Below are 144,179 nucleotides of genomic sequence, written 5' to 3'. Positions count from 1 at the left end.
TATTTGGATTTCTGCCAATCATAGGGACAAATGCAGTTTCAGTGACATATATGGACATGTAGCCTCTCCCAAGTTAAAACAAAAAATATGAGCAAATTTGATGATATATGAGTGATAAAACAGAGAATTAATATGTTCCTTCCTTGTTATCACTGGGAAATTGATTACAGGGCCTCCCATGGACAACCAAATCCTCAAATGCTCAAGTCCCTTATACCAAAAGGTATTGTATTTGCCTATAATCTGCATGCGTGTTCCCACATACTTTAAATCATATCTGATTGGTTATAATGACTAATTCTATTTAAATTCTATGTAAATAGTTGTTTTGCTGTATGGCTTGTGGAATGACAAAAAAGAAAAAAAAATATGTGCATGTTCTGCATGGACACACTTTTTTTTCACAGGTTTTTCTTCACCCTGGTTGGTTGGATTTATAGATGCAGAAACTTGAGATACTGAGGGCCAACTATAGCTGGGAAGCTCTGCCTACTTGAATATGCTCTTTCAATATCAGTTTTTGTCTCCATCCCTACCTCTTAAGAAGTTCCCATTTATTTCAGTTGCTATTCTGGACTTTATTTTTAACTTGTCATAATTTTCAACATGTACCTATGTCTGTTTGCACAATCTTTCTTTACAAATATATGAATAACTAATTGATAAAACAAAGGTTATTTGAAAAGGGAAATATATTCCTATTAAGTGAATGCCAGTTCTGCATCAGGTGTTCCGTATGGATTACGTATACAGTATCTTATCTAATAGTTACATCAACGTTGTGAAGCTGGTAATATTGTCAGCAGGTGAAGAACATGCTCAGAGAGGGCAATCATGTGCTCAAGGTCGCACAGTTGCTAAGAATCACAATGAGTAATCGATATTTGGTCTCGCTCAGTAAATCTGTGAGTTTTATCTGCTAAACAAGGCTGCCTCTGAGTCATTCAAGCTGTCTATTAAACATCAATAAACTGACTACTGACTTTTTGTTCAAGGACATACTGTAGTCTGTCAAAACATGCCAAACCATTCTATCAGTGCAATAAAAATGAAGTTTACATAGGTTATAGGCAAATTAACAATCGAGTAAAGTTTTTTTTTTTAAATATGTATACATTGTCCAAATGCAACGGGTGTGTATACATAGAGCAAAAACTATGGGAAAATGACAGAGATGCTTTTTGTGGTCTGTCAGTTGGATCTATGCATATGATTTCTCACCCATGCGCCTCTGCATCATTAGTAAATGTTGGTGATTATGTCAAGTGTAATCCTTTACCAGAGAGATTACTTAGCTGATGTGTTAATTTTGCTTGCACATGTTTATTTTTGATGTTAGACAGACTTTTTCAGTAAGTGTTATCTAAGTCTGAACCTTTAAACCAGCAGTCTCCTGGATTCTTTTGTAAAGGAAAAATTAGTAAATATTTTAGGGCTTATCAAATTTACTGTTTTATTGCAAAAACACTCATTGGCAATGCATAAGTGCACAGGTATATTTGCATTCTGATAAAACTCTATTTACTAAACCAGGGTGATCTGGATTTGGACAAAGGGCCAAGGTTGGCCAAATTTTGCTTTCTACCACAAGCTAATGGTGTGTGTATTCATACATGACACATATGCGTGCTCATGTGCCATTATTTTGTAATGCAAGTGAACCATTATTAAGATGCCTTTTAAATAGTTATTATAATCTGAATTTTATGTGAAATTGCTGATAACCTGCAGTTGAAGATTATTTAATTCTTCTGTAATGTTAGCACTATTCTTCTGAATAAACTACCTGATAATTAAGATGAAATTTGGTTGAATTGTATTTGAGAAAGAGATTGTAGGCAATAGATTACAGTTCTCTTCAGTTTTAATTGAAAACCAAGTTAAATTAGCTCTGCAATGGCATGGTTCTATAAAGGAGTTCATTATAAGCATTTGTAAAAGTCATGCATAGTCTAAGGGCACTTTTCTACTATTGCTATAATTAAGAGCATGTCCACATTTCCAAGGGTTATTTTAAGACTTTTCTTCTTAGTCTTATATAATCTTTTCATATTGAAACCTAATAAACAAAAATGACCTCTATTGTGAGGATTAGAGAAAGACTTTGGGAATACAAATTGCGGCCAATTGGGGAGTTGAACCAGTAGATGGAAGACCTCTCTCTCTCTCTCTCTCTCTCTCTCTGCCTCTCCTTCTCTCTGTGTAACTCTTTCAAATAAATAAATAAATCTTTAAAAAAGATTTTAGTTATTTATTTAAGAGGTAGAGTTACAGACAAAGAGAGGGAGAGACAAAGAGAAAGGTCTTCCTTGCAATGGTTTACTGAGCTGAGCTTATCAAAAGCCAGGAGCCAGGAGCTTCTTCCAGGTCTCCCACAGCGGAGCAGGGCCCCGAGCACTTGGGCCATCTTCTACTGCTTTTTTGGGCCGTAGTAGAGAGCTGGATTAGATGAGAAGAAGCCAGGTTACGAACTGGCACCCATATGGGATGCAGGGAGAGGCTTAGCCAACTACGCCACAGCTCTGGCCCCCAAAACACACTTTTAACATAAATTTAGCTTAACATGCCAACTCAAAATATTTGAATAAAGCTCAACTTCCATATCACGATGATCAAGGCCCTTACACTCTAACCCCAGCCTATTTTTTTTTTGCTACTCTTTGCCTGTATCTTTTACCCCAGTCAAATATTCATAGAATTTGTTTCTTTTTTCCTGAAAATGCCCTGTATGGGCTGGCTTCATAAGCAACATTTTAAAATAAATAGATGAAGTTAGTTTTAAAACTCAGTGGAACCATTTATTTTAGTTCTATAGTCAGATGTCAATCACATAATATATTAGAAGTGTAGTCTAACCCGATCTTTGGTTGTTTCCAGGACATCAAAAATGTGGAATTGTTCAGCTACTTCTTATGTAGTTCCTTTATTACTTGTACTCTATACAATATTTTCTACTTTGTGATATTTTACCAATTCTGTCATCTTGATTTGTAAATTACTTTCAGACTTCAAGGATTTATTTGTGAAAACACAGAGGATTATGAATTGTGGGACCCTTGAATGGAAGCTTGTGAGAGTGCGGATGCATAATTGAATCAAGAATGAGCATAATCCCTTGTGTACAGCCTGTCTGGCTTCTTCCTCTCTTTTGTTCTCCCCTCCCCATTCAAATGATGGGCACTTGTTCTCATGAACATTAAGAAATAAATATGACAATACATTTGAAAAGAGCATCTTAACCTAAGAATGTCCATACACCTTCACCGCAAAACCCCCAAATTTTCTCTGCCTCAACTTCTGGCTACAATATGGTTATGAAGGGAGGAAAATTCCAATGTGGGTCTAGGAAGAGCCAGAAGTGTTTTGCAGAAGAATATCTACTGGGAGGAGAAAGTAGATTATAGGTAATGAGAATCATAAAAAGCATGATGATGATTATGATGACGATGATGAATGTTTCTGACCATTTACCAGTTGTCAGGCACAAGATTCAGTGCTCTCTTCAAATTATGTCAATGAATGATCATGAAAGTGGTAGGTACTATTGGTTCATGGCACTTCACAGATAGGGACTCTGAGGCTCATATACTCATTGGGGTCTTACTCTGCTGTAGTCATTATTCTAAGATATTTTTATCTACTATGAAATTCAATCTTCATAACTAATCTGTGAGGTATAGGCTATTATTATTTTCACCTTACAGATAAGAAAACTATGGAAATACAAGCCCATTGGTTTTTGAGTTTGTACTTTCAATGCCTGTGTTAATGAGCAGCTTATCTTCACTTTGCGTTCTCTTTAATTGGAATCCTTTTAGTTTTCCTTCTTTTTTTTTTATTTTTGGCACTGTTGCTAAGCACCATTTGGTTGTCTTGCAATGTCCAGATGCATGAAATATGCCTCTTGGCCCTGGGGACACTTTCTTTTTCGTGCCACATTCGCCATGCCCTATGACAACCTAGTAGGACCGGAATCTGGATGAGCAATCCAGAGCAAGGAGCTCTGGAAAGATGACCTATGCCAAATCAGTTACAAGTCTTTCAGGAGAGGGTTCTTGCCGTCTCGGAATTTGCTTGTCCAAGCTGCTCTCTCTATCATCATGGTAAAATCCAGAAAGGGGACTACAAAATGGCTTGACTGTATTTTCCTGTTTAGGGTGAAACTTGTATTTTATATCATTTATCTTGGACATATTTGTCTTAGTCATGTGAGCCTCCCAACATGTACCTGGTTCTGTGCATCTGTTCAATGTTAAAATAGGAATAAAATAATCTTTCCTAAACAAAAAAGAATCAGAGAAAATCTGAGTGAATTTCTGTTTTTAATAAAGATTGGGGAATCTGATCCAGAATGAAACCAATTAGTGTATGTGTCTTCAGATATTAAGAAGCTGATTTCTCAGGCAAAGTTGCTATCAGACGACGTAGTTGGGGACTTTTTCATCAGTTTCATTTTGACAGACCATCTGTTGGCTGTCAGCTTTGGATTTTTGCCTTCAGTAAGTACTGACATTTTATAAGGAATGCACTATTTTTACTTTAATTATTATATGAATGACATTGAACATTTGAATGGGAAGTTTCTTGTTATCATACCTAAGGTTCAAAGTTTCCTGATTATGAAGTCAGAGAATATAGTAAATAAAACATAGAGTATATGAAGTACATTATTTTCTTTATGTGTATTTTATTATTTCAAAACAATGATTGAATTTTCATCTGTCTCCCCCAAAAAAGTATTCTGGTTTTCAACAAACATAGGATTAATTTGTGATTTTAGCCAGCACAAATGGTATTTGGGTTATAATGCTAAAAAGCTAAATGATTCATACTTGAAAAATTTGGGGGTCCAGCAATGTGGCCCAGAGGGTTAATGCCCTGGCCTGAAGTACCGGCATCCCATATGGGCGCTGGTTTGAGACCCGGCTGCTCCACTTCCAGTCCAGCTCTCTGCTATGGCCTGCGACAGCAGTAGAAGATGGCCCAAGTTGTTGGGCCCCTGCACCTGAATGGGAGACCCGGAAGAAGCTCCTGGCTCCTGGCTTCAGATCAGCGCAGCTCCGGCCATTGCGGCCAATTGGGGAGTAAACCAGCGGATGGAAGACCTCTCTCTCTCTCTCTCTCTCTCTCTGCATAATTCTGACTTGCAAATAAATAAATAAATCTTTTTTTTTTAAAGAAAACTTTGGGACCTCATTTTTAAAGTGTTCTTTTTTTAGTTTTTAAATGATTTATTTTAATGATGAGGAAGTTAATTCTTATACAATGGTTTTCCTCTGAGACATTTATTTTTAAATATTTATTCATTTTTATGTATTTGAAAGGCAGAGTGATGGAAAAAAAAAAGAGAGAGTGAGAGAATCTTCCATATGCTGGTTCACTTCCCAACACTCCAATGTCTGCAAAAGCTGGGGCTGGGCCAAAGCAAAGCCAGGACGTAGGAACTACATCCAGGTCTCCTATGTGGATGGCAGAAGTCCAAGTACTTGAGCTATTATCTACTGCCTCCAAGCCACCTTAGCAGGAAGCTGGATCATGAGTAGAGGTGGAGACAAGATTAGAATCCAGGCACTGCAATATGGGATGTGAACAATCCAAACAGCAGCTTAACCCTTGTTAAAACAAAGTCTGCCTCTGGAACATCTTCAAAATTATGCTAATCCCAAACTGTTTCTATGTAAACACAGAGCATATAGTAGAAGAAACAGTAATGGCTTTTTTTGGTGAATGTCATGGTCCAAAAAGGCTCTCTTTTGTACTTCAAGCATAATATATCTGCTAGGTTTCTTGATTGCAACCAGACAAAGCTGACTCTTACCAAGTGAAAATAAGAATCATTATAAAGATATCAGGGGTTCAAAATTAAAAAGAAAGGTATTAGAAAAACCAAATTCAGAAATGAGAGACAGAAAAGTTTTAATGGAAGAGCCAAAAAGCAGAAAGCACAGCTACTGTCTTCTCTCACTACTACATGAGAATCTCCCACCCTTGTTCTCTATTTCTACTACCAAGAAAAAACCATGACATTCACCACTGAAAATTGTGAATGAACTTTTATCTTTGTGTCACTTATTCAATATTCAAAATCTTAGATGGAAGTATTCTACAGGCCTTTCCCTACTGCATACCCAAAGGTGCTGACAGAGAATACATAGAACACTGCTTCACTTTGGCTCCCAAATTAGGATGCAGAGTAAGCACAGCACCACACAAAAGGGTTAACACCCTGGCCTGGAACGCCGGCATCCCATATGAGCACTGGTTCCAGTCCCGGCTGCTCCTCTTCCGAACCAGCTCTCTATTATGGCCTAGGAAAGCATTAGAAGATGGCCCAAGTCTTGGACCCCTGCACCTGAATGGGAGACCCGGAAGAAGCTCCTGGCTCCTGGCTTCGGATCAGCGCAGCTCCGGCCATTGCGGCCAATTGGGGAGTAAACCAGCGGATGGAAGACCTCTCTCTCTCTCTCTCTCTCTCTCTCTCTCTCTCTCCCCGGCTCTCCTCCTCTCTCTGTGTAACTCTGACTTTAAAATAAATAAATAAATCTTTAAAAAATAATTTGTGATTTAGTTATGTTTGTATTAATGTTATAATGAATAATAGTATATATTATTAGAAATGGTTCAGTACTTTGCAAAATTCAAAGAGATTAACATAAACAGTCAGATAAATCAAAGCACATTTACCTTTGCCAATTTCATGAACTTGAATAAGTTCCTTAACCTCTTAGGCTTCAATTTTCCTCTTTTTACAATAAGAATAATGGATTCTAGGCTATATTTACCATGAAAGTTACATAATATAATGAAATTGTGCTAAGTACACAACATATATCCCAATAAATGGTATTACTAGTCTACATAGAATATGCAAGTCACTAGATTTGGATATACAAATTCACAAATTAATTTGACATCATTTTTATAACTCTATTAAAATGTATTTAACTTAACCTTGCCATATAACTGATTGAGTACTTCCATTTGTCTGTGTATAGAACGTTTATTGTGTTAACAGAATTTTATACGTCTTAAGTGAATTTAAAGAATATCATCATCATTTTCAATTACTGCTGCTAGAACTCCTGAGCAGTCTATCTTTAAAAATTCCCCAAATACAAAGGAAAGCAGTGTTGGTTTCTAATCTGGTTTTGTAAGAACAAATTACTTCAGATACAGTTCTTAGCATTCATGGGAATTAAGAAATCTTATACCCTGTGCAGATTTTCTTTATTGTTATTTTCATTCCTGAGTTTTTAATCTTCAAATTTGTTTAACATTTTAATTTTTACTCTGTTGAAAATCACTTCATGGTGCTTAATTATCTATGCCACCGTACAATTGACTAGGAATTTTGGAAATTATTCCAAACTGAAAACATTTAAATCTTCACTGTCTTCCTTGATTGGTAAATTGCTTTAATATTTCAATGACTCAACATTGAACAGTTCAGATTTTTCTAAAGACAAAAATATTCTTATTTGATATTATTCCATCCATCTCCTACATGACCTCCTACCTTACACTCAATCTCAGACAACTAATTAGCAGATTAGAAAATACTGGCTTGTGTCAATCATTTTGATCTCTTCTCTATGTACTGTTCTCAGAGACTACTATTCTCCCTTAATTTCTCTCTGAATTGTTACTGATGTTAAAAAAATTATGTTTGCTTCAGCTTTCTAATAGTTAGTCCTGCAACTTGAACACGAATAATGTAGTAACATACATGTTACTTATTACTGTGCAGGTCATGCTCTATTCTCAGTAATACCAAATAAAGAATATTGCCACTCAGATAACATTTATCACCCAAATATTTCCACAGTACTGAAATCAAGATGTATCCTGTTTAAGGCCAAAATTGCACTTTGACTTTCTTTCTATATACAGCCACCCATCTATTGAATTTTAGAGATCACTAAGGGATGTGTTGCAAAGTTAAATCTATGTTGTTAAATATCCAGTGTCTAATGAATTTCAATATGCCATTTTATTAGAAATTTATAAATTTAACAATGGGTGATGTGTTGGTAAATATTTAACATCTAGCTGAGGTTTTGGATGGGGAAGTCTGAGCCACAGCATTTGCTGCTTTTCCTGGTATAAATATTCTCAACAAGGGAAATTTTAAGTTATCAATATGACATTGAATGTAAAGTTGAGAAAAAAATACAATCTTGTCTCATGCCAGAGTAAGAGCCATCTCCTACACACCACAGAATATATATTTAAACTATTTCATTTTTTCATTAAAAAATGAAACAGGAGGCTAGCAAATATATCTTCTATAGTCAGTTTAAAATATTCAATTTAACTCTAACATTTTAATAACGCTCTAACATTTTAATACAAATGCAATCTATTATATTAACCAATTCACAGTTCAAAAATGCTTCAAAGGAATCAAACAAAAAGGAATACTACTATTTAAAGTATAATATATGGAAAAGACACTCCACAGGTTAATTAGAACGTTGTTATTGTGGTCACAACCCAGATGCTGTTATTTTGCTTGTTCATTTGTTTTGTTTAATGAGACAAGGTAAGTGGGGAAACGAAACCACTTTGAGTGGATCCTTTGTCACTTGAGACAACACAAAACTAAGGTACTAAGGGAGAGTTTTATAATGAGTACTACTCACATCACATAAATGTGAAACACTTTGGATTTTCAATGCATTCAACATATTTTGTTAAGTGAAGGAAGAATACAAACAAGCCCTTTTCATACTGAGTGTATTGAAAATCCCTAGGTCATGGAGAGGAAATGGAGCATAAAACAACAGTTTAAGTTAATAGGAGACAAGTATGTCCCTGATCTATATGTTTTACACTCACATAAAGTGCTAACTATTTGCTTTGAGACAACAAACCAGCTTTTGCATGAGAAATCTCTTTCAGCTCAGTCTCATTGATTTTTTTTTTAAACCTTTGCTGTCAAACACTCAAAAAGCAGCAGCAGGCATAGGGTTGAAGATGATCATGAGAAATCTAATTGGAGGCATGAAAACAGAAGGTCACACATTGAGTAAAATGGTTGAACATCACAAAAAGTTTCCCCTAAAATCGAGTACTCCTTTTGTCACATTCACTGTTCCCTTTCTCCCATAATTGCCACCAGAGTGTGATCATCCACACTGTTGCATACATCATTCTCTAGTCTACAACTGTGAATTTTCCCAGACTTTTAATTGCTCAAGTTGTGGCTGACTTCCCCCAGTATGTTGGTTCTGAGAAGTTTAGAGGCACTATAATGCAATACCATAAATACAGCCTGACTTCACTTTCTGAAATATACTTAAAAGTATATTGCTCATCTGCTTCAGATCCATTTGATCCACATAATAATAGCAATAATAATAATAGTAGTAATAAAACTTTCATTTTGAGTGCTTTCTAGTTTTCTTTCTTTTATTAATGTCTTCCAGTGTTATATTTCCTTTAATCTTCACCATAGCACTGCAAATAGGTATTATTATCTCAGTTATACAAATGGAAAATTGACACTTAGTGAGCTTCACCTGGTAAGTAGAGGAGCTAAACTTAAATTCAGTTTTATCTGGCTCCAAAGCATACCGTTTAAATTTCTTAAGCCACTTAAAACCTTAACTATACTACACAACATGCAGCAATGAAATACCTTCCAAAAGGAAAAATGATTGTAGGATGCAATGTGTTCCCTACAATTCTGTTGGCCACTGCTTGATTCTGAAAAAATGTAAGTAATATCGACATTTTGAGGGCAAACGACAATTAATAAGGTAACTCCAAATTAATTTATAGAGAGAAAAACAAACTCTCTTCAAACTAATGAACACATGAACACACAAGAACGAGCAGTCAAGGTAAATGTCTTTGTGAGAATATCTGTTTTCTGGGGGCATATTTGCTACTGTGACTTGTTTATTTTGGACTGTCATATAACACAGCCACAAAGTTCATTTTAATTTCTTGAGACTGCTCACTGGGGAAATATTTGATGTACTTGAGGGCTGTAGCACTAAAAGGATTCAAAGTTGATTTCATCACTTAATAGAAATATAATCATGGTAAATATATTGATGCAATAGCATCCACCATCTTCCTGGCCCCTTCACCTTGGGCAAGACGTGCAAGTCATTCTGGCTGTTCACTGCATACTTATTTTTGGAAATAATAAAGAGGAGAGAGAAATGGTAGGAATCAAGATCGACTTTTTAAAGTTCTCTGGAAGGGTACCCTGAAAAAGGTAGTATTTTTCGTCTGGGGGCAGTGGTATTGGAGGGAGAGTTTTCACAGTATAACTTTTTGAACTTTTAAATTTGTAACTGTTTAATGAGTGTCCTATTCACATTGCCATCTAATAACATATAATTGGGATCGGCACTGTGGTGCAGCAGGTCAAAGCCCCGCACTGCAGCCCCGACCTGCAGCACCAACATCGGTTGGACTTCCGCTGCTCCACTTCCTATCTAGCTCTCTGCTAATGTGCTTGGAAAAGCAGCGGAGGATGGTCCAAGTCCTTGGGCCTCTGAACCCACATGGAAGACCTAGAAGAAGCTCCTGAATCCTGGTTTTGGCTCTGCTAAGCTCCAGCCATTGCAGCCATTTTGGGAGTGAACCAGCAGATGGAAGACCTCTCTATCTCTCTGTCTCTACCATTCTCTGTAAATCTGTCTTTCAATTAAATAAAATAAATCTTAATAAACCACATATAATTTATATATATATATATATATATATATATATATATGTTTACATATGTCTTCCTGGTTGCAAAATAGGATTATTTCAATTAGAAATTTTAAACTCATGCTGGCTTGTCTTGTCTTCTGTTTTGTGATCAAATAATTTTGTTTATGAAGCAAAGAGTTACCAATGATTGGAGATATGAAAGTAGAAAAGTGATCTGCTCAATTTTAAAGGTTTACTTATTTATTTGAAAGACAGAGTTACAGAGAGAGAGGGAGAGACAAACAGAGAACTAGAGATCATCCATCCACTGGTTCACTCCCATATGGCCACAACAGCCAGGGCTGGCCCAGGATGAAGCCAGGAACCAGTAGCTTTCTCTGGTTCTCCCACATGGGTGGCAGGGCCCAAACACTTGGGTCATTTTCCACTGCTTTTCTCAGGTCATTAGCAGGGAGCTGGATTAGAAATGGAGCAGCCTAGATGTATACTAGTTCCCTTATTGGGTGGTTATGTTGCAGAGGGTGGGTTTACCGGCTATACCACAAAGCCAGCCCTATTTGCTCTTTTTTAAAAAATACATCATAGTATGAATAAAATGTTTGAATTAAACACTGGCGGCTTGAAAACAAACATGCAAAATAATTTGTACAATACCCTGAAAGTGACAGATGTCACTAAATGCTTCTGAATGTAGAAGTAAATTTAAAAAAAAAAAACTTTTAAGTATGACTCTCAATGATATTGTTCCATCTGAATCTCATGCTTCAATACATTGTAAATTTCCTAGTAAGGTAAAAAAAGAAGAGCCTCCTTCATCTGATCTTCAAAGATCTTCTATTTCAGAGTTGAACCAGACTCAGGCACCATAATGAGCACTATATAAACTTTTGCTATCTTTTTCCCCCATACAAACCTTTTGGTTAAGGTATACAAACTTCTTGCATTTCATAAATACATCTTTAGGAACATAGTGCTTCTTCCCACAGTACCTTCCCTCCAACCCACTAGCCAATGCTTTTCCCTCCTCCCTCTCCTATTACCATTCTTATTTTTTTACAAAGATCTATTTCCAATTAACTTTATACAGATAAGATTAACTCTATGCTAAGTAATGAGTTCAACAAATAGTATGAAAAAAAAAAACTATTTCTCAACAGTGACACAAGGGCTTTTCAAAGACATCATATCTCGAAGTGTCAATTTCACTTCTATAGATGACATTTTTGGTGCTCTATTAGTTACCGCAGATCAGGGAGAACATGGTATTTGACCTTTTGAAACTGGCTTATTTCATTAAGTATAATATGCTCTAGTTGTACCCATTTTGTTGCAAACAACAGGATTTCATTTTTTACCTCTGTGTAGATTTCCATGGCATACATACTGTATAATTTCCTTGTCTACTCTTCAGTTGATGGATATTTGGGTAGATTCCATATCTTAGCTATTGTGAATTGAGCTTCAATAAACACAGGGGTACAGATAACACTTTCATATGCTGATTTTATTTCCCTTGGGTAAATTCCCAGGAGTGGGATGGTTGGGTCATATGGTAGGTATATATTCAGCTTTCTGAGGTATCTTCATACTGTCTTCCACAGTGGCTTTACCAGTTTACATTCCCACCAACACTGGATTAGGCTACCTTTTTCCCTACACCCAGGCCTGCATTTGTCGTTTGTTGATTTCTGTATGAAAGCCATTCTAACAGGGGTGATGTGAAAACCTCACTGTGGTTTTGATTTGCATTTCCCTGACAGCTAGTGATCCTGACCATTTTTCCATCTGTCTGTTGGTCATTTGGATTTCCTCTTGAAAAATGTCATTTAAGTACTTGGCCCATCTCTTAACTGGGTCATTTGTTGTATTGTTGTTGAGTTTCTTGATCTCTTTGTAGATGCTGTTATTAATCCTTTATCAGTTGCATAATTTTCAAATAATTTCTCCCATTCTGTTGGTTGCCTCTTCACTTTGCTGAGTGTTTTCTTTGTAGCACAAAAGCTTCTCAATTTGATGTTATCCCATTTGTCAATATTGGCTTTGATTGCCTGTGCCTCTGGGGTCTCTTCCAAGAACTCTGCCTATGCCAATGTCTTGCAGTGTCTCCTCAATGTTTTCTAATAATTTGATGGTAATGGGTGTTAAATTTATGTCTTTGATCCACTTTGCGTGAGTTTTTGTGTTTTTGGATTTGACTGGTTAGTATTTTGTTGAGGACTTTTGGGTCTATATTTATCAAGGAAGTCTGTCTGTGGTTCTGTTTCTCTGTTGTATCTTTTTCAGGTTTAGGAATTAAGGTGATGCTGGTCTCCTAGAAAGAACTTTGGAGGATTCCCTCACTTTCACTTGTTTTGAATAGCTTGAAAATATTGAAGTTAATTCTTTATATGTCTGGTAGTATTCAGCAGTAAAGTCACCTGGTCCTAGGTTTTCCTTTGCTGGGAGGGTCTTTATTACTGATTCAATTTCTGTCTTGGTTAATGCTATGTTTAGGTTTTTATGTCTTCGTGGCTCAATTTATGTGAGTTGTATGTGTCCGGGAATCTATCCATTACTTCTATGGTTTCATTTGCTGCTGTTTTTCTAGGTCCTTGAGAACCATTGATAGCTCATTATTTAGTGCCTTTCCAATTTCTTGATGTAGGCACCAATTGCTATAAACTTTCCTCTTCATACTGCTTTTTCTATAAGTTATTATGAAGAATACCATAACAATGACTGCATATTAACTGCCTTCTGTGTGCCATATCATTTCTAAACTTCCATACAGTCCTTCAAAGTCTAAATTATTATTCTTGCTTCCCAGATAACCCAAAGCGAGGCTGAGGGAAATCATATCACTTGCAAAAGGTGACACGGCTAATATACAGGACTTTGGCTATATGACCCCAGATTTGTCAATCTCTAATATCTGAAACTCTTTGCACCATAACACCCTGTCTCCAAGTAAAGCTCTACAGTGTACTTTTTACAGAAACTAACTTCACACACCCAATACACACACACATGCACACACATAAAGGGAAGCATAATGACCATTATGAAGAAAGGGAAGTTTATCATCTGATATGGAATGAAGTGAATTTTCCATCATTCAAGCTGAATAAATTAAATACAGAAAAAATCAGTTACCTCTCCACAGTAATAAGTTTCTTCATTTATGAGTCCTTTATCTCCCTAAGAAAGAAAAACATATATATTAAGGTTAACTATTTTAGGCATAATTCAGGTACTCAGTCTCATCTGAGAAAAATCAAATGAAATATTTCCATAACAATGTATTAAATATTTTTTAAAGATTTGTTCATTTATTTGAAAGGCAGAGCTACAGAGAGGCAGAGGCAGAGGCAGAGAGAGGTCTTCCATCCACTGGTTCACTCCCCAGAAGGCCACAAGGGCTGGAGCTGAGTCAATCTGAAGGCAAGAGCCAGGCGCTTCTTCTGAGTCTCCCACATGGATGCAGGGGCCCAAGCAGTTGGGCCATTTTTACTGCTCTCCCAGGCTATTGCAGAGAGCTGGATCGGAAGTGAAGTAGCCGTGACTGGAACCACCACCCATATGGGATGCTGGCACTGCAGGCAGTGGCTTTACCTGCTATGCCACAACTCTGACCCCATATTTATTATTTATTTGAAAGGCAGAGTTACAGAGAGGCGGGGGGGGGGGGGGTCTTCCTTCCGCTGGTCCACTTCCCAAATGGCCGGGGCTGAGCCCTTCCAAAGTCAGGAGCCAGGAACTTCTTCCGGATCTCCCGTGTGGGTGCAAAGGCCCAGGGACTTGGGCCATCCTCCTCCATTTTTCCAAGCACATTAGCAGGGAGCTGGATTGGAAGTGGGGCAGTTGGGACTTGAACCAGGGTCCATATGGGATGTCAGCAGTGCAGGCGGTAGCTTTACCTGCTACGCCACAGAGCCAGCCCCCAGTTAAAATAGTTTTAAGATGATACTCGTGGGGCTGGCATTGTGACATAGCAGGTAAAGCTACCAGCTGCAATGCTGGCATCCAATATGGGCACTTTTTTGGTGTTCTGGCTGCTCTTTTTCTGATCTACTCCCTGATAACGTCCTGGGAAATCAGCAGAAGATGGCCCAAAATGTTTGGGCCCCTCAATTCCACGTGGGAGATCTGGAAAAAGCTCCTGAATCCTGGCTTCTGCCTGTTCCAGTCCTGGCCATTGTGGCCATTTGGAGAGTGAACCAGTGCATGGAAGATCTCTCTCCCACTCTGTCTCCTCTCTCTGTGTAACTATGACTTTCAAATAAATAAATAACCTTTTAAAAAACGATACAAAAGATAAAAAATACGAGGGAATTTTAAAAACTACTAGATTTATTCAATATTTTCCAGTGAGGTTTAAGTGACTAAAGCAGAAAGCAAAAACAAAAACAAAAACAAAACAAACAAAAAACCCTTCCAAAATAGCAAAAGAGTTTGCCAGTAAAATGCCTTTCTTGAGATCAATTGCTCTTGATTAGATAAAATGTAATGTATGGAAAAATGCCAGTGACTAAATCATGCCCTAAACATTACTATCCTATAAGAATTATTGATCTTGTTTTCAAATATAAAAGTTTATACCAGTGTAGATAAATTATCTTTATTTATTTATTTATTTATTTATTATTTACTGGATCATAGGAATTACATGGAATGACAAAACCAAGAACAACATAACATAAATCCCAATTTCTGAAATTAAATGAATAGATATACAATGATATGCCATCAAATTGCTTCTCTCACTAATGTGGAACACAGTCAGGGGCTCATAATACAGGACAATGTCTTAGTAGCGGCTTAACACAAAGTTGTGATGTCCAATAAGGTTGATGGATTTCATTCTCTTGTCCTTCTTCGTTAATCTCATTTTAACTACAATGCTAATAAATGTGAGTTATTGTGCTTCAAAACCCAAAATACATAAGTAGCAAATTAGAAGTGAGAGAAGTTTCTAAAGATTGCAATGCTTGCTGAAGTGGTAACATTACTACAGAATGGAATGTAAGAAAACAATAAAAAAAAAAACCTAAAATCTGTCTAGGGCAAATAATCTTACTGCTGTATGAATAGCTTCCAGGATGCCAAATTATATTGCAACAACTAGTATCCACAGTTAATACCTTAGCAATGGGGAATGTTTAATTACTATTTTTATTTCTCATTTAATGAAGGTATCTATTACAGAGATATTTACATCATCATTCTAACTGAATAAATTAAAATTTAAAAACTAAATTAAAATTAAAACACAGTATGTTTAAATTGGTAAAATATAAGCTATACAGAAACCACAGATTCAGAGAAACTGGGTCTGTAAACTGTGAAATACAGATATTCAAAATATTTATTAGGCTCATATTAGGCTCACATCTTCTAACATTAGAAGAGTGTGTTTCTCATCATTAAAAAAGCAATAAACTACAAAGAAGTTGCATTAGGTGGTTTGTGTGAAATTGTAGTTATTTAGCAAAAGATACTTTACAATAGTCATTACACAATTATGTCATTGCCTTGTATTCAAAGAAAGCTTTGGCAGATACTGGTAAAAATTTGGAAAAACAAGTGGGAGACAACTGAAGCACGCTGTCATTTAGGTCCTCCAAATTATGACTGGTTGTTGTGCACTTATTAGAAGGTATTTAGATCATCCTGTCTTTGCAATTTCTGACGAGGCAGCAGCTCTTCACCCAGATGCTCTTGAATTCATTCTTCGGCTCTGGGGCCGTATTCACCGAGGGACTGCTATCCTCTGGGATTCACTGGCTGGCTTTGGACTCACTGGCAACCTTGATGCTTTCCTACGCAAATAGCATAACTCCATTAGTTGCCCTCCACTAATTTGGGATTTGCTCTGCTTTATAAACTTGAAGAGCTGCTGTTCTTTTCATCTGCTTCAAAGGGGGAAAAGGGCAAAGTCTCTGCAAGAAGCAATATGACTCTGACTGTGAGTCAGGTTATAAATTGCTAATAGTCTTAACAGAAGCAGACAGGTTGGTTTCAATAAGAACAATAATAAAAATGCACATGTTGCTGTGAGGCGTTATGTGCAGCCATGAATCAAAATTGTGTTTTCTGAGAGTAGAATATCAGGAGATTGAAGGGCTGGGAGTGGCATAGTGAGGAACCAAAAAGGGAAGGAAATTATGGCAACAGCTTGTACTTAAGCCATGGGGAGTAGAATACAGAGGTGACCTTTTCCCATTTTCAAATCAAAGAATGAATACCAACATATTGCGTTGTTCTGACAGTCCCCTGGGGATCAGGAATAGTTACTGCATTTTATTCACCAAGTAATTCTGGTTAGCCATGCAATTGCTATTTCTGCGCTAAAATGGCCAATCTCTAAGGAAGTTTCTGCCACCTTTAAGCCTGAAGGAGAACCAACAAATTCCTGCAGGTGCCTTTAACCAGACAACTATTTAGTAAAACTAGAAGCAAGCCTGTTTTTGTTTTTGTTGTTTTTACTGATTGAAATATCAGCAAGCCCTAAATAGAGCCTAATTATTAGACTATGATACAAACCTTAGAGTTATCTAAATATTAATTGATAACCCCTGAAATAGAGGCAATTTAAATTGAATTAAGTACAGTTAATAAGGCAGCTGAGTTCCAAACCCAAGTTCTGCAATAAAAACAAGAGGGCAAAACTGTCTCTTTGGGTTATAAAAACACAGAAATCATTTTAGAAAATGTTTTGGGTTAAGTTTATTTAACTAAGAAAAAGTTAGCTGAGAAATTGTGCAGGAGGGGATGTATTTATACTGTCTAAGAGACCAGATTGCTTCTAGTATCTTTGGCCACTGTCAAAGTAGCTCTTTGCATAAAGCCATCCACCTAAAGAATTATATAAAACTTATATATTCACTAAGAGAACTATATAAGGCAATACTTTGTTTTTCTAATTTGAGTTATGCATGAATCTGAAAATAACTTTCTCCTGTTTTTTTTTTTTTTTTTAAAGCATAGTTTAGACTACTAGTTTTAAAGATCTGTTCTACTTAGCCCCAGGTGCTCTACTGAGCCCCATTAAGGCAATGGACAGGGAAGGTGACTTATGGAACTGCTAACTACAAGGAATATAATGTAATCATTTGCATCTGACCCAGGAATATGTTAACTATCATTTAAATATAATGTATACTGCAGAGCAATTTGTTAGTAATGAATCATGCTCTGGCAAGAAATATAATAATGCATGCAATGGACATTACTGAAAATGCAAAAAAAATCTAGGAATAAAGAATTTGAGGACCACAAGCATATTATCCTTTCAAAGACTAAGCTTTTATTACTCAAGCAAATTCAGAAAACGAGTTTTAAAAAACTTGAGTTAGCAATTCTGTGGTTGACTCAAACTATTCTGCAGTTAATTTCTTGGTTTTGTTAATTGATTTTTATTTTGTAATCACTAACCTGTCACACCATTTACAGAAGATTAAGTCATTAATTCCACTTAAAAACACATGTAAAATACGGTGATTGGCTTTTTTCCATCTATTATTTTAAGTTTACAAGCTACAAACAAAACACTTATTTAAAGTCATTTGTAATGTGCACCATCAGAGAAGACTGAGAGCTCTTGGGCCACTTGCTTTGTGCTGGTTTATATGTGTGTGTGTGTGTGCGCATGTGTGTGTGTGTTTGAAAGGCAGAGTTAGAGAAACAGAAGAAGAGACTCAGAAAGAGAGAGATCTTCCATCTGCTGGTTTACTCCCCAAATGGCTGCAGCAGTAAGGGCTGTGCTAAGCCAAAGCCAGGATCTAGGAGCTTCTTCCAGGTCTCTCTCATGGGTGCAGGGGTATATGGTATATATTGCTTCAGTCTTCATTTTGTAAATGAGGAAATTGAGGCTAAGAGGTTAAGGGATTTCTTGAAATTCACATAGCTAATTTTAATGGGCAATAAAGCCTGAATCCAATGTATATTTCAAACTTTCCAAATCTTCTGACTTCCTTCCTTCTTTTCTTTCTCTTTGCTTCTTTCCTTCTTCATCCCTTTCTTCCTGTATTCTTGCCATTGTTTTCTTCCTTTTTCCTAGACATTGTTTGTAGGTTGCCATCATTCTAAAAATGTGCTACCTTTCTGAGCTTTTCCTTTGTTTTCCATTTTTCTTAAAGCTTTAGTCTAACTGCTCTCATTTCTATCTCTTATCCTCTGCAGTTGGAAGTCAACCCTCATAAATCTCTAACACTGTTCCCTTCAAGGTCATGAAAATCTTCTTAAATATATATCTAACAAAGGTTTCTTAGTTCTCATCAGCCTGGACTTCTTTGCTCAGGGTAATCAACAAAGACAACTGAGCAAAGAATAGGCTACTAACTTGGTTGTTTAAATGCATTACTAACATGCTTTTATTCCTTTTCTTCTTCTTTTTTTTTTTTTCTTTGTCTTTTCGGGTTTTTGTTTTGTTTTGTTTTCACCCAGAAGCCAAGACTTTGCAGTAAGTGAGCAATGTTGCTTAACCAAGGGTTCACATAAGCGGCAGCCTCAAGGATTTTTGATTCAGGAGTTCTGGAGTGGAACGAGGCATATACATTTTCAACTTGTTTTCCACATAATTCTGCCTTGTACCAAATATTGGGATTAGCTGCTGGAGAATTAGCAGCTGTTTGCCTTTCTTACTGAAATGTGCTCCACAAAATAATTATTTGGCTTCTGTGTTTCATTTGAAGAAGATGCTTTCTTGCCTTCATGTTTTCATATTTGCAGTTGTTTTTCTTGTAGAGTCTAGTGATATATTTTAACCTTCCCCCTATGCCTTTAAATCTGCAGAAATTATGGCCCTGAAAAAGACAACTAAAGAATTATAGATATTAACCTCATGAAGTTTGAAGTTTAAAGTAGTAAATAGGGAGATTGTAAATATAATTATCTTTAGAAGTTTATTAGATCATATTATCATTGGTTTTTCAATGACAATTGAAGATTTTTAAGAATTACTATGTAAACTGCAGTGTATTAAAATTTATCCTTGATGGCTTAATTGTTGGGTAAAAATGAGATCTTTTATGTCTCTTCACTTTATAAATGTCCCTCTTGCTTTTATGCACGTTAATTTTTTATAAGTGAATTCTACTGAATCACTTTGCTGCTACTTTAACTAGTGTAACTAATTTTTTAACCCAAGCCAAAAATGTCTATTGAAACATATATACCATGCACCAGAGAAAATAAAAAATTCATACAAACTGGCCTAAGTAATAATTTTCCTAGTAAAATAAAGATGTTTTAAATGAATTAATATGGGTCAGTCTAATTTCTACCAAATTCCAGAAAATATACCTCAGGGTAATTATTGTCATCCTTGAGCATTTGTAAAGTTAGAAAAGATCCTTGAAGTCTAGATACCATTTATTCATTTCAGCCTAATTTTTGCTTTGTTTCCTCTCAATAAATGGTTTTAGAAAATAATTTTGTATATTGATACATACAACTTATTTTTTCTAGGATCAAAAGGTTATTATATTTTTACCTGTGTGATTATTTTTATAATTTTCAATATCTTAGGAAATAGGTCAGTTTGGAGACACAAAAGAAGTGGTCTCAATTCCAATTTCCATAGAATCAAAACATGGGAAAGAAACTACTATGAAACAGATAATCACAAATGTTTATCTTAATTCTTTTGTGATTATGAACAAACAGTTGCTTGATTTGTAATTATTTGGCAAATTCATGCTTCAAAATATCTGCTATTTCAGAAAATAATTATTATTGTCTTGGTTAGTTTAGTTTTATGTGGGTACATAATGAAGAACATATATGAGAAATGTGACTACAAAATTTGAGTGACTATTCAACATTTCTACGCTCAGAAAGCTAAGGTCATTTCCAGGGTGACCAACTAATGCTAGATGGCATTAAGAATGTCTCAATTTTATAGCTTGAAGATCCACATTTTGAGATCCCTCTGTCTTTAAATAAACCAGATGGCTTAATGTATTCTCAAAATAATGCAAAACTCAATTCCACTAATTTATTTCTTCATGGATTCATTCATTTATGCATTATTTCAATAGTTTTTTAATCAATTGTGAAAATTGTGACTACTACATCATTTCTGCCCTAAAGGAAGTTAAAATATAGTGGATGAGGGCCGGCGCCATGGCTTACTAAGCTAATCCTCCACCTGTGGCTCCAGCACCCAGGGTTCTAGTCCCAACTGGGGAGCTGGTTCTGTCCTGGTTGCTTCTCTTCCAGTCCAGCTCTCAGCTGTGGCCCGGGAAGGCAGTGGAGGATGGCCCGAGTGCTTGGGCCCTGCACCCACATGGGAGACCAGGAGGAGGTGCCTGGCTCCTGGCTTCGGATCTGCGCAGCTCACCGACCGCAGCGGCCTTGTGGGGGGTGAACCAACGGAGGTATGACCTTTCTCTCTGTCTCTCTCTCTCACTGTCTGAACTCTGCCTGTCAAAAAAATATATAGTGGATGAGATGGATAGTAAACAAATGTGGTATTGTTACCAGAAGGGAGAAGTTCAAAGTCATATAGGGAAATTTAAACAGTAAGAGACTAGGTTCTGGGAATCTAAGTGCTTCTCTCTGAGTGTTGATGGAAGGAATACAGAAAATTAGTATTGAGAGATGAGTAGAGACCTGTAAATCATGCAAAAGACTTTGGATTTTATTACAAGAGAAATGAGAAGTCAGATGTTTCCTTTCTGATAATGTTTTGACACAAAAATATCTGTTATTTATTATTATACCATTAAGAAGAAACCCACTTGAACAGTAAAAGAAAACAATGCTTGATGCCTGGCTATATCTGACTTAATAGAATCCAGCTTTTTTTTTTTTTTTTTTTTTTTTTTCAGACCAAGTCAGCAATAATTTGCCAAGATCCATTCAGAATCAGTGAACTTATCCCCAGATAACTTACAAAAATACAGTCACCCAAAGGAAAAGTCTGCTTTGCTGCCTTCTATTTTTGAAGTATCTTCAAACACTGTTGTAATTGTCAATTTATTTAAACTGGCATGTGAGAATGGAATCATTGTCATAAAGGCATGGAGTACACAACTACAGCTGCTGGCTAAAATAATCTTATCTAAGTAGTTTTTTCATCTGGGAGAAACACAGCCCATACTGCACATGCTCACATAGTGTGTCCTGTGTAGAGATAAACAGTTATCTGCCTTTCCTTATTGAATGCTGTCTAATGGTAAAGCCTCCTAAAGAAAGCTTGTGTGTGTAAACAATAGGGTATTATATACAGTTACATGGTTCTGGGTAATCCAGCCGAGACTCTGCCTTTTCTTCTGTATTGTATAGATCATGAAACTAAGTTGGCTGGTACTATAACTATGCAAAGTTTTCTGAGGGGCAGACATTTTACACAGTGGTTAAGTTGATGCATGAGACACTTACAATTGATATTGGAGTGACAGGGTTCGCATCCCAGTACCACATATGATCCAGCTCCCTAGCAGAAAGCAGATGATGGTTCAAGTTCTTGGGTACCTGCCACACATGTGAAAGACCTGGATGGAGTTCTAGCCTCCTGGCTTTGGCCTGACCCAGCCCAGGGTGTTGTGGGCATTTGCTGAGTGAATCATCAGGTTCTCTCTGGATATCCCCCCCCCCAACACACACACACAAAAGTACATAAAAATTTTAAAACACAAAAATATTTTCTGTATTTTCAAATGCTGACGCTGCATAGATATAGAATCTGAATATTTTTCACAGTTTTCACCTTTAAAGCAGATTTTGGTATCACAGACATAGCTTACCTTCAAGTAGCAAGATAGATCAATCAGGCCTTTGCAGCTATTCTCAAATCAGTGTCACTGTGTATAGTCAGATTAATCTAGGAGTGAGGCCTACTAATCTACCAAATGGGAGAAGTCTTTTATTTGGGATCGTCATATTCTATATACTTTGGATACATAGCCTGAGAAACAATCATTAGTATGAATGACATGCATATTGAATCATCAGTCCAGCTCTTAGTGAAATATGATAACTGAACAAAATAAACTGATTTTAGGAAAGCTTTAAGAAACCCATAAATACTATTGCATTTTTGGAGAATATGTTTAAAATTTTAGCCATAAAGCCTAGTAATTTTTCATAATCCTCAGATACAATTTTCTTTTTGTTTGTTTTGTTCTTATGTATTTTTGAGACAGAGAGAGTAAGAGAGAGAGAGAAAGAGAATGCTCCCATATACAGATTCACGCCCCCAAATGCCTGCAACAGCTAGTACTATAGCTTGGCTAAAGTCAGAATTCACTCCATGTCTCTCACACAGGTGGCAGTGACCCAATTACTTCAGCTACCACCTGTTGTCTCTCAGGATCTGCATTGACAAGAAAACAGAATCAGGAGCAGTAGCCTCTATTAAACCACACTACTCCAATGTGGTATGTGGATGTCCTAAGCAATAGGCTGAATGCTGTACCCTCAGAATTTTTTAAAGAAAAAAAAATTATAAATTTCCAGAAAAATATGTTCTGCAAGCAGCTATCAAAGTTCATAGAACATTTTTCTTTGCTTCGGTGAATTTCTAATGGTGTTAATATGTTATATTGGAAAAATATTCATTTTAAATTTAGAAATAGTTATGTAATAGAGGTGAAAGATTTCCTGAATCATTTGTATAACATATATTGTTGCCTTAGATCTATTTGTTTTCTAGCTGGAAAATTATTAGTTTCTACATACACTTATTTTAATTAGGAACCCCTCTCCCATAAAATAGCAGTCAAGTGGCAAAAAAGACTGCGAGAGATCAATCTGGCTATATTCTGGATTCCATAAATTTGTCTATAATTAAAGGACACTTCATACTTAGAACCATGGTGTATTCATCTATAACACGACACACAAAGTTTCCATTAAATTGAATGTATGAAAAATGCTTTGTACGATATTTGGTACAAAATAGGTACTAAATGGGCCAGCACCGTGGCTCGCTTGGTTAATCCTCTGCCTGAGGCGCTGGCATCCCATATAGGCGCCGGGTTCTAGTCCCGGTTGCTCCTCTTCCAGTCCAGCTCTCTGCTGTGGCCCGAAAAGGCAGTGGAGGGTGGCCCAAGTGCTTGGGCCCCTGCACCCGCATGGGAGACCAGGAAGAGGCATCTGGTTCTTGGCTTCGGATTGGCGTAGCTCTGGCCATAGCAGTCATTTGGAGGGTGAACTAACAGAAGGAAGACCTTTCTCTCTGTCTCTCTCTCTCACTGTCTAACTCTATCTGTCAAATAAATTTTTAAAAAGGTACTTAAATATTACTTTACTCAGAAATTAATTTTAATATCACTCAGGTTGAGTGTAGACATCTCTACTTTTTAAAGATTTTATTGATTTATCTGAGAGGTAGAGTTACAGACAGAGAGAAGGAGAGACACAGAGAGAGGTCTTCCATCCATTGATTCACTCCCCAAATGGCTGCAATGGGAGGAGCTGCACCGATTCGAAGCCAAGAGACAGGTGCTTCTTCTGCATCTTCCACACAGGTGCAGGGGCCCAAGGATATGGGCCATTCTATACTGCTATCCCAGGCCATAGTAGAGAACTGGATCAGAAGTGGATCAGCTGGGACTAGAATTGGCACCCATCTAGGATGCTAGTGCTGCAGACAGAGGATTAACCTACGGTGCCACAGCTGGGGCCTCTAGACAGCTCTATTTAATGATTCCAGTCATCTTTATCTAACTTATTAAAACTGTCTTCTGAGAATATTTTCTATTCAGTATTTAAAATTTCATGGTGCGTGGGAAGCCATATAGAAATGTATTGGACAGAGCATATCATTTAGCCATGAATACAATAAAGAAGTACTGGTGTAGTTCATGTTCCTTAGCTGTCCAGTTGACATGCTTTGGTGTTATCAATAGTAGCATTATCTAATATCACTAATTCAAGTCATATTACATATTACTGCTGAATTATTTCTCTGTTAATGTTTTTGAATGGATGATTAAGTAATTATAAGCAAAATGACTCTAAGTAGCTTCTTCAATGTCAGTTTATTGCACTAATGGGGTATTAATTCCTTCACAGCTTTGAGTAGAGGCACAATCTATTGAATGTGTATAAACAAGCATTGACTTTGAACCATGTATTTTTGAGTGAGAATATCACTGAAAATTTCTTGTTTATGGGAAAGAAACTACACTGGTAATTTTCAAAGAAAGGCTTGACTAATGGAGGTTACTATCTTAGAGATGAAAAAAGTAATAATTAGAGATTAAAATTGTAGTTCATATAATTTCCCCCTTCAGAAATAAGGTTGCCAAGTTCTGAAACTCTGAAATTTTCTTGGCAGCACAATTTAACATAATTCTAAACATTTTTGTAAATTATGTACCTCTAGGAATAAAAAGCAAAAGTAGACTCATCTATTTTTTAATTTATACTCTACAGAGAGAAAGTGAATATTTTATTTTTTAAGGAATTGCTGTTGGAAAGCTCCATGGAGACATATGTTTGACTTGGTTATAGAGTTAGTTTTCAATTATTCATTTTGTTAAAAAGTTCCATATGATCATTCATACCACTGAGTAGAGTTGTTCTTATATCCACTTACTCTTAGAATTAGAAAAAGAATGCAAAAAATTAGAAGTACTAGTCCCTAAATGACACTTTCAACTAGCATATTTTATTTGATCTTCAGTGTTGTATAAGCATTTATATTTTATATCAAAATAGTCAACAAAATATGCAACTGGGAAATACTCTGATATTCATGAGCTCTAGCTGAAATATAGATTTCAGGTTTAAATTTGTATGTCACAACACAGAATATGTTCTCAGCTCAAACTATTTTCATGCATACCTTAGATTATCCCCACATCAAAGGGCACAAGAGACTGATCCCAATTTCTTGTGCTTAATAATCAATAATGGAGGTATGACTGTCAGTTTATGTGAATGAACCAGACAAAAATTCCAGGGCTTAAGACAACAAAAACTTAATTAGCGTAACATTCTATGGATAGACATTTCAGTATGGGCTCAACTCAATGGTTCTATTCTTAGCTGAGATCCATCACAATCTGTGTTCATCTGTAGGCTAGGAGGCTGATCACAGGAAGCTGGTCTGCTATTAGCTGCTTAATGGGAGTCATTGGGTCAGATATCTTTACTTCTTTATGAGATTTTCCTGGGATTATTCATATGGCAGCTTGACTGTGTTCCAAAGCAGTGAATATAGGCAATACCTCTTAAGGCTTAGATTCAGAATGGAATACTATCATTTTTATCCAGTTCTATTTGCAGTGGAATACTGGAGCCATTTGGCACCACATCATGAGAGCTGAAAATACACATTTCTTCCCAACTTTGCATCTACTTGTAATTGGCCATGGGGGAATATTTACATTTTGGAAGTCAGCAAATGCTATAAATAACAATGTTTGAGGAGAGTGGGTTATTTACCATTTGCCAGTACACTGATGTCTATTAGAAAACAAGTTACAAGACCATTCCAGGTTGAAAGAGAAACTGACTCCATCATTTGATTATAGGACCTAGAAAGTCACATTGCAAGAATCTGGATTATAGGGAAGTTAGTAATAGTGACTTTTTGTCCCCAAATAATCTATCATGTATGGTATCTGAGATCCATCATTTGGCTGTTAAATTCCACAAATTACTCCTCCCAACAAAGAAAATACACCACAAGCAAATATCATAACTTATAATCATGATGCTTTACATTTGAACAGAATTTATTTATCACAGTGTTTTTATCTTCATTATTTTATAAGTAAAACATAAAGGCAACTATTTTTCCAATTTTACCTATGATAAAATTGATAAACAGATTTTACATGACTTTCCCAAGTTAAGCAAATCATGTAAGAATACATTCAGAATCTGAATTTAACTCTTCTAAATTGTTATTTTTATGTCTCTATGCTGTCCACCCAGATTAAATCAAATGCAGAAGACTATAGAAGTACTGGCTAAGAAGTGTTAGTGACAAATGACTACTATGTATTCATGCTATTGTGTTAATGGGGTTGTCCTACTATCTGAATATAGATGCCATAATATCAAATAATAGCTCCTCCAAAGCAGATTTTAAAATCTAACAACACCTTAATGAAGGCACAGCTCAGGAAATTAGTTAATCCGTATATATTGAATTCCAAATATATAACTTACCGGAATGTAAATTATTAGAGGTAAAGCGTTTGCTTTTATTTAGCAATTTCTGTAAGATAAAATAGTTTATGAGGCATCAAGTCTTCAGATGTATGTTGCCTCTGGTTACCTGTTAATTTATTAATTCTCCCTACCTTGGCTGCTTTGTAGAGCCTGAGACTAGAATATAAAACTACCTATGGGGCTAAATTCTTCTCACAACTACAAACAAGTAATGATCCAGTAAATGATCAGTGTGAAATTTCCCGGCCTTCACAAGAACTGAATTTTAATATTTTGAGAATTTAAGCATCTTTTCCTCATCATGTTAGGATATTTAAAATATAGAATCTTCTATTTCAGGCTTGTTGTGTGTGTGTGTGTGTGTATGTGTGCCATTCACTACATGTCATTAGAAATGGAAGATGCGCAGGTAAGCTCCTATAAACATTTCGAACAATTCAGAAAAATCTATAAAAGTGAGCATTATCTTTTTTGTAAATAGAATTGTTTAACAGTGTTCTTTATAACAGTGATTCCATATGTTTTTCTTCAGACTTTCTAATTATACCACTACTAAATTGTAATTGATTCAGCACAATTCAGTAATTCATCAAATTTTAAAAATGTCTAGATTACATATATAGCTTATATAGTTTAGATGGCATCAGTATATTTAACACAATTTACTTTCATGGGGTTTGCTACTTACCTTCTTAGAGATTCCGGATGGAGAATTTGCATGAATTTCTCTTCTGAATTTTTATACTCCCTTTCAGTAAGTTTGGTAAATGGGTATTAGTAGAGATTTAAATATAGATGAAGAAGGTAAAGAATTATCTCTTCACAATTTTTCTCTGGAAGGCAATGTGATTTAATGGAGAAAGCACTCTACAAAAAGTTTGAATACTTACTTCTATATCCACCTCCCTATTTTACAAATATATGGCATTGCAAAAGCCAGCTCGGCTCAATTTCCTTGAAATAAAGCATGAAAAATTTGTCTCATAGATATAGAAGAATCAAATAACACAATGTGTGGAAAAGAAGTTAAAATGATTTTTATGATACACTTCTTGATAGTATAAGATATTGATTATATATAAAAATGATATTGCATAATCATGACACCATAATGCAATATTATAACTACCTACATGTTCCTTTCATATCCAATTTCACTGAATCCTTCTATTAAGATCTTCTCCTTGCCCCCCCCCCCTTTTTTTTTTTTTTACAGGCAGAGTGGACAGTGAGAGAGAGACAGACAGAGAGAAAGGTCTTCCTTTTGCCCTTGGTTCACCCTCCAATGGCCGCCACAGCCGGCGCATCGCGCTGATCCGAAGCCAGGAGCCAGGTGCTTTTCCCGGTCTCCCATGCGGGTGCAGGGCCCAAGCACTTGGGCCATCCTCCACTGCACTCCCTGGCCACAGCAGAGAGCTGGCCTGGAAGAGGGGCAACCGGGACAGAATCCGGCCCAACTAGAACCCCGTGTGCCGGCGCTGCAAGGCGGAGGATTAGCCTATTGAGCCACGGCACCGACCCTCCTAGCTTTTGAAGTTTTGAATTTTCACTACAATGTTTTAATGTGTATAGTGGTCTAATATATATAGATGGTCTCTGACTTAACAATGGTTTCACTTACAACATTTCAACTTTATAATGGATTCAGTAGAAACCAAAATTCAAATTTTGAATGTACTTAAAGATTATTTATTTATTTGAAAGGCAGAGTTACACAGAAGCAGAGAAAGAATGAGAGAGAGAGAGAGAGAGAGAGAGAGAGAGAGAGTCTTCCATCCACTGGTTCACTCCCCAAATGGCCGTAATGGTTAGAGCTGGACCAATCCAAAGCTAGGAGCCAGGAACTTCTTCTGGGTCTCCTACATGGGTGCAGGATATACTGCTTTCCCAGGCCATCAGCAGGGAGCTGGCTCAGAAGTGGAACAGCTGGGACTTTACCTGGCATCTACATGGGATGCCCGTACTGCAGGTGGCAGCTTGACCAACTTTGCCACAGCCCGGCCCCCAAATTTTGAATTTTTCCAGACTAGCAATAGTCTATCTTTCAGTGTTGAGCAATGTCAGCAAACACAGCACCCAGTGAGTCCTGTGATCATGAGGGAAATTTGTCAATATTCTACATTATACTGTACTGTCATCATTTTATACACATTGAATTTTCTATTTTTTACATTTTGTCATGTCTACAAATTGCTCATATGTACTCATACATTCAATATTCAAAGCTTATATAATTAAATATAAATTATAAATATATATAATTAAAATAAATAAAAATAATTAAAATAATTTCTGTTATATGATTTTGCAAAACTATAGGCTAGTGTAACTGATCTGAGCATGCTGAAGGTAGGTAACACTAACTATGATATTCAGTGGATTAGATTAAGTGAATTCAACATATTTTGATTAGCAATTTATATAACTTATGATGACTTTTTTAGGATGGACCCTCATCATAAGTCAAAGAGAAGCCATCTTGCTATGCAGCCACTGTTTTTCCAGTAAGTGTATATAGGCATGTTAGTCCTTCATTATCCTAGACAATTTAGCATTACTTTATTTTTATGTACTTCCAAGTATATGCTTAATTCCCCCAAATTTCTTCAGGTTCATTTTGAAGTCAGCAATTCAGACATTTGCTGTGTTCATCTCCTGTGTAAACAATTTAATTTTTTATTTCAACAAACTTGCATATTTCAATTAAACTTCTTGAATTGGTTTGGTTTTCTTATTTTTCTGTTTTAAAGGTGTTTTGAAAATTTTGATACAAGTCGTTTATTAGGTGTTTTGCAAGTATTTTCTACTAGTCAGGGATTGCATTTTCCTTAACAGCATCTTTTGTAGAGCAGAAGTTATTATTTTTAGTAAAGTCTAGCTTATTAATTTTTTATTTCCTGCAAAATGCCTTTCGTTGTTGTATTAAAAAGTTATCACCAAACCCATGTTCATCTAAACATTTTTATGTTATTTTTAGGCATTGTATATTTATGTGATTTCATATTTATTTCTGTGTTCCATCCTGAATTATTTTTGGTTAAAGATGAGAAATGTTTCTAGATTTGGTTTTATTTACTTAATTATATGTGGATATCAACATTGTGTTATCACCATTTGTTGAAAAGATTATTCTACATTGGATTGTTTTTTGTTATTTTTCAAAGATCAATATACCATATTTATTTGGGTATATTTGGAGCTCTACTTTCATCCTATTGATTTTAGCAATATCACATTATCTTGATTACTATATATTCATAGTAAGATTTTGAAGTTGAGTAGGTCAGTTCTTGGACTCTTTTGATAACGATTTAGTTAGCTATATCTAGGTCTTTTGCCTTTTAGTATAAACTTTAAATTCAGTTTTTAATATTGGCAAAATAACTTGCAGTGACTTTGAATGGTATTGCACTGACTCTACAAATCAAGTTGGAAAAGGCTGACACTTTAAGAACATTTAGTCATCCAGTCCATAAGATGGATGGTCTCTCCATTTACTTAGACCTTTAACTTTTTTGTAATAAAATTTTGTAGATTTCCATATATATAGTATAAATTTTGTTAGACTTATACATGTTGTTTCATATGAGGTACGCTAACATAAATGGTGTTGGCATTTGCAATTTCAAACTATAAATTTTTATTTATAGTGTATAAGAAAGCAATCGTTGGTTATCTATTAACTTTGTATACTATATCCTTGGGATAATAGCTTATTAGTTACAGAATTCTTTTTAATTTTCTGATTATTCAAGATTTTTATAGAGGCAATCTTATCATCTATGAGCAAAGTTTTAATTATTTTTAACAACTCTATATATGCTTCATTCGCTTTTCTTGCCTTATTACTTCAGTTACGATTTGCAACACAGTGTTAAATAGGCATCATGAGAGGACATAATTATCTTGTTAGTAATCTTAGAGGGAAACTGCATAGTTTCTCATTGAAATAAGTTAGCTATAGGTTTTTGCAGATATTCTTTTTCTCAGGTTAAAGTTCCCTTCATTCCTGGCTTGCTGAGATTTCTTGTTTGACAAATATGGGATTGGATTTTATTAATAGTGCTTTTGTACAGCTATATATATATATATATATAAAATTCTATGAATTATCTTCATTAGTCTGTTAATGTGATAGACTACATTAAATGATTTTTGAATGTTAAGATAGCCTTGAACACCTGGTAAACAACTCACTTGGTCATGTTATATGCTTACTTTCATTTTTTTTCCACTGATGGATTTTATCTTTGAACTGTGCATCTGTGGATTAGTGGAGGCTCTGCTCCTTCAGTGAAAACTCAGAAGCATGTGCTGGGTGAGACCAAGGAGCTCTGTTTGGTGTTCCAATGTGGGCCAAAAATCCAGGGTGACACCCAATTTGGGCATCATAGATCTCTTTTGTCAGCAGAGTAGAGGGTATGATCATACCTCTTGGCATAATCACATCATTTCCTGTTTTCCAAGGTGATAATTTCCCCAGATTATCCCACAGCATATATAACCCTCACCCACACTGTGCAGGAACCACACAAAGGGATCTGTGCAGTCCTCCTTGTAAGCACAGAACCCTATGCAATGAACCACCACAGACAGTCAGAGAGATCAGAGCCTCTGACGCCAGACACAGTGATTGCCCAGAGACCCAGCTATACGTCATGCCCTATCACGTAGTGTCAGAATCCTCAGTCACTGCGTACAGTGCTTCCTCAGCCACAGGGTGCAGAGGATCCCCTCTCCATACCATGAGCCTGCCCTACCCACAGAGAAAGCAGAGGCATTCCCAGATCCAGTTGCCTGTGGGTGCTCTGCCTTGGCAGTTTGATTCCCAGACCCTGTAATACATTGAAAGCTTGGGGATACCTCTCAATCCTAAGTGGGTGAGCAGTTTCCTGACAACCCTCCCTGCCAGACTCAAATCAGTATTTTTCCCTCTTGTAAAATCCCCTGGTTGTGTGCGTGAGAGCCACTGCAGCCTCCACTGGTGTCTAGATGCTGCTTCTCACCATCAGTGTCCAGCACCCAGAGGGGGATGGGGAGAAAGCAATATGCTCTTCCTTCACTGGATTAGGTGGGTAACCTGTCTCCCTCCATGGCTTCAGGTAGGACTCAAAGTCAGTATGGTCCACAACGTCCTCCCTCGTGCAGTATCACCAGTGGCATGGGCTGCCACAATGTGCCCTCACCTCTCTCTCAGAAACTGGCATCTCCTCCAGCCCCTGGCTGGGGAGTCATGTGTGGTGTCCCCCCTCTCAGCTGTGTGCTCTTTCCACACTGCTCCACAGAGGCCTCTTCTTCCACAGAATTTCCTCTGCAAATTTCTCTCGGACTCTCCCTTGGGAATACATGCCCTCTGCTGTTCTTCTGCAATCTTCCCCTGGTTAAAATCAGCATGTCTTTTCCCTCTCCAGCCATCTTGGAATCCCAATCTTACTAATCGTTTTTTTTTTTCCTATGTCTCTTCATTGTTCAGTAGTATGATGGGGTGGTGGAATATTGCTTTTTGTGACTTTTGTTAATATTAAAGCAAAATATTCAAGTAGTCTGAAACATCTAAAAAGATTTAGTATGTCCTTGATATTTATTTCTGATGTCACATCTCATTCAGAGATGATTTCCAATCACCAATTTTCTAACAATCTTGGATTTCTATAATTACATGCAAGCACTATATCAATAATACCAAATAAATGCATTAAAAGAAAAACAGAAAAATTACCTGTTAGGCATTTCCTATGTCACACTACCAGTTACATCCTTATTTTAGAATTTACTATTTTAAATTACATTGACTAAATGTTCTGATTACCAAAAAATTACTTTTTATTAAGAAGTAACCAACATCGTTAAAGTTTTCTTCCACGAAAAAATTGGTATTATTATGGACACATTCACACTTTGAATAGGTAAAGTAAAATTATATAGCTTCTCAGAAAGAAATTTCATGCCCTCTGGGTCTGTCTATGTGATTTCAATAATTAAAAAATCTTTCAAAGAAAGGCCTTCAGTTGCTTCAAATATTATGTATATGACTGATGAGAAACTGTTTTTTTTTTTCTATCAAAGAAATCAGGACTCTTTTGGTGGCTGCTTTAGGTTCTAAGTAACAAAATAACCAAGGTTCAATGAACAAAGCGGTAGGAGAGTGAGACTGACCAAGAACATGGATTTTCTATCATGCCTTTATCAAACTATCTAGCCATATCATGGCTTTGCTAATTTGTGAGTGTTGGCTTTATTTACTCAGGATGCTTATCAATTTATGGTATAGATCTTGTCAAATGTTAGCTTCTGGTTTTGGACCATTTTATACTGTGCAAGAGGAGAAAATGGGCTGCTTTCTGCAATTAGTAATTTGAAAATTCTTATTATACTGGTAAGACACATATCTACCAACAGGACTAGTCACTAGGTTTCATTTGTGGTGAAGTGCCCATTCACTAGTTCAATCATTGGGATTATGGCTACAGAATCAATGTACTCCCACTCGGGCTACTTGTAAGATTGGACAAGGGAACAAAAATTGTTCCTCCAAAATAAGCATGAGTGCAGCAAAGGCATAGCCCCTGGGGGAATTGCTTTGACTTGGGCAGCCATCCAAATTTGTGTCTGGTACAGGCCTATGATTCATAGAGTAAAAATATCCATGAATACTCTGATACCAAAAAAGGAGCTTAGATTATTTATTTTCTCCTTAAAATATACACAAGGGCACTTCAAATAGTTCATAAAATGGCATTAAAAGATAAGTTTGTTTTTATACAAAAACTTTTGAAACCTATGCATAGTTTTTTTAATAGTATACATTTCCACAAACTTTTTAAAGAAGGCTGATATAGTGCATTTCTCAATTCCTAGCTGCTCCCTGAGGAGTTAAAAGGTTTGAATCACACCTATGGATTTCAAATCACCTGGATATGCAGGTGGAGAGAAATCAGCATTTGTGACTTTCCCTGACCACGCAGAATCAAGAGTTGATTTTGTACAGACTTGTGAACACTTCCAGCAGCTGTTGCCCCTGGAATCATTATACAGAGCATGGGTTAAAGCATCCCACTGCCCGTTCCTTTATGGAAAGGGTTTGCATGCTTTCTCAGCAGCCTTCTGAAAGGCAATCTGCTGGATAACCAATGGCACAGATAAACAAAAAACTTCCACACGCAAAAGGGAGGGTGGATACTTCTTGTGCTTTCTTTTTCTTCTCATAAATGGGCACTCTTCCTTTAGTTATTCCCTGGGCTCAAGTGTGTAATGTGAAGGACAGATCGGGCATTTTTCATAGATCCTCTCTCTGACTTAGTGCAGAGATAATGGGAGATAAACTTTAAACATTTACAGAATTTTTCACTCGACAGTAGCAGAATACATACTCTTCTAAAGTACACATAGGATGCTTTCCAGTATAGATCACATGTTAGGGAAAAAGAAAAGTCTTAGCAAATAATAGAAGATTAGAATTATACCAATACCTTTTCTGGCCAAAGCGGTATAAAACTATAAAGAAATAACAGTAAGAAATTGGAGAACAGTCACAAATGTGTGAAAACTAAATAACACACTTAAAACATATTTATGGGAGCTGGCGTTGTGGCACGGTAGGTCAAAGACCAGGCCTGAAGAGCTGGCATCCCATATGAGCACTGGTTTGAGTCCCTGCTGCTCCACCTCTGATTCAGTTCCCTGATAATGTGCCTGGGAAAGCAGCCAAGGATGGCCCAAGTGTTTGGGCCACTGCATCTATGTGGAAGACCTGAGAAAGAAGCTCCTGGCTCCTGGCTTCAGATAGGTTCAGCTCTGGTTGTTGCAACTATTTGGAGAGTGAACAGAGGATAGAAAATTCTCTCTCTCTCTCTCTCTCTCTCTGTAACTCTTTCAAATAAATAAATTAAATTAAATAAATCTTATATATATATATGTATTTATTTATTTTTAAATCAGAATTACACAGAGAGAGGGGGAGAAAGACAAAGAGATCTTCCATCTTCTGGTTCACTTCCGAATGGCTATAATGGCCAGTTCTGGCCCAGGCTGAAGTCAGGAATCTGGAGCCAGAAGCTTCATCCAGATCTCTCACTTGGGTAGCAGGGGCCCAAGTACTTGGGTCACCTTCCACTGTTTTTCCCAGGCTATTAGCAGGGAGCTGGGTGAGAAGTGGAGAACCACAAGCACAAACCAGTACCTTCATGGAAGTCTGGCATGGCAGAGGGTGGCTTAACCCGCTACACCACAATGCTGGCCCCTTAAATAACACACGTTGGAACAATCACTGGTCACAGAGAACATCAAAAGGAATGGTTAAAAGATATCTGAGATGAATTAAAGTAAAAGCAGCAGCCCAAAACTTCAGGGATATAACAAAAGTAGTTGATAACAGGGAAAATAATAGCAATAAATTCTTATACAAGCACCTGAAATAAGAGGAGGAGATGTACAATTTCGGACATGCTCAATCGGACTTGCCCCAAATGGTGGAGTTAGAAATGTGTCAGGGGATTCCAATACAATCCCATCAAGACTGCATGTACCAATGCCATCTCACTAGTCCAAGTGATCAATTTCAATTCACAATTGATCACACTGATAGGTCTAAGAGTCAAAGGGATCACACAAACAAGACTAGTGTCTGTGAATACTAACTGATGGAATAAAAAAGGGAGAGAACGATTCAACATGGGAAGCGAGATACACAGCAGACTCATAGAATGGCAGATGTCCTAAATAGCACTCTGGCCTCAGAATCAGCCCTTAAGGCACTCAGATCTGGCTGAAGAACCCATGAGAGTATTTCAGGCATGGAAAGCCAAGACACTTTGGGGAAAAAAAAATTACCTAAATGAAAGATCTCCGCGAGTGAGATCCCAGTAGAAAGAACAGGGCCATCAAAGAAGGAGGTACCTTTCTCTGAAGGGAGGAGAGAAATTCCACTTTGACTATGACCTTGTCTAAAGAAGATCGAAGTCAGCAAACTCAAAAGGCTTCCATAGCCTTGGAAACTCATTACTAGAGCCTAGGGAGATTTCTGACGCCATAAACAAGAGTGTCAAATTGTTAAGTCAACACCAGGAGTCACTTTGTACTTAATCCTTATGTGGGATCTCTGTCCTTAATGTGTTGTCCAATGTGAAGCAATGCTATAACTAGTACTGAAACAGTATTTTACACTTTGTGTTTCTGTGTGGGTGCAAACTGATGAAATCTTTACTTAATATATACTGAATTGATCTTCTGTATATAAAGATAATTGAAAATGAATCTTGATGTGAATGGAATGGGAGAGGGAGCGGGAGATGGGAGGGATGCGGGTGGGAGGGAAGTTATGGGGGGGGAAGCCATTGTAATCCATAAACTTTAGTTTGGAAAATTATATTTACTAAATAAAAGTTTAAAAAAGGAAATATTAAAAACACACCCCTATCTCAATAGATGCAGTAAAAATATTTGACAAAGTTTGACATCTTTTCAGGTTAAAAACTCTCAACAAGATAGCTATAGGAGATATAGGTATAGGATATATAGATATATAAACATAGGCATAGGTATAGGAGACAGTTTTCTCAAATAATAAAGTATGTTTATCAGTCATGCAGGTAATATCATAATCAATATGAAAAAACTGACAGCATTTCCTTTAAAATTGGTACAAAGCAATGATGTCCCATTCTAACCACTTATAATTAATAGAATATTGTATATACTTTTATAAAGAGATTTCTTTATATTTACTAAATAAAAAAATTTTTAAAAAATCACAAGGGGACTTTTCACAAAAATTGAAAAAAAATTCTAAAATTTATATGACACCAAAACACCACACATAAGAGAAACAATCTGGAGAAAGAAAAAGAGAGTTGCAGGCATCACATTTTTCTGATTTTAAATTATATACAAAGCTATCAAAGTCCATTCAATATGGCCGTAGCATTAAAACAGATATATAGAAAAGAACAAAATTGACTGCATAGAAATAAACCCAAGCATATACAAATAATTTTTGAAAAAGCCACTAAGAAGATACAATGGAGAAAGAATAGTCTCTTGAATAAATGGTGTTGGGAAAACTGGGTATTAATTTTCACAAGAATGCAACTGGAGTCTTATCTTACCACATGCACAAAAATGATCTTAAAGTGGATTAAAGATCTAAATGTAAGATACAAAAGCACAAAACCTCTGGAATAAAGCACATGGGAAATACTCGCAATTCCATGATAGTACATGCTATGTGCTCTTTCCCCAAGAAAAGTGATGCATGGGCTAATTTTCTTACCTGTAATAATCATTTCACGATTGTGTATATCAAAACATCCTGTTGTATATCTTAAGTGCATCTGATAAACTTAAAATATATATTTGTGTATACATACATATACATTTGACTTACTCGCTATTAGAACTTCACATGTACAATCTTAAAACCAAATGAAGACAATAACCTTTATATTCTGTTTAATTTTTGAGGGTGACACAAGAGGATACATATGAAGAGTCTATACAAATTATACATCACGGTATATATTATCATGATCACTCTTTATATTGGAGGCAGAAAATTATGATAGGGGTCTCTATGTTCTTTATTAGCATTCTTGCTTTCTCTTACCCTACTTCCTAGGGGGATTATAATACAAATGAAGATTCTGATAGACGACATTTCCACAATTTAACAGTTTGGTAGGCTAGCACTGTTACACAGTGAGTTAAGACACCGCTTGTGTTGCTAGCATCTCATATCAGAGTGCTGATTCAAGGACCAGTTACCATGCTTCTAATCCAGATTCCTACTAATGCACCTGGAAAGTCGCTCACAACAAAGGTTTCAACTCTTCAAACTGACAGTTGCTACTCAAAATGCTCATGCATAGAGAAACACTGCCATAAAGCCAAAAATTCTTATAGGGAAGTAATGTCAAGAAGCTAGGCAAGATGTACAAGAAGCAGATCTTAAAGCACATTGACTGGTGAATGTGGAATCCAACATACAGAACTTAAAAGAAACTTAAAAGACAGGAGGTGATGTATACCAAATGCGGTTTGTTGAGTACAGATCCTTATAACTAAGGGAGTTAAAGGTAGTTATTTTGTCATAGTCTAGGCAGGGGTTTACTAGGGCCTAAGACAAAAAGACACAGGCTGCAGTAAAATAAAGTCTTATATTAGTTGAAATGATTAAAGTTTAAAATCACCCGTTCAGCTAAAAACTTTTAACATACTTCTCAGTATTATTAACTAAGTCCATCTAAAACTTGCTGTCAAGGCTGAAATCCTTTGGCCAGATTGCATGATTAAATTTTAAAATTATTAAGAGGTTACCAGGCTTTAGATTCACAATGTGCATTGGCTTTTGGTATTTCAAATGCAAATTTCATTTGGGAAAATATATACATATATTTCAATATGTAAACAAATTTCATGTATTTCATATATACATATTTATGAGTATAGTGATACTTCCTATCCTACCTCCCCTCCTCATTCTTCCATGCCCATGCTTCCACCCTCCCTCCTCTTTCCATTCTTGTTCTTTTAATTTTTTTAAGATTTATTTTGTCTATTAATCCAGCAAAATCAAAATTTTATTTAATTTTTATTGCTAAATAAAATTTTTGTTGGAAATTTGGTCATACAATACTAAATACCTTTTAATGCATAAGAAAGTCACAAAAACAGATACTAATGCAAACATAATTTCTTGGGTGAGAATATAACCTAAATTGGTTCATACAAAGCTTGTTTACATTATAGATGATATTAGACTATTCCCAATTTTTCTCAGCTGTTTAAGCTTTTATTTATTTTATTTTTTACATTATCACTCTAATTACATTTTTCTTTTTTTAACTTTTATTTAATGAATATAAATTTCCAAAGTACGACTTATGTAATCCATAAGATTTATTTTATTTATTTGAAAGACAGAGTTACAAAGAGAGGTAGAGACAGAGAGAGAGGTCTTCCATCTGCTGGTTCACTCCCCAATTGGCCACAACGGCAGAAGTTGTGCCGATCCAAAGCTGTGAGCCAGGAGCTTCTTCCGGGTCTCCCATATGCATGCAGAAGCCCAAGGACTAGGGCTATCTTCTACAGTTATCCCAGGATATATCTGAGTGTTAGACTAGAACCGGCGCCCATATGGGATGTCAGTGATTCAGGCCAGGGCTTTAACCCACTGTGCCACAGCACTGACCTCTGTTCTTTTAATTTTCATAATGACATATTTACAATTTATTTTCTAATCACAAGGTTACTCCTCCATTAGGTAAATAATTCAACAGATGGTAAAAATAAAAAAGCAGTGTTATTCAATAGACAAGGGCTGTAAACAATAACAAAATCTCAAATGTCAATTTGGCTCATATACATTACATTTTTTATACTCAATTGGCAATCACAGATCGGGGAAAACATGACATCTGTCTCTTGGGGACTGTCATTTCACTAAATGTAAGGTTTCTAGTTGCATCCATTTTGTTTTAAGGGACAGGATTTCATTCTTTACAGGTCAGTAGTATTCTATAGTGTAAATATACTGCATTTTCTTTTTCTAGTCATCAGTTTATGGACATCTGGGTTGATTCCATATCTTAGTTTTGTAAACTGAGCTGAAATAAATATGGGGCTACAAGATAACTCTTTAATTTACTGATTTCATTTCCCTTCAATAAATTTCCAGGAGAGAGATGGTTGGGTCATAAGGCTGATCTATTTACAGATTTCTGGGGAATCGCCATACTGCCTTCCACAATGACTGTACCAGTTTACATTCTCACCAATAGTGGATTACGGTAACTTTTTCCAAACATACTCACCACCATTTATTGTTTTTAGATTTTTGTATGAGACTCAATCTTAATGGGGTAAGGTAAAACCTCATTATGGTTTTGATTTGCATTTTCCTAATGGCTAATGATCCTGAGCATTGTTCCATGTGTCTAGCCATGTGTATGATGTCTGTTCAAGTCCTTTGTCCATTTCTTAACTGAATTGTTTTGTTTTTGTTGAGCTTCTTTTTTTTTTTTTAACTTTTATTTAATGAATATAAATTTCCAAAGTACAGCTTATGGATTACAATGGCTTCCCCCCATAACTTCCTTCCCACCCACAACCCTCCCCTTTCCCGCTCCCTCTCTCCTTCCATTCACATCAAGATTCATTTTCAATTCTCTTTATATACAGAAGATCAGTTTAACATACATTGAGTAAAGATTTCAACAGTTTGCACCCACATAGAAACACAAAGTAAAAAATACTGTTTGAGTACTAGTATAGCATTAAATCACAATGTACAACACATTAAGGACAGAGATCCTACATGAGGAGTAAGTGCACAGTGGCTCCTGTTGTTGACTTAACAGATTGACACTCTTGTTTATGGCATCAGTAATCACCCTAGGCTCTTGTCATGAGTTGACAAGGCTATGGAAGCCTTTTGAGTTCACTGACTCTGATCATATTTAGGCAAGGTCGTAGTCAGAGTGGAAGTTCTCTCCTCCCTTCAGAGAAAGGTACCTCCTTCTTTGATGACCCGTTCTTTCCACTGGGATCTCACTCGCGGAGATCTTTCATTTAGGTCATTTTTTTTTTCCCCAAAGTGTCTTGGCTTTCCATGCCTGAAATACTCTCATGGGCTTTTCAGCCAGATCCACATGCCTTAAGGGCTGATTCTGAGGCCAGAGTGCTGTTTAGGACATCTGCCATTCTGAGTCGCCTGTGTATCTTGCTTCCCATTTTGGAGTGTTCTCTCCCTTTTTTATTCCATCAGCTAGTATTTGCAGACACTAGTCTTGTTTATGCGATCCCTTTGGTTCTTAGTCCTATCATTATGATCAATTGTGAACAGAAATTGATCACTGGGACTAGTGAGATGGCATTGGTACATGCAACCTTTATGGGATTGAATTGGATTCCCCTGGTATGTTTCTAATTCTACTGTTTGGGGTAAGTCAGCTTGAGCATGTCCCAAATTGCACATCTCTTCCCTCTCTTATTCCCATTCTTATATTTAACAGCAATCACTTTTCAGTTAAGTTTCAGCACTTAAGAATAACTGTGTATTGATTACAGTATTCAATCAAAAGTATTAAGTAGAACAAACAAAAAAAATACTAAGAGGGATAACATATTAAGTTGTTTATCTTCAGTCAGGGCAAGGGCTAATCAAGTCACCATTTTTCATAGTGTTCATTTCACTTTAACAGGTTTCCTTTTTGGTGCTCGGTTAGTTGTCACCTATCAGGGAGAACAAGTAGTATTTGTCCCTTTGGGATTGGCTTATTTCACTCAGCATAATGTTTTCCAAATTCCTAACAGGGATCACTTTTCATTTAAAATTTAAACACCTAAGAATAATTGTGTGTTAATCACAGAGTTCAACCAATAGTACTAGAACAAAAAAAATACTAAAATGGATAAAGTATTACATTGTACATCAACCGTCAGGACAAGAGCTGATCAAGTCACTGTTTCTCATAGTGTCCATTTCACTTCAACAAGTTTCCCCTTTGGTGCTCAGTTAGTTGTCGCCGATCAGGGAGAACATATGATATTTGTCCCTTTGGACTGGCTTAATTCACTCAGCATGATGTTTTCCAAATTCCTCCATCTTGTTGCAAATGACCGGGTTTTGTTGTTTTTGACTGCTGTATAGTATTCTATAGAGTACATGTCCCATAATTTCTTTATCCAGTCTACTGTTGATGGGCATTTGTGTTGGTTCCAGATCTTAGCTATTGTGAATTGAGCTGCAATAAACATTAATTGTTAATGAATTAATTGTTAATGAATTGTTTGTTTTGTTGTTGTTGAGCTTCTTGAGCTCTTTAAAATTCCATATATTAATCCTTTATCAGTTGCATAGTTTGAAATATATTCTCCCATTCTGTCAGTTGCCTGTTCACTTTGTTGAATGTTTCTTTTGCAGTGGAGAAGCATCTTAGTTTGATGTAATCTCAACTGTCTATTTTGGCTTTGATTGCCTATGCTTCTGGGGTTTTTTCCTAGAAGTCTTTGCCCATGCCAATATCTTGTATTTCCCTCAGTGTTCTCCTCTAGTAATTTGATTGTATCAGGTTATAGATTTAGAGCTTTGAACCATTTTGAGTTGATTTTTATACAAGGTGTAAGATAGAGGTCTTGTTTCACACTTCAGCATGCAGAGAGAAAATATCACAGCACCATTTGTTGAAGAGACACCTTACTCCAAGTATTGATTCTAGCTCCTTTGTCAAAGTTTAGTTGGTAGGTAGTAGATGTGTGATATGATTTCTGAGGTTTCTATTTTGTTCTAATTTGCTACAAGTTTATTTTTGCAGCAGTACCAGGCTGTACTGATTATGACTGCTTTGCAGTATGTCTTGAAATCTGGTATTATGATCCCTCCAGATTTGTTTTTTTTTTTAACATTACTTTAGCTATTCAGGGGTCTCTTGTGTTTCCAGATGAATTTTACCATCATTTTTTTCTAGATGTGAGAAGAATGTCATTGGAATTTATATTAGAATTACATTGAATCTGGCCGGCGCCGCGGCTCACTAGGCTAATCCTCCGCCTAGCAGTGCCGGCACACCGGGTTCTAGTCCCGGTTGGGGCACCGGATTCTGTCCCGGTTGCCCCTCTTCCAGGCCAGCTCTCTGCTGTGGCCAGGGAGTGCAGTGGAGGATGGCCCAGGTGCTTGGGTCCTGCACCCCATGGGAGACCAGGGAAAGCACCTTGCTCCTGGCTCCTGCCATCGGATCAGCGCGGTGCGCCGGCCGCAGCGCGCCAGCCGTGGCAGCCATTGGAGGGTGAACCAACGGCAAAAGGAAGACCTTTCTCTCTGTCTCTCTCTCTCACTGTCCACTCTGCCTGTCAAAAAAAAAAAAAAAAAGAATTACATTGAATCTGTAAATTGCTTTAGGCAGTGTGGGCATTTTGATGACATTAATTTTTCCTAATCATTCACATAGAAGATTTTTCCATTGATTGTGTCATATATTTATTTTTCACTGTAATCTTTCAGTGTAACCTTCATCTTAGAGATCGTTCAACTCATGATTAAATTTATTCCAAGGTTTTTAGGTTTTTTTGTAGTTATTGTGAATGGGATAGATCTTACAAGGTCTGTTTATACACAGGTACTGATTTTTGTGTGTTGACTTTTTATCTTGCCATGTTGCCAAACTTTCTTGTGAGTTCCAGTTGTTTCTTATTGAGTCTTTTGGTTCCCCTACATATGGAATCATGTCATCTGCTAACAGGGATAATCTGACTTCCTCATTTTTAATTTGTATCCTGCTGATTTCTTTTCTTGCTTACTGGCTCTGGTTAAAACTTCCAGGACTTTATTAAATAGCAATGGTGAAAGTTGGCATATTTGTCTGGTCTCATATCTTAGTGAAAATGCTTGCAACTTTCCTCATTGGAAAATTCTGAGCCGCCCTTCCTTTTTGTAAGGGCTTATAAATATATAAGAGTTTTGATATTCATGTATTAATGTAACTTTTTTCTTTGTGATTCAAGAATACTTTCAGATTTTGTTAAAAGGGTCACTAACTTATTATGTACAGACACAGAATAAATACACGAGAATTTCTTAATGATTGTATCAAAATATTGCTTCTGTTAGGCCACTCTCCATTTCACCCTTGCCTTTCACCACTCTACACAAAAGTAAACACTAACCTTTTTATTTGGATAGGTTTGCAACCTTGGTATCACAGACCTTGCAACATGATAGATGAGCCCAAGAAGCAAAATTGCTCCAAGAAATCTAATTGAGAAGAAAACCGGATGTTGGCACCTCAGCGATGATAAATGAATATAAAATGTTGTTACCCATTACCAAGTCATAATTCATAACCTGACATTCCACCTTCTCTCCATCTACAGCTTTAGATAAATATTTGCAGGTTTTTTTTTTCTCATTCCAGAGTTTGATCTAAGTGGTAAGTAGTCTATGAGATGATAGACTATTTCCCAATCACTACAGTAATTAACAAAAAAGGAGGTATAACAAAATAAATGAAAAAGCCTTCTCCAATTATTACTAAACAGTGAGATGAAATGTGTAATAAATACCTATGTCAAAGAAATATGCTCTAAAATATATTTATTTTGCCTGGTTTGTGAGAATAATATCCCTCTCTGTAAGGCATTAAGAGTAATTTATAATTCTATAAGACTAGAACAAAATTATTTGACTAGGGTCCTTTTTATATGACTAACAAAATCATTTCCACTGTATGAAATGGATCTCTACCTCCATCTTCCTCAAATTCAATTAAAAAAGGTTTAAACATAGATCCATGTCAAGTTATGTTTTGCTTTGTTTGGTGGTTTTATAAGCTTAAGCCAGCAACTGTGCATGTTTCTTCAATTCTAAAGTCAGGATTTATATATGTACTTTTTCAACAGAGAGAAAAAAAGTTAAAAAATAACTGAAGAATCACATAGAAAGCCACTGGAAGAAATATAACACCAAAGAAGATGATCTATTTCTTTTTTTCCTTTGTCAGCCTACATATTTATACAATTTATAATGGAACTGATAGAGTCCTCTCACAGAATAAGGCTTATCTTCCTATAAACTGAGTGAGTTAATATTTCATGGAGTAATTCAGAAGAACAAGCAGGATATTGATCTTTTGTATGGTTCCAAGCAGCAGATTTGAATGATGCTCTTCATGAAAAAAGCTTCAACATTACTAATAATCAGGAAAATGCTAATCAAAGACACAATAATGAAGCAGGCATTTGGTGTAGCTATTGGGAAGCTGCTTAGGATTCCAATATCCCATTTTGAAGCGCCTGGCTTCAAGTTGCAGTTCCGTTTTCAATTCTAACTTCCTGCTAGTGAACACTCTTGAAGGCATATGTTATGGCCCAAGTACTTAGGTTTCTGACACCTGCAATGGGAGACATAAATTGAGTTCCAGGCTCCTTGCTTCACTTTGGCCCAGCCCCAGCTATTGCAGGAAATTTGAAAGTAAACTAGTGGATGTAAGTTTCCTCTCTTTACCTCTCCCTCCCTATCTCTCTCTCATTGTCTCCTCCACTTTCAAATAAAATGCAAATAAATAAATAAATCTTTAAAAAACATAGTAAGACATCACTCTGGATAGAATAGCTATTATAAAAAAAGACAAATGATAGGAAATGTTGATAAGTATATGGAGAAAAGTAAATCCTTACACATTCTTAGTGGGAATGTAAACTAGAAAGGCTATTGCTGAAAATGATACGTGGCTTATTCAAAATATTAAAAATAAACCACCATATGATTCAACAATCCCTCTACTGGGGATATATGCAAGGCTTATATGCAAGTTGGATTCTCAAAGAAGCATCTGCTCTCCCATTTTTATTGCAGCAGTATTTTCAATAGCCACAAAATGGAAACAACATAACTGTCTATAAACTGATAAATATATAAAGAAAATATGAGATAGACCCATGTAAATACACACACACACACACACACACACATACACTGACATCCTTTTCTGTCTCCAAAAAGGACACCCTACAATTTGTAAGAACATGGCTGAATCAGGAAGAAATTACGCTAAATGAATAAGCAGGCATATAAAGACATTTTGACTTGATCAGCCCTCACCCTGACTGTTGATGAGTAACTTAATATGTTATCCCTCTTAGTATTTTTTTTGTTTGTTCTACTTAATACTTTTGATTGAATACTGTAATCAATACACAGTTATTCTTAGGTGTCGAAACTTAACTGAAAAGTGATCGCTGTTAAATATAAGAGTAGGAAAAAGAGACTGAAGAGATGTGCAATTTGGGACATGCTCAAGCTGACTTACCTCAAAGGGTAGAGTTAGAAACATACCAGGGGACTCCAATTCAATCCCATAAAGGTGGCATGTACCAATACCATCTCACTAGTCCCAGTGATCAATTTCTGTTCACAATTGATCATAATGATAGGACTAAGAACCAAAGGGATCACATAAACAAGAATAGTGTCTGCAAATACTAGCTGATAGAATAAAAAAGGGAGAGAGCACTCCAACATGGGAAGTGAGATACACAGCAGACCCATAGAATGGCAGATGTCCTAAACAGCACTCTGGCCTCAGAATCAGCCCTTAAGGCATGCAGATCCGGCTGAAAAGCCCATGAGAGTATTTCAGGCATGGAAAGCCAAGACACTCTGCCAAAAAAAAGAAAAAAAAAAAAACACCTAAATGAAAGATCTCCGCGAGTGAGATCCCAGTGGAAAGAATGGGTCATCAAAGAAGGAGGTACCTTTCTCTGAAGGGAGGAGAGAACTTCCACTCTGACGACGACCTTGCCTAAATATGATCAGAGTTGGTGAACTCAGGGGGCTTCCATAGCCTTGGCAGCTCATGACAAGAGCCTAGGGTGATTACTGATGCCATAAACAAGAGTGCCAGTTTGTTATGTCAACAACAGGAGTCACTGTGCACTTACTCCTCATGTAGGATCTTTGTCCTCAGTGTGCTGTACATTGAGATTTAATGCTATACTAGTACTCAAACAGTATTTTTCACTTTATGTTTCTGTGTGGGAGCAAACTGTTGAAATCTTTACTCAATGTATGCTAAACTGATCTTCTGTATATAAAGAGAATTGAAAATGAATCTTGATGTGAATGGAAGGGGAGAGGGAGTGGGAAAGGGGAGGGTTGCGGGTGGGAGGGACGTTATGGGAAGGGAAGCCATTGTAATCCATAAGCTGTACTTTGGAAATTTGTATTCATTAAATAAAAGTTAAAAAAAAGACATGTATCACATTATCTCACTCAATATGTCAGATCAAAAAAAAAAGTCTTACAGAAGAGGTAAGGATGATGTTGATCACCAGAGTTGGGGAAAATGGAAGGAAGAAGACTGACCAAGGAGTACTGTTATAGTCAGACAGGAGGAGCAAGTTCTGGTCCTCTGTTGCACTGTAGGGTGACTAGAGATAAAATTAATGTACTGTATACTTGGTTAAAAGGAAGTATTTTGAATGCTTTCTCCAAAAAGAAATAAATGTTTGAAGAGATAGCCCTGCTTACCCTGATTTGAATATTTCGCAAGGTATGCATATATCAAAAACTCACATAGTACCCCCACAGAGATGTACAATTTGTGTGTGTCAGTTTAAAATAAACAAGTACGTAAATATTTCTCAACAACCTTCCTCCTGGGACACATACACCCTATCTTACTCAAAAAACTCTAAATTCAGAGTTCAGATCGCAACTGACCTTTTCTAGGATAAAGAATATTATAAAACCAGAATTGCTGGTACAGCAGAACCCCTTCAGAAGCACCAATGTTTTGCAAAATCAGCATAAATATATTTTTTAAAACCTGTCTCTTATTGGAGAGGGTAAGCAAATTGATTTGATAAAACACTACTGTATCTTTGTAGGAAGTGCTATTAAGTCACATTTCCCCCAACATTTTTCTTTGCTGAGATGGCAAAACAAAAAGAAAGAAAGAAAAAAGACGAACTCCCTTAAGCCTGAAATCTACTTTCTTTCTGGGTCTTTACATCCTTCTCCTTTGTCAGCCTTTAACTCATACCCTGGCTGTCCGACAGCTACCTGCCTTGCTGACACAGTTTACAAGTCAAATTCCTCTCCCTACTGTCACAGTTTTCACTCAAGTGTGAAGCATTATCACACCAATTTTGCACACACCTAATCTGTTATTACTTGAATGAAGACATAGGGAAAGTTTGACTTAGTCCTATGTATATATTCAACTCAATAAGATATGCACAATAATACTGCTCATATCCTGATCTTACTGCATTAATTGAAGGCACTCAGCACCCAAACGTTGAGACACAGCAGTACCTTTGAGGCTTTCTCACAGAAGGAAGGTGTTTTTCTACTCATTTTATATCCACCCTGGAAATCTGGCAGAGGGCCATAGCTTGTGCTCTCTAAACACTAGCTTTGCCCAGGTATTAGACTCACAACATAATTTTAGCGTCACCCTTCCAGCTGAAAGATGGAGTGAAAATGAATAGAAGCCAATGTCCTTCTTTAACATTAACTTTTTAATGAATTGAGAGTTCTTTTGATTTATTATGAAGAGAAGCAAGCGAAGCTTTCCCTTCCATCTGTTTTGATCAAAATACAATTTTCCTCTGCCTTCTGCATAATACCATCAATGACCAGAGTAGAAGGAAACTTTCTCTGCCTTCTATTCTGCACCCAATACACAGAACAGTGCTCAGCCTATGCAGCAAAGAGGTGCCCAGTGACTAAACATTCTGGCAATGATCCAGTACTACTCCTAATAGCAGTAGTAACAGATCATATTACCCGGATACTTTCTGCATGATGGACATTGTACTTACTACTTATGCACATCAGCTTATCAAATCTTTATTATTGCCATATTGAATGCCAGTGATGTTACCAAATCATTTTTATTTCAGCTAAAAAATCCTGACACCTAGGAGCTGGTGTTGTGTTGTCAAGGGTGAATCCACTGCCAGTGATGCCTGCAACTCATATGGGCTCCAGTTAGGCTTCCAGTTGCTCCATTTCTGATCTTCTGATCCACCTCCCTGATAATCCACCTGGGACAGCAGCAGAAGATGGCCCAAGTGCTTGTGAACCTGCACCCACGTGGCAGACCTGGAGGAGGCTCTTGGCTCCTGGCTTTGGCCAGGCCCAACCCTAGCCATTGCAGCTATCTAGAGAGTGAACCAGTAGACAGAAGCTTATTTTCTCTCTCTCTCTCTCTCTCTCTCTCTCTCTCTCTCTCTCCCTCACTTTTGCTCTCTTTCTCCCCTCTGATTTTCAAATAAATAAATCTTTAAAAAAATCCTGACATCTAACAATAGGAGGTCTACCAGAATTTTCCATTAAAAAGATCAAATATAATAGGATCAAAGAATATTGAAATATATAAGAAGCAAAATAATGGCATATTTCTTCTTGAATTGGTAAGATCCACTGTTTTAGTGTAATTTTTAAAAGATTTATGTATTTATTTGAAAGAGAGAGCTACAGAGAGAAGGAGAGAGAGACAGAAAGACAGAGTGATCTTCCATTTGTTGATTCACTCCTCAAATGGTCGCAATGACAGGGGCTGGGCTAGGCTGAAGCTAGGAGCTTCTTCTGGGTCTGCCATGTGGGTACAGGGGCCCAAGTACTTGGACCATCTTTCACTACTTTCCCAGGCACATTAGCAGGGAGCTGGATCAGAAGCAGAGCAGCCATACTTGAACTGGTGCCTATATGGGGTGCCGACTCTGCAGATGGAGGCTTAAACTTCTCACCACAAGGCCGGCCATTTAACGTAATTTTTGTATATTTTTTTTTTTTTTTTTTTGGTTTTAATTATAACCATTCTTAAAGAGAAAGGAGATCAAACCCATATGTGCACTAGAACCGAAAGCTGGCGCTGGACTAAAACATATGAAATCAATTTACATAGATACGTAGAAGCATCTCTCCACTAAAAGATTGACTCAGAAGTTAACAGGATATCACATTTCTCTGCTTTTCAACCCTCAGTGCTAATTTGACCTTTAAGTATGGAGTCACTGACAGAGCCAGAAAGAAGGCACACTTTTTTTCTTCTTTTAAAACTCAAGTCTCCCTTTCTGTACAATTCATTTATTGATTTGATGTAAACATTCTAATACAAAGCTAATGTTACATTTCATTCACAGAAGATTTACATTTGTTATCACCAAATCCCTATCCATAGAAAAGAACTGAGAAGTTAAAATTCATTTACTCTTGAAACTTTAACTGCTGCCCATATTTCATACAACCAAGCAAATCCTTACCTTTCATTCAGTGCAAAATTATGATACTGTAAGTCTATATATGCAGAAGGATAACTTTTACAGAAGAACTGTTCAGTCATCAAATAGACAAATTATGTTTCCAGTTCAGCAATGATTTCAAAATATACTCGTTAGGATAAATTTGTCTCCTTGGTAATGACTTATAGTAAGCATTTGTTCATGGATTAAGGGAGAATTTCTTACCCTGTATTCATGTTCAGGAGAATTGAAGTCTAATTCCAGCTGTGTTATTTTGGTCAAGACATTTTCTTCTGTAGTACTTTATGCTCTCACTCTTGAAAAATGAGGGAATAGTAGTGGATGATATTAATTATTCAATCCAGATCTAAGATCCTAGGATCTTTTTTTTTTTCTTTTTTTTCTTTTTCTTTTTTTTTTTTTTTTTTTTTTTTGACAGGCAGAGTGGACAGTGAGAGAGAGAGACAGAGAGAAAGGTCTTCCTTTGCCGTTGGTTCGCCCTCCAATGGCCGCTGCGGCCGGCGCACTGCGGCCGGCGCACCGCGCTGATCCAATGGCAGGAGCCAGGTGCTTCTCCTGGTCTCCCATGGGGTGCAGGGCCCAAGCACTTGGGCCGTCCTCCACTGCACTCCCTGGCCACAGCAGAGAGCTGGCCTGGAAGGGGGGCAACTGGGACAGAATCCAGCGCCCCGACCAGGACTAGAACCCAGTGTGCCGGCGCTGCAAGGCGGAGGATTAGCCTAGTGAGCCGCGGCGCCGGCTTGATCCTAGCATCTTTGATTTCAGATTTTCAGGATTTTTTAAAATTATTTTTTATTTATTTTTTAAAAAAAATTTTGACAGGCAGAGTGGACAGTGAGAGAGAGAGAGAGAGACAGAAAGAAAGGTTTTCCTTTTGCCGTTGGTTCACCCCCTAATGTCCGCTGCGGCCTGCACGCTGCAGCCAGCGCACTGAGCTGATCTGAAGCCAGGAGCCAGATGCTTCTCCTGGTCTCCCATGCGGGTGCAGGGCCCAAGCACTTGGACCATCCTCCACTGCACTCCCGGGCCACAGCAGAGAGGTGGCCTGGAAGAGGGGCAACTGGGACAGAATCCGGCGTCCCAAATGGGACTAGAACCTGGTGTGCCGGCACTGCTGGCAGAGGATTAGCCTATTGAGCCACGGCGCCGGCCCAGGATATTTAAATCTGATATTTCCTACATCTCATATAAGAAAAAAAGCTGCAAGAGCTCCTTCGGTACTCATCTATAAATTACATTTGATTATACTTTAAAGGTAGAAACTCATCATAGTTCATGCTTTTATTTTCTTTTGTCCTTTCATGGACACTAGTTAGCATTTAAGTATTATGTGTAATTTTTATTAGTTGCACACTGATTAGATTTTCCCAGAATTTATTAGGCTCTTAAAAACAGAAAATCCAGGGGTCGGCATTGTGTTATAGCAGATTAAGCTGCTGCCTGCAACACCTTCATCCCATATGGCTGCTAGTTCTGGTCCTGGCTGCTCCACTTCTGATCCAGCTCCCTGCTAATGTGCCTGGGAAAGGAGCAGAAGATGGCCCAAGTGCTTGGTCTGCTGTACTCCCTTGGGTGACTGGAAGAAGTATTGCTCACTTGCGCTCGCTCTCTCTCTCTCTCTCTCATACACACACACACACATCTCTGCCTTTCAAATAAAATAAATAAATCTAAAAAAAAAAAGGCAAAAAACCAGAAAGTCCAGTTAAGACTGTGAGCTGCATCTTATGAGCTGAAGGAGTTGATGAATCTTTGTCTTGTTTTTATGATATGCAGGGTATACCAAATCTACATATTCATTCAGTAAATGTTTACTGAGCATCTATCACCTTTTCTCCCACTGAACAAGGCACTGATGATACAAAACAAAATACAGGTATGCTTCTTTTTATTATAGAGCTTATAGTTTGGTTTGAGTCTCAGCTGCTCCATTTCTGATTCAGCTCCCAGCTAATGTGCCTGGGAAAGCAGCCAAGGAGGATGGTCCAAGTGCTTGGGCTCCTGCAACCACATGGGAGATCTGGAAAATGCTCCTGGCTCCTGGCTTCAGATTGGCCCAGCTTTGGCAGTTGTGGCCACTTGGGGAGTGAACCATTGCAGAATGGTATAAAATCATGCACAAGGCTAAAATGTCCATTTTCCAGTATGAATGGACATTTTAGCCATGTGCATGATTTTATACCATTCTGCAATGGTCACACGTGAAACACTTGTTCACTGAGTTATTCAAATATTCCAATATCAACACTCCATTATAGGATAGCAAAATCACATTTATTAATATCAGCATCAATTTTATCAGAAAAGTCTTTCTACATTGAAGCCATCAAGCTCTTGGTCGAAAAGTTTTCTAACATTCTAAATTTGCTGGAAAACTTGATTTTTTTTAATTATTGGCAACCTGTCATTTGTTTCCTGGAATTAAGAAGCTCACCTTGCTCATTTTTAGGAAAACATCTTACTAATTCCAAAATCTGAGCAACTACAGGTTGTCTGTCAGTCTGTCTTTCAAGTTAAAATAGACTTGTATGAAAAAACTGACTTATTTCATCACTTAAATAATTGCACAAGTGTTTCTCTGTGAAATAGTCATTATACTTTGGAATGCAGAAGATGGGCTTCATGTATGTTTCTTAGTTTGTTACATACAGTATAAAAATTCTGTCATCAAGGGCAAAGATCAATATTTAGTACAGTTTCCGTTTTTTCACTGATGCACCAGGGATATCTAGTGAACCTAGTTCCTTCTCTTCTTTTTTCTTGTCATTTATTGTCGTGAGTGATAGTGGAGAATGCAATATCTACAAGTAATCTGTATCATAACCTCTTTTGCATAATCAGTGCAAGCATCAACATAGATAAAATGTTTATAAAATCTTTATATTAATATAAAAACAGTTTGGATCTTTTAGATGTCCTGGTAAGGGTTTCAGTGACTTCCAGAGAGCACTGGACTGCACTTTAAGGCTGCTTTATTTGTAAAACAAGGGAATTGTTTACTTATATGAAAAACATAGAGAAATGGATGATAGTTTGAGACACATGAGGACTCAAAGAACAATTGTTAGTGTTTTTTTCTAACAAGGAAGATACTAGAATACATTTCGATCCTAATGATAGTGATCCAGTGGAGAAATAGAGGTTAATGATACAGTAGAGATAAAACTGAGATGACACAAGGAAATGAAACTCAAAGCATGTATTTGGAAGGAGATGACTGGCTATAAATTAGATTCAAGTGGTTCTGTTGATTTTATTTTGGTAAGAAGGAATTTATATTTGATGGCATCTATTTTCCCACTGAGGCAAGGTTATCAGTTAAGAGTCAGGTGTGGTAGGATGATTTGAAGAGAAGGTAGCTAATAATCATCTATGAGAATGACAAAGTGAATATAAGAAAACCCAATAATATTTCTAAGCAGTAGTGAACATCATTTTGACATTTGGAACATAAAATTTAAAAAGACCAATCAATTAATACAGCAATACTCATCTAGGTAAGTGCAATTATAAAGAAACAATTCTGACTTCATCTGTAAACAGGATTTGAGCAAAAGTGGAAGGGGATGAATAATGTAGACATTTCATTGAAGCAAAAGTGTCATCCCATCGGGTAACTAGAATAAGTATGATGGAAGTATGGGAGATCAGAGAAAGAATCCTTGAAAAGGCAATTGCAAAAGTGTTGTAGTTAATGGAGGTAACAAGATACATGAAGTGATCATTGGATGGGGTACCTGTGTTAGGCCAGAAATAAAAATAGCTGAAAAGAAAAACATAAAGACACCGAGAGTCCAAGATACGTTCATCATCTTGGATATTGAATTTTCTTGTCATGATAACAATGCTTAGAGACAAGATGAAGAAGATTATCCAGGAGTTAAAATTGTTGATGAACAAATTGGTGGATAGCAACAATGAAGAGCAGAAGAAGCTGTTTAGTTAGATAAGTCTCTAATTAATGAGAATGCCTAAGTTATATTATTTTATTTAAGTATTTTATTATTAATATAAAAAGAACAGATTTCATGTATTTCATGGATACAGTTCTAAGAATAATAATATCTCTCTCCTACTCTAGACCCCTCTACCTTCCTTTCATTTTTCTTTTCATTTTTGTGATAACATACTTTTAATTTACTTTATAAACATGGGCTTAATGGTCCACTAAATAGAGTCCAACAAGTAAAAAGTATAAATACCACTGTTTCTAAGGACTATATACAAGGGGGCTATAAACAATAATAAAATCACAAGTTGTCAATTTCACTCATATACATGAAGGGTTAATTTGGGTACACTATATATTAGGTATAACAAATGAAAGAAACATATATTTGTCTTTTTGGGTCTGGCTTATTTCAGTAAGCATAATGGTCTCCAGTTGCATGCATTTTGTTGCAAAAGATAGGATTTTATTACTTTTTCATAGCTGAGTAGTATTCCATCACATATATATATATATATATATATGTACACATATATATATATATAAAATTGCTTTGTCCAATCATCATTTGATGAACATCTGGGTTGCTTCCATATTTAGCTACTGTGAATTCAGCTACTATAAACATGGGGGTATAGCTAACTCGTTCACATAGGTATCTCATATTTTCAAAAGATTTCTTCACTAATTTATATAAGCAATATATTTGCATTGCAAGTAATTTTGAAAATAGAATTATTCACAATAAATAAAAATATTCATAATAACACCATCAGTGATATTTTTGTCTTCCTTTCTATGCATACACATATAAAATAATACTAAAATAAATCAGTACTAAAACTACCTAATTCCTCATTTTTATTAGTATATCTTTTTATAGCTGTGTAAATACATTTTAATATTAGACTGACATATCATTTTATGAAGAATAATTTATTGAAATAATTCACTATCTAACAATAAAGGTTTTGCTATCACAATGGGATTGAAATAAATATCCTTCCACATAAATCTTAGTTTGAATATCTGAATATTTTCTTAGAACAGGTTAGTAGAATAGAAATTTCAGGGATTGGTCAAATATATGACAAATCTTATGGGTGGACATTGTGACACAATGGATTAAGCTGCCTCTTGGGAAGGCTGCATCCCATTTTGCAGTTCTGGTTCTTTTTCTTGGCTACTTCACTTCTGATTCAGCTCCTTGTTGATTCTCCTAGGAGACAGCAATTGATATCTCCAGTGTTTAAGTTCCTGCCACCCATATGGGCGATGTGGACAGAATTCAGACTCTTAGCTTCAACTTGGACTAGCCCTAGATATTGCAGCCATTTCGGGAGTGAATCACTGTATGGAATCTCTCTCTCTCTCTCTATTTCTCTCTTACACACCCTGCCTTTCAAATACATAAACAAGTACATAATATTTTTAAAGGCTATAACCAGTTCTAAATCTCATGATTTGTATGTTTAGAATACCTGCACCTTAACATCCCTGGTCAAACAACAAATATTTAAGGATTAAGATGATCATTCTTTATTGCTTTGTGGACTATTGAAAGAGATATTAGATTACTTTGTGTTTTAGTAGTATTACTATTTGTTCTCCTGGGGATATAGTTGAAGATTTCAGCTGATGAGAAGACTAATTAACCAATACATAAATTAGGCTAATTTATCATGATACCTGAATGATGCACTCATGAAAGCAAGTGAATTTCCGCCCATTGTAAAAGTGGAAAGTTACAGAGACTACTGTGAGGGTTCTACAATTCAGTATACAAAACTCTCTAATATGTAGGTGCAGAGTATTCTTTTGGAAAATATATATTACTTTAAAAAAATTATCTTTAAATACATTTAAAAAATAGACCAATCTATTTGCTGCCTACAAGAAAAAACATCTCACCAACAAAGATAGATGCACACTGAAAGTAAAAGGATGGAAAATAATATTCCATGGTAATAAAAACCAAATAAGAGGTTGTGTAGCCATTCTAACACCAGACAAAATATAATATAGTGCAAAAATTGTTAAAGGAGACAAAGAAGGGCACTAAGTAATGATTAAAAGATCAATTCAACAGGAAGCTGTGACTAAAATAAACATATATGCACCCAAGTACAGGGCAACCGGCCATTTAACAGAAATGTCAATGTATCTAAAGGGAGACATAGATTCCAATGCATTAGTAATGAGTTACTTCAACACCCTACTTTTAGCAATGGACAGATCGACCAGACAGAAAATCAGCAAGGAAACAACAGAGTTAATTTACACCATAGACCAATTGGACCTAATAGATAATTACAGAACTTTAAATCCTACAGTTGCAGAATACACATTCTTCTCACCAGTGCATAGAACTTTCTCTAGGATTGAGCATGTGCAAGCAAGTCTCAAGAAATTAAAAAAAAATGAAATCATACCATGCTTCTTCTCTGATCACAATGAAATGAACCTGGGAATCAATAACTCAAGGATCTCTAGAACATAAGCAAAAATAAAGAGATTGAACAACATGCTATGAATGAATAGTGAGTCAGTGAAGAAATCAAAGGAGAAATCAAAAAATTTCTGGAAACAAATGAAGACGACAATACAATATATCAAAATTTATGGGATACAGCAAAAGCAGTGTTAAGATTAATGTTTCTAGAAATTGGTGCCTACACCAAGAAATTAGAAAGGCATTCAAATAAATGAACTATCAATGCATAGCAAGGACCTAGAAAAACAACAGCAAATCAAACCCAATATTAGTAGGAGATAAAAGTAATTAAAATTAGAGAAGAAATAAATAATATTGAAGCAAAAAATACAAAAGATCAGCAAAAGAAAAAACTGCTTTTTAAAAAAATAACCAAAATTGATACACCATTGGCCTAACTAATGAAAAAAAAAGAGATAGACAAAAATAGAGATGAAAAAGAAAATACAAAAACAGAGGCCACAGAAATAAAAAGAATCATTAGAAATTACTACAAAGAGCTATATACCAAAAAATTGGGAAACTTTGAAGAAGCAGAATCCTGAAAACATAAAACCTACCTAAATTAAGCCATGAAAACAGAAAACCTAAACAAATCAATAACCAACAGGGAAATTGAATCAGTCATAAAGACCCTCCCAACAAAGAGAAGCCCTGGACTGGACAGCTTTACTGCTAAATTCTACCAGAAATAACTGGTAGAACTAACTCCAATTCTTCTCAAGCTATTCAAGAAAATTGATGGAGAAAATTCTCTCAAACTCTTCTATGAAGGCAACATCACTTTAATTCCTAAGCCTGAAAAAGATACAACAGAGAGAACTACAGACTAATTTCCCTGATGAACATAGACCCCAAAGTTCTCAACAAAATACTAGCCAATTGAATCGAACAACCCATCAGAAAGATCATTCACCTGGACCAAATGTATGCAGTGATGGTTCAACATTTGCAAATCAATGTGATATATATCAGTAACAAACCGAAGAACAAAAACCGTATGGTTATCTCAATAGATGCAGAGAAAGCATTTGATAAAATACAAAATTGTTTCTTGATGAAATTTAAGCAAATTGGGTATAGAAAAAATTCTTGGCTCCTGGCTTCAGATTGGCACAGCTCCAGCCATTGTGGCCACCTGGGGAGTGAGGTAGCAGATGGAAGACTTTCTCTCTCTTTCTCCTCTGTCTCTCACTCTCCCTCTCTCTGTAATTCCTTCAAATAAATTTTAAAAATAGAAAAAAATTTAAAAAACAAACCCAAAGGCATCACAATAAAAGATTTCAAGAAATACTAGAGTGGGGCTGGCACTGTGGCATAGCAGGTAAAGCCACCGCCTGCAGTGCTGGCATCCCATATGGGAACCAGTTTTAGTTCCGGCTGCTCCACTTCTTATCTAGCTCTCTGCCATGGCCTGGGAAAGCAGTAGAAGATGGCCCAAGTCCTGGGTCCCCTGCACCCATGTGGAAACCTGGAAGAACCTCCTGGCTCCTGGCTTGGTATCAATGCAGCCCTGGCCATTGCATCCAATTGGGGAGTGAACCAGCACATGAAATACCTCTCTCTCTCTCTCTCTCTCTCTCTCTCTCTCTCTCTCTTTCTGTCTCTCTCTCTGCCTCTATTTCTCTCTCTGTGTAACTCTGACCTTCAAATAAATAAATAAATCTTTTAAAAAAAGAAATACAACAGGGCAGTTATAATCCAGACATCCTGGTACACCCACAAAAACAGATGGATAGATGACTAGAACAGAATAGAAACTCCAGAAATCAATCCACACATCTTACAAATCACTCCCTGGAGCATGGACAATCTCTTCAACAAATGCTGCTGGGAAAACTGGGTCTCCACATACAAAAGTATGAAGCAAGACCCCTACCTTATACCTTACACAAAAATCCACTCAAAATGGATCAAAGACCTAAATCTACAACTCAAATTATTAGAGAACATTAGGAAAATCCTGTAAGTCATTGGCATGGACAAAGAGTTCTTGGGAAAAAACCAGAAGCACAGGCAATCAAAGCCAACATAGACAAATGGGATTACATTAAATGGAGAAGCTTCTGCACAGCAAAGGAAACTCTCAGCAAAGTGAAGAGGCAACAAACAGAATGGGAGAAATAATTTGCAAACTATGCAACTGTTAAAGGATCAAAATGCAGAATATATAAAGAGCTCAAGAAACTCAACAACAACAAAGCAAACAATCCATTTAATAAATGGGCCAACGACTTGAACAGGTGTTTTTGAGAAGAGGAAACCCAAATGGACAACAGAAATGTGTAAAAATGTTCAGGATTGCTAGCTGTCAGGGAAATGCAAATCAAAATCACAATGAGGTTTCACCTCAATCCTGTCAGAATGGCTTTCATACAGAAATCAACAAATAGCTAATGCTAGTAAGCATGTGGGGGAAAAGGTACCCTAACTCACTGTTGGTGGGAATGTAAACTGATAGAGCCACTGTAGAAGACGGTATGGAGATACTTTAGAAATCTGAATATAAACCTACCATATGATCCAGCCATTCCACTCTGGGGAATTTACCCAAGGGAAATTAAATCAGCATATGAAAATATTATCTGTACCCCTGTGTTTATTGAAGTTCAGTTCACAATAGTTAAGATATGGAATCAGCTGAAATGCTCATCAACTGAAGACTGGGAAAAGGAGTTATGGGTTATATACACCATGGAATACTACACAGCCATGAAAAATGAAATCCCATCATTTGCAACAAAATGGATGAAACTGGAAAACATCATACTTGGTTAAATAAGTCAGTTGCAAAAAGGTAAATACCATATGTTCTCCCTGACCTGTGGTAACTAATAGAGTATTTAAAAGTTAATCTATACAAATGAAATTGACACTTTTAGGTGCAATGTCTTTGAACAGCCCATTTCTTGACTTGAGGAACACGTTGTTTTTTTTTTTTTTCATGCTATTTGTTCAACTCTGTACTTAGTTTAGTGTTAACCTGATGTGTATAAAGTTGATTGAAAATAGATCTTAGTAAAATATAATAGGAATAGGAGAGGAAGGAGGAAAAACTGTGGAAGTGCATGTGGGAGAGAGGATAATATGGTAAGAATGAGTATGTTCCTGAATTTGTATTTATGAAATGTATGAATTTTGTATACCTCAAAAACAGTTTTCAGGAAAAAAGGAAATAAATTGATCTAAGTATATTCTATAACAATAATATATGAATATAATAAATATTATTGAACCTAAAAAATAAAAATAATATGGAACGCTTCACGAATTTGCGTGTCATCCTTGCGCAGGGGCCATGCTAATCTTCTCTGTATCGTTCCAATTTTAGTATATGTGCTGCCGAAGCGAGCACAAGTAATATTCCTGTTTGTCTCTGATAATTTTCCTTGTTCTGAATTCCATTTATCTGAAATTAGTGTAGTACCTCCAGCTTTCTTTCAATTAGTTTTAACATATCTTTTGCTATCGCTTTATTTGAACTTGTCTGAATCAGTATTATTTAGTGAATGTCCAAAAGACAAGAGGTAGCCGAATATTGTTATTATACTCACTTTGTCAATCTTTATCTTTTAATGAATATATTTAAACGATTCACATTTAAGCCTTTAAATAAGAAGATGGTTTTCATCCTATTTCACAATGGTTACTGTTCCTCTTCCCTGTCATAGCTAATAAATGATGTTTCTAAGCCCTCTACTGTGAAAAGTTGGTGGGATTCCTCAAGATAAAGCAAAGTATTGGATCCCTAAGTCCATGTTGCCTGGGAGTTTCCCATTCATGGTAGGAATGGCCTCCAGCCACTGGGCAAAATTGCCTTCACACAAAGTTACCCTCTAAGTGCTTCAGCCAGGGCTCTGTTCCAGATAAGCAGGTCCCAGCTGTGATTCCAGCTTTACGACCTTTGATGATTCCTGGGTGCTCATTGCATTGTAACTGCAACTCCTTAGTGTGCCCAGAGAAGCTGTTGATATTTGTTTTGTTTAGCTTATTATTGTTGTAATGAGGAGAGTAATGACTTTCAAGTCTTTTCATTTCAGAAATGATACTTGAAAGAACTTCCACTTTGACTATGACATTGTCTAAATAAGATCGGCGTTGGAGCCTCGGGTGATTACTGACGCCATAAATAAGAGTGTCAATTGTTAAATCAACAACAGGAGTCACTGTGCATCTACTCCCCATGTAGGATCTCTGTCCTTAATGTGTTGTACTATGTGAATTGGCGGTATAACTAATACTCAAACAGTACTTTACACTTTGTGTTTCTGTGTGGGTGCAAACTGTTGAAAACCTTACTTAGTATATACTAAATTGATCTTCTGTATATAAAGATAATTAAAAATGAATTTTGATGTGAATGGGACGGGAGAGGGAGCGGGAGACGGGATGGTTGCGGGTGGGAGGGAGGTTATGGGGAGAAAAAGCTGCTATAATCCAAAAGCTGTACTTTGGAAATTTATATTTATTAAATAAAAGTTAAAAAAAATAAAAAAATACAAAGAGTGGGAATAAGAGAGGGAAGAGATGTACAATTCGGGACATGCTCAAGCTGACTTACCTCAAAGGGTAGAGTTAGAAACATACCAGGGGACTCCAATTCAATCCCATCAAGGTGGCATGTACCAATGCCACCTCACTAGTCCCAGTGATCAATTTCTGTTCACAATTGATCATAATGATAGGACTAAGAACCAAAGGGATCACATAAACAAGAATAGTGTCTGCAAATACTAGCTGATAGAATCAAAAAGGGAGAGAACGATCATACATGGGAAGTGAGATACACAACAGACTCATAGAATGGCAGATGCCCTAAACAGCACTCTGGCCTCAGAATCAGCCCTTAAGGCATGCAGATCCAGCTGAAAAGCCCATGAGAGTATTTCAGGCATGGAAAGCCAAGACACTCTGGGGAAAAAAAATAACCTAAATGAAAGATCTCTGTGAGTGAGATCCCAGTGGAAAGAACAGGTCATCAAAGAAGGAGGTACCTTTCTCTGAAGGGAGGAGAGAACTTCCACTTTGACCATGGCCTTGTCTAAATATGATCAGAGTCGGTGAACTCAGGGGGCTTCCATAGCCTTGGCAGCTCATGACAAGAGCCTAGGGTGATTACTGATGCCATAAACAAGAGTGTCAATTTGTTAAGTCAACAACAGGAGTCACTGTGCACTTACTCCTCATGTAGGATCTCTGTCCTTAGTGTGCTGTACATTGAGATTTAATGCTATAACTAGTACTCAAACAGTATTTTTCACTTTATGTTTCTGTGTGGGAGCAAACTGTTGAAATCTTTGCTTAATGTATGCTAAACTGATCTTCTGTATATAAAGAGAATCGAAAATGAATCTTGATGTGAATGGAAGGGGAGAGGGAGTGGGAAAGGGGAGGGTTGCGGGTGGGAGGGACGTTATGGGGGGCAAAAAGCCATTGTAATCCATAAGCTGTACTTTGGAAATTTATATTCATTAAATAAAAGTTAAAAAAAATAAAAATAAAAGGCAGGTTGTTAAGAAATGCATTGTTTGTATACCTTAAATAAAAGATTTCTGGGAAAAAATCAATCAAACATAAAACAGCCAGCCCCCCCAAACAAAAAAATCCCTGATTAATTTAATCAAAGGATTGAATTGTTGCCTTAAATTTAACTTTTTCCTAATGAGAGAAATTTAACTTTTTTCTAAGGATAGGAATTTTATACTGAGAAATAGAGCTTTCTTGATTATATTTTTGCAGGGTTCAAACTTCTGTAATGCTAAAATTTCTTCTCCATAACCTAAAATCAGTATTACTCTCTTGGGGGCAAAATTGGTCAAATGAATCTTGAGATTATCCCCAGGATTCTTGTGTTGTAAACATACATTCTACCTATCTCAGACACTCATCCAAGTGCTGTTGTATTTCAGTCCTAGGTAACTTGCTCTAAGATAGGGAGTTTACCAACATGAATCCGATCAAATCACTAGTATCTTACAATGGACACAGGACCCTTCTTGTGAGAAAGGTTTGAAATGTGAAAACATTTTGAAAGGTTCAAATAGCAAGGAACTGAGAGTATTTTTGGAGCAGAGGAGTACCTAACCTATAGCCAGCAAGAAAATTGGTACTTTATACACCCACACTAGAACTAATTCTGCCAAAATCTGCAAGTTTGTTAGTACATATTTTCCCAACCATGCTTCCAAAAAAGGAATTATGTTGCTGACACTCTTTTTTCCTGTAAAGGTTCAATCTTTGGGGGGAGGGGCAGCACTGTGCTATAAGGGGGTATGCTGCTTCATGCAAAGCCAGCATCCCATATGCACACCAGTTTGAGTCCTCGCAATACTATTTCATATCCTGTTCCCTGCTAATGTGCCTGGGAAAGCTGCAGAAGATGGCCTAAGTCCTTGGGCCACTGAACCCATGAACCCATGTGAGAGACCTGGGTGGAGCTTCTGGCTCCTGACTTTGACATGGCTCAGCACCTGCCATTGCCAGCATTTTAGTGGTGAACCAAAAGATGGAAGATCTCTCTCTCTCTATCTCCCCCCTCCCCATAACTCTGACTTTAAAATAAGTAAAATAAATCTATATATTTTATCTTTAAAATTTTAACTGGTACATGAAATTGTACATACGTAAAGGGTACCATATGATATTTTAATACATGTATACATTGTATAATATTTAAATCAGGTAAATATATATTCAAGCACTTATTTTTTATGACTAAATAACTCAAAATATTTTAGCTATGTGAGATGCTGTTTAGAGAACTCAACTAAAATATTGCAGACTCAAGATACATGAAAACCATGAGATATTAAATGACCATTCTGTTTGAAAAAAATCCTTTCATTAAAATTATATTAGCAATAATTCTACATATGTATGAAGTACATTGTGACCATTTATTTTTAGACCCTAGTTTATATATAGAATATAGACAATGGCTATGAAAATTAATTGAATGGAAAAATGACCGTTTCAACTATACAGTAAATTTTTAAGTAATCACAGATCATTAAATTATAGTAGTATAACATTTTAATCATTGATTTGACAAGGGTATAAAACAATGTTTTGCAAAACTGTGTTTGCACAGTACTGAAACACATAGACATTTGGACATTTGCTCCTTTTTCTTTCTCTTTTGTTTGTTTTTAAATTTTAACTCCTACATGTAAGGAAGAACATTTGATATTTATGTCATCTGAGTCTAGCTTATTACACTCAACATGATGTCCTCTAGTTGTGTTCATTTTGCTGCAAATGATAGAATTCTATTCTTTTTATAGCTGAATAATATTTCATTGGCTTATATACCACATTTTCTTTATCCATTCATCTGATGATGGAAACCTTGGTTGATTCCAAATGTAGGCTATTGTGAACAGTGTTGCTATAAACATTGTGGTGCACATATATCTTTGATACATTGTGTTCAAGTCTTAGGGGAATATATACAATAGTGGGACTGCTAGATCATATGGCAAATCTCTTTCTAGTATTTTAAGAAATTGCCACACTGTTTTCCACAGTGGCTGAACTATTTTACATTCCCAGCAACAGTGTAAAAATGTTCCCCTTTGTCCACATCCTCACCAGCAATTGTTGCTCTCGGTGTTTTGAATGTTAACTATTCTGACAGGGATGAGGTGATAACTGACTGTGGTTTTGATTGGCATTTTCATGATAGCTATTGATGTTGAACATTTTTTCATGTATTGTTGGTTATTTGTATTTCTTCTTTTGAGAACTGTCTATTGACATCTTTTGCCAATTCTCAGCTGAACTGTGTTTTTCTTGTTGAGTTTTTATAAGTTGCTGATATACCTGGGATATTAATCCTTTTTCAGGCAGGTGGCTTGCAAATATTATTTCCCATTCTGTTTGATGCCCCTTCACTCTATTGATCATTTCCTTTGCTGTCTGAAAGCTTCTGAGTTTTTGTTTAATTTGCGTTTGTTGCCTGTGCTTTGGAGGTCTTGTCTAAGAAGTTGTTCTCTACATCAACATCTTGGAGCATTTTCCCTACATTTTCTTCCTGCAATGTCATAGTCTCAGGTTTAAATAAAGTTCTTTGATCCATTTTGAGTTGATTTTTGTATAGGGTGAGATATATGGGTCTAATTTCAATCTTCTGCATATATATATATATATATATATCCATAATCTTTTCAATATAGTTTTGAATTCAATATGCTAGGATTTTGTTGAGAATCTTTACATATATATTCACTAAGAATACAGATCTATAGTTTTCACATCATGTCTTTGTTTGGTTTTGGTATCAAAGTTATTTTGGCCTCATAAAAGTGGTTAGGCAGAATTCCATTGTATTCAATATGCTAAAATAGTTTGAAGAGTATTGGAGTTACTTCCTCTTTGAATCTTTTGTGGAATTCAGTAGTAAAGCTGGAATTTTCCTTGATGAAAGACTTTTAATTACTGCTTCAATTTCATTGCCTGTTAGGGGTCTCTTTAGATTGTCTGTCTTCTTGAGATAATCTTGGTAGGATATATGAATCCACAAATGTACCCATTTCTTTGAAGTTTCCCAGTTTATTAGCATATAGTTTTAAAGATCCTTTGTATTTTTTGGTTTCAGTTAAGAAGGAAGTTTATAGCACTAAGTGTTTATATTAAAAAAAGACAAATGTCCTGAATTAAAGACCTAATGATACATCTTGAGGACTTAGAAAAACAAGGACAAACTAAACTCAAAGTCAGCAGGAGGCAAGAAATAATAAAAATCAGAATAGAAATAAATGAAATTGAAACTAAAAAATAAATACAAAAGATCAACTAAACAAAAAGTTGTTATTTTGAGAAGATAAACAAAGAGGACAAACCTCTAGTCAGACTAACAAAGAAAAAAAAGAAAAAACTCAAATAAAATTAGATATCAAAAAGGAGACAGTGCTATTCACATTCTAGCTGGAAGTGTGTGATAATTTGTTACATAGTAATATAAAACTAGTAAATTCTATAATTAAGACTCTCATTACACTGTGGTCTTCTTTTCAGTCATTACAGAAATCAAAGATGAGATATTGGGAAGTGATTGACACTTTCATTGACCAAATTATATTCAGGTTCCTCTAATCCTTATAGGCTTAGAACTTGCATCCATCCTTGTTGTGTCTCCTTTGCATAGCTGTAGAAAGAATTTTGCTAAGTCAATTTAGTGATCATTTTCTACTTGACCATGTGATAACACTTGATACCATAGTCTGTCTTTAGCAGGAATCTGTTAATTTAGTTTGACCAAAATCCCAAATCCCACACCAACCCCCGATACCTCAAGTTTCATCCTAGTAATTTTATACCCACAGACTCCCACCTTGAACTTGGATATAAATCCTTATTTGCCTATGCTGTATTTCAAATTTAGCCCAGTAATATATTGTGGCTTTTATCCACTATTACAATAGTTCCAGAATGAAATCTGTTTTTACCTATTTATCTACTATTTAGCTCTGATTTTTCTTTTACACTTGGGAAAAGGAGATGACTAATAGTTTTCCTCTTTACCAACTTATGCTAAATATCATAAGGGCTGTGAAAAAACTCATACTTTTGTTCTTTATAAACTGAATTATGGTAGAATGGATTTAAGTTATTTGTATGATGCATTAGTGTTTCTCTTATAATTGCCATTCAATTTCCATAATTGTACATTTGGTGTAGTTAATTTAGAAAGTATACATAAGAAAAAGTGAAAAAAAGTGATTATATCATCCAGAGATGATCTTTTTATTAATATAAAGAGGAGAAATTTATGCATTTCATAGATAGAATTCCAAAAAGACAACCACAATTCCCTCAGTTCCCTGCTCCCCCCCAATTACTCTCCCTCACTCAGCTCTCTTCATCAGTTTTTGCAAGAACATAATTTTAATTAACTTTATATTCACAGGCTTAATTCACCACTAATCATAATACTCAAAAAAGTAGGAAGACCTCAGTTCTACAAAAGTATAAAAATGAGCTAAAAATGGAAATAATATTCCAAAATTACCAGTACCAAGATATTTTGATTATAACTGCCCTGTAGTGTGCCTTGAAGTCTGGTATTGTGATGCTTCCAGCTCTCTTTTTGTTGTTTAAGATTGCTTTAGCTATTGGAGGTCTCTTGTGTTTCCAAATTATTTTAGCATCATTTTTTCTAGATCTGAGAAGAATGTAATTCCTATTTTGATTGAGCTCACATTTATCTGTAAATTGCTTTTGGTATTTTGGATATTTTGATGATATTGATTCTACTAATCCATGAACATGGAAATTTTTTTCATTTTTTTGTGTGTCTTCTATTTCTTTTTAAAAAATGTTTTGTAATTTTCCTTGTAGAGATCTCTCACTTCCTTGGTTATATTTATTCCAAGGTAATATTTTTAGCTTTTGTGAATGGAACTGATCTTACTAGTTCTTTCTCAGTCATGGCACTTTCTGTGAATATATCAGCTATGGATTTTTGTGTGTTGATTTTATATCCTGCAACTTTACCAAACTCTGTTATGAATTTCAATGGTAAATCCATGGAGTCGTTTGGTTCTCCTACATATAGGATCTTGTCATCTGCAAACAGGGAAAATTTGATTCCCATCTTTCCAATTTGTATTCTTTTGATTTCTTTTGCTAGCTTAATGGTTCTGGCTAGAAATTCTTTAGCTATATTTAATAGCAATGGTGAAGATGGACTTCCTTGTCTGGTTCCAGACCTTAGTGGTAATGTTTATAACTTTTCCCATACAATAAAATGCTGGTTGTGAGTTTGCCCTAAATGGCCTTGATTGTGTTGAGGAATGTTCCTTCTGTACCCAATTTTCTTAAGTTCTTTTTTTTCTATCAAGAATAGATGTTGCATTTTATTAAATCCTTTCTCTGGATCTATTGAGATAATCATGTGATTTTTAATCTTCAATTTGTTAATGTGATGTAACTAATTAATTAATTTTCTTATGTTGACAATCCTTGCATATTAAGGATAAATCCCACTTAATCCTCATATGATCTTTCTGATATGTTGTTGGGTTTGATTAGCTAGTATTCTGTTGAGGATTTTTGCATGTATGTTCATCAGATATTCATCTTTAGTTCTCCTTTTTTGTAGTATCTTTTTCAGGTTTTGGAATTAAGTTGAAGCTGCCCTCACAGAAGGAGTTTCAGAGGATTCCCCCCCATTTCAATTGTTTCAAATAGTATGAGGATTAGAATTAGTTCCTATTTAAATGTTTGGTAGAATTCAGCATTGAAGCCATCCAGTCCTGGGTTTTTCTTTGTTGGAAGGGTCTATATTTCTGATTTAATTTCCTTTTTGTTTATTGGTATGTTTAGGATTTCTTTGTTTTCATGACTCAATTTTGGTAGACTGTATGTGTCCAGGAATCTATACATTTCTTCTAGATTTTCTAATTTGATGGCATATAGTTGTTTGTATTAATTCCTGATGATTCTTTATTAAAATAATAATTTCTTCATAAAATTTTTATAAAAAATTTTCTTTATAATAATAATTCTGTGGTATGTGTTATTGCAGCTCTTTTTTCATCTCATATTTTATTGATTTTCTTTTCTTTTTTGGGTTAGTCAATAGTTTATCAATTTTGTTTGCTTTTTCAAGCTCTTAATTTCACTGATCTTTTGTATTTTTAGTTTCAATTTTGTTTATTTCTTCTATTATATTAATCATTTCTTTCCCCCTACTAAGTTTGGATTTGGTTTGTTCCTGTCTTTCTAAATTATTGAGGTACAGAGATAGCTCATTTTTTATGTCTTTCCAATTTCTTGATTTAGGCAATAATTGCTATAAATGTCCCTCTTAACATTGCTTCTTTAAATCCCATAAGTTTTTTATGTTGTATTGTAATCTTTGCTCATTTCCAGGAATTTTAATTTCCCTTTTAATTTCTTCTATTACTCACTGTTCATTGAAGAGCATGTTGTTGAGTCTCTACGTGTTTGCATTTTTTCTATAGTTTCTTAAGTGTGTATTTCCAGCTTCATTTAATTGTGGCTAAAATATACATGGTTTGATTTCATTTTTTTTTTTAATTTGCTGAGTCTTTCTTTATGGCCTAACATTATGTCTATTCTATAGAAATTTCCACACACAGGTGAAAAGAACATGTATTCTCCAACTATGCAGTAAAATACTCTGTAGATACGAGTTAAATTCATTTGGTCCACAGTGTAGATTAGCTCGATTATTTCTTTGCTGAATTTCTGTCTAGCTGATGTGTCCAATGATGGAAGTCAGATGCTGAAGTCCCCCATTACTATTGTATTGGAGTCTATGTCTACCTTTAGCTCCTTTAATATTTGCATTAAATAGCCAGTTGCCCTTTCATTGGGTGCATATATATATATATATATTTTTTTTTTTGACAGGCAGAGTGGACAGTGAGAGAGAGAGACAGAGAGAAAGGTCTTCCTTTGCCGTTGGTTCACCCTCCAATGGCTGCTGCGGCTGGCGCACTGCGCTGATCCGAAGGCAGGAGCCAGGTGCTTCTCCTGGTCTCCCATGGGGTGCAGGGCCCAAGCACCTGGGCCATCCTCCACTGCACTCCCTGGCCACAGCGGAGAGCTGGCCTGGAAGAGGGGCAACCGGGACAGAATCCGGTGCCCCAACTGGGACTAGAACCCGGTGTGCCGGCGCCGGAAGGCAGAGGATTAGCCTAGTGAGCCGCAGCGCCAGCCTTGGGTGCATATATTTTTAATCTATTCGCATCTTCCTGTTGAATTCATTTTTTCTTTAACTTTTATTTAATAAATATATATTTCCAAAGTAAAGCTTTGGATTACAGTAGCTTCCCCACCATAACTTTGATGCCACCCACAACCCTCCTATCTCCCACTCCCTCTCCCATTCCATTCACATCAAGATTCATTTTCAATTCTCTTTATATACAGAAGATCAATTTAGTATATATTAAGTAAAGATTTCAACAGTTTGCACTCACACAGAAACACAAAGTGTAAAGTACTGTTTGATGACTAGTTATACCATTGATTCACATAGTACAACACATTAAGGACAGAGATCCTACATGGGGAGTAAGTGCACAGTAACTCCTGTTGTTGATTTAACAATTTGACACTCTTGTTTATGGTGTCAGTAATCACCCCAGACTCTTGACAAGAGCCTTACCAAGGCTATGGAAGCCTTTTGAGTTCACCAACTCTGATGTTATTTAGACAAGGTCATAGTCAAAGTGGAAGTTCTCTCCTCCCTTCAGAGAAAGTTACCTCCTCTTTGATGGCCCGTTATTTCTACTGGGATCTCACTCACAGAGATCTTTCATTTAGGTTTTTGGTTGTTCTTGTTGTTGTTTTCCCAGAGTGTCTTGGCTTTCCATGCCTGAAATACTCTCAGGGGCTTTTTAGCAGGATCCAAATGTCTTTAGGGCTGATTCTGAGGCCAGAGTGCTGTTTAGGACATCTGCCATTCTATGGGTCTGCTGTGTATCCCGCTTCCTATGTTGGATTGTTCTTTCCTTTTTAATTCTATCTGTTAGTATTTTTTAATCATTATATAATGCCCTTTTTTGTCTGCTTTAACAGTTTTTACATAAAAACTCTGTTATGTTTGATAGTGGAATGTCCACAACTGCTTGTTTTTGTTTTCTGTTAGCATGGAATATCTTTTTCCATCCCTTCATTTTCTGTCTGTATGAGGTGTGTTTCTTATAGTCTGCAAATTGATGGGTCTTGTTTTTTAATCAGTTCATCCAATCTTTATTTGCTAATTGGAGAGTTTAGGCAGTTTACATTCAAGGTTACTATTAATAAGTAACTATTTGGTCCTACCATTTTTCTTCAAATTTTCTTATTGTTCGCTTTAGATTTCCTTTGTACTTTCACTAGAAGATGTTTTGCCTTAACGTTCTTTCATAATGACGACTATTATTCTCTATTTCTGTGAGTAGCACATCCTTAAGGCTCATTTGTAAGGCTGGTCAAATGGGGACAAATTCTTTCAGATTCTGTTTTTGATATTTCATCTTCTTTAATAAATGAGAAGGTGTAATATACTGGTTTGGTGGTTTCTTTCTTTTAGGACTAGCCTGTAGGGTTTTTGATGAGAAGTCACCTGTTAGTCTAATTGGGGAATCCTCTGAAAGTAATCTGCTGCTTCTTTAGTGCATATTTTAGAATCGTTTATTTATATTTTATTGTTAAAAGTTTGACTATATTGTATCGTGCTGAAGATCTTTTCTGATCATGTATATTAGTTCTTTGTGCTTCCTGTAGTTGCCTGGCCTTTCGTTTCTCCAAATTAGGGAAGCTTCCTGCTATTATTTTGCTGAATAGGCCTTCTAACCCATTCTCTTTCCATGCCTTCAGGAGCTCCTAAGACATGTTTGTTTCATTGGTTGAAAGTATCCCATAAATCTCAAACACTATTTTCAGGTTTTCGAATTTTTTTGTCTATTTCCAAAGGATTTGTTTTTCAACTCAGATATTCTTTCTTCTGTCTCACCAAGTCTGTTGATGAGTCTTTCCTTTGCATTTAGTATTTGACCTATTGAGTTCTTCATTTCTAATATTTCAGTTTGGTTTTCTCTTCAATATCTCAATTTCTCAGCAATGTTTTTCATCCATTTAATTTATGTATTTCTTTATCTCAATAATTTTCTTCTCATTTTTTCTGAGTAATCCTATTATTATTCTTTTGAATTCCTTTTCAGGTATTTCATCATTCTCTTCATCTTCACATTCAAATATTGAATTCTTATGTTCATGTTGTCTTCCTTGCTCTTATTTCTTGCATTTCTGCATTTATATTTAAGCATCTGGGGAAGCACTTGCTGATTTTACCATGAACTATGCCTCTGTGGCTTTGTAGAGAATCTGCTGCTTCAGTGAATATCCAGAGGCAGTTTCTGAATGGGACCAAGGAACCCTGGTCAGTTCCCAAGTGTGGGGAGAAAATCTAGGGTGACACCCAAGTTGGGCTTGGAAGATCTGTATTGTCAGCAGTGGGTACGGTATGATCACGCATGTTGGTATAGTCACAACCTCATCTCCTCTCTTCCAAGGTGATCAGTGCCAGGAGTTAGTCCACAGTGGTTACAACCCCCACCTATGCAGGCACATTAATCACACAAAGAATCTGTGCAGTCCTCAGTGTGAGCACAGAATCCTCTGTACTGATGAACCAAAGGTGGTGAGGGAACTCAAACCCCTGAAGCCAGCCACAGTAATTGCCCAGTGAACCAGTTATACCCCACATCTTGCAATCACAGAATCCCTATAGTCACAGCACACAAGGCTCCCACAGTTATAGGATATAGGGGGTCCAACTCTAAGACCCGCCAGCCTGCCATACCCACAGAAAGAGCAAAGGCATTCCCAGAACTAGCTGTATGTGGATGCTCTACCTTAGCAGTTTGAGCACAGAGCATGTGATAGGTTGAGGGGATGAGAGCACCTCACAGTTTTACGTGCATACCCAGTCCTCTGTTAATCCAGCAGACTCAAAGTCAGTGGGGCATGTGAGTTTTTCCCATCTGCTAAAATTCCCTGGCCCCACCAGTGCAGAAACAACTTCAGCCTCTCTGGTGCTTTGTGCCTGCCCATTGTCAGATGCCCTTGTGCGGGGATGGGGAAAGAAATTTGCTTTTCCTTCACTGGATTAGGTAAGTACCCAGCCTCCCACTAGGGCTGCAGGAGAGATTCAAAGTAATGTGGTCTGTAAAGTTCTTTCTCAGGCAACATCACCAGTAGCATGGGCTGCTGATGTCTGGCTCACCTCATTCTCAAAAGCTGATATCTCATCCAGCTCTCTGCTGAGGGAGTCTTGCTGGTGCCCCTGCTTGCTGCTGTGTGTCTGTGCTTTCCACACTGCTCCACAGAATCCTCTTCTTTCTGTATAACTGCCACTGCAAAATTGTCTCCAAGTCTCTCCTGGGAATGCACTTCTTCCATTTCTCTTCAGTTACCTCCCCCTGGTGAAAATCAGCATGTATTTTCCACATTCATCCACCTTGGAATCCGGTTGGTTCAAACATCTTAGTAAATATACTTCCTTTTTTTCCTTAGTTATATGTATTGTCCATTCTGTTATCTATATTTATATCTATAACAAAACTGAAATAGTCATTTATTTTCTTAATGAAACAATCATGCTATGATAGTCAGTATTCTAGAAGTGAACACAACACAGAAAGCCCTTGCCCCTTTGTAAATTCCAATGGAAGGGTACAGAGGACAGAAAAATAAATAATAAGAATAAAGCAGATATTGATCAATGTAATTTAGAAATATAAACCAGAATAAAAGAGATAGGGAGAGTCAGACGCTACTATTTTATTCACATAGTCAGGGAAGATTTCTTTAATTAGGTAATATTTAAGAAAAGGACCAAAAATTTATGACATAACCCCAGTGGATTTAAAAGAGAAGATAATTAAAGATAGGCTTAACAATGACCATGGTCATCCTGAGGTGGGAACATGACTGATACTTTGGAGAAAAGAAAGTTCACTGAAGATAGAATTGTGTAGATTAGTAAAGAAAGCAGGTAAGAGATGAGATCAAAGAGGTAGTTTACGAGCCCAATCAAGGGGGTCCTAACAGACTATATTAAGGACTTTGAATTTTGTTTTAAATGTGATTGCAGCTCATGGAAATTTATGAAGCAGGGGATTGACACATCATGTTTGCTATTTAGAAAACTGTAGAAAGTCCAAAGCATAATCAAGCTCTCTGAAGGTGAGAAGTAGTAGATGATATCAGAGACATGATAGAGGGACAGGAACATGAAGAACTCATAGAAAGGGTTTTTAGATCAGAATGAAATTGAGAATATTTTTGGCCACAGATTTAAAAAGAGCATCAGGGAACTTTAACAGAATGACGCTGTTCCACCAGTCTTTGGTGACTGGAACCAGGTTGATACCAGATCAATTGTTGAGAAATGGCCAAGTTATGGAAGGTGGAGTGAACACTTTCTCTTAGTTTTAATTTGAGATATGAAAGAAATAGAGGAACAACGAATGATATCAAGGTTTGGGGGCATTACCAAATGAGAAAAATAGAGCTGTCATTTATGAAAACTGAGAAGACTGGGCACCAAATAGACTTTTCTTGGAGGAGGTAAAGATAAGACATCAAAATGCGGTCTCCCATCAAACGCTCTTGGTGTCATGTCCTAGAAACCTCCCATTATTCATTCTGTTGTAGCCTCAGAGGCTTTATAAATCTTTTAAACGGAGTAAGTATACAAAAAGAGGAGTTGTGAAGACTGATTTCTGGAGCTCTCCTAAGTGAACAGGTGATAAAAATACAGAAGATTGATAAATTAAAATCAAGAGGTATCTTGGGTCATGTGAGTGTCCACATATCCAAAAGAGTGAAGCTGCATTGTGATAGTACCCCAGAGGAGGGAAGATGTGTGGCTTTCTAAAGGAGTTGGGAGGGCTGAGAAAACACAAACAAGTTAGACAGAAAAGTTGTTTGTATCATTCTGAGTTAACAAACAAAACTGCAATAAATTTCACTATAGTTGAGCTTTGATAGCTTGCCTAGTTTTTTTACTCAAATTAGAATTTCACATCCTTAGGCAAAAGGACTTTGACACAGTTATCACCATGTTGACTTCTAGAAAAGATTCACTAATTTATTTGGATATCTGTCAGTCTTTTATAAGTGCATATTTCTTATACCGTAGCCACAAGAAACTTCATTTAAGACATTTTTTAAAGATTTATTTATTTATTTATTTATTTGAAAGAGCTACAGAGAGGGAGAAAAAGAGAGAGAGGTCTTCCATCTGCTGGTTCACTCCCCAATTAGCCACAACAATCAGAGATATGCCGATCCAAAGCCAGGAGCCAGGAGCTTCTTCCGGGTCTCCCATGTGGATAGAGGGGCCCAAGGACTTGGGCCATCTTCTACTGCATTCCCAGGCCACAGCAGGGAGCTGGATTGAAAGAGGAGCAGCCAGGACTGGAATTGGCGCCCATACGGGATGCCGGCGCTTCAGGCCAGGGCGCTAACCCACTGTGCCACAGCACAGGCCCCAAAGTATAATAGTATATGTACAGCAAGATATCCAACATTATTTTTAGTAATAGGGCCAAAGCATATTTATATTACATTAAACATGGCTCATGTCATTTATAAATGCTGCATTGTCAAGGCTCACATCATGGTCACGAAAAAGAGTCAGTGTTCAAAGTCCGGAGCTCAACGTCTCAGCAGAGACGGATCTCGAATCAGTCACTTACAGGCAGGAAGTCGTGGGAAGGCAGTCACTCGGGGCAGTAGCCTCATAGTTCCCAGGAGGATGGTGAGGCGAGGAATTGGAGAGGTCCCCTGCTGAGAGGCCTGGTCTGGCTTTGTGGTTAGATTTGGCAGTAAGCTGATAAGGGGTCCAGGCAAGGCGGTGAGGCAGCATCTTGGCTGGAGTTTTGATCCCGTAGTCACCTATTACTAGCGAGCTGGCGCTTCAGCTCCACGTGCGAGGAGATCCAGAGGTTCACAGGCAGTGGGCCCTTTATCTGTTGTCGGCTTGTGTTGCTACCTGTTCCTCACAGAGTAACCGGCTGCCTCTTCAGCTCCAGATGTGCGGAGATCCAGAGGTTCACTCACATCGGGCCATGATCCTCGAGAGGATGGAGAGCAGTGCCAAAGGCTCTCCTTTTATCCTAATTTTCCTGGCAGCTCTCCTGCTTGTTCATGTTTGAACAGTCCAATCAGTTGTACTCCCTCTCAGAGTTCCCCAGGGTGCCACCAATCCGTTGTTTGGGACCTGGTGTTTCCAGCTCATTCTCAGGTTGCATCCAATCTTCCTGTGAGTAGGAAGGTAACTCAAGGTTATCATCCAGAGCACACACGTTATCGGACTGCCCAGGGATGTCTGTTTAGTCTGATGAGGAGCATCTTTCTGGCAAGCCCTGAGTTTGACATAAGTGATGTCATCAGTCTCTGGCTTGACATGAGTGATTCTTTTTTTTTTTTTTTTTTTTTTTTTTACTTTCACTTTGTGGGTAGTGGTAATTTTTGACTCTAGGCTTTTCTGTGGAGTTTCCACAGTCACCTCCTTCTGCTGGTCAGGTAAGCAGTGATCTGTGACTCTGTTTTTGTGACTCCTGTGGGATTCCCCACGAAGTTCTGAGGGGCTGGTGGTAGTGGTGTTTTTAAGCACAATTATGGGAAAGAAAGAAAAAAACTTGACAATCAACTTTACAAATCAATCACAAGACAGGACAAAACCCCTCAGAAAAAAACTGATTTGTACACGTATTTGCCCTCTCTGGCTTGCTACAGATAAAACGAAAGAGCCACCTATCTGGAGGGTGGAATCTTCATTCCCTTGCTATTCTCATGTCAACATTGGAAGCTCCCAATGAGTGGAGCGTGTACTTTTGTTTTGCTACAAGCAGCTTTTGAGAGACTTGAAGTATAATTCAGGACTTTGATTTTGCTAAAGATAACCTTTTGGGGGAAGCAGCCACTTTGCACCCTCAATTTCCACTGGAACCAACCTGACTGCCTATTAACCTCTCTGACTCTTCACATTGACTGAATGCCTTCTTTTTCCTCCTCGCCCCTATCATTTCCCCTGCCCCCTATTCCCAGGCAATTACTGATCTGCTTTCTGTCACTATAGATTCTAGAGATTTATATAAATGGAATCAATTTGTAGTTCTCTCCTCTTCCATTTGGCATAATCATTTTAAGATTTTTTTCAGGTTGTTGGTGTGTATTGGAAGAGTCTTTTTGTTGATGGTTTAGTAGTGTCTCATTGTATGACTACAGCATACTTTCTTTACCTTTTCTTCTGTTGATGGACATTTGAGTGGTTTCCAGCTTGTACTGTTATAAAAATAGCTTTTCTGAACTCAGTACAATATTTTTGTTAGGAAAATGGTGCAGTCTTATCTATGGTGCGGTCTATACCCTGATACCATCCTAGGCTCTTGCCCCGCTGCCATTGCTGGAAGCCAGGTGGCCACATGGTGCAACCGCCATGGTCAAGCTCCACCCCCACCCTAATGGGATTCCTGCTCCTATTTCCCTGTCCGCCCTCTGGCAAAGTTTTAAAAGGAGCTGTTCCTGAACACCTGGCTCTCGGCACTGGCACTCTCTGCTCTCTCAGTTCTCTCTCTCTTCTCTCTGCTCTCTTCTCTCTCTCTCTCCTGCTCCTCTCTCCTGCTTGCTCTCTTTTCTCTCTAGCCTCCTCTTCTCTTCTGTCTCCTCTCTCGCTCCTCTTCTCTTCTCTTAGCTCCTCTCACTCCTCTCTCCTCTTGACTCACTCTCTTCTCTCTCTTCTCTCTCTTCTCTCTCCTCTCCTCTCTCTCCTCTCCTCGCTTGCTCCTCTCCTCTCTCTCTCTCTCTCTCTCTCTCTCTCTCTCTCTCTCCTCTCTGTTTCACTCTCCTTCTCTCTTTTTCCTTCCTTGCCCCTTCCCTCCAGCCTGCTGGGTTTTCCCAATGAACCCTTTCCCTTACTCAGGTGTTTGGTGTGTTTTGTGATGATCTTACAATTTTGCATGGCACAGTCTTGTTTCTGTTGAGCAAACATGGGGCAGTAAAAAGTCTGGATCATATAATGGGCTTTACATATAACTTTTAAAGAAGTTGTCTTACTGTTCCAAAGTAGCTAAATCGATTTATGTCCACACTAGAAATGTGTAAGAGTTCAGATGCTTCATATCTTTTTCAGTCTTGTGGTAGAAAGTTGCATTTTCCAAAGAATAATGTGATTATTGTAGATGTGCAAGTGGTATCTAATCGTCATCTTCATTCATATACAAATAATACTGTTGATCGTTTTTTTTTTGTTCTTATTGGTTGTCTAAGTGTCTTCTTTTTGAAATGTCTGTCCAAATCTTATATTTGCATTGTATTTTCTTAATAGTAAGTTTCGAATATCCTTTATGTATTCTGCATGCACATCTTACAGATATGTAATTTTCAACTGATTTCTCCAAATCTAATTTGTTTCATTTACCAACATCCTGCTTGTGGCTAGAAGCTTTACAGGAAAGTGGAAGAAACCTTTTTCTGCCTCAGAAGACAATTTTATTTGGATTAAGTGATTTGTGGTGAATCTCCACCTTCTAGGGACTTACCTAAGCAAGAGTATTTTATCCAGTTGTAATAGATAAGAATTAAAGGGATGTCCTCTAAAAGGAAGCTTATCTGGGAAAAGTTTTGATCTCTTTTAAAAAGAGATATAGGAGCCGGTGCTGTGGCTCACTTAGTTAATCCTCTACCTGTGGTGCTGGCATCCCATATAGACACCGTTTCTAGTCCTGGTTGCTCCTCTTCCAGTCCAGCTCTCTGCTGTGGCCCGGGAAGGCAGTGGAGGATGGCCCAAGTGCTTGGGTCCTGCACCCGCATTGGAGACCAGGAAGAAGCACCTGGCTCCTGGCTTTGGATTGGCGCAGCGCGCCGGCTGTGGCGGCCATTTAGGGAGTGAACCAATGGAAGGAAGACCTTTCTCTCTGTCTCTCTCACTCTCTAACTCTGTCAAATAATAAAAAAAAAAAGATATATTAAAAAGAGATATAACCCCGCTTCTTCCACTCCAAATTGCCACATCTTCAAGTGTCACTTTGAATTACAGAGGCATTTTGCAGCTTTAGGATGCTAAACTGAGGGTAAGCTGACAAACTGAGGGAGGATCACCAGAATATTTTAAAGTATTATAGGTCCCTTCACAATAACTAAGATATGGAATCAAACCAGATGTCTATCAATTGATAACTGGATAAAGAAAATGTAAGAAAATGTAAGCTGTGTGTATATAAATATATCTATATATGCTGAGTATTTATATTTGTAAACTGTATATATATATTTGTAAGCTGTATATATATTTTTATATTTAAAGAAACGTACATATATATTATACACACTTACACACACAATGGAATACTACTCAACCATACAAAGAATGAAATACTACTGTCTTTTGAAAAAAAAGACACAACTGGAGACCATTATGCTTAGTGAAATAAGCCAGTCCTAAAAAGACAAATATCATATGCTTTCTCTGATATGTAGTAGCTAATATAGAATAAAAAAAAGTATAAGAATGAGATTGAATAATTTGAATTGAATTGAATAATTGAAATTATTTTTAGTCCATAATCTACATCTGATGGAACGGTGGTTTTTCTATTTTTTACTTGTTGAATGTTATGGTTAGTGGTGCATTAAGCTTGAGATTATAAATTGAAAGTATGTTAACTGCAAAATTAAAAAACAAAAAGGAAAGAAGGAGGATGGTTGGAGGAGGGAAGTAGGATTATCTTCTTAGAATTATATCTATGAAATATATGAAATCTGTTCTCTTTATATTAATAAAAATCATAAAAATAGAAAAATAAGTAAAATTTGCCAAAAATGGGTAATTTATGATGTTGAATTAGTAATGTCGGATCATACTGTCTCAGGATAATTTAATTCTGAAAAGAAACATTTTTAAAAATTACTTTGTACTTCCTTTATTGTAGTTATACACAACTTCATTAATACAATGTATGCAATACAATGTGTGATAACATAGATACAGTGATTGAAAGTAATTATGCTACATGAAATCCACACACTGAATTCAAGAATTGGAACCATTGTTTAAGGCTTGCAGTTAACCATAAATTCCCAGATATGGTGAAACCTCCCAAACTGTGGGTAAGCCTTTTAAAAATTACTCTTCTTGGCACTCATTTTTCAAATCTTTCAGCTTCACATGGTTTCCTTTGTGAAGCTATTCAATACAGATTAATAATCACTAGCACATGTTAAGCACTTAATACTTGCATGGTTTTAAATCGTTTATCTCATTAAATTATCATTAAAATCCTATCAAATACAAACTATGATTTTCCAAGTTTTACAGAAGAGGAAATTGAGGCAAAGAATAATAAGTTACTTGTCCAATTCACAGTAGAAAGTGAAAGAGTCGGAATTTGGTTCCAGACATTTCACCATATAAGAAAGGCAACAGAAGCCTTGTACTTTCATTTATTGTTTTTGCTGTGTCGTTACTAAAGAGTCTCTTCATTTTATTTGATTGCATACATTTTCACTTTTTTGTACACTGGCAACAGTGACCTGCTAATGAGGCAGCTATGACTGTCTATAGCATTCCTCATGACATTCTTCTCACAGGTTCAAAGGGCTTGCTTGTCTCAACATCAATCCACTCATACTTTATGAGATGCATGCAGGTTTAGTATTTATCCTTCGATGACTGTTTTCACGTTATCTTAGGTCCCAGTTCCTGCCAACAAGATTTTTGGGGTATTAGTGAATGACTGCTCAAATTTTTTTGCCTCCTGAGCCAGTTTTTTGCTTTGAATGAAACTCTTCTCTCAATCTATTTGCCCCTGTAAATAGCTTACCGAGACAATGTATATTTCTTTTAGTTTGATGCTGTTTTGCTCAGAAAAGTGAAAATTTTGGAGGCAGGCAATCTAAGTCAGTAAATATGAGATGGTATATTAATCAGGATGACTCTTGATTCAGGTTTCAAAGGATGGATTTCTTCATCATCATGTATTATGCAAGTATATTATGCAACACCAATTTGGGGATAGATAGAAAAGTAGGCTCTTGTTCCTCAAGAGACTCAAAGAATTCAGATCAATCAAGCAAGGAAGTATGATAGTAATGATATCCTATTGAAGTCAGATTTTGTACAGAAAATCTTAAGGGTGGATCTTGGTACTCCAACTCTGGCTCTGAAAGCAATCATCTGAGTTCAAGGGATTGAATTCAGTTTTGCCTTGGTTTCCTTGTCACCGTGTTGAAAAGTAGCATATTAGCCTGAAGAAAAAACAAGTTTTTATGTAAACAGAGAAAACAATTTAGGTGGACAGGGAAAACAAATAAGAGGATGATTGTTAATGAATACCAGTATTTTAAATATATGAGTATGTGTCTTTTATTTTGTACCTGTTTGAACTTTTGTGGAAAATGAGCTCTTTCATAGTTTTGTACTGAATATGATAATTTTCAGTGGACAGATAGGTTCCTACTTAAGCCTCATTGTCTCCTCCTGATAAGAAAAAAATTTTAAGAAGTAATACATTTCTACATTAGCTGAAGTAACTTGAGATTGAATAAATCCTAATTGAGACTGGCTAGCCTAGAATTTAATGATAATTAAAAGGTCAACAACCCTTAAGGCTCTTTTCCTGTTAATGCAGAGGAACTTAAAATATTTCTCAGGCAGGGCTCACTGGACATGTGTATGGTGATGTGCTTAACACAATCATTTATTATTTTCAAAATTTTTTCTGTGTAGGTAGGTACTGATTGTGAACAAGCAATTTTGTTATTTGGCATTGAAAGGCTAAGGATTTACTGATATATATAAGATTCATATATCTTTTTAGGGTATTTTCCCATTTGAACTGCAATGCAATATTGGGAATTGTGCCCTTACTTAGTGGTGGTGGTAGGAAACATAGCTCTAGATTTCTAGTGGTTTTTCCAAGAACTGAGACAGCATGAAGAAAATATTGGTCTTATTGGTAGTTGTTTTACCACACAATACAGAGACTCTGAGAAAGGATAAATCCTCGTTTAAGATTATAAGTCACATCATTGTATATAGCTTTGATTTGGGGACAAACTGTTCCCTGCCCCTTACTTGTGATTCTTCATACTGGCATTATGGGAACAACTTGAGATGAGATGATATATCTAAGCCATCAGGGACTTTTGGTCGCAAAAATACCTTATTTGGGAGCTTTTTATCCAAGAATGAAAGCATAGTTAGCACAGAGATAACTCTTTTGAAACCACACATGTACAGAAATTTGAGTAATACAAAACTACATTGCTATTTTCACTTTCCAAGTGTGGAAGGATAATTTAATAGTAGTATCCCTTTATTTAAGAATGTTTTTCCAAGTAAAGAATGGAATTTAAGGATAATCAAGGCTATACTTCTTTGCGTGTGTCTGTAAATTTGTAGTAGCATGAGGGGAGTAAGGAGAATCCTGCATTTGAGAAGGTTTGTGTCCACATATTAAAGGAAATGTGGAGAATGGCAAACAGCTTCTTACCTGATTTTTTCTTTCCATTGGATAAAGCAATATCACTTGCAAAAATACTTCCTTTGACTTTGTTAGTTAAAGCTTACAGGCATTATATATGGCCAAAATCTAACTTATTAGCTTCTCATTTGTGTGTTCATGAACAATTGAGGGATAAAGAATTATTAATTTTTTTTTATTTTTGCCTTCATGTATGAGGAACAGTTGATAAAAATGAATTGTTTAAATACTTCTTCATAAATATTTGTTAGTATATACTTATTTTTTCTTATTTGTCTCAGCAAGCAAAGGAAGTTTGAAACAAACAATTCTGTATGTGAGATATATGTCCGAACATCTAGCAACACAAAGTGTAAAGAAACTTTATTCTTTTGCATTTATTAGTAGTTAAAGGTGGATACAATCATGAGTTCAAGTTCACCTCTACCACCTCATAGCTGTGTCACTGGTCAAAGTTACTCAGTGTTTCTAAACCTCAATTTCTTATCCAGAAACTAGGAAAACTAAGAGTCTCAAACCAATGGCATCATTGAGAGTACTGAATGAGATATGTGTATAAATTACTTAAAATAATACTGGCATAGAGTAAGTGTTCACTGAAGATTGTCCATTCTAAGCCAATGATAAACCTTAGTTTGTATACAGCTCTTTACAGCTAAGCTTTTTTCCCCATTCAGACTATTTACGGAGTTTACTCAGAAGTTTGTTTTCTTTTTGGCCTATAACCCATAAGAATTGGAGAACTCAGAGGGCTTCCATAGCCTTGGAAACTCATGACCGGAGCATAGGGAGACTACTGATGCCATAGACAGGAGTGTCATCTATTATTTTTCACTTTATGTTTCTGTGTGGGAGCAAACTGTTGAAATCCTTACTTAATGTATACTAAGCTGATCTTCTGTATATTAAGATAATCGAAAATGAATCTTGATGTGAATGGAAGGGGAGAGGGAGTGGGAAAGGGGAGGGTAGTGGGTGGGAGGGACGGTATGTGGGGGAAGCCATTGTAATCCATAAATCGTACTTTGGAAATTTATATTCATTAAATAAAAGTTAAAAAAAAATCTTAAAAAAAAAAAAACGAAAAAGCAACAACAACAACAAAAAAATGACCTTTGACAACATTAAGCTTAAGTGGTTTTTGTGTCTTTCATCTTTCAAACTAATGTGATGGTAATAAGCAGCCAATTTCATAGTTTTGTGAGGATAAAATTATATTCCATGTGTCCTTTGAAAAGTTAATACAATATTAGAGTAGACACTTTACCTTCATTATCTTGGTTAATCCACCCAGCAGTACAGCATATAAAATATTAATACTTTAATTTCATTCATGATAGAGGTAAGTTTCGAAAAGCTTAAGCAACATGTCTGAAATCACACAGTCAGGAAATGATAGTGTCAAGGCTTTATTAAAGTTCTGTTTCACTATAGGATTATGATATAAACCAACTCGATTAACAATTTCCCATTGGAAATTTAAAAATTAAGGTTAGTTATATGATTTCATTATTACTGTTTTTATTACTTAGTGAAACACACAGTGTTGATGTTACTTAATTCAGCACAGAGTGGTAACTAGAGGATTTAGTTACTCCATAAGTAAGTTTCCTTTCCACTGTCTGTGTAATAATTGGAGGAATGATGGAGTGTATATAAACAAAAATAAGTAGGAAATAATAGAACATTTCAAGCCAATATTGTGAGAGCCTAGACTATTTAACAGCTGTGGATCTGAAGATAGATATGGGTTACTTATGATATCATGGACAATGAGATAACAGAATAGATGAATTGAGCATATGAAACACAATATAGAGTAAATCTAGGTAGCTGAATCACCAACAAGACACTGATATGATCAATTAATTTGAATTCAAATGAGTTGGCTTTTGAAAGTGAAGTAAATTAAGAAAGTTGGGTAATGGTTAAATTTTTTAAGTAGGGGAGATGAGATATAATCAATGAAATCAGTAATATCTTTATTTTCCTAGGCAACCACCTTGTATTTGTGAAACATCATGAAAATTTAACTAATCAAATTCCTCTGTCTTTTAAAGTATAAATAGTAGAATCATTTATATTACAAGAAAGTGATTGAATCTTAGTTCTGCCAAATCCTATGAAGCCTTATACAAGTAATTTGTCTTTCTGAAATGTCTTTTCTTCATTAACTGAGTGGATATATCTAGTATGAAGATAGAATGAATTACATCAATGAAAGTGTTTTCTAAAACAATAGAGATCCTGAGAGATCCTTTGTCTCCCTTTACATTTTGCCAAATTCCAGTTTAGAATGGCATTGATCTTATATCTCTACCTATTTTCATAGTTGTGTTCATTATTCCTGGATTATTCATTATACTGTTTTTCACTACTATATGTTTCAGCTGCTCTTTTCTTCCCAGATAACTGTGTAATTTTCCTCTGTCAATGCCCTAGTATTGTGTGTGCATGCATGGACACACACACACACATAATCTTTTTGTAATTTTACTATCTCAAGCAAGAATGCTTCCTTCTCTTCTTCCACACTGAAACTACAAAACAACTCAATGATAGGATTACCTTTTCTTTACTATATGGGGCTTGCTAAACACCAACAGGATTGAATTACATCTCAACTCAATTTCTTCTTATAGTTTAAAGCATTACATTTTGCTTTATCTTGATGGAATGGAGAAAGTGATTCTACAAATGCAATCCTTCCCCTTCCTTAAGTGCTGATATTTAATCCTTATTGCCTTTTTTCACAGAACTGTGTTTTTCTAGGTTAAATAAATCCCCCTTTTGCTTTTTCTAATCAACCTTATTTACATGGAGATTGATTAATGGAGTTATAACAATCTTTAGCAAGGAAATTTCTGCATAATATATATGCAGATTCATTTGTTATCTTTAATGGCTGTTGGAAGTGCTTTGGCCATTAACATCAAGGATAATTGTTGTCTCACTAGGTATATTCAGTAGATCCCTAAAGAGGATATGATTGAAATATATCAGATAAGATTAATTTTTTCAATAATGGAATTGAATTTGTAGTCTTTCTTTAGTGTCTAATTAAGTCAATATAACAGTGTGAAGAATTGATTCACTTTACTGGTAATTGCTACATATTTATGAGAAATAAGATTTCCAAAAACAATATCCTCTTCCTGTAGGTACGCTGATATGTTAAAACTTTGAAACCATCGCTCAGAGCCAGGGAATATCACAATGAGGTAAAAATAAAAGCTTTTAAGGTTGTTTGCAGCAAAGGCTAATGTAACTAATCTTTATACTTCTTCTTATTTTGATGAGAATAGAATGTTTGCAGCTCATGAAATATGCTTTTTACTATATTCCTTGAGTTGTTCATATTTCAGCACTTCTTCTGCATTTTCAAGTAGTTCAGTGTCTATCTTACTACTGTTATATTTTAACTATATTCACCTGAACTATGACATTTTCAAAGATCCATCTTCTTTCCTCTACTAAATACATTTAAATAAAAGTCATATTTCAATAATTTCTGATGATTTGTGGAATTTGATGTCTTACTCTCTTCTTCCTGGGCAGATTGTTAATGCATCATTCTCCAGGTAATTGGCCTGTAGGTCAGGATCTAACTTTAACCTATAGAAGGTATTAGAAATATCACTCAAGCTAAGGGTGGTATATCAGACATTATAAAAATCCACAGGGGCATTTCACTGATTTTAAACAGGGGTTTTTAAAAAGTGCTTGTCATTTGAGGAATTTTTTCAAGTAAGAAAGAATAGGCTAGTTTTACTCCTTTGTCTTAATGGTGTCATGAATTTTGGAAGAGAAAAAATTATATTCATTAAATAAAAGTTAAAAAAAAAGAAAATGAATTGGCTGCTCCCTCACTAACCAAATATATAATAGTCACATTTCAAAAATTCTTTTGTTTATTTGACATTGCAGTTCAGAAATATAACCTTACCAATTAATATGTCCATAACAACAGATTTAACAGCTCTTCACTGAGGCTTCTGGATTGACTTATTCTTCAATGAAGTTTAGTGTTAATGAGGTAAATGTTCACAAAAATGCCTCTGTCAATTTTAGTGTTGGGCTGGCTTTTTTAACCTGTTCTGCTGTTTTAAAGATTTTGTATAGGTTGCTATGCAGACAATTTGCAGTTTACTCTTTTCTTTTTTCTCTTTTATTTTCACATTCATATTTTTATTTATTTGAAAGACAGAGTTACAGAGACAGAGAGGTTTTCCATCTGCTGGTTCACTCCCCAAATGGCTACAATGGACGGAGCTGAGCCGATCCAAAGCCAAGAGCCAGGAGCTTCTTCTGGGTCTCCCATGTGGGCATAGGGGACCAAGCACTTGGGCCATCCTCCACTGCATTCCCAGTTGCATTAGCAGGGAGCTGGATCAGAAGTGGTGAAGCTGGGACTCAAACCAGCTCTCACATGGGATGCTAACACTGCAGGCTGGAGCTTAAACCCATTGTGGCACTGTACCACAGCGCCAGTACCTACAGTTTACTCTTGAAAAGCTATTTAGAATGGTTGCTGTGAGAATTAAATATTTAAATGACACAATATAAACCAAATATATGATGCATCATATAAATACACATACAAGCTTATATTAGTAATATCTATCATCAGGATCTAATATAATGAACCATAATATTTGATTTTCTGTAATGGAATTACTTATTTCATTATTCAAATATGTTTGCTGACATAGTTAAAGATAATAGATTATGTAATCAGATATTAAAGTATGGTTATGCTAAGAAAATTTCTTAATTTCTTAAAATTTAAAGTTTCTGAGGCTAGCATTGTGGCACAATGGGTAAAACCACTGTTTGTGATACTAGCATCCCACATTGGGATGACAGTTGGAGACTTGCCTGCTCTGTTTCTTATGCATATTCCTGCTAATGCTTCTAGGAAAGTAGCAGAGGATGACTCAAATACTTGGGCCCCTGCCACCCATATGGGAGAACAGGACGGGGTTCCTGATTGCTGGTTTTGTCCTGACCCAGACCTGTCTCATGCAGCCATTTGGGGAGTGTACCAGTGAATGGAAGGCCTCTCTCTCTCTCTCTCTCTTAAATAAATAAATAATTTAAAAAATTTTCTGTTACAAAATTGTCTATGAACAGTTTTGAATCTGTACAAAATAAAAAACTAAAAATAAATTTAAAAATACATTAATTCAAGAAGGAAGATATTTCTACTCCCTTCTCCTTCTAGTACATTGAAATGGCATTATATTAAAAAGAAACAAAAAAGTAATGAGAATATGATAGACATATGGACAAAAATGAGGGAAAAAAAGATGGTACTGAAATTTAGGAGAATGGAAAAGTTAGAGAATCTTATTAGCAGATGATCCTGAGTAGGGTGAATACCAGCTCAGAGCACCCACAAAAGGAGAGTACTATAGAGGAAGGAACTCTCCATCCAAGTGTAACGTTCATAAATAGTAGGTAGGGAGAACTGAAATGATAAGGCTTATATATGTAAAGAGACGTGATTAAGGGCCTGCTTTTAGAAACCTGTGAGCATTGGTCTACCTTTTTCATGTTGTGACTCTTCTTCTAGGCACCTTCTACTAAGTAGTGGCATTTACCCTCAAGAAAGACTTGAAAAATATTCTCCAAAGACAGTGCTTGGTCAGTCAGTTTGACAGGGTCTGTGCTGTCAGTTGAGAATAGTAAAAATGGAAACAACACACCTATCTAAAATTCTCTGCTTGGCTTCCAGAGAATGATGATACCCATGTGAACAACCCAGTCATTCACAAAAATGACTGCTGCCAGTGGAGGAAATTCTTATTATATGAATTAACCAATTAATTGTAAGCCAAAAGTGAAGAATCATGAAGAATTTTAGAAAACTAACAGATTAATGACACCAATATCAACCATATACAAGATTCTAGAAGAAGCAAACAATTTTTAGGGAAGAAAAGAGAATTCAAAACACAATACAGTTTATTCTTTCAGGAAGATTTGATAAGACATTTTTCTGAAAAATAAGAAAATGGCATCTACTTAAAATAACATCAGAGGAAAAGAGGAGTTCATGGAAATTAAAGATAAGGCACCAAAAATTTAAAAATCAATATATGGGTTGGGGAAAATGTCTGACAAAGACGTTCACAACAGAAGTATAGTAGACTATATTATAGGAAAGTTAACTCTACCAAGCATTTAAAGAAGGACTAATCCTGATTTCTGTAAAATATTCAAAACAACTGAAGGAAAGAATCCTCCCAAACTCCTTCCATGAGTCCAGCATCATCTTAATTCTCAAACTAGTAAAAGATACAACAAAGAAAGAGAACAACAACAACAACAACAAAAAACAGTATTCCTGATGAAACTGATATGGGATAAGGCAGGTAGCTAGGTTAGGGCCAGGAGCTAGAAGCCATGTCTCTCATGTTATGTAACCCTATCTGCCACCTGTAAGTCAAAAGACCCTTTCCCCAGGATGTACCTCCCCCTGACCTGGGGAAATTACTATGTAACCACTTCCTTATCCAAGTTCATAAGAAGGTAAGCAACAGGGAGGAGTGTTTTCTCATCCCATGGACTCAAAGGAGCTGGGTAATAAAATGCCTTTAACTTCCACTCATTTTTTCCCTTCCTGACCCATTCTATTCCTGAACATGGCCTGTGTGTGTGTGTGTGTGTGTGTGTGTGTGTTTGTATGTGTGTGTGTCTCTGTGTGTGATTTTTTCACCTTTTTAAAGAATTTTATCACTTTGTAAATTGTATTTATGTCAGTACTTAGAATATTTCTCTAAGTAAGAGGCAAGAAAATTGAGTTGAGATATTTAGACCCCACCTAGCCTATAACATACATGCAAAAATCCTCAGAAAAATACTGGCTAATTGAATCCAAGGACACATTGAAAATATCGCCCACCTGGACAAAGTTAAATTTATCATAGGAATGCAGGGATAGTTAATATATGCAAATCAATAATTAAATTAACAAATTGAAGAATAAAAACCATATATCTCAATAGATGCAGAGAAAGCATTTGATAAAATACAATTACTTTTGTGATAAATACATTAAACATATTAGGTATAGAAGGAGCATGCCTCAATACAATCATGGCAATATTTGACAAACCCATATCCAGCATCATATTGAAGGTGGAAAAGCTAGAAGTATTTCTAATATGATCCAGAATCATATACTGAGGACCACACTTACCATTACTATTCAGAATAGTTATGGAAGTTTTAGCCAGAAGCATTAGGCAAGAAAAAGATATCAAAGGGATACAAATTAGAAAGGAGGAAGTCAAATTATCCCTGTTTGCAGATGACATGATTCTATGTATAGGGGATTCAAAAGACTCCAAGAGAGACTATTGGAACTCAAGTAAAGAATTTGATAAAGTTGCAGGATATAAATCAACACACAAAAATCAATAATCAATAGCCTATGTATACAGAGAAAATGACATGATTTAGACAAAACTTGTAAGATCTGTCCCATTCACAATAGCTACAAAAATTTGAATACCTTGAAATAAATTTAACCAAAGATGTGAAAGATCTACAGTGAAAATTACAAAACATTAAAGAAAGAAATAGAAGAAGACACACAAAAAATGGAAGCATCTTTATCCGTTTTATGGATTGGAAGAAATAATATTATCAAAAAGTCCATACTACCCAAATAAATTTACATATTCCATGTAATGACAATCAAAATACCAATGGCATTCCTCTCAGATACAGAATAAATGATCTTAAAATACATATGGAAACACAAGAGACCCTGAATAGCTAAAGCAATCTTAAACAGAAACAATGCCAGAAGCATCACAATACCAGACTTTAAGACATAATATAGGGCGGCACCGTGGCTCACTAGGCTAATCTGCCTGTGGCACCAGCATCCCGGGTTCTAGTCCTGGTTGGGGTGCTGGATTCTGTCCCAGTTGTTCCTCTTCCAGTCCAGCTCTCTGTTGTGGCCCGGGATGGCAGTGGAGGATGGCCCAAGTGCTTGGGTGCTGCGCCCACATGGGAGACCAGGAGGAAGCACCTGGCTCCTGGCTTGGGATTGGCACAACGCGCCGGCCATGGCAGCCATTTGGGGGGTGAGCCAATGGAAGGAAGACCTTTCTCTCTGTCTCTCTCTCTCACTGTCTAACTCTGCCTGCCAAAAAAGACATATTATAGAGCAATTAAGCCTGTTGCTTTCAAAAAAAAAAAATAGACATATGGACCAATGAAGCAGAATAGAAACGCCAGAAATTAATTCATTCATCTACTGCAAACTGATTCTTGACAAACAAGCTAAAATCATTCCCTGGAGAAAGGATAGTCTCCTCAACAAATGGTTCTGGAAAAAGTGGATACCCTAGAGTTGAATTATGAAACAAGATCCCTACTTTACATACTATACAAAATAAACTGAGAATGGATCAAAGATCTAAACCTAAAATATGAAAACATTAAATAATTAGAGGAAAATATAGGGGAAACTCTGTAAGACATTGACAGAAGCAAAGAGTATTTGAATGAGACACCAGAAGCACAGGCAATCAAAGCAAAAATAGACAAATGAGATTACATCAAGCTAAAAAGCCTCTGCATTGCAAAGGAAACATTCAATAAAGTAACATGGCAACTTACAATATAGGAGGGAATATTTGCAAACTATGCAACTGATAAAGGATTAATATACAGAATATACAAGGAGCTCAAGAAACTCAACAAAAAACAAAATCCAGTTAAGAAATGGGCAAAGGACATAAACAGGCATTTTTCAAAGGATGAAATTCAAATGGTCAAAAGACACATGAAAAAATGCTCATGATCAATAGACATTAGGGAAATGCAAATCAAACCACAATGAAGTTTCACCTCACCCCAGTTAGAATGGTTATCATTCCAAAATTAAAAATCACAAATGCCTGTGAGGATGTGGAAAAAACAGTGCCCTAATATACTGTTCATGATAATGCAAACTTGTTCAAATGTTATAGAAGACAGTGCGGAGATTTCTCAGATATTTAAAATTAGATCTACAATATGACCTACAATCCAACTCTTGAACATTTACCTAAAGTAAATGAAATCAGCTTTTGAAAGAGTTATCTTCCCCCCTGCATGTTTATAGCAGCTCAATTCACAATAGCTAATATATGTAATCAACCCACATGTTCATCAATTGATGGACTGGATAAAAAATGAGGTATACATACACAATGGAATTCTACTCAGCCATGAAAAAAGAAGGAAATCTGCTTTTTGGCATTAAAATGGATGCTAATGTAGACCATTACACTTACTGAAATAAGTCAGATCCAAAAATACAAATATCCTATATTTTCTCTGATTTGTGGTAGTTTACTATAGAATATAAAATAATGTAATGTATATGAGTGAAACTGATATCTTGTGTGATTTGATTATTGTTTCTATCCCTTGTATGTATGCCTGTGGAACCACATCTTTTTACTTGCTGAATTATTTATCTAGTGATGGAGTAAGCCTATAATTGTAAAATAAATTGAATGTATGTTATTTGCAAAATTAACTGAAGAAAAAAAGAAATAAAAGGAGGTGGGAAGTGTCATTTTTTAAAAGTTGTATCATGAAATCAGTTATATAGAGATATATAACATATACATGTGTGTGTGTGTGTGTGTGTGTGTGTGTGTATGGAGAACAAGTCTATGGAATAGCCATCTATATAAGTGTTGCAGACAGAACAGTTAAACTTAAGGATTATTAAGATATAGTACAGAAATAAGAGAAAATTTTTGAGTGTTGAAGAAAAATAAAACTATTGATTCAAAGGGTCTACTGAGTTCTGAGTATGATGAATGAAATTAAGATCTAGATAATTCCTCATTCGGTGTCATTACACCAAAGATTAAGAAAAGATCTAAAAGTCATCTAGAAAAAAAGACAAAAACATAAAAGTAGGTTTGTCTATGAAGGAATGATAAAACTATAGGCAGGAGAATTCCAGGTAATGACATAAGATTGTAGAAGAGAATGTAATAATGCCTTAAAGCAGTGAAGGGCAGTGCTTTCTGATTAAGAAGTCAATTTTCAGCCCACCTGCAAGGCCTGGCAGTGGACCTGCCTTCTTATGTATCTAACCAATTAACCCACCAAACATCACTGATTGTATTGACTGGTAAAAGACTTTTCCTGCTAAAATGAGTTTGTAAACCTGGAAGAGGTGAATTCTTCTTCAAATTTGAGACACTAATGCAAGTCTGAAAGGATCACAAACAATCAGTGAAGCATGCCACCACCAAAGGAACAAAATAAAATCCCAGTAATTGACTTTAGAGAAATGGAGACATGCAAAATACTTGACAAAAACTTTCAAATAATCTTAATTAAAGCCACCACCAAAATTAGCAAATGAGAGTGAGAATCAAATTTAAAAAGAAAAAAAATGCCAAGCTTAAATAATTATTATTTTTAAAAAGAAGAGAGCACTTGCTATTATGCATCTAAAAATTGAAAACAGAAGAAATTGGATCTGAGGCCAGCACTGTGGCATAGTAGGCTAAACCTCTATCTGTGGGGCTGTCATCCCATATGGTTGCCAGTTTGAGTCCCAGCTGCTCCATCTCTGATCCAGCTCCTTGCTAACAGCCTGGGAAAAGCAGTGAAAGATGGTTGAAATCCTTGTGCCCTTTCACCCACATGGGAGACCTGAAAGAATCTCCTGGCTCCTGTCTTTGGATTGGTTCAGCTCCTTCCATTGTGGCCATCTGGGGAGTGAACCAGCAGATGGAAAACCTTTCTCTCTGTCTCTCCCTCTCTCTGTCTATAGCTCTACCTCTCAAATAAAGAAATAAATAAAATCTCAAAAGATAAATAGGATCTAGGAAATACTAAACTAAGGTGTATAGTGAAAATAAATCCCAGGATAACAATGGCATTATAGCCCTTAGTATAAGAGTAATAATGCCTTAGTTTTTATAAAGTCAAATGCACCAATTATATTTATTTAATCCTTTCTCTTAGATATATTTCTGCAGCCATTCAAAACCCATGTTATCAGAACTTTTTTTTTCTTTATAGTTCCCCTCAAATAGACTTGTACATAATTTTCTACATAAAGTTTCCTTCTCCTGTTATAGGGGCATGAATTACTTTTCTTTCATGTGATATGTGTATCTCAGTGTTTATGTTCATGCATCACCTATGTCATCTGAGATATTAAAGCTGATAGTCAATTATTTGAGGGGAGATAAAAGGATATTTGAATAGATGACATTAAAAAGATTCCTTTTAACCCTGGAACTTTATAATTTTATACAGAGATAGCAAATTATTTTTCATTTATAATTGTCTAGGTAAGCAGTGATCTATCTAAAATTTTATAAATGTCAAACAGAAAATATTTCCTCCATAGTCTTCCAATCTTTAATAATGTGGCAATGTATATTTTGAATTGTGTATATGATATTTATTGACTGTATTATTTTTGCTTTTATCAGTGGCTACTCTTTCCTATATAAATGTGCACATAATGTATTATCAACCTTTTTACCATTTAAGAGAGGTAGGCATCCATCCATCGTACTACTATAGCATAGCTTGGCTAACAATTTGAATGTGCAAATATTAAAATTATTTTCCTTGAGCTATAAAATGACTACGATATATAGCAGGTGATTGATTCATTAAATAAGCAAATAAACTTGCTATTATTGATCATCCCAATAATATTTAAAGAATTCCCACAGAATACAGGAATGAATAGTATTTTATGATCTTAAGTCATTTTTGATTTGGGAAAAATACATAAAAACTATACACTTAACTAACTTGCAGTGATGTTTCTCAGTATTTTATCCATTGCTGCTTTACTTTTATTTAGCATTTTAACTTTTTTTGTAAGGTTCACTCAATGTCTTTAGCTATATATTGTATAGCCCTTTGCATAAAAACTGAAGTTAAAAAAAAAACTTTTCTTTCTAGTCAGCATCAAGGGAGGATATAAAATACACAAAAATTCTTCTCTTCCTGGATACACTCTCTGCAGTTCCTGGTTGTGAATATTTCTAAGAGTGCAAAACACGCTTCTATTTCTTATAGTGAAAGTTACTAGAAAAACATGTTGCTAACTTGTATCCTTTGATAATAAAGAGTTAGTGGAATATAGGTCCTATCCCAATATTGAAGTTGCCTTTTCACTGACATGTACCAATAAATTAGGGAAACTATAGAGAAGACACACAATTTTACCTCTTTATTAAATAAATAAACCATTTGGGATTTGTGTGTCAAAGATCAAAAGTTTAGACTCTTTTATCCTATAAATGTTTACCACTTAATAACAAAATAGGGAGGCATGAGCTCAGCCACACATTAGTTAGATATGTTTATATCTGGTACAAAACCAAGTCCAGTATATAATGAAAAACTCAGCTTGGAAGTATTTTCTAAGTGGTTAAAGGTAGGAGAAAGAAAATGTGGTAAAGATGAAAGTAAAATTATATTTTAGCATTTTGTTTGAGCAAAGGTGTCTACAGTCAATTTTTTAAACGATAATCACTATTGTTACAGAATTTAAATTATCACCATGGGGCAGAAATTGTGCTTCACGCTTGATGGAGAAGGTGTTTGATCAGGGTGCAGATGAGGAAATGTTGCAGAAGAAAGGTTAACTGACATTTTTAGGGTCACTCAACTAGTATGTGGTAGTTTCCTTTTCACTACGAATTCTGGTGTCTTCTATTCCAAATATGTGCTTTTAACTGTATTTGAAAACTCACAAATTCATGTAGATGAAAGAAAATATTCCCTCTATCTTTCCTAAAAGGCCAGGGATATCTAGCAACCACCTAGCAATCCTTGACTATAAAGGGGTAAATTGGTACCTGCACCACAGACTTTTTTTTTTAGCAGTAAAATATTCGGGCTCTTAGAATGAATCCAAGGATCAAATTTGCTGGACCTCAGGTCTATACTAAATGTTGTGTGAACTTTAAGTTTCTTCCCACTTAATGAGAATATTTAACATAAATAGGTAGGGGCTGACACTGTGGTGCAGCAGGGTAAGCCACCACCTGTGATGGTTGGCATCTCATATGGGTTCCTGTTTGAGTTCTGGCTGCTCAACTTCCTATCCACACCCCTGTTAAACTGCCTAAGAAAAGCATTGGTACTTGGGCTCACAGGTATTGGGCCCCTGCTACCCACATGGAAGACCCAAATGTAGTTCCAGGATCCTGGCTTCTGTTGCAGCCACTTGGGAAGTGAAACTCAGGATGGAAGATCTGTCTGTCTCTCCTTCTCTAACTATAACTGCCTTTTATATAAATACAGAAATTGTTCGCAAAATGTAGTCTACAAAGAAAGATAAATTGATAATGATGGTGACAATAATGATGATGTTATCAGTAATAGTTTAGAATATTTTTTCATTTGTAAAGCACTCTCTAATATATAAAATCCATGGAAATAGTCACTTGTATCAAACCCCAATCTACATTTTACAAATGAGATCATTGTGCGGCTTCATAGGTGATCTGATACAAATGTACACTTAGTAATTTTTAAAACAATAGTAACCACAACCTACTTTTTAAAAGAAGAGTGTAACTCATGACCTCAGCAAGAATTTCTAAAATCTGTCAAGAATTTTTTTAAAAATAAAATGTATAGTTTGAGAGATCCAGAAAACCTAGAAAGTTATGGTTTCAATGGAGGCCAAAGCTAACAGTTGTGCTTTAAAAAATCTAGACTTAGACTGACATGATAGAATATGCATTAACCTAAAGTACCAAGAGTGAAACATACGACTTAAGGTTCCATCACGTTGAATGGTTAAAGAAAATGTGGTATGTATACACAATGGAATACTAGTCTTAGTCAATCCTACCATTTGGGACAACATAGATGAGCCTATGATACACTACGTTTATGGGAATAAGCCAAGCACAAAGGAATAAATACTGAATTCTCTTTCTTTTGTGGAATATAAAAAAGTCCATTTCATAGAAGTGGAAAATAGAAAGGTAGTTACCAGAGGCTTGGGATAGGAGTGGGTTGGAGAAATGTTGGTCCAAGGGATAAAAGTAGCAGTTAGACAAGGAGAGTAAGTTCAAGAGCACTATTGTACAACATGTTGACAACACCTCAATATGCCCCATAAATCTATACAATTTTGATTTTTCAATTAAAATATTAATACAGAAAATTATATATTAATTAATTATATATTAATACAGAAAATATGAAGAATATGAAGAATCAAACACAGAAAAATGCTGTGGTGAAAAACTCTGCAAGATGTAGTTGATACTCTGCAAGAACAGTGGTATGTAATGGTAGGACTCAATTTGTACAAATGAAATGAAATGAGAGCTAGGAGCCTTACTACTATCTTGTCATCATTTTTGAACTAAGGTGAAAGACTCCAGCTACAGTTGCTCTAACTCCCTTTAGCACATAATTGCCTAGCTCTTATCCCTTTATTCTGTTTCTTCACCTCTCTCATTTTTTTTCTGTCTTATGCACCCATTCCCTAAATGTAGGTGGCCCTTAGAATTCAGACCTTATTTGTCTTATCTCTAATCCTCTACCGAGTTACCCTGGAGTGGGGGAAGAAAATCAAGTTTAAAGCCAACACTTACATTATATGTGTTTTCCAGATCTCTAACCCTAATGTTCAAGCTTATGCTTTTCACTGCTTGTGTGTTTTCTTATATCAAAGTGTTAAAAACAGAACTCACCTTTCAAAGCTGAAAGTGGCATCTTTTATTCATCCCTCTATCTTGCCTCCCACTCATTCAATTCTGCTGCTTCTAGTTTTGAAATTTCTTTTCTCCCCATCTTCTCCTCTCCATTTCCACCTATAATACTCTAATGTAGGTCATCATCATTGATTTTTATTACTATTGCAGTACTTTAGCTTACCTCTCTGAATACAGACTTCAAGTGGTTCAATGATCTTGCCCACTGATCTTCCCCTGGTAGATTTAGATCTGTGTTTCTATAACTATGTTTCAAATGTGCCTCATTCCAAGAGGTGTAAATAGGGCACATGTTTTTTAGAAGAGTGTTGTCAAATGTTGTTAGGAAATACTGGGTTTGAGAAAGTAAAATATGTATCTTTCCTTTAGGACTTTTTGAAGTTCACGGTATGCTAATTTATATTAGGAATCGTTCATGTAAAATTTAATACCAAGGGGGAAAAATTATTTGTCTTTTTCAATGGTATATTTCTGGAACAGGCACAAAATGCTCATCAAGAGTTAGATGCTCAGTAAACACAGTTTGAATGACTACAAGAACAAAAAGTACGTATATTGTAAGAAGCATTTTCCATTTTTATTTAACTATAAAAACTTGCTTATATAGTTCTTTTTTTTTTTTTTTTTTGGACAGGCAGAGTCACACAGTGAGAGAGAGAGACAGAAAGGTCTTCCTTCCATTGGTTCACCCCCCAAATAGCCGCCACGGCTGGCGCGTTGCGCCAATCCCAAGCCAGGAGCCAGGTGCTTCCTCCTGGTCTCCCATGTGGGCGCAGCACCCAAGCACTTGGGCCATCCTCCACTGCCTTCCCAGGCCACAGCAGAGAGCAGGACTGGAAGAGGAACAACCGGGACAGAATCCAGCACCCCAAGCAGGACTAGAACCCCAGGGTGCTGGCGCCATAGGCGGAGGATTATCCAAGTGAGCAGCGGCGCCAGCCATATAGTTACTTCTACAGGGTACATTGTCTATGAAATATTTTCTATGATACATTTGTCAGAGGTAGAATTTCTCAACTGCAGCGCTAATGTTGTTTGGGGCCACAGAATTCTTTATGATGTGGAACTTGGCTTGTGCACTATTTAGCAGCCTTGTTGGCTGGTAGCACCAATACTCCCAATTGTGACAATTAATGCCCAGATGTGCATGGGGAATAGATTGTGGGGGCAGGAAGAGTAAAATTGCCCTTAGTTCAAGAACTTCTTATCTATAGTGCAATTGTATCTTATTTTCTGGATGAAAAATTTTCACAACCTCTTGCCATGAAATTAAGACCAAATTCCTTAGGCTAGTATCCAAGTTCTCTTTTGTTCCCAATCCTTTGACCTTACACACACATACTAACACAGACACAAAATCTGCTGTAGGAAATCATCGCATGTATCATCACTCCCTCATTTTCTATTCAAGATCTTCAGTTAGCCAAATATTTATTTGAACACTTTTCAAAAAATATGTACTACTCAAGGTTGCCCTTGATATTCCCCCATAGTTCCAAACTCACCTGAATATAAACATTAGAAAGAACACTGGATGAGGTGCCCTGAGTCCTATATTTATTAAGAGAGATTAAAAGCAACCATATATGACCCAGATATATAGTTACTTAACCAATATATAAAATTTTATTGAATGTTTACAATGTTCTCGTCATTGTGTAGTCTGCTGAGCTTGCAATTATTAAAGCATATTCTCTACCTTCAAGGAATTTGCATCAGAGACAGACAGAGGTACAGAGCTTAAGAAGAACAATTAACTTTGTGCACAAAGTTCTTGGCAGGTAGATAGAACAGCAGAGGTAGAAAGTAGGAGTCATGAAAATGACCACTCATCTCAGGCCCATAAGGAGCATATCCACAGGTACAAAGGCAGCAATGTCTATACAGTTGCTTTATGTTGACTGCTGGCTGTCTTTATACACTGTACTATTTATTTTTCAAAGTAAGAGACTGAAGTTCACCAAAGATGCTGGCCAGCCTTGTTTTTTCTCACTCATGGGTATGTAGTGTTTTACTCTGTGCTTGTTAATATTAGGTAGAACGGCCATATTTATCACTGGAACATGGCCAGAAGAGGTATCATGGGAGGAGAGACAAGGGAGTGGGTGTGGGGTGGCAGTGATTAGGAAGGGATCAAGGTGTTATTCTCAAAAAGAAATGAACTGGCCATGACACAAAGAAACCTCCACCAGTTGTCCTTCTCAAGATGAGTTCAGAGTAAATCAACTAACTAGAGATATTTAAACAATGAACATATTGAATATATCAAATTGTTTTTAAGGTTAAACACACACACGTACACACACACACACACACTCACACCCCAACAAAGATGTTATCTCTGTTCCTACATTGAGAGAAATTCCATTAGCAGATGTTCCCACATTAGAAGAAAATTTCAAGTGCTTCTTAAATATGCCAATGCAACTGCAAACTAATATTGTATCTGATTGAATTGTTAAAAAGTAGTGGACACAATATAGATAAAGCAAACAAAATATAGAATTCATCAAGTGTTTTTACACTCTTTATAATTTATTTGTATTATTTTTTTAAAACTTTTATTTAATGAATATAAATTTCCAAAGTACGGCTTACGGATTACAATGGCTTCCCCCCATACCGTCTCTCCCACCCGCATCCCTCCCCTTTCCCACTCCCTCTCCCCTTCCATTCACATCAGGATTCATTTTCGATTCTCTTTATATACAGAAGATCAGTTTAGCATACATTAAGTAAAGATTTCAACAGTTTGCTCCCACACAAACATAAAGTGAAAAATAATAGATGATTTTTTAAATGATGATAAAATCAGATCAGACCTATTGTCATGTTTAATCCCAGTGAGAGTCAAGTTGGGAACTGATAATTTCTTCTTTTTTTTTTTTTAACAGAAGATCAGTTTAGTATATATTAAGTAAAGATTTCAACAGTTTGCACCCCCATAGAAACACAAAGCGAAATATACTGTTTGAGTACTCGTTATAGCATTAAGTCTCAATGTACAGCACATTAAGGACAGAGATCCTACATGAGGAGTAAGTGCACAGTGACTCCTATTGTTGACTTTACAAATTGACACTCCTGTTTATGGCATCAGTAATCTCCCTATGCACCAGTCATGAGTTTCCAAGGCTATGGAAGCCCCTTGAGTTCTCCGACTCTTATCTTGTTTAGACAAGGTCATATTCAAAGTGGAGGTTCTCTCCTCCCTTCAGAGAAAGGTACTTCCTTCTTTGAAGACCTGTTCTTTCCACTGGGATCTCACTCACAGAGATCTTTCATTTAGAGTTTTTTGTTTGTTTGTTTGTTTGTTTTTTTGTCTTGGATTTCCATGCCTGAAATACTCTCATGGTCTTTTCAGCCAGATCGGAATGCCTTTAGGGCTGATTCTGAGGCCAGAGTGCTGTTTAGGACATCCACCATTCTATGAGTCTGCTGAGTATCTCGCTTCCCATGTTGGATCACTCTCCCCTTTATTTATTCTATCGGTTAGTATTAGCAGGTACTAGACTTGTTTATGTGCTTCCTTTGACTCTTAGTCCTTTCATAATGATCAATCGTGAACTGAAGTTGATCACTTGGACTGGTGAGATGGCATTGGTACATGCCACCTTGATGGGATTAAATTGGAGTCCCCTGGTATGTTTCTAACTCTACCATTTGGGGCAAGTCAGCTTGAGCATGTCCCAAATTGTACATCTCTTCCCTCTCTTATTCCTACTCTTTATGTTTAACAGGGATCACATTTCAGTTAAATTTCAACACTTAAGAATAACTGTGTATTAATTACAGAATTAAACCAGTCATATTACGTAGAACAGACAAAAAAACTACTAAGAGGGATAATGTATTAAGTTGTTCATTAACAGTCAGGGCTATGCTGATCAAGTCACCGTTTCCCATAGTGCCCATTTCACTTCAGGAGGTTTCCTTTTTGGTGTTCAGTCAGTTGTCACCGATCAGGGAGAACATATGGTATTTGTCCTTTTGGGACTGGCTTATTTCACTCAGCATGATGTGTTCCAGATTCCTCCATTTTGTTGCAAATGACTGGATTTCGTTGTTTCTTACTGTGGTATAGTATTCTAAAGAGTACATATCCCATAATTTCTTTATCCAGTCTACCGTTGATGGGCATTTAGGTTGGTTCCAGGTCTTAGCTATTGTGAATTGAGCTGCAATAAACATGAATGTGCAGACAGCTTGTTTGTTTGCCAATTTTTTAAAAAGTATTTAAAATGGAAATAGATTTGTGCTTACCAAACTCTTGCTTAGTTAAATTTTCCCTGTATCAGGAGATCAGGAGTTCACAAATCCATTTGCAAATACTCTTGGCTTAAAGCAAACGAAGTTCTGGATTGAGCAAAAAATGGAATTGTGGTATCAGCTGTAATTTACCAAATGAGTGTCTGCTATAGAAAACTTCCTTTCTTCCTTTCTTTTTTTTTTTTTTTTTTGGCTGTGGATAGCACAGAGGTTTCATCTTGTGGAAAGGTTCAATGTTATTGATAGTAGTTTCTGGGAATTTTATTAAGATAAGGAAAGATGACTAAAGTTTGATTGTGAAGTCTATCCTTGTCACAATCTCAAGAGTGGTGATATGCAGGCCAGATCATTGCCATGCCTGCTATGTCTTTTCAACCAAGCACCTGAACTCAAAGTTAATCTAATCATTTAGCCATTGTCCAACACAATGATTAAAATTATCAATCTATTTGTCTTGATGTAACACTTCAAATTATATAAGGAATAAGAAAGACAATTCTTATTTTTGAGATACACATTTCAGCCAGAATCCCTTATCCCTGTCTTTTTTTTTTTTCAATAAATGTGCACATTTCTTTCTGGTATTTTTCTACATCCCAATATTTTACTTAGTTGTATAAATATCATTTTCCATGCTGCATTTTCACATAAATTTATATCATAAATGTTTCCATTTTGCCAAGCAGTCTCCCAACCACTAAATTACTAGTTTTCCATTTGCTAATTGATTGTGTTGTCACTTGGTAAACTCAACTACAGAAATTTTAAGAGTGGTTTTTGAATAGAATCTTAACACATACCATGCATTCCTTCAGTGTTCATATATCTGTCTCCTTCTGAAAATAAATGATGCTTTACTAAAGTATTTAAAGAAAAACATTTATAAAATCAGAATTAATTAATTCTGAATGTACAGAATAATTCAAAAAGTTCATGGAGAACATGTATTATGAACAATCCATGTATGTATTTCAAAGGTTTTTACACCAAAGTAAACTACTTTTTAGTTCCATTTTTCAATGAACTTTTTGAAAGACCTATATGATTTAGGGAATTAGCTGATCATGTTTTCAAAGGCACTATACATGTTTCTAACGTCTACATTTACAGGTAATCTGTTTGTTGTCAACTCGTTGATTCTTCAGATGGACCTAAACAAATCATATGCATTCAGAATTCCAAGCTATAAAATACATTCGTACAATTACTTATTCCATTTGTGGCACCCCCAGCAACTCTTGATCCCACCTGACTCTCTATATCAACTATTCATGCTGATAAGCAAGCCTATTCACTGCAACCCAAACACCCAGTGTTTGCCAGTCTTCTCTGCTTTTACTTACGTTGCTTTCCCTGCCTTCAAATCTTCCCTGTTCTGCAAGGCTTGTGGAAATCCTACTTAGACTTAGAGTAGTAGTGTCCTCAGCAAATTTTCCCTAACTAAGGTGACCCTTAGACATTGTTCTTTTTTCTTGTTTATTTTATTGGAAACTTAAGTTTATTATTCTTCTGTTGATACTATGTTTTACTAGGTCACAAATTCCTGGTTGGTAAAAAACTGAACAAACCCTTACATTGATATGTACTAAGTTAGTGATTTATTATCAGTGAACCTCAAACTCCCAAGTAGGATCAATGATTATACTTCCTGCTGTAATCTAGAAAGACAATTTCTTTGCTCATCATGGGTATATTTTAAGCATAATATATTGTCATTTTTAAATCAGATGGATTGCTATACTTTCTATGTAGAAGTATGGTGGTTTGCCTCTGTGTTGGCTATTCTGTTAGCATTCTGGGGAACCTTAACCTCTCACTATTAGAAGATGAGTAGAACAAAAATTGTGTTGTCTTCCTTGCTTTGTAATGAGGGATCTGTTTCCAATAAAATGACAGCATACCCAGGCAGCTGAACAGCTGTTATGGTGGCAATGGGCTAGTATCACCCAGCAACTATAACCATCAACTGGGTAGCAACAGTGATTCTGCCAAATGCAGAAAAAATTTAGTGAAATTTACAGAACTTAAAAGTGCTGCCAACAATTTAGGACTCAACAATTAGTGTTAGACATGATGTTCCCCCAGTGAAATTTTCCCTACCATCTGAATTTCTTGTCTATAAAATCTTCTAAGCAGATATTGGTTGTTGCTTATTTATACCCACAATTGGCAAAACTTTTTCTGTTACTGTAGGAGTGACTAACAGGCACAATGATGAAGTTTTTGACTGTAGCTGAGGCAGATTGAGTCAGGAAGATATAAAGGAAGGTTTGTCTAATTTTTTAAAAACATGGATTCAATGACTGAAAACCATGCTCACTTTCACTGTATAGATTTCTCTCTCACTGTTTTGCAAATTTCACTAGAAGAAATAATTTATTACCAGGTATTTCTTCTTAGTTCTTTGAACCAAGATTTTCAGTTGAACATGGTGGGGAATGAGATGGAAAATTTAAATGGTAATTTTTAAAAATGGAAAGAATTGCTCAATTTAATGAGTGCTGCTTCCTTTATATATTGCAAACTCAATAATGTTTCTTTGAAAAATCTCTTTTTATTCCAAATATATGTCAACTGTTTTCTCTGCAAATCATTGAGAAAGTTAGCAGTGGAAGTTCTACTGAAAAACAGAGGACCAGTTTTAGATCCTTGTCAATGTTTATTGACTAGTAAAATAAATAAGTTGAAATAAATATCTCAGGTTATTTTCTTTTTTATTTTCATTGAGTAGATATTAATGGAGAGTTTAAGGGCAGAAAGCTTTCACTGTGAGTTATAATGTGTATGAAGATATTTTAACAGCATTTTGACTTGATAATCTTACCATAGTGGTGTCTTCCATAAGTTATCAAAATTATGATGTGTCAGTTTTTTAAATTTAATATGCACTAAGATTGGTTTTAGTTACTTGACTTGAATTCCGGGAGAAGACATGAAAAAATCAAGTTAAACAGGTGTAGCCAAATGGCTGAGACTTTCCTCATTTAGTGTCTTTGTAAAATCAGAGGACTTAAGTGAGATACATCCACATACAAGGTGCACAACTTTTTTACTACTGCATTACACAATGATTGTATCATTTCATGTTATATTTGATTTACTAGAACATGACTAGAAATTCATCAAAACTAACACCATTAAAAGCATTTTTGATAGAGGAAAAATATGAATATGAAGTAACGCAATTTGGGGCTGGCACTGTGGCATAGCAGGTAAAGCCGCTATCTGTAGTGCCAACATCCCATATGGGCAGCGTTTCGAATCCTAGTTGCTCCACTTCCTATTCAGTTCCCTGCTTATGCACCTGGAAAAACAGTCGAGAATGGCCCAATTCCTTGGGCCTCTACACCTACGTGAGATATCTAGAAGAAGCTCCTGGCTCCTGGCTTTCAGATCAGCACAACTATGGCTGTTGTGGCCATTTGGGGAGTGAACCAGCAGATGGAGCATCTCTCTCTCTCTTTCTCTCTAACTCTGACTTTTCAATAAATAAATAAATTTTTTTCTTAAAAATAATCTGATTTGTAATGTAGCTCCTGGGCTGTATTTATACTTATTTCTAATCACAGAATGTAAGAATTGGTTCTGGTTATTTAATTGAGAAAGCAAAACAGAAAACTAGGAAAGGAGATGAACAAAGTAGAGTTTGAAGAATGCTCTGTGACAAATTATGTTTAGAAATAAATGCTCAACCGTTATTCTACTGTTTATACAACTATTTTGCTTCTCATGTCTAGAACAAAACTTTGGATAACATCTGCCTTCCATTAGACTTTGATGGGATCAGTTGACAATATGTTTGATGCCTCACATATAAGTCATACTGGCATAAAATCAAAATTGATTTGCTGCTTCTGTGTGGCCCAGGAAAGAAGTAATACAGACATTTTAAATTAAAAAAAAAATACTTATTTATGAAGACTCACTTTCCACTGAATTTCACTGACTCTTTTCAAATAACGTTCACACTTCATGCATACACATTGCAATAATAGTCATCATGTCTTAAATAGTGGGTATAAACCCAGTTACTGAAAGGTTCCAAGTTCTTTCTGAATATTTTCTTTTTGTTGTCTAATGGTAACACAGAGCATGCTAGAAGCATGATATCAACCCCTACAATATATAAGGGACTCTACAAAGTTCATGGAAATGCATAATATAACTGCATGGGTTTCAAAAGCTTTTTTCATCAAAATAAACTTACCTTTTAACTCAATTTTCCATATTTTTTGATGTACTGCAGCTGTGTGAAGCAATCTCAGTTTTGTCCATTATAGAAATGGGGGAGAAAGAACTTAAAGTAACTCATCTGAGGTCATACAATCAGTAGGTTGCAGGATCAGGGCCTTAACTTTGATTTGTGACTTCAAACATAGTGCCTTTTTCTGCTACCATATGTTGCCATTTCTTCATGGAATTTATATTTTGGTAGATTTTAATAGCCAAGACATTAATCCATTTCGCTGGTTTATCATTCAACGAATTCATCAGTTTTCAATTTGCATTGACCAAATTTTGCTTTCATAAATTCAAAACAAAAGCCATATTCAACTCCAGACTTTTCTAAAGTGGCAGCTTATACTACTAAGTAAATGCACAAACTAACATTGCAACCCTCTCTTGGGGTTTTACTCAGTAAAAAAAAAATGACCTAAGTAATTCATTATTCTTCATTATCTGTTTGGCATGATTCAAGGATAGAAAATCCTGAAATGATGACCTGGTGAAATATATCCCAGCATCATTGTTTTACTGTGTATCGTTTCCTAGGAGACTGTTGTACTCTATAATCTACTTGGAAGTATTTTTAATTCTTGAAAAGTAAGCTGAAGATAAGCTGTTCTTAGGTTGTGAAGTAGCCAAATGTTTCCTGATGTTATAACAAGTTCACATTCAGGCTAGTCCTTGAGTCATATTTTTGAATCAAGTCCTATAAATATTTAAGTGTCTAAAATAAGAGACAATATTATTACTTCAGGATTCTACATGTCAAATGTGTAGGATTCATTGACTCATTTATGCCATCAGCCAATACAGATTTACTTAAGGTGTACTACGTATGGTCAAGAAACTCATCATTTCTCTGACTTAATATCTGTATTAAGGAATGCTGTGGAATAGAAAATTTACCAGTCTACATTGCATAAATCATCTGAAATATTGGCTTTACCAATATTGCAGAAAATATATGCATATAACTTATGATATAATCTTTGAAATCAGCTAATAAGACACAATTTTTCATATACAAAACAGGAAAACCATTTTAGGTTTTGTTACATCCAATAGCATGTCACTAGTTGTGTTTTAACAAACAACTGTAGGCCGGCACCTACTTAAATTATTTATATAATTTAAGGCCGGTGCCGTGGCTCACTAGGTTAATCCTCCGCCTTGCGGCGCCAGCACACCAGGTTCTAGTCCCGGTCGGGGCGCAGGATTCTGTCCCAGTTGCCCCTCTTCCAGGCCAGCTCTCTGCTGTGGCCAGGGAGTGCAGTGGAGGATGGCCCAAGTGCTTGGGCCCTGCACCCACATGGGAGACCAGGAGAAGCACCTGGCTCCTGCCTTCGGATTAGCGCAGTGCGCTGGCCGCAGCGCGCCGGCTGCGGCGGCCATTGGAGGGTGAACCAACGGCAAAGACCGACCTTTCTCTCTGTCTCTCTCTCTGTCTACTCTGCCTGTCAAAACAAACAAACAAACAAACAACTGTGTGTGTGTGTGTCTGTGTGTGTGTGTCTACGAATACGTATCTGATGAAAAAGAAATACAACAGCTTATCTGGCTGACTGGTTAACTCAGACACTTTTTAAAGATTTATTTTATTTATTTGAAAGACAGAGTTACAAAGAAAGGGAGAAACAGAGAGAGAAGGGGAGAGAGAGAGAGAAAGAGAGAATTTTCCATTCACTGGTTCATTCTCCAAATGGCCACAATGGTCAGGGATAGATCAGGCTGAAGCCAGGAGCCAGGAGCTTTTTTCAGGTGTCCCATATGGGTGCAGGGGCTCAAGGACTTAGATGATCCTCTGCTGCTTTCCCACGTGCATTAACAGGGCACTGGATGGGAAGAGGAGCAGCCAGACCTTGAGCCAGCAACCATATGGAATGCTGGCATTCAGGCAGCAACTTAACCTGTTGTGCCACAATGCCCTCCTCAGCTTGGGCACTTTGGTTCGATGGACTGTGATTCTTGGTAAGCAAAGTGAATTAATAAATATATATTTATATTGTTTTAGGCTTCTGTCTAGTTTAGCCTGCTAGAAGGAAAGTTTTCTTGGCTAGAAATAAATTTTATCCCTTATTGTTTTTCTCTTATCTGATTTAAGTACCCTACAACAAACATTGTGCACTTCATAATGCTTAGTATTGATTGACCCCAAAACTTCCATTTTGCGAGAGTCAGTTATAATCACAAGTCTTTTCTACAAGAGGGTGCAGTGTGATGCAGTGTCAAGAATTGGAAATCAAACTAATAACTAGATATTCTACTAACTAGACCAACATGCAAACTGTGTTACTCTCGATTTCTCTGCCTTTCATTTTCATCAACTATGAAATGAGGATGCTCAATGATAAACTGGGTAATGTTTGATATGTTATTTAAATTTAAATTATTTTTGCATCACTGTCCTTGTATGGAAATGAAACTAATATCATCTACTCCAAGGGATGCTGTGAGAAAGAAATAGAACTCACTATCCCTGAGTGTTGAAAATCCAAAATAGACTCCATGGTATTTCCATACATTCATGAGACATTTCTTGGTCATCTCTGACATTATTTTCTTCTGCCCTCTTAATTCAAGTCAAGATGGTCCTACACATGCTGTCTTTATCTCACCACAGATAATCTCAAATGTGAAGCCTGGCCCCTTCCATTTCTTCAAAATGAAGGAGGAAATCACACACACACATACACACATATCCTACGTGTATCCTTGCATTGTAGGAAATGCAAGAAGCTACCCTTCAGGTATGGAGATAATTTAGAATACTCCTTATCCATGTTCTTAAGAAAAGCCCAAGAAAGTCCATTCATGATTTCTGTACTTTGAGATTTGCCCCCCTCTTGTCTGCTATCTTGCATTCCTTGATCCATGCACTCTTCAGACTCTGTAAAACAGAATAGGAATGCTTTCCTGAATCTCAGTTACAAACTCTGCTCTCAGCCTCCAATAGCATATCCCATTACTGGTATTTTTATAGAAGGACCTTCATTTTGTTACAGGTGAAATGTCAGCAGAGAAAAGATTATCATGGTTCTTTGTCTCACATGGAAGAAGAATTTCCAGGCTGGCAAGGCAGGGAGAAAAGCAAGATTTACTTAAGTCAGAGGCATCCTGAGTGGCTAGCAGTGAGGCTCCAAGAAAGGAAAAACCTGAAGGGGGCTGGTGATAGTGGGGTTTTTAAGTACAATTTTGGGGAAAAAAAATGACACTCAGCTAACAGCAGCAAGGTGGGGATAAAAGATATCAAAAGAACTGATTTCTAATCTTATTTGCCCCTCTGGGATTGTTCATAATACAAAAGAGCCACCTGAAAGGTGGAATCACCACTCCCTTGATATTCTCATGATCAGATTGGAAGCTCCCAAGGAGTGGGGCAGGCATCTGTTTTGCTAAAAGCAGCTTTTGAGTAAAAGCTTGCAATGGGATTTGGCACCTTTATCTGGCTAAAAATAACTTTTGGTAGAAGCAAGTATTTTGCACCCTCGATTTCCATTGGTACCAACTTGACTGCCTATTAACCTGTCTGACTTCTCACAATGTTAAAAGGCTCTGCCTCTTAAATGCATCTAAAACCAGTCTGTCTGTCAGCTGTGCTTTCTTACATCCCTCAAGGCCTGGAAACTTCTAAATAAATGAATTTTTTTCCATTTTTCTTAAATTTCCGTACTTAGCAACATGTTTGGCATATATCGGCATGTAACCAATTTTTCTTCTTTCTGTGGGTTATAGATACAAAGATGCCTTAAAGACCCATGTTTTTCACATTTATTTAGAGTACGAGGAAGCACTTCCATAGCAGTAGTGTTAAAAATGTAGGAGTAGCTATGTGTCAGGCCATGTTTTCAGCAATTCAATACTCAGGAGAAACCAGTGAGGCTATCATCAGTTCCATTTTGCAGACAGGCAGATAGAGTTGGTAATTTGATCTAGACTGCACAATTACTATGCACAAAATAGATTTGAACCTAGACAACTGAGTTTTAGAGTTCTTATTTTTAACTACCAGATTCTACTTCTGCTTTATGTCATAGTCATAAAAGTTCTCAGTGATCAACAAAATACATTATAGTTATATGTTCTGTATGCTGAGTATCATTTTGACTAAAAAAGAAATTAAATACATTGTATTTATGTAAGCATATGAAGGGCTTGTTTGTTATTCTTTGTTTTTGGTAAATAAAGAGTATTTTAAATGGAAGAACCGTGAAAGCCATGCATTTTAAGCCCTTTCAATTCAGCTAATGTGAACAAATTGTCTTCAGGCTGACAAAAAAGGCAGATTGTGTTATATGTCATTGAATGTGTGCAACAGTCCCATGGTTTTGCTGTAAAATTATTGTCAGGAAGCTGAAGCTACGCTAGCATGTTAATAATACTGTCACATGGAGACAAGACCATTTCACATCTCTCCTCTGGGGCATGATATTATCACTAAGCAAAAAGGTCAGTAGCTTTGTCATGAATTAGGACAGGAGAAAAAAAAAAGTAGGTCACCTGAGATTGTCATCCTGTTTGAAATCGGATGTTTCTTTTGCACATATAATGTGCCCCATGAAAATATATCCTTTATTAAAATCATAATTTCTGCAGAGAAGGAGCAGAGTATGGTACTTAACTGCATATTCTTTGTACCCATGATTCCATTGTGAAAATATCAATTCGGTTTTACTGGCTGTGTGATCTTGAGCAAGTTATGTAGTTTCTCTGTGCTTACTCAGCTGTAAAATGAAGATGATAATAACACCAACTTTACTTGACTGCTTTGAGGATTAAGGAATGTAATATATGCAGAATGGTTAGAAGACATCTGAAAAGAAAAAGAAATGTTTGTTGAATGAATAAAATATACCTGCTCTCCAAAATCTTCCTGGATACTTCTAAACCTTCAATGGTCCCAGAATGCAGTTATTAAGTAATGATGTGGAGGACTTACATTATTTTTTTTGATTAAAAGAAATAAAAGAGCAAACAAACTGATTTGATGTGTAGGTTCAAAGACTAAAATATGGAGTCCTTGTTTTATCTCAGAAAAGAAAGCTAGTATTTTAAGATTAACAGTTAAAAACAATTGGAACAAGTACATAATTTTAAAAATAAAAGTATACCTATTTTTAAAGTTTCAATTCAAAAAATCTTTTGTATGAAGGGAGGAAGGTTGAGGGAATAATTTAAGTAAACATTTAAAAGGGGAAAAATTAGGGGGGGAAAGTCTATTTCCCCAGCTGGGAAATGTCTGCAGATATAGCAAATACTTAGTCAGCAGATCTCTATTTTTATTCAAGAAGCTTGCCAAGAAATACAGTGGCTGCAGTTTTCTCTCCTCTCTAATGCGAATTGCAGTTCAGCTAGGAGTACTGAAAATGGATGCCCATCCTTTAATGTGCCTGAGTGGGCGACAAGTAGCACACAGGTCAGCAGATTCTCCTCATGCTCTCTACTTGGGGAATTGGCCCAGTTAACAAAGCCAAACTGGGTTAGGTCTGGGTTCATAAGATACCGTTACTATTTGAGTATCCTTCATGAACCACCTGTCTAAGCTCTCTTGTAAAAATCAGTGTGCAATCCCTAGTTTCCTGTTTGTCTTAGAAAGCAATCTTGTACACGAGTGTTTCCCTGTGCAATTCAAGAGTTTACAGCCTTAAAACGTGATGATGAACATTTCTACACTTTATATGATGGTTTCATGTACATAATCTATTTTATCTATCTTTATTCTTTTCTTGACATTGCTTGACAATCAGGAATGACCTTGTCTTCCCTCCAGATTTTTCCAATTCAAATCCTAGCTGCCATTTGGCACTGATGAAAATGTTACTATATCCATTGAGCACTAATTTGTAGCTCCTTTGAGAAGTGACCATTTCATTCCCTGGACTTTTGAAGTGTTTTATCAATATCTGCTTTAGCACTTCACTTTCTAACATGTACTCTACCAGGTTTGTTACAGACTTATTTTACCTTTCCTATTAGATTACAAGCTTCTGGAGGGTATTTCTTTTTTTTTTAACTTTTATTTAATGAATATAAATTTCCAAAGTACAGCTTATGGATTATAATGGCTTCCCCCCCATAACGTCCCTCCAACCCACAACCCTCCCCTTTCCCACTCCCTCTCCCCTTCCATTCACATCAAGATTCATTTTCGATTCTCTTTATATACAGAAGATCAGTTTAGCATACATTGAGTAAAGATTTCAACAGTTTGCTCCCACACAGAAACATAAAGTGAAAAATACTGTTTGAGTACTAGTTATAGCATTAAATCTCAATGTACAGCACACTAAGGACAAAGATCCTACATGAGGAGTAAGTGCACAGTGACTCCTGTTGTTGACTTAACAAATTGACACTCTTGTGTATGGCATCAGTAATCACCCTAGGCTCTTGTCATGAGCTGCCAAGGCTATGGAAGCCTTTTGTGTTCACCAACTCTGATCATATTTAGACAAGGCCAAGGTCAAAGTGGAAGTTCTCTCCTCCCTTCAGAGAAAGGTACCTCCTTCTTTGATGACCCGTTCTTTCCACTGGGATCTCACTCGTGGAGATCTTTCATTTAGGTGTTTTTTTGTTTGTTTGTTTCTTTGTTTGTTTTCCCCAGAGTCTCTTGGCTTTCCATGCCTGAAATAGTCTCGTGGGCTTTTCAGCCGGATCCACATGCCTTAAGGGCTGATTCTGAGGCCAGAGTGCTGTTTAGGACATCTGCCATTTTATGGGTCTGCTGTGTATCTCACTTCTTGAGGGTATTTCTATATCATCTTGATATTACAGACTGAGTTTCAAATTATTCCCAAAACGTAGTTCATTGCATATAGTTAGAAGTATGTGCATAAACAAAGCATGTAATCCTGACAAGCATCTTGGAATAAGGTAGATCTTACTCCAGTTTTAAATGAATGTCAATAATATTAGAGTTAACAGTGACTGTTAATGTGCTAAGCACTAATGTGTGTTTTAGTCACAGCATCTCATCTAACCCTCATACCAACTGTATGAAGCCATTATTGTTGCCATTCAGAGTCATGTAACTAGGCAAGTAAGTGATTTTTAGAGCAAGCATTTGAACTTTAGGCAACCTGTTCCAGATCCTTCTCCCTAAATCATCACACCATCATGCCCATGGTCTCACATTAAGTGAGTATAGGCATTTAGATTGAAATGCAGGATTTCCAACTGTAAAACCAGTGCATTTTCTATTATAAAGAGCTAGTGTTTTGCAACTCAGAGTTACAATAGACATACTGTATTCTATTTGATTCAACTAAACCCGTCTTCCTAGTCCTACAACTTATAACTGAATCTCTTGGTTTTACAGACCATTCTTTCAGAGTTCCTCTTTTTCTTTCCTGGTCCACTGTGACTTTGCAAAACCTAGCTATCTCATGAGCTAGAATATAACAGTGTAAGGCATTTCCAAAATACAAAAGTTCTATTTGGGGGCTACAACAACACACCTGGTCTATATGCCCCTGAAACTGAGAGCTTCAGGGGCTACCTTAGATTCTAATTTCTTTCAAAAAATCTCGTTGATGGATAATAGTCAGAACAGTTTAGCATTACCACCCTGGTTGAATGGTTGAGTAATACTCAACTTTGGTGATCTATCCGAATTACCTGCAAAATATGTAAAAATACAGATTTCTAGGCTTCACATACATGTAATTACATTTACATTCTAGTTTATATCATTAGTCAATTATTCAATTTACCAAAATTGTACTGATGTGCAACCAGTTTAAATAAAATCATCATTATGACATGAAATACCATTTAATAAATAACATCTGTTACTATTAAAAAGAACTTAAATGAACAAAGTTTAGAAATTCTCTTTCAATAGTCTACTTACTGCACCATGGATGTTTTATTTGCTATTACTGAAATCAATATTGTTAAAAGCACTTAATTGGGCATATACTGTTTTTAAATATTACAAATTTTAGAGATTTATTTATTTATTTAAAAAGCTGAGTTGCAGAGGAAGAGAGAGAAACAGAGAAATCTTCCATCTGCTGGTTCCCCCCCTTAAATGGCTGTAATAGCCAGAGCTGGGCTGATACAAAACCAGGAGCCTGAACTTATTCCAGGACTCCCACGTGGGTGCAGGGACCCAAACACTTGGGCCATCTTCCACTGCTTTCCCAAGCACATTAGCAGAGAGTTTGATTGCAAGTGGAGTAGCTGGGACTTGAACAGGCACCCATATAGGATGCTGGCGCTGTAGGCTGCGGCTTTAGCCCACTATGTCACAGCATCAGCCCTTAAATATTACAATGTTAAATAAAAATAGTGACCTACTATCTGCCCCTAGAAGTCAGAAAAAGAATTTAAAAACATATATCAGGGGCAGGTGCTGTGGTATAGTGGGTAAAGCCACGCCTGCAATGCTGGCATTCCATATGGGCACCGGTTCCAGTCCCAGCTGCTCCACTTCCAATCCAGCTCTCTGCTATGGCCTGGGCAAGCAGCAGAAGATGGCCCAAGTCCTTGGGTCTCTGAACCAACGTGAGAGAACTGAAAGAATCTCCTGGCTCCTGGCTTTGGATTGGCGCAACTCCAGCTACTGGGGCCATGTGAGTAGTGAACCAGTGAATGGAAGACCTTTCTCTCTCTTTCTCTCTTCCTCTGCCTCTCTGTAAATCTGCCCTTCAAATAAATAAATAAATAAAAATAAAAAAATAAAGAATCTGTGTCAGAGGTGACTGAACCTTAATTTTTATGTGAAAAATTAAATTTATATTAAAAATGGTTTCCAACAACCCAATATTATAATGATGTACTATAAACAGGATATAAAGATACCTTTTATATGTATCTAACATATACCTGATTAATTTCAGGGGAAAGATCAGATAAGTTCAAATTGTTCAATAAAGAAAATATAAGTTATATAATCCAAGAACATAGTTGTATAATTTGAGTGTTAAATAATAGGATGCTCTTGGGGAGAATTACTCACCTAAGGTAGAAAAATTAAATTTAAAAACATGGGGAGATTCAAAAAGCATATTAATATCATGAAATTTTCCAACTAAGAAAGAAGAAAAAAATCTCTGGATTATTTTTAATTCATTCAACCTAGAAGGATCTAATATTTTTGACCATATTTCAAGCTCTTTGTGGACTGAAAATATAAACTAAAAATACTCAATTGGCTAGTTTTTAAGAAATACAAACCAAAAAGTACATGTCAGCAGTAGCTTCAGCATTCAAAATTGAAGTCTGCTATATAATCCAGACAATTCATGAGAAAAATTCAGCATACATTGTTGAGCATATAATATCCATGATTTAAATTTTTATTGGGATAGTTTTTGAAATATTCACATGCAGTAAAACATCCGTTTAAATAATAAAATGCAGTGATTTTAAGCACATTTTGTGCTGGATAACCACCACCACAATCAATTTTAGAATACTTTTTAATATCTACCCCCCTCAAAATTTTGTACCCATTAGCAGTTATACACTCTTTAACACAATTATCTTCTCTTCCTCAAGCAACTCTGTTACACTGAGGGATTTAAATAACAGAAAATTGTGTTATTTCCTTTGCTAATGAATTATATGTAAACCTTATAAAATTTAGATATTAATCTCTCATCTGATATATGGTTTATGAATATTTTCTGCCATTCCATGAGTTGTCTTTTCATATTTTGATTGTTTCATTGTGTGGAAACTTTCTATTTGATGTAATCCGATTTTTTTATATGTGCTTTTGTTTCTTGTGCTTTGAATGTCATACCAATAAATTGCCAATATCAATATCATGGAAATTTTCCCTCCAGGCATTTTATAGTTTCAGACTTCACATTTAAATGTTTACATTATTTTGATTTGAGTTTTTTAATATGATGTATGGTAAGAATCTGACTCATCTTTTCATGTGGATATCTCATTTTCTTCTCACCATTTATTGAAGAGAGTATTCTTTCCCCATTGTGCATATTGAATTCTCTCCTCAGTCTCAGGGAATTATTTTTGATTCTGATTGCTAATTCAACTTTTAAGAAAAAAATGTAACATTCAAAGTATAGTTACTAGGCATAGTCATTTTTCTTCATTTAGAAGAAAGCATAGTGACTTTTTATAATATTATGGAAAATATTTATAAGGAACAAATTGTAAATAACAAATAATACCATATACTGTTTGGAAGCTTAAATAAAAATTAATTACTAAAATGTAATAGAAGATGTGATGACTGAAATAAGTTTGAATTATATAATAAATGTTAAGCATTACTTAATTATTACATATGTAATCCAATATTATTGTTATATAATGTTCATATTTAATCAGATGATAATTATTGTTAGACATGCGAATTCCACAATAGCAAATGTTTCAATATGTGTACCTTTTTAGACTTTTGTTTAGCCCAGGAAATGACACAACTGGAGAAGGATTATACACATGTTTTAGAACTACTCACAAAGATTGCATATACGTAAACACTCTTTGAGGAGTAAGGGATTCAATGATTTTTTTTTTTGACAGGCAGAGTGGAGAGTGAGAGAGAGAGACAGAGAGAAAGGTCTTCCTTTGCCGTTGGATCACCCTCCAATGGCCACAGCGGCCGGTGCACTGATCCGAAGGCAGGAGCCAGGTGCTTCTCCTGGTCTCCCATGGGGTGCAGGGCCCAAGCACTTGGGTCATCCTCCACTGCACTCCCGGGCCACAGTAGAGAGCTGGCCTGGAAGAGGGGCAACCGGGACAGAATCCGGCGCCCCGACCGGGACTAGAACCCGGTGTGCTGGCGCCGCAAGGCGGAGGATTAACCTAGTGAGCCACGGCACCGGCCTTAAATTATATAAATAAAATAATGGTTTGTAACAGAAAAAGGTAAGACTCTAAATATTCTAAAAGTATCACTCCGGCCTCAGAATCAGCCCTTAAGGAGTTCTTGTGTGGCTGAAAAGCCCATGAGACTATTTAGGGATGGAAATCCAGGACACTGGCAAAAAGTGCCCTGCATGAAGGACCTCTGTGGGTGAGAACCCAGTGGAAAGAAGTGATCATCAAAGAAGGATGTACTTTTCTCTGAAGGCAGGAGAGAAATCCCTCTTGTTTACGGCCTTGTCTAAATACTGAAGGAGTTGGATTCAAAAGGCTTCCATAGCCAAGGCAGCTCATGTCAAGAGCCTCAGGTGATCACTGATGCCACACATAAGAGTGTTAACCATTAAATTAACAACAGGAGTCACTGTACACTAAATTCACATGCAGGACCTCTCTTCTAAAAGAGTTGTATTATGAGAGTTAATAGCAAATCTTGTTCTCAAAGATTTACTTAGTTTTAGTGTATTAAGTGGAAGATATTCTTATGTCATGTAAGTTATAGTTATGTCTAAGTGCTCACAATAATGCATCATTCTTGGATTCTTTTTTAAAGCTAATTACATTTCTCAAAATAAAAAGAATGCTTAAAAACAGAAAGAAATGAAATTAACTTTGATATGCAATGATTTTGAACAGCCCTGTCTCAACTGTTGAAGAATTTTTTTTTCATACAATTTGTTGAACTCTTTGCTTAGTCTAGAATTAATTGTCTGTGTATAAAGCTAATTGAAAATAGATCCTAATGGGCCGGTGTTGTGGCTCACTTGGCTAATCCTCCGCCTGTGGCGCCCGCACCCCAGGTTCTAGTCCTGATTGGGGTGCTGGGTACTAGCCCCGGTTGCTCCTCTTCCAGTCCAGCTCTCTGCTGTGGCCCTGGAGGGCAGTGGCGGATGGCCCAAGTGCTTGGGTCCCTGCACCTGCATGGGAGATCGGGAGGAAGTCCCCAGCTCCTGGCTTCGGATCAGCGTAACGGCCATTAAGGGAGTGAACCAACAGAAGGAAGACCTTTCTCTCTGTCTCTCTCTTACTGTCTATAACTCTTTCTCTGTCTCTCTCTCACAGTGAAACTCTGCCTGGAAAAAAAAAAGAAAAAGAAAATAGATCCTAATAAAAAATAAGGCTGGGAATAGGAGAGGAAGGAGGAAGGAGGAAGGAGGAAGGAGGAAGGAGGAAGGAGGAAGAGGGGTGGGAGGTCAGGAATGTTGGGAAGAATCACTATGTTCCTAAAGTTGTATTTATGAAATGCAAGTTTATATTCCTTAAATAAAAGGTTATTTGAAAAAAATAAAGCATTCTATATTCCCTTTTAAGCAGTTTTTTTTTATTTCTGGTGAATAATGCTGCAAATATCTTTTGAAATCAAAAGTCTACAACATCACAAGAAAGACAGTCACCACTGTTGACCCTTTCTATTCAAAATGAGATACTTGAGGGAGAATTAAATAATGATATACTAATTTAAATGTGAGAGTACTTCAAAAAGTTCATGGAAATGGAATTTCAAAAAAGGTTATTTTGATGTAACAAATAGGAATCCATGCTTTTTTTCATAAAATACATTTTCCATGAATTTTTTTTTAACATTTATTTAATGAATATAAATTTCCAAAGTACGGCTTATGGATTACAATGGCTTCCCTCCCATACCGTCCCTCCCACCCACAACCCTCCCCTTTCCCACTCCCTCTCCCCTTCCATTCACATCAAGATTCATTTTCAATTATCTTAATATACAGAAGATCAGCTTAGTATACATTAAGTAAGGATTTCAACAGTTTGCTCCCACACAGAAACATAAAGTGAAAAATAATAGATGATTTTTTAAATGATGATGAAATCAGATCAGACCTATTGTCATGTTTAATCCCAGTGAGAGTCAAGTTGGGAATTGATAATTTCTTCTTCTTCTTCTTTTTTTTTTTTTTTACAGAATATCAGTTTAGTATACATTAAGTAAGGATTTCAACAGTTTGCACCCCCATAGAAACACAAAGTGAAATATACTGCTTGAGTACTCGCTATAGCATTAAGTCTCAATGTACAGCACATTAAGGACAGAGATCCTACATGAGGAGTAAGTGCACAGTGATTCCTGTTGTTGACTTTACAAATTGACACTCCTGTTTGTGGCATCAGTAATCTCCCTATGCTCCAGTCATGAGTTTCCAAGGCTATGGAAGCCCCTTGAGTTCTCCGACTCTTATCTTGTTCAGACAAGGTCATAGTCAAAGTGGAGGTTCTCTCCTCCCTTCAGAGAAAGGTACCTCCTTCTTTGAAGACCTGTTCTTTCCACTGGGATCTCACTCACAGAGATCTTTCATTTAGGTGTTTTGTTTTTGTTTTTGTTTTTGTTTTTGTTTTGCCAGAGTGTCTTGGCTTTCCATGCCTGAAATACTCTCATGGGCTTTTCAGCCAGATTGGAATGCCTTTAGGGCTGATTCTGAGGCCAGAGTTCTGTTTAGGACATCCGCCATTCTATGAGTCTGCTGAGTATCTCGCTTCCCATGTTGGATCACTCTCCCCCTTATTTATTCTATCAGTTAGTATTAGCAGGTACTAGACTTGTTTATGTGCTCCCTTTGACTCTTAGAACTTTCATTATGATCAATTGTGAACTGAAATTGATCACTTGGACTAGTGAGATGGCATTGGTACACGCCACCTTGATAGGATTAAATTGGAGTCCCCTGGTATGTTTCTAACTCTACCATTTGGGGCAAGTCAGCTTGAGCATGTCCCAAATTGTACATCTCTTCCCTCTCTTATTCCCACTCTTATGTTTAACAGGGATCGCATTTCAGTTCAATTTCAACACTTAAGAATAACTGTGTATTAATTACAGAATTAAACCAGTCATATTAAGTAGAACAGACAAAAAAAAAACTACTAAGAGGGATAATATATTAAGTTGTTCATTAACAGTCAGGGCTATGCTGATCAAGTCACCATTTATACATTTTCCATGAATTTTTTTAAGTGTTTTTATGTTTTGCTTTAGCAAGAAGTCCTTTCTCTAATGTGCTACTGGTGGCATGGCAGACAGCTTCAGTGACTTTGCAATCTTTTAAAGAAGGTTTGTTAAAGGAATATGCTCAAAGTGTGATTTTTCTGTGTGATTTTTCTGCTTGACTTCTTAGGGATGGGGAAAGAAAATTCTTCTCTGGTGACAGAGTGGCACAATAGGAAGAGCACGGGCACTGGAATCATACATGGCAAATTTTCAAGCCCAGTGTAGCAGCTAATATTTTTATCTAGACAAGTCATTTCATGTACCTGAATCTTACCCTTATTTGTAAAAGATGGAATATAGTACTGTTTCTTTCATAAGAAATTGTATGCAAAATCCTTACCACATTGTTTGGCTCAGAGTAAGTGCTCAATAAAAGTACTTTTTAATAGCAGTCATTTATGAGACACTTAAGTGTGATTTAAGGCTGCATGCAGTCTGAGCCTATGTTTAAAAAGAAATCTTTTGCTAACTGAAGCTCTTGCAAATCCTAATGTACCCAAGAATTTTGGGGACCCTACAAGGTTCAGAGAAAGTTTGTGAAATAAGACGTTTTAAAAAGACTCAGAATGGATTCATAGAGATTCATAGAATGGATCCGAATATGATCCATGGGTAAAAGCACCAGCAGCACCTGGGGACTTAATAGTAATATTAATATTACTATTAATACTAGTTCCCTTTCCTCATTTCAATGAGTCTGAATCTGCAATGAATCTAGAGCCCCAGGATATTCATATGAATGTTAAATTTTAGAAGTCCTAAAATGGAAAAAGTGAACTGTGTTCTGATGCTATATAAACACAAAATTTGGAGAAACTCTGAGCTTCCATATTGGGTGCTTATTCTGTCGCTAACTGCTGAGGAAGTACAACAATATTTCCACTAGTTAAAGGGGGAATGGATGAAAAAGGAAAGTATAAGCTCAACAATTCTGCTAAAGCCACATAGAGTCTCTGTTTAGTTCTCAAAACCAAATAACAGCCTGCGTAGATAGGCATTCTCCACTAGTCAAGGGAATAAATAACTCATATGTATAAATTAATAATCCAGGGAGCTTTAATACCAGAAGTTATTATAGCTGCATATATTCCATCTTGGGAAATCAGCATCCTACTGTAACTTGTAACCCACTAGATTGCAGTTGGCCTAATACCTCAACAATATAAAACATTCCCTTTATAATATCTGAACAATGGCATTTGATAAAAGTGAAAGAAAGACAAAACAATAACCAAGTGTGGGTGAAAAATGAAACTAATCATCCAATACTGAAAAATCCAGGTGTACAAACATTGGCACATATTTACTTATTTATAAAAGGGATATATTGTCTGAAATCGGGAATACTCCTCGACTTTAGATTTATGTATTTTGGAAAACTGGCATATCTACTATTTCATACAGTACACAATAATTGAAAGAAGAAAATTTACTCTTGCCAGAAACCATTTCTTCACTTCTCATTTCCCCCTGACTGATTGATCATCAGTGATACAAAACCACTGCTATATCCTTACTTTAGGGCCTCTGAATTCTTCTGCTCCCTGGGTTAGGTGACTGGGGGAAGAATGTTTGACCAGCTGTGGCTAATTTTATAACTCCTCACCAATTCTGTATCTTCTATCATCATTGTGGGATTGCACTTATTGTTCCAAATGTGACTGCGTGGAGACATGTAACTATTTCTGGGGAGTTTAATGCCTTGCATGAGATTCTTCAGATATCTTTTCCCTCTGGCAACCTGTGTGGTAACTTTGGAGGTGTTGGCTGCTCCTGTAGACTCACTCTCGGAATGACTACAATAAACAGAACACCCAGCCAGCCTAAAATGCACAGATACCAAGAGAACCAAGAGAAAGGTTACACACACACACACACACACACACACACTATATAGATAGATAGATAGATAGATAGATATACACATATTTTGAATTTTACTTGGAAACACTAAAATGTTGAATTGTTTATCATTGCATCATATCCTAGCCTATACAGATTGATAATTCAAGGAAACTATCCCTTACTAGAAAACTGGCTCAGTAATGGGAGAATGATGAATGGTCTTCCTTCTCCTTGGTCCATTTGACAAGACTTGTTAATTAAGACTTGCTAGTTAAGAGTTTCTTAGCAAGCTACAAGTAAGAGCTCTGAATCTGGAAGTCCATGAATTTGACTACTCTCATACAAATGTTGGCCAGTTCCAATTGCAATAAAATAGTAAAAAAGAGGTTACATGTCGAAGGGTCAATTTTGGTTTTGATTGCACTATAAATGAAGTGTTTTAGTAGAAAAGTTCTGAGCTTGAGTACTTAGAAGAAAAATATTAGCCAATCAAATCATGTCATTTTATACCATATGTATCAATTAGAATTCTCTAGAGAAACAGATATATAGGTACATATATAGAGATAATTTAATTTAAGGCATTGGTTCGTGAGATTATGGTGCCTGACATGACTAAAATACATAGGTCTTGGAACCTATGATTGTCCTGGTGATCTTTTTGGAACTGTACCTATGGAATGAATAAAATCTGTTCGTTATATTAATACAATTTTTTTAAAAATCAAAAAACTCACCAGTTTGGACAGTCATATCCCATATTAGATTATCTCCGTTTGTAGACTGTGGGAGACAGGAGTGATGGCTCAACTTGTTGAGTTCCTGGTACTCACGTGGGAGACCTGATTGACTTCCCAGTCTTTGGCTACAGCCCAGCCCAGTTCTGGCCAATGTGGGCATTTGGGATGTGAACCAGGAGCTAGTGCTTATTTCTCTCTCTTTCTTCCTTTCTTTCCTTCTTTCTCTCTCTCTCTCTCTCTCTCTCTCTCTGTGTGTGTGTATGTGTGTGTGTGTGTGTGTGTGTGTGTGTTTGCCTCTCTGACTCTTAAATAAGTAAATAAAAATTAAAATTCATAGGGTGGGCTAAAAAGCTGTGAATAGTAGCAGAAATTGATGCTATGATATTGAGGTATAATAACTTATCACAGATATCTTAATATTTGCTTTTAAGATCTTCAACTAATTACAAGGGTGTGCTCATATTAATGGTGTTATTCTCCTTATTTGAAGTAATCAAGAAAAATAAAATATCAACTCTAGAAAAAAACTCATAATGAGTATGATGTTTTCTTTGGTAACCTGATTAAGGACTTCCAACAGAATATGCTTTCCAAAACATAAATATGATTACATTATCCCTCTGTTATTAAACCTTGCATGAACTGCCATGACCTAAAATATAGAGTTGAAGCTCTATAGTCTCAAATGTAATTTGATCCACGACCTGACTCCAATTTTTGTATGAGCCTTTTGGCCTTTCCAATCCTCATCATTTAGCTCTAGTTACACCAAACACATGCTATTTCCTAATCATACTATACTGTTTTGGAACTATGTAATTTAAACTTGCTTTGCTCTTCCTTCTAATGACTGGTCCCCTCTTTTCCCCTAAGAAAAATCCTAGTTTATCAAGATACATTCCTCAGTGAAGCATCTCCTACCTTCCCAGAAAGCCAGTCACTCATATATCTATTTTTAAAGTTATATTTATTTATTTTGAAAGTCAGAGTTACAGAGGAGGGGGAGGGGAGAGAGAGAGAGAGAGAGAGAGAGAGAGAGAGAGAGAGAATATCTTTCATCTGCTAGTTCACTCCCCAGATGGCCACAATAACCAGGCCAGGCCAAACCCAGGAGCCAGATGCTTCTTCCAGGTTTCCCACATGGATGGAAAGTGCCCAAGAACGTGGGCCATCTTCTGCTGTTTTTCCCAGGCCATTAGCAGGGAGCTAGATCAGAAATGCAGCAGTTGGGACATGAACTGGCACCATCTGGGATGTTGTCATCTCAGGTGGTGGCTTTACCTGCTAAGCCACAATACTGGCCCCTCATATATTTGTTTCCGCAAAACATATTGTACACATTGCAACAAGAATATAATCAGTTTACGGTCTGCTTACTCTTTTTTTCTTATTCCTCTGAAAAAAGATGAAATGCTTCATGTGATGGTTTATGATATTCCCAACCCTGGGCAAATGGCTGGTACACAGCTGTTGCTCTAGATATATTTAACAAAACATCTGCTCTCTCAAACAAAAAGGGGGACCTGATAAGTATAGCACTTTGTTGTACGTTGTTTTCTATTGGAAAAAAGTACATTTAAGCTTCTTTCCAACTTGTTTTTCTACAATGAGTAGGTTGCTTTCTTAAGTTTCTCTGTTATTTCAATGTGCTCCTAGTCCTTGTTCTGTTTTCAGTCCAGTAGTTCTTTGAGTTTGGCTTCTTGATGCTTTTAGCTAGAACAACTCACAGATGAATACTACCTGGTCATGACATATAAGTAGAAACTTCCTGTGAATTTTTCACTTTTCTATATTTCTGGCTCCTGTCTTCAGCCTTACCCAAATCTGGCTGTTGTGGCCATTTAGGGAGTGAAATACAGGATGGATGATGTCTTTCTTTTCCTCTCTCTCACTCTTTCCCTCTCCCTCTCCTCCCTTGAGTTCTCTCTCCCTCTCCCTGTTTCTTTTTCAAATAAATTTTAAAGATTTTTAAAGAAAACACCAGAAATAATTGCCCAATATTTTATGTATAGTACAATATTTGCATATATTAAAATTTAATACATATCTGAAGATGGTTTTAATGAAGCATTTTTAAATGTTTATTTATTTATTTTTTGAAAGGGTGACAGAGAGAAAGGGAGAGACAGAGAGAGAGAGAGATCTTCTATCCACTGGTTTTCTCATCAAATCTCTTCAACAGAAGCCAGGAGCCTGAAACTCTGTCTGGGTCTTCCACACGGGTGGCAGGGTCCCAAGTATATGGACCTTATTCTGCTGCCTTCCTAGTCATATTAACAGGGAGCTGAATTGGAAGCACAGCAGCTAGAACTCTGACAGGTACCCGTATGGGATGCTGGTGTCCCAGAACACAACTTAATCTTCTGTGTCACAATGCAAATATACAAAGCATATATACATACATACATACATACACACACACACACACACACACACACACTCTTACATGTATATAAACATATATATATATACGCACACATACATATAGACATATATGTGTATATGTGTATACAAGATGTGAGATACAAAATTCACCAAATGTTAGTCACCATTCATATGTTTCATTGCATGATCTACCTGAACTGGCAGTGTTGAACTCACAAAGATGAAACTTATTTCAAATTTAAAAAAAGTGTTGTGACATAGCAGATAAAGGTGCCACCTGCAATGGGGGCATTCCACGTGGGCGCTGGTTCATGTCCTGGTTGCTCCACTTCTGATCCAACTCTCTGCTAAGGCCTAGGAAAGCAGCAGAAGATGGCCCAAGTGCTTGGGCCTCTGCACTCATGTGGAAGACACGGATGAAGCTCCTGGCTCCTGGTTTTGGTCTGGTCCAGCTGTTGTAGCCACCTGGGGAGTGAATGAGTGGATGGAAGACCTCTTTCTCTCTGCCTCTCCTCGTCTATCTGTAACTCTGACTTTTAAATTAAATAAATAAATCTTTATTAAAAAAGAAGTAAGAATGAGAGCCTAATGCAACTGTCAAGTGAGATTTCAGAAATCATGTAGTATACAAGCATACTTCACAAAGTTCATGGAAAAATAAATTAAAATATAAACTTATTTTTGTGCAAAAATTCACAAAATAGTTGTTTATTATTCAAAAAGTTTATAGAATTTGCATATTATGAACACAGTTTTTATGAATTTTTATAAAAAAAGTTGGGATATATCAAAAGTCTATAAAATCATACTATTTGGGAAGCAAATAAATGTATTAGTCATACAGAATGAAGTTGTTCTCCATGATAGTCAGGTCCAAGGCCAGTTTGTTCTCCATTGCCTTTCATACAGACACAGTTAAGTGATCTGCTTTAGTTGGTAGAAAATGAGCTTCCATGAATAATCATGACGAGCCTGTATATGTTTCAGTATGCATACTATTTTCCTTGTTTAAACAAGGAGACGCAGGCTTCTGAAGCCCATGTTGCTATGGAAGAATAAATAGAACAGAGCACCCAACACCACAGCCATGGCCAACCCAAGATGAGCGCAGAGTATGAGCCAGTAATAGAAATTGGTTCTTTTAGCCAGTGGGGTTTATAGTCTTTTATTTACTGCTATATAATCTACCCCATTTTGACAGATAGATGATAGATAGATGATAGATAGATAGATAGATAGATACGTAGATATACCCAATAACTAGGTTGTTAGCCTCTTGAGAGACTCCTCAGGAAATTTAAAGAAGATTAAATGTTATTGGGAATCTGGCTTCTGTGTTATGATAATTGATTCCTCCAAAGACCAACCTTGAGCAAGCTGTGGATCATCCATGAACCTTTCTTTATAGTCAAATAGAATAATTTCTGCTCTATCCTCCCTCAATGCCTTAGAATGGTCATCTGAGAGCTTCTAAGATCTCCCAAATTTCTCAAAGAAGAAAGCAGCTGTTAAAGTAAGCTTGAATGAAAGAAATTATCTCTTAATTATTGACTACTTTGAGAAATTATATTTTTAATAATTTTTAATTTTACTTTCACACATAAAAATGTGCATATTTATGGGGTATCATGTGAATTTTCCATATATGTACACATTGTGTAATGTCTACTCAGGGTAACATTTCCATATGAAGAAAACATTGAAAATCCTATCTTCAGTTTTTAATAGAGAGAAAACGTAAAGTAACATTATCTACAATGCTACTGTGCAACAGATCCCCTCTTACTCCTATCTGCTATAAGCTAATAACCTTTACTCAATCTTTTGGCATCTCCACCTCCTCTTGTCCCTCCTCAGAATCCGCTAACCCCATTATGCTTTTTTTTTTTAATTTAAAAAGTTTAATTCTTGAATGATGGTACATATATCAGAAGATTACTGATAACATTTTATTTTTTGAAGATTTTTATTTATTTATTTGACAGGTAGAGTTATAGATAGTGAGAAAGAGAGACAGACAGAAAGGTCTTCCCTACGTCGGCCCACCCCCCAAATGGCTGCAACGGCTAGAGCTACACCGATCCGAAGCCAGGAGCCAGGTACCTCCTCCTGGTCTCCCCTTCGGGTGCAGGGGCCCAAGCACCCAGGCCATCCTCCACTGCCCTCCCAGGCCACAGCAGAGAGCCAGGTTCTGGTCCTGATAACATTTTCAAAAACATGTGATAGCTTTCAAATTAACACAATTTCAGTACCATTTCCTTAGTTGATACATAAAAATGTATATATTTTTGTATACAGAATGATGATTTTGAAACATGTATAAACTCTGGGGAAGCTTAATTGAGCTAACTAACATACATTTTCCCTCATACACTTATTTTCTATGGTGAAAACATTTAAAACTTACTCAGATTTTTAAAATAAAATTTTGCACAACAGATCTCCTGGAGGTACACATACTAGTTCAAACTCTGTCCTTTGAACAGTATCTCCCCGTTCCCCACCATTCTCAGCCCCTGTAACCACCACTCTACTTTCTGTTTCCATGATTTCCAATCCTTCAAATTTCACATATAGGGGAGATTACATGGTATTTGTCTTTTTGTGCCTGGCTTATTTCACTTAACATGATGTATTCCAGGCTTATCAGTGCTGTTAAAATAATATATTAATAAGAATGAAATAATAAAAATATTTTTAGGGCTGAATAGTATTCCATCAATACCATTTTTAGTAGACTTAAATTCTATCCATTGTGGAACTTGTGAGAGTATGCTTTGTTGGTGGCTCACTATATTGGATGTCTGTTAATTAAGAAGCTGCTTATTTTGATATTCATCATTTTCCTGGTTGGTGTGTTCATCCAATGATTTTCTTAGACAGTTCTTGAATTCTTCAATCCTTTCTCTGGTAACTGTAGAGATTGGGATGACATGTTGGAACTCCATTGTGTTCTTTCAAATAAGAGCAAAAAATCTTTAGGACTCTGGAGTTGGTTTATCAGTTCATGGAATTTATCTTGAACGTTGGGTAAGTCCATTTTATTAACTGCCAGGAGTGCAGGTTTTATCTGAAGTTCCTCTTTGTACGAATCCAAATCTTTTGTGAGTAGTATTATGGTTTCAAAGGCAATTGCATAATGAGTTTGGGATGAAAGCTGAAATCCAGAAATATCAAAAACAATAAGTAGATATATATCTCTCTCTATGCTTGAGAAATGGTGGACCTTTCTTTTGTTCATATGTGTTCCTTCTATCAAACCAGGAAGATCAGCTACAGATATTTGTTTCAAATCAATATATATAATCTTTCCAACTTCTGACTTTAACATAAATGCATGATCTTCAATAGTGGGCATTGCATGAGAAACTCAACTTAGTAAAGAGGATTTTCAAGCATTTGGGAACCCTGCTGGTCCTACATCAACTACAGTTTTAGATCAAGGTGAATTATTCATTTTTGCCCTTTAATGGTAAAAAATTTGTAAGTAATTTATCATCAAGACCTCCTTCAGTCACCAAAATTCTGTCCTTTTTATTGAGTTCTGTAATTTTGCCATTTTTATTTATTTATTTATTTGACAGGTAGAGTTAGACAGTGAGAGAGAGAGACAGAGAGAAAGGTCTTCCTTCCATTGGTTCACCCCCTAAATGACTGCTCCGGCCAGACCTACACTGATCCGAAGCCAGGAGCCAGGTGCTTCCTCCTGGTCTCCCATGCGGGTGCAGGGCCCAAGCACTCGGGCCATCCTCCACTGCCTTCCCGGGCCACAGCAGAGAGCTGGACTGGAAGAGGAGCAACTGAGACAGAATCCGGCGCCCATATGAGATACAGACACCGCAGGCAGAGGATTAAGCAAGAGAGCCATGGCGCCAGCCCCAATTTTGCCATTTTCACCAGTTACCGAAATACTAACAGATACACAGATTTCAGTCTTTTCCTTTGGAGCCTTTTAGGGCACTAATCTGACTGTTTGCTCCTCCTCCAGGCACAAACCATTCCTGAGGATATTTGTCTCTAACTTGGTTCAAAGCCATTTTTATGGGCTAAAACCCAGATGTTGCCACCTTTTCCACCTTCTCCACCCAAGTGAGGATAACTCATTCCACCACTTCCTCCCCTGGTCAAGATTCTGAGATTATGAAAGAAATTTCCATACTTTAGATCAAGCAGTAACTGCAGCACACCATGATTGCAGTGGACCTGGATACACTCCCATCAAAGTTGTATAAACTCCCATTATACTTGAAACTTTGATGACATCAACTCCTTTTTAGACTCCATATGTGAGTGAGGTCATGTGATACTTGTCTGTCTCTGCTTGGCTTATTTCACTTAGCACAATGACCTCTAGTCCCAAGCCATGATGTCATGAATGATAAGATTTCACCCTCTTCAATAGTTGAGGTGTATTTCTTTATGTATATGCACCACACAATTGGAAGGACACTGAAGCTGATTTCATTTTTTAGCTACTGTCCATAGTGCTATAATAAACACTGGAGTACAGATGTCTTCTACAGTGTGAGTTCATTTTCCTTGAAAATATACCCAGTAGTGGGACTACAACTTCCATCTTTAGCTTTTTTAAGAACATACATACTACTTCCACCTGGTAGTACTAAATTATATTCCCAGCAACAGTGTGTAAGGGCTTCCTTTTCTCCACATCCTCACCAACATTTTTTATAATTTACCCATCTAACTGGAGTAAAATAATATCTAAATGTGGTTTTCATTTATATTTCCTTGATGACTAATTTTTTTGTTTATCTTCTTTGAGTGTTGTCTGATTAGATCTACTGCCCAATTTTTAAGTGGATTTTTTTTGCTGTTGAGTTGTTTGTGTTCCTTATATATTTTAGCTATTAAACCCCTTGTAAATTGTGTAGCTTGCAAATATTTTCTTCCATTCTGTTGATTGTCTCTTTTCTTTGTTGATAGCTTTGTTGATAGCAATCTAGGCTGGCTTCATAGGCATGTAGCTTGAGTGGTCCCATTGGGAACTTATACCAGAAAGACTCATGCTTGATCCAAAGTTCTACTGTGACCATCCTGAAATTCTTAGCATTTTTGAATAAAGGGCCCAACGTTTTCATTTTACATTGGTCTACAAATTATGTAGCTAGTCCAGAATTCAACAGATTTTCAAAGGCCCTCCATAGTCTCAGTATTCTTTTCTCCAATTTGTGTCTGTTTTAATGCATAACACTCACAAGTAAGCACACTAAACTAAAAGCACCCTATGTCAATAGGGAAGAATTCGGTGTGACTACTGTCTGCCTTTTTCTGGAGAATAAATTCCTATTAATCTTGTGGCAACTATGTCATGCTGTTGACAGATGTAGAGTGCAGATGTAAGGATTCCTTGTTCTCTGCCTAAAACATTCTATACTCTACAAAGTCATTTGGTCCCATTTTCAGGCTTTTTCTCACTCCAGGCTCTGTTCAAATTCCAAGAAAATTCAGAGTCTCAGGTTAGTGTTTTGTTCTATTGTATTGTGTCTTTTTATAACTTGTCTTTTCAAGCCAACTCAAGCCAATCTGTTCATGCACAACTATTGGGTTCTGTTTGGTGAACAATAGCCAGCAATATTGAGAAGTAAATGAAAATCAGTAATCCTTTCAAAACCTCCTTTCCAGTTTATAACAGAAGCTTGTCGTGGACCAAATTTTGCCAATCACCAATATTTGTTAAACATGTATTAGCAAGTAAGCACAAATCAATTAATAGCACCTGCTTTACAAGTTCAATGAATCTCTGCTTATCTGTGTTTTTATATGCTGCCAAGTTTCTACCTTGGTTGAAAGTATCACTGGAGACAGATGCAACTTTACTCTAGAGGAAGAGTCCAGTTAGGAAAACAGAAGTCATTATAATTATTTAGAACCAAAGTATTCTGATTCAGGGATTTGCAAAGATTAGAATAGCTAAAACACAAGCCAAATGGAATAGTAAGACAACCCATGGATTAGTAAGATGAAAATGTCATTAAATTCTTGGGTTGGAGGGATAAAGGAGATGTGGTTACTGGGTCCCAGAAAGTAGAATAATTGGCTGAAACTCCAGTAGGACCTGGAGCCAGAATCAGATAGAGCTACAATTGGGAAAGCCATAGGCTTCATTCAATTCTTAAATCCTGTTTATGTATATGGGCTCACAATCTAATATTTTTATGCAATCTGCATGTCCTTAAAGCAACTAATCTCAATAACAAAAGCTTATTTTTAGTCTCTAGCATGCTAATTAGTCAAGTCTCTAGTGCTGATCAGAGACAAAGATACCTAAAGTCATTTAGTAGAATATGAACTTTCTGAATGATGCCCATTCAATCTCTGGGATGTGAATGCCTATTGAGCATTCTTAATTGCACTCAAAGTAAAACATAAATTAACAAGTATATATATATATGTATATGTATATGTGTATATATATATATACACACTGGAGTGTTTTAAAGGTAAAATTGAAAGCTATGATAATACCTTGTACTCCATTATCTTTGTGATAGAAGCCCTTAATTATTTTCGATAGTCTTTTTTTACTCCATATTTCTACATACAGTTAGAACTCACTGAAATGTACTACAGCTTCTCCACTCAGTGGTGGCTGGCAGATATGTTTGAGAAGTTGTTCCTGGATGGTTGCACATGTGACTGTTCTCTCATTTTGGACCGCACTCATGTTCTCAGCCTGCCTATATCAAGGCCCATTTCCTCTCTGTACTTTTCTGGACCTCATCCTCCTTCTTCCTGGAAATACTTTATCATGGAAAAATTAAGTGGAAATATTTTCGTCACAGAAAACAGACAAACCCACCACAGCCAAAAAACATAGTGCATAAATACTTAGGAACTAAAGGAAAATCTAACAAATTCAATTGTTTAGGGGAAATTTGAGTGGCTTTCTCTGTTTTTGTTTTTTGATGGGTCAAATAGCAAACAAACAATACAACAATAATAATAATAACAATTTGGGTTATTGGTTGAGGAGATGGGTATAGAACAAAATATATATTCTATGAATAAATAATACAAGTAATCATGTATGGTTGCAGTTGACTCGTAACTTCAAAATGTAGAAAAACGCACCCTAATCCACTGTTGGTAGGGATGTAAATGAGTACAGCTGTTATGGAGACAGATGGAAGATTCCTCAGAAACCTGAAAATAGATCTACCATCCACCTTCCAAAGGAAATAAAATCAGCATATGAGAGAATTGCATGGATGTAGTGTTTATTGCAGCTCAATTCATAATAGCAAGATATGTAAGCAACCCAGATATCTATCAACTGATGATTGGATAAAGAAAATGTGGCCCATATACACTATGGAATGCTACTCAGCCATAAAAAAATGAAGTCCTGTCTTTTGTGACAAAATGGATGCAAATGGGAACCATTATAGTTAGCGAAATAAACCAGTCCCAAAAAGACAAATATTGTATATTTTCCCTGATTTGTGGTGATTAAGATATAAAGCACAAGAAATATAATATACATGAGTGAAACTGACATTTTGTGATTTGACTATCATTAACATCCTCTGTCTATAATCTTGAGGAACAGAGGTTTTTCTACTTACTACTGTTGAATTCTTCACTTGGTGGAGGGTTAAGATTGTGATTATAAAGTGAACTGAAAATATGTCATTGTAAAAAATTAAAAGAAGCAAGTAGGATGATGGAGGGTGGAAGATGGGTGGGAGGGAAGATAGGATGGGAAGTATCACTATTTTCTTAAATCTGTATGAAATATATGATATTTGTTCACCTTATATAAATGCAAAATTTTAAAAATATAGAATGTGAATAATACAATTTTACATGAACAGAGAGTTATTACAGTAGCTGAGAAGTTTCATGACAGGTAGTCTGCAGGCTATAGACCCTGGGACTTGGAGTGTGGCTCACTCCAATCCAAGGGCCCCAACACCAGGGAAGCAGATGGGTAATTCTCGGGTCCAATTGGAAGCCTCAGGACTGGAAAGTGGCTGCTGGTGTCCTGAAGTGCAGAGGTCAGCCACTGACATCCAAGGTAGCTGTGGAGCTGTCCTAGCTCTCAGAGCTTGGAATTAGCCTTCTGTATTTGCCCTCTCTGGTCCTCAGGTTAATGGTACAGTCCAACTCAAGCCTAGGCCATCCCATCCAGTCAACTTGGACTCACATGCTGACTCATTTGGAAACACCATGACAGACACGCCAAATAATGCTTTTCTAGGTTTCCAGGTACTTCTTAACCCAGTGAAGCTGCCTCATAAAGCTAATCACCACAGAGATGGATGGCATTACTGGTAATAAAAAATGGAATTTCAAGAAAGACGGAGAGCCCACTGTGTTAAGCACTGCTTCCTACCCAAACTCTGGGTCAGCTTCCTGGTGGATGGAAACCCAAACCTCCCCTTAGAAGCACACAGAACAACCCACTTATTTACTGGCAGCAAATAAGGAGACCACAGAGAATCATTTTCAAAGCCATAACTCCTAGAGCAGAAGGGGATGGGTATCTTTTATCTTAGGGGAAATGAATACACGGCGGTGGGGGTGGTCTTTGTCATCACAGGTAGGGCTGGGAACAAACTCACATTGAGACACACATCCTGCAATGCCCTGACAAAGCTTAAGCCCCTGCCAGGGCAGAGATCCTGGCATTAAAGTCTGGGAAAGGCTCATCTGCAGTTAACACTTAGACACTTGCCTGTGCTCTGTTGTCCTGGCTACGCTCATGTCTGCTTCTAGCTGGATTCTCAGGTCAGGCAAAAACATTTCTTTCCCCTGTTGGAGCCACCTATCTCCTCTCTCTCTTCATCTTCCAATGAACTTTTACTCTTTCGAGGATATGCGGGAGAAGAGTTTCTTCAAACTTGTTATGTGGGCTACAAAAACTGCTGAGAGCCCAAGTAAGAGGAAAACCATAACACACCTGCTGGTTTTAGCAGCAGGGAGGTCATAGGCAGAGGGCACATCTCTGTAGTGATGCCAGACCACCCAGGCACACCTGTTCACAGGAGAAAAACAAACCCAACCCTGATCTCCGGAGAAACAGATTATTATTATTACTATTACTATTATTATTATTATTACAAAGCAGCCCTGCTAGGAGATGGGGAAAGAACCAACTTGATCTCCTCATTCAAAGAGGGTTTTGGAATTTATGGAATTAGGGTAAATGGGCATTACTAGGTGAAACTAGTGGATTTGTTGGCTTTCTGTTACTTTCATTAAAATGCCTGAGGAGCTTCTTTAGGGAAAAAAGGTTTATTTCTGCTCATAAGATGAGGTTTACAGGATGGGGTGACCCCACAGTCTGCCACCTGATGGAGGAGCGGAGGCACAATCATATAGCGAAACAGGAAGAAAGAGAATGCCTAAGCTAACCTGGAGTTTCAAAAATCAAATCTTCTGGGAGAACAATGCTCTGAGGGCATGCCCCCAAAGATCTAAAGACCTCCACTGGCCCTGCCTCATAGCTGCCACCTATCCATCTTTAATCCATCAACCATAAGGACATCAGAATTTAGGGAGGCAAATCCTACTCCATCCATAACTAGTATTATGCACACACTATCACAGTTAAAAAACACTGAATTCATCTTCTGAGAAAAAGAACATTCATGATAACTGCAGGTCACATGAAAACCCAAATCAATCTCGTCATTTTGAAAGGGGGTGGGAATTTAAGGAGTTAGGGTCATTGGATGCACGTGGGTGAAACGAAGTGACAGAACACAATGGTACAGCCAACAAGGCTGGGAAAGTCCCCGAGTAGAAGCCTTGACAAATCCTGGCTTGAAACACCTTGTGTGTTCAAAGGTGGCTGCTGAAAACTCATTGAAAGTGCATTATTCAAGAAAATGAGCCACACGTAACTCTCGGGTCAGCCTCAGTCCATCTGTGGGGGCTCCAGTTACAAGGTCGCCTGTAGCCGGTTCTGCAGAGTTTTATCAGGGACCCTCTAAAGATAGCTAAGCAGTTTTTTCTCTCTTTTTAAATCTGTTTTTAGCAAAGATAGCTATCATGGGATGGCAAATTACTATTCAGCAGGCATGCTAGTGACTATTATGGGCTGTTGGCACATTAGCAGTCAAGGCAAGGGAGAGGGTTTGTTGCCCCTGGTGTCAGGACCTTGGGCTTCCCACACAAGCTCTGTGAATGAGACGTAGGTTCTGGGCTGTGGCAGAACGTCCTGAGCCTCTTCTGGAAACAAAGGGAGTCCAGCTTTAGGAGAGCCCACAGCCTCTAACCACCAGCGCTCCTGGCTTCAGCTAACTGAAAATTTCCACCCTGTCCCTCGAGGGGCTGGCGCTCAGCTACCACACCTCCTGGCTGGTTTTCCGCAGCTGTTGGGGAGTCAGAAATAAGTGACCTGCATCCTTGTGCTCATGGATGATGGAACCCTTAGAAAAGCGGCAAAAAGCTGTGACTCCACCTGCAGTTGCTTGGCGGACGGCAGCCCTGGGAGTAGGAGGTACATCAGCCAGGAATGGCTATACTCACCAATCACACAGGGTTCATACATCCGTCCTACAAGATATGAAAAACAAAACCAAATATTCTGCCGCCATCTTACAGTAGTGTGGCGTCTTTCTCATCAAGCACTTGGCACGTACTTCCGGGACGCCTGCTGTGGCGCTGGTGGTCAGCAGCGAGGAACCTAGGCTCAGTCCCTGACCTCATAGACCTGTCTGATGGACTAAAACCTGCCCTGCACAGCGGTCACCCTATGGTAGACGTCATCCTGGCTCCTCCCCTTCATGGTGTCTCCCAGACGTCACTCTGCACGGAAGTTCCTCAGAAATGCCCGGGATGGTGGCGCAGTGTCGTGCTCATGGGGATGACTGACTGGCGTGTTCCTCCGTACCAAAACCCTCCCCTCTACAAATAACTGGGCATTTTCCAGATTTCCCCAATAGAAAAAAACCCCAGGCGGTCAGCCTCCCTCCGTGACTTTGGTGGCTCCCCAGAGCAGACGCGAGGCCACCACACTAGTGTTCAGCGCTCAGACCCGCCGTCCACGCCCGGCCACAGCCCCGAGGCCGTCGAACCCCACACGCAGCCTGCGGCCTACCTGCAGTGACAGACAGCCGACCTCTGACCTCTTCTTCTCACACATGTCTCCTCCTTGCCCCGCGCAGCTGCATGGATGCCTTCAGTGCCGCTTTCAGACACAAGCTTTACCAGGACATCTTTTCTGACTATGGTGCAGGAAGGGCGGTGGGTGACCGCGGGAACAGAGAGAGGCTCCGAGGCCGGGTCCAGGCAACCGGGGCACGAAGCCAGGGCATCGCCCGCCGTCCACCAGACCCGCGGCCCCGGCGCCCCTGCGACCTCGCTAGCCAACCAGAGCCTGGGCAGTCAGCCCGCGAGCCTAGAAAAGTTCCGGAAGTACGCGGAAACGTGAATAATACAGCTAAACAAATAGTAATGATACCCATTTACATAACATCAAAAATACTTGGATATATAAAGGGATGCTCTTCTGAATAATTCTTTTGTCAAGAGAGTATCATGTATCATATTAAAGCCTAGAAGATATGGGAAACCTATATGTAAATGCATATGCCTCACTTTCGTCAGGAAAATGTCCACCTTTCATTTTTGTCTTGATATTTACTTAGTTTTTAATTAACATCATTATACAACAAAAAGTAAGAAACTAAATATTTTGTTTGTTATTGTAGTGAGTGTTGTGGATTTGCAGTGGCTTTGGAGAACAGAGAGATTGAGGGAAAAATGCTAAAGCTACATATCACAAGCTGTTGCAAACGTTCATCATTGATTATTGTCACTTAAATGATACGGTTTCAGACATTGTGTTCATATGCTTCTCCTGATTATGTTTATCTGGATCATTCATTATGTTTATCTGCACCATTCAGTGCAGTAGATCACTAAAGATATTCCTGATTCCCAACTAAAATTTTGTACTTTTATGTGGCCAGCGCTGTGGTATAGTAGATTAAGCCTCGACTTGCTGTGTGGGCATTCCATGTAGGTGCAGGTACATGTTCTGGATGTACTTCTTCTGATCAAGCTCTTTACTAATGGCTTGAGAAAGAAGTGGAAGATGGCCCATTGGGCCCCTCTGCCCGTTTGGGAGAGCCAGAAGATGTTTCTGGCTCCTGGCTTCAGATCGGCCCCACTGTGGCCGTTGAGGCCATCTGGTGAGTGAACCAGGGGATGGAGGGCTTCTCTCTGTCTTTCCTTCTGTCTGTCTATAACTCTGCCTCTCAAATAAATAAATGCATCTTTAAAAAATAAATAAATAAAATCTTGTACCCTTTTGAATCTTACTTAGTTTGTTAATATAAAGAGAATAGATTTCATGTATTTCATGGGTACAATTCTAAGAACATAATCATACTTCCCTTCCTTCCTCTCTCCCTTATCTTCTGCCTTCTCATTCGAACTTCTTCCCCACCTCTACTAACCATCATTCTATTCCTTGGTTCTCTTTTATGCACTATACTTATTTGATGTTTCCTTTAAAGACTTGGAAAATACACTTATTTTTTTCTGGTGCTACTGTTTTAGGAAACATGCCATTCTGTGTATTCTTTAAGTCATGCATTGAAAAATACTGCAGACCTGCCACTATGGTGTAGTAGGATAAGCCTCCACCAGCGGTGCTGGCATCCCATTGGGGTGCAGGTTTGTATCTCAGTTGCTCTACTTCTGACCCAGCTCCCTGCTGATGGCCTGGGAAAGCAGTAGAAGATGGCCCAAGTCCTTGGGCCCCTGCACCTGTGTGGGAGACCAGGAAGAAGCCTGGCTGCTGGTTTCAGATCGGCTCAGCTACAGCCATTGTAGCCATTTGGAGAGTGAACAAGTAGATGGAAGACTTTTCTGTGTGTCTCTCTGTTTCTCTGTCTGTAACTCTCTCAAATAAATAAATAAAATCTTAAAAAAAATAGAGCAGAGTATTGTATACTTCACTCATGTGACAATAATAACATGGAGCATTTACTGGGAAATTATCTATAGCATGAATTATATTTCTCTCTAACTCATAATTCAGTCTTTTTCTACTTTAATTTGGCTTTTTTTAGATTACACTGTTGATATTTCAGTATTTTCCCTTAATAGTGCATTCAGCTATATTTCTATCATCACACTTTTTGGCTGTACCTCAGGGCAAGTATGCCAAGTTAGTCATATTCCTCAGAACCATCATGCTGGAAAAGTTCTTCAGTTGTTCCTTTTCATAATTTTTCCTAATAATACTTCCCCACCAAGCTTCCCATTCTGAGAATATTTAATATCCAAAGATGAAGCCTATTTCTGAGTACAGTGTACTAGTGTAGAGATCTTTTTATGAGAAAACTATGTATTTATTTAAAGATTTTATTCATTTATTTATTTGAAAGGCAGAGTTACACAGAGAGAGGGAGACAGAGAGAAAGAGATAGACCTCCCACCTACTGGTTCACTACCAAAATGGCTACAATGACCAGGTCTGGATCAGGCCAAAATCAGCAGCACAGGACACATCTGGCTCTCACACATGGGTGGCAGGGGTCCAAGCACTTCAGCCAACTTCTGCTGCTTCTCCAGGAACATTAGCAAGAAGCCATATTCCTTTCATTATTTCATTATAATTATTATTATTATTTCATTATTACAGTGTAATTAGAGCACCTAGGCCTCAAATCAGCACTCATATGAGATGCTGGCATTGCAGGAGCAGCTTAACCCACTGTGCCATGTCACCAGCATCGAATTTTTGTAAATTTTTGAAACGATATATTTTTAAGTTACATTATAGTCAAAGGCTTAATACTCCTCTAAATAAAGAGGTCAACAAGTAGGTAAATTAATTAATTAATTAATTAATCTTAAGGAAAAAAACTATAGGAGTGTACCATTCCAAGCAATTTGTTTGACAATGATATAAAACAAAGCTTGACAAAACTATATTTAAAGCAATACTCTTACTTACAGGCATTTCTTTCTATTTTCATTTTTCTTTTTTTGCTTTATTATTTTAGCTTCCACATGTAAGGAAAAACGTGAGTGTAGGGGCCAAGCACTGAAGCAGTCCTCCACTGCTTTCCCAGGTACATTATCAGGAAGTTGTATCAGAAAATGAAACAGCCAGCACTCAAAATGGTGCCAATATGGGATGCCAGCATAGCAGGTCATGGCTTAACATGCCAGCCCCAAGAATTTCATTCTTTTTATAGCTGACTAATATTCCATTGTGTGTTTGTGTGTGTGCATGTGTGTGTGCGTGTGTGTGTTTGTCACCTTTTCTTTATACATTCCTCTGAAGATGGCCACCTTGGTTGATTCCATATTTTGGTTACTCTGAATAGTGCTGCTATAAACATGGTGGTGCAGGTATCTCTTTGATACAATGTGTTCATGTCTTTTGGGTACATACCCAGTAGTGAGACTGCTGGATCTTGAGTCTCTGGGCCAAGAACCAAATAGTGGAACAGGGCTGCTGGTGGTAGTTACTCTCTTTCAACCTACAAATATATTTCTTCATCCACTACTCTTTGCTATATGATAATAAATATGTTACCTTTAGTTGATGATGACATAATCTCCAGGTAGGGATCTTTGGTAGCAAAATTTATGCCAAAGCAAAAACAGTAGCTGTGAAAAAATCCTTGACAGTAAGGGAAGGAAATGCCTGAAAGAGAAAAGAAAAATAAATCTAAAGAAATCTTTGGTCTCAGAAAGTTGTTGGAAGTTTCTTAAAAGACTGAAAGACAGTTACCTTTTTAAAATTGGAATTCATTTAACCATTCTAGAGTTTTCTTATAACTTCTTCCCTTTGACCTTCAATACTCTTAAATAAACTATCTTTTTTTTTCCTCCATGAAGATGATTTTTTTTGAAATGATAGATACAGGATAAAATTTGAGAAAGCTTTCAATATAGATCATATGCATTCGTCATTTTATTTCCCTGAGTATACATTTAAATATCATTTTAGATTCTTTGGCAACACTATTAAAGTCTGATCTACTCTGTGTACCTTTTGTTCTCTTACAATTTGACCTCAAGTAGAGGGCAACCTTTAGGTGATTGGATGTGCCACTCTACATTCCTGATGGTTACCTCCCGTTTTTCTTTACCATAATAATTATGAATGCAGAGCCATAAATTTGTTTTCAGCAGTTTGAGTATCTCCCCTTTTAACATCCTAGTTTAAAATCATTCTTTTTAATATATCATCAATCCCAAGAATTCATTAAATATTTTAGAACCTATTTTTCCCTCATTCTAAGATTTGACTTGATCTGAGAGCCATAGACAAGGACCAGTTATGAAGACTCCCATAGAATGTAAGTAGAGAGTTCTGGTTGCATTCCATTACCCATGTATAACATCTTCCTGAATAACAAGAAACTTGCCTTTTATCAGGGCAATTCACCTTACGGGAAAAAAGTACATATTCAAGCCAATCTTCCACCCTGGTGTGACTAATTTTTTTGTGCTGAGATTTGTGTGAATGTGATGAAAGAATGCATGCTGTGGAGCACTTTTAAAAAGCCTTTACAAACTAGAAAAAATGACTTTCTTCTCTCCATTTGTAGTGCTGTGCTTAAATTATGATGGCTGTAACTCTGGTAGCCACCTTGGCTATACCATATTATTAAAAGTGTTAGTCAGAATTCTCCAGAGAAACAGAAGCAATGTCAACTAGCTCACAAAACTACAGATAGAAGTTCTACAGTGTGGCATCTGTGAGCTGGAGAAAGAAGAAAGTTGGTGTGGTAATTCTAGTCTAAGCCCAAAGTCTTGAGACCCAAGGAAAATGATGGCATAGATCCCAATCTAAGGGCAAGATAAGACTGATGTCCCATCTGTATTGAGCTATCAGGAATGAGACAAATCTTCCTTTCTTCTGTTTTTTTGTCTAGTCAGGTCATCAGCACACTGAATGATGCTTACCCACAAAGCAGAGGGAATCTATTTTACTGAGCCTACCAGTTCAAACGTATCTCTTAACCATAAATACCTAGCAGACACACCAAGAAATGATCTTTAATCATGGCCCAATCACATTGATATTGAATTAGCTATTACACTTCAGATGGCAAAATGTTAAGTTGTCAAGCCTCTGGGCCCCAACGAATTTTGTTCAGCTACTATATTGTTCCTGGACTACCTTAACTCTGGATTTAATATGTGTAAGACAGAAATAAACTTATTTTAAAAAATAATATAATCTGAAATGTTTTTTTTCTGGAGATGAATCCAGTCCAAGATATTTACATGTTGCTTAGGAGGTTTACCTTTCTTGTCAGGTTATGTAAAATATTATTTCAGAAAGAGTAATTTGAAATTAGTAATTTGATGAATTTGAATGAGAAAAGAGTTGGAAAATTAGATTATATCAATTGTAAGATAATCACAAAAGTCCAAATATGAAGTTACAATGACAAGACAATGGTGGTGAAACTGGGGTACTTTTTGTGGTGATCAACTATGCACAATTTCTTGGTGTGGAGCAGATAAGAGGTCTGGAAACAAGTGACTCAATAGTATTGTAGGACCCCAAAAGTGGTGTCCTTTTGTGACGACCCCAGAAACACAGACTCCAGACCAGACGATGCAAAAGGCAGGAGGCAGTTTTATTTCATTTGCTCAAATGGGCCCTCTTCTTGCGGCCGCAAGCAGCGGGGACAGAGAGGAGCCTTGAACAATCATTTTACACAGTTTTTAAAGGGCAAAACCACAAAATTAACATACTATAGGGTGGCGTAAGTTTATTGGGCAACTACAAGGGGAGGAGGTCGTCGAGGAGGAGGAGAAACAGGGGGCTACGTGCCCTACGTGTCTAAGCTTGGATATGGGGAGGGGGTCCTTGAAGAGCAGAAAGGGGTGGCTACGTGCCCTACATGCCTCGCGGTTTCTTTGTTAAGCTTGAACAAGCACAGGAGAGGGGGCTTAGGTGCGTACCAGGATGTTCTGTCGCCCTTATCTCTGGGTAGTAGCCCTTATCTCTGGGTAGTAGCTATCTGCCTTCTCTGTGAACTTAGTTTACTCCCCATTTCCCAGGACTGTTTTATTAAGGCCATTCTTATGGCGGCTCTTGGCTTTCGGCCGTTCCTTTCAGTATCAGGTCAGGTATATTGACTACAAACTGCTCTTCATGCATTCTAGAGTGCTCTCCAATACACATATTAGTTATCATATCAGAAATTTCTAAATAGGGACTGTGGTGCATTTAAAATAAAAACTCTTGGCCGGCGCCGTGGCTCAATAGGCTAATCCTCCACCTTGCGGCGCCGGCACACCGGGTTCTAGTCCCGGTTGGGGCGCCGGATTCTGTCCTGGTTGCCCCTCTTCCAGGCCAGCTCTCTGCTATGGCCAGGGAGTGCAGTGGAGGATGGCCCAGGTGCTTGGGCCCTGCACCCCATGGGAGACCAGGAAAAGCACCTGGATCCTGGCTCCTGCCATCGGATCAGCGCGGTGCGCCGGCTGCAGCGGCGGCCATTGGAGGGTGAACCAATGGCAAAGGAAGACCTTTCTCTCTCTGTCTCTCTCTCTCACTGTCCACTCTCCTGTCAAAAATAAAAAAAAATTAAAAAAATAAAAAAAACCTCTTATTTTAGATAATCCTTGGTCTACAAATGTGAATCGTGCGACAAGCAATTAGTTAATCTTCATGCATCTCTTTTTATGGGAAAAGGTCCTTGAAATTATTCTAGCAATCATCTCCGCAGCTTTATAATGGCTAAATGAAATAATCTCATGAAAATATTGCTTAGCACAAGGGTGCATAATCCACATTCAATAAATATTAATTACTTGATTATCAAAGCACTTGGAACATACCACTAGATAATAATGAGCTAACACCAAGTTGGGAAGAGGGTAGTGTGGTGCTGGAAAACTAGGCCTGGGCCACTTGACTCTGGATGGCCAATTCACCAGAGACAAAAGCTGATGAAAGGAAACAGATTCTTTCAAGAACATAGCAATCTTGGTGAAAAAGCAGACATAATCAGTCTCAAAAGCGTTGTTCCCAGCTTGCTAGTAAGAAGGATGTTTTTAGGGATAATGGGAATTGAGGGAAGCTAACAAAGACAGTGGGTTCAGCTGATTGTCAAGCAAATTTGGAAGGCCAGCTTGAAATCAGTTGGGTGGTCGTGCCTTTGATCTAAGATTTGAATTTTTATGGCAAGTGGTCATAATTCCTGGTCAAATTTTATGATTTCAGTGACTTCACTCCATTCAGCACCTGCAATTCTTTAGCTAGCATTGCTTGTCTGTCGACAAGATCAGCAATTAACTTTTGTTAATCAGAATGTGCAAATGGAAAGGAAGATGTATTCATTATACATTTGATATGATCAGACAGATGTCAAGACTTTATACCTTGTGCTGTCTTCCCTTTTCACTAAGCAAAGCATTCCTGGAATAAAGATAGCTGGTCTAAAAAAAATCTCTGTTCTCAGGTGTACCACAACTCCACTTCCACTTAGAGACTGGACAGATGATTTTTGACACTGTCAATGATAATATTCTGAAGTGGTCAGCATCACAAATGTGAAGCTGAGAAAAAGGGATTCTGATTGATGCACCAGTGTTTTTCAGTATTCCCATGCTCAAGAGTTCTCTATTAATTACTAAGGAGATAAAAGGAAGTGAATCTCCTTAGGACTGAGCTCCTGGTTTTCTATCCTTAGTTATACTGTGATATGTTTGCAATTTTCCCTAGGTATTCCTAGAAACTTTTCAGGTCAACATCTATTGATTTTAGCTCAAAACAGGGATCTAGGGCAATCTAACAAATTGATGAACAAAGACAAAATAAGTTTCTTCAAGATTACTCACTACAAAAACTGTACCAATAAAGAGCCAAGAACTCAAAGAAAGAAATTTTCACAGGGAAAATACATAGCAAACATAAAGAAATGTCAGTAGTTACCCAATCTGTAGTCATCTTGATTGGGTTTAATCATTGTAACAGTGAAACAATATTCTAATTCTTTGTGATCTCTTTAGTTAAATTAAGAATGGACAAACTACATAAAATTTACTGTAATGACCACCCTACAGTGAAAGAAAACTAAAAGGTTAATCTCTATTACTTTTTCAGATAGCTCCAGGTAACTATTAGACTTTTTATTATCTGACTCAGCTTGCTCCTGGATACATCCAAGACCAATGTTGATAGGGAGCACACACAGACCCACTGTTCCATCAACCATTTCTCTGTGACACAACCTTTCAAATGTATTTGTTTACTTCCTATTCAAAGTCCTTAGCATTCCTGCTGCCCCATTTTACCACTGAATTTAGTCACTATCTGGGATAATTGGATAATTTATGTTGTGCCAATCAATCGTTACCAACATTGATTGACTTTTATATTTACTCATATAATGTCATTTTTAACCTTGACATCTGTCTGATCATATCAAATATAGTCTGTCTTTACTATGTATGTCCATCATGGTGGTTCATTTGTAGTTCATTATAGCCTAAAAGGGGGTTCTTTTTTGGTGAATAGTATACTTTGTATCTTTTACATCAGCGAGATGCACTTCTTCCAGTGTCATTGAAATCTAGCCAGAACAGAAGGGAAGCATTTTCAATCCTTTCTCTTTGCCTCTTTTGCATATCCCAGTATCCCAAGGAGCTTCCAGAAGCTTTGCCTGCCTGCTTTCTGTGCATCAGTAAGCAAAAGCAAACAATCTCCAAAACACAATAAAATATTATGCAGTTTTGATACTACTATTATCATTACACTATAGAAATAGCTAAAGTGCATCAAATCCTTGTGCCAGACACAAGTTCTACATACTTTATATTGATGTGAATCTGAGGTTCTTTCCTTTGTGACAGAAAACTAACCCCAATTACCCTAATAATTTACTAGCTCATGGAATTGAAAAGTCTAGAAATTGATCTTTCCTTAGATATGGCTCAAACAACACCATCAAATAAAAGAAACAGTTCTGTGGTTTTCTCCATTTTGCAGGTAAGTTTACCACTTTATTACTTTCAATATAAGAGAAGATAGACTTTTGTTTTCAAATGTGATGGCAAATAGTGTCACTAGAATCTTAAGGTATAGCTCTTTATACATAGGAATCTGAACCCAAAAAAATACATTGGGCTCTACTGGGATTGTAAATACAGGACAATATAGGTATAGAAATTGAACTAATGACTGGGGGTCAGAAAAGTATATATTCTTATTGGCCAACCATAGAGCACATTTCTATAGGTGGATGGGCTCAATCCTACCTCAAATTCATGAAACATTTTTCCAATGGAAGAAAAAAAAGAATTATAATAAAGAGAAAATGAGATATTGTGGGCAAGGGAAACACAAGTATAGATATGTGTTACATTATTCAGTAATAAAATTTAGTCTTTGTGACAGCTCTGTGAGATAGATATTATTATTTATTTTACAGGTAAGGGAACTGAAGTTCATAGAAATTGACCATCATGTTAGTAGTCACATGTAAATAAGGGGTACAGCTGGGATTTGGCTTCTGATTTATTTACTGCTATAGATATTGGAGTTTGGACAATTCCTACCACTTCTTTAGATACGCTGGTCAGGAATTTATGTCTTTTATAAAGATACTGAAATTAAGCGAATTCAAATAGCCCCTCGTTTTCTCAAAACTCCATCACCTCTTTCCTTACTTTTAACAGATTCAGTGGCTCACTACTTCTCAGTAAATAATAGAAGCTATTCAATGGCAATTTCCCCGAATATCTGTCACCCCACCAAGAGATATCTTTATTTGTATTAATCCTTTGTTTATTGTATACTGTGTAAAATGGAAGAGGAAGTTCTCCAGTCTGCAGCTACTACTCTTTTAAAAAAGATTTTATTTATGTATTTAAAAGGCAGAGTTACAGAGAGAGAGTAAGAGAGACAGAGAGAGAGAGAGAGAGAGATCGTCCACCTGCTGTTTCACTCCCAAAATGACCATAACAACCAGGACTGAAGCCAGGAGTCTGGAATTCCATCCTGGTCTCCCATGTGGGTGCAAGGGCCCAAGAACTTGGGCCATCCTCCACTGCTTTCTCAGGTGCATTAGCAGGGATCTGGATCAGATGTGGAGCAGCCAGGACTTGAACAGGTGCCTATATGGGATGCCAATACTGCAGGTCGTGGTTTAAAGCATTAC

At 36.9% G+C, this 144,179-nt stretch overlaps 1 non-coding gene and 1 pseudogene across 1 annotated transcript; both read right to left on the bottom strand.

Moving 5' to 3' along the window:
• Positions 1–59,239: 59,239 nt before the first annotated feature.
• LOC127487115 (U6 spliceosomal RNA) lies at positions 59,240–59,346 on the bottom strand. Its single transcript, XR_007913649.1, has one exon. It is a non-coding gene; the product is annotated as a U6 spliceosomal RNA (small nuclear RNA).
• Positions 59,347–74,680: 15,334 nt separating this feature from the next.
• LOC100346569 (GTP-binding protein 10-like) lies at positions 74,681–133,579 on the bottom strand (annotated as a pseudogene).
• Positions 133,580–144,179: the final 10,600 nt, after the last annotated feature.

Source organism: Oryctolagus cuniculus, chromosome X (genome assembly GCF_051225735.1).
Source record: "Oryctolagus cuniculus isolate XC-2025 breed Fujian yellow rabbit chromosome X, ASM5122573v1, whole genome shotgun sequence".
Classification (NCBI taxonomy): domain Eukaryota; kingdom Metazoa; phylum Chordata; class Mammalia; order Lagomorpha; family Leporidae; genus Oryctolagus; species Oryctolagus cuniculus.
Note: the sequence above shows the minus strand (reverse complement) of the source record. Positions and strands in the feature narration are given on the sequence as shown.